General features: G+C 39.0%; 3 protein-coding genes, 1 long non-coding RNA gene and 1 other non-coding gene across 6 annotated transcripts; 4 read left to right on the plus strand and 1 right to left on the minus strand.

Annotated features, from left to right (window-relative positions):
• Nucleotides 1-6,859: 6,859 nt before the first annotated feature.
• On the plus strand, nt 6,860-6,931 carry TRNAP-AGG (transfer RNA proline (anticodon AGG)). Its single transcript has one exon. It is a non-coding gene; the product is annotated as a tRNA-Pro (tRNA).
• A 105-nt stretch (nt 6,932-7,036) lies between these two features.
• LOC148870271 (Tetratricopeptide repeat (TPR)-like superfamily protein) lies at nt 7,037-25,895 on the plus strand. Its single transcript, XM_088971007.1, has 6 exons — nt 7,037-8,628; nt 16,026-16,210; nt 17,254-17,424; nt 18,103-18,303; nt 22,303-22,554; nt 25,232-25,895. Exons 1-6 carry the CDS (start codon nt 7,125-7,127, stop codon nt 25,676-25,678), a joined length of 2,760 nt encoding a protein of 919 aa, XP_088827133.1. The 5' UTR covers nt 7,037-7,124; the 3' UTR covers nt 25,679-25,895.
• Nucleotides 25,896-26,170: 275 nt separating this feature from the next.
• On the plus strand, nt 26,171-44,728 carry PBG1 (20S proteasome beta subunit G1). Its single transcript, XM_088971008.1, has 9 exons — nt 26,171-26,253; nt 26,520-26,919; nt 28,357-28,855; nt 28,924-28,988; nt 29,324-29,400; nt 41,929-42,058; nt 42,264-42,423; nt 42,539-42,724; nt 44,414-44,728. Exons 3-9 carry the CDS (start codon nt 28,850-28,852, stop codon nt 44,525-44,527), a joined length of 738 nt encoding a protein of 245 aa, XP_088827134.1. The 5' UTR covers nt 26,171-26,253; nt 26,520-26,919; nt 28,357-28,849; the 3' UTR covers nt 44,528-44,728.
• Nucleotides 44,729-49,478: 4,750 nt separating this feature from the next.
• On the plus strand, nt 49,479-101,541 carry LOC148870273 (importin subunit alpha-9). Of its 2 annotated transcripts, XR_016107468.1 has the most exons (13): nt 49,479-49,789; nt 49,882-49,988; nt 50,461-50,680; nt 52,724-52,877; nt 53,191-53,293; nt 67,338-67,522; nt 75,909-75,988; nt 80,571-80,721; nt 95,318-95,399; nt 95,491-95,549; nt 95,668-95,973; nt 100,547-100,786; nt 100,981-101,541. XR_016107468.1 is itself a non-coding variant. In XM_088971009.1 (12 exons), exons 2-12 carry the CDS (start codon nt 49,937-49,939, stop codon nt 100,709-100,711), a joined length of 1,557 nt encoding a protein of 518 aa, XP_088827135.1. In that variant the 5' UTR covers nt 49,479-49,789; nt 49,882-49,936; the 3' UTR covers nt 100,712-100,989. The 2 variants fall into 2 exon arrangements, 1 of the variants encoding a protein (XP_088827135.1); XM_088971009.1 differs by having other exon boundaries at nt 100,547-100,989.
• A 4,085-nt stretch (nt 101,542-105,626) lies between these two features.
• LOC148870274 (uncharacterized) lies at nt 105,627-106,438 on the minus strand. The gene is made up of 2 exons (XR_016108240.1): nt 106,277-106,438; nt 105,627-106,206 (listed from the first exon to the last, which is right to left on the minus strand). It is a non-coding gene; the product is annotated as an uncharacterized LOC148870274 (long non-coding RNA).
• Nucleotides 106,439-109,726: the final 3,288 nt, after the last annotated feature.

A 109,726-nucleotide genomic window follows, 5' to 3' on the forward strand; every position in this document is an offset into this window, starting at 1 on the left:
GCATTTAAAAAAAATAATTGCACATGCCATCATGTGGTCAAATAATTGATGGTCAGTTAATGGCAGGGACCAACTTGACACTTTTTGAAAGTTTGGGTGTTGCAATGACATGTTTGAAAGATCAGGTACTAACTAGACACTATTCCCAAAGTTCAGGGCATTAAAGTGGAATTTTTCCTAAAAATTGTTAAGATGCACATAAATCTTAAGATTTTTTTTTCTGAACGGTAATTTTGGCATTTAAAAAAAATAATAGCACATGCTATCACGTGGTCAAATAATTGATGGCCAGTTAATGGCAGGGACCAGCTTGACAGTTATTGAAAGTTTGGGTGTTGCAATGACATGTTTGAAAGTTAAGGTACTAACTTGACACTATCCCCAAAGTTCAGGGTATTAAAGTGGAATTTTCCCAAAAAATTGTTAAGATGCACATAAATCTTAAGAATTTTTTTTTGTTTAATTTTTTTATCAATAACAATAATCCATTTGATTAATAAAAAATATAGTAATAGCACTCTAGAGAGAGATAAAAGGGTTTAACTTTCTCTAGGAGAACAACAAAGAATAAATTATATAACAACCAACACATTTGATTGAAGGGATGAGAGATCCATCATATGGACGTTCGAATCTTGTGGAATAGAATGGGTGAATTTCAAAAATTTTATCTTCATCATACTGTAATTGTATTCCTTAATTTAGAAAAATCATATTTTTCAATGATCAATCTTGAACCAAGAACCGAACCAGATATGAACAAATAATTGTATGAGAGGGATATACCTGATACGGATAAACAATATCTCCCAATGAAGGTGTTCACGCCCAATGAAGGAACCAAATACTGCTCCCACTGAAGATGGCGCAGTGTAAGATGGAGCAAAATCAACAACGTTCTTCAAAAGAACCAGATCCTTCGCAAGAATCAGTCGGACAACACGTGAGCACGACTTCCAATCAGCCCTTTCACAAAGGACTGATATCAAGATCCAATATTGATCACTCCCACTAAGAATAGGAAATCGAACTCGCATAAATGGCGGTAGCAGGAAGAAGGCGGCAAGAAAGAATTTTCACTGAGGTACTGAATTCTTTCTATCGTGATTTCAGCTCTAAAGAGAATGTGAATATGAATCTCTCTAAAGTCTGCCGCCCCTCCTCCTTTTATAAGCTTAAAGGGATCAGCTCCTAATTTCATTAGGAGTTGCTGATCCAAATCATATTTGGATCAGAATTCCCTTTAAGTGATAAGGGTAAACCCTTATCTTATCTGCAGATTAGATCAACCATTTCCTAATCTCATTAGGAGGTTTCTAAATCTGCTAATCTAATATCGTAATTCGCCCCTCATTTAACTGCTCAAATCAGCCCATATCGAATTGGGCTTTAGGCCCAATAAGAATATGTGCACTTAGCATTCCAAACTGCTACCCAGTTGGATTTCCTTGTATGACGTGGGACCCAAACATTGATCTACACATCAGCCACATGGGTTCAGCCCAGCCTTTGTTACAAGGCCTGGCCGAATACACTGTTATGGACAGTGCACCCCCTGAAACCCATCACATGGGCTCTATGGGTCCAACACTTACCCTAAGTGGTCATTGGGCCAAGCCACCTTGTAAAACCCAGGGACTGTGGGCAAATGCAAGATTAGCCCATCAGGTATTACCCTCAATGGTCTTACATTTAACCTCTCAGCCCACAATGATCAAACACTGCCCGACAAGAGAGGACATCTCCCTCGGCTGTAAGGAACAATGTTGCACTCTCTACTCACATGGATCCCGGGAATTAAAACATTTTGCAAACGTTTAGAAACCGTAATATACATTAAATTTCAATGATTGAAATCGATTGCCGGTAATCTTGGTTCCCGTCAGAGAGAGTGCATCCCTGATCATTACCTTTGTCCGACAAAGGGGTTGATCCTGTCACTATGATCACCCACTCAAATGAATTATCGGACTGTCCCAATATATCCAGGTTTTGACCCCCGCTAAGGATCTCACTGATTGGCATATCAAAGACAGCCCAATCCGACACCTAGTGTAGTATCATAATTGAGTCTAGGGGTCAGGTGTAACTTTTCGGTTTTGCCCATCAATCTCCAAGGTCCAGGGCAATACTAGAAATCTAGTCCAGTTCCAAAATTCAATTAATCTTACACTGCATGTGCCTTGGGTCTCACCCTGGCGGATGAGACAGGTCACCCCAACATTTGGCAGCAAACCAGTGTCAGCCTTGGCAAGATAAATCTCCCCAGAGTTATCAAATGGCTGTGAACATTCTAAACTAACATGAGTCTCATAAGTGTCCAGTTTAAGAGTATTACACAGAAACACACCACATGAACATTAATCAAATATGTACTTTATTCATTTACAATAAATTCATAATATACATAATTCTGATTGGAGCTAAGGGCATACAATTGTCTAACATTGATCCCTTCCCACCCCCTTGCTTTGCCAAGGCATCTTGTTGTTCTCTTAACCCATTGAGATTGGATTTCCATCTCTCCAGTTAGCCACTTAATTTCCCTCCTCTTATTAGCAAATTTCTAGTCAATTCTTTTTATGTAACCCACTTAACACTAGCTCTGAGTCCCCTTAAACAACTAACTTTTGTACATTCAGCTCATTAATCTTTCTTATCCCCTCTGGTATAGCATATATCTTGGCTTTAAGAGAGTCCCTAACCCTAATGGGACTTGAATACATTGCAAGCACCCTCCCATCATCCTCTCTGGAGACCCTTCGTACTCTTGATGAACCTATATTTCCTTCACTACTACCATCAAAATTTAGCTTTGTAAAGCCAATGGTGGCTACATAGGACAAACAAAAGATCGAGCATGAGCAGAATTTGCCACCTCCATCAAGCAATTCGGCAACATGTCTTTAGTAACATAAACAAACAGGTCCAAGGATTTAAGTCATTGTGTCACCCTAGTTGTTATTACTTCAACAAGGATTTCTTTACTTCATTCATTTTTTGAAAGAAAAAGTTATGACATTCCTTTCCTCTCATAGGGTCCAGCAAATAGCATCCCTCATAGATATCCACATAACCCTTCCCCTTTTGTTTGGCCATCGGAGGAACAAAGAGCTAAACGAGCATTGGATATTTAGCAATGGGGCCCACCAACAACCAAATAAGGAAAGAAAGTAGTCTCAAAGATCAACAACAAAGGGACAATAAATTAATAAGTGGTAGGAGCTTTCACCATTAGCCTTCAAAGAGAGCTAGGGTCCATAGTCTCTTATCCCTCTCAAAGGGGTCCAACACCACCCGATTCAATATCTGAACCAAATTCAAGACATCTTCAACCTCTGCATCCCTTAGGCCTCTTCTAAACCCCAAAATCCAATCAAAGGTACCTTGCCTTTGATTAGCTTGCCTTTATACCTGGAGAGGGGAAATAATGAGGGGAATTGTTTTTTCAAAGGTACTTCACCCACCCAAATGTGCTCCCAAATTTTTACCTGATTTTCAGAGTAGGTGTCACACCTGGCATAATGCAGACAAAGAAGGAAAAAAATGGAAAATATTGATTTCCAATGAGAGGCACCATCATGCTTTGCCAAAGTTGTAGAGTCTCAGTCATCATCTGCCTAACCATGAATACTTAGTGATGTAACCGTTTTCGGTCACGTACCAATGTTTTGTGATGTAAATTTTTTTTGGCTAAGTACCTCGTTATTTGACCCGGTGGTGACGTGCCTTAGTGACGAGCTACATGGTGGCGAACTGTCCGGTAGCAAACTGCCTAGTGGCGAATTGCCTGGCGAGGATCTACCTGGTGGTGAACTCCCTTCTAGGTGGCCTGTGACTTAGAGAATGGTGGAGATCCCTGGTGAAGTGCAACCCGACTACCCTCTGCATGAGGTGGTCTTCTTTCCTTTGTAGGCAGTGAAAGCTGAGATACATGCGAGAACTCCATCTTTTCCTCCTCTTTGTAGGCGGCGGGAGCTGAGGAACTTGCGGGAACTCCATCATTTCCTCCTCTTTGTAGGCGACGGGAGCTGAGGGACCTGCGGGAACTCCATCTTTTCCTCCTCTTCGTAGGCGACGGGAGCTGAGGGGCCTGCGAGAACTGAATTAGAGGACCCGGGGGTATTTTCCCGACAGGGGCTCTCTGACGCTTAAGTTGGCACTCTGATTGTAGAGAGCTTCGAAGAAAATATTGGAGAAATGAGAGAGCTAGAGAGCAGGGATTACCTCCACCCTTTTTTCCATCCCCTCCCCTTTGGGGGATGAGGTCTTTATATACCGGAGTCCTCGTGGGTTAGGTGGGTGAAAATCTTCCAAACGGTAAGATTCGTCATATCCCGTCAAAACTGGGGTACGGTGGTGAACTCCTCGAGGTCGTCAGGCTAGCATTTGTGTCAGGCGGCCAGGTTGGCGCCTGGGCCAAGTTGTCAGGGCAGTGCCTGCGTCAGTCGGCGGGTCGGTGTCTGGGCCAGGTTGTCAGGTTGGCGCTCGTGTCAATCGGCGGGTCAGTGTCTGGGCCAGGTCGTCAGGCAAGAGATCTTCCTGCGATATGCCAAACTACTCCTGTACCGAGCTTCTCTACAAGTGACGAGCTGCCTAGGGCGAGCTGCCTATGGCGAGCTACCTGTGGCGAGCTGCCCATGGCGAGCTGCTTGTGGCGAGCTGCTTATGGCGAGCTGCCTTTGGCGAGCTGCTGCCTATGCCTGTGGCAAGCTACCTATGGCGAGCTGCCTGTGGCGAGCTGCCCATGGCGAGCTGCTTGTGGCGAGCTGCTTATGGCGAGCTGCCTTTGGCGAGCTGCTGCCTATGCCTGTGGCAAGCTACCTATGGCGAGCTGCCTGTGGCGAGCTGCCCATGGCGAGCTGCTTATGGCGAGCTGCCTTTGGCGAGCTGCTGCCTATACCTGTGGCAAGCTACCTATGGCGAGCTGCCTGTGGCGAGCTGCCTATGGCGAGCTACTGCCTATGCCTGTGGCAAGATGCCTATGGCAAGATGCCTATGGCAAGATGCCTATGGCGAGCTGCCTGTGGCAAGCTGCTTGTGGCAAAGTGCCTTTGGCGAGCTGCTTGGAGGCCATACTTAGTTGGCACGAGGTGCCACATGTCACAATTCCACTGGAGGGCCGAATCTACCCTCACCTTTCAATCCCCACAGCCATTTCCCCAACAAAACTTCATTTTTTTTTCAATTGTTATTTAACCCTAACACTCCATCAACCATACTTTGTTATTTAATTGTGACATCAAAGGTTTGCACATTTGACCCAAATGCTTGAACTGCAAACCCTCTTTTTTTTTTGAGTTCTTATTTTGTTTTATAAAATCCGATTGTTTAACTGTGACGTCAAATGTTGGCACATTTGACTTAGAGGCTTTGACTGTGACCTACCACTAGTCATAAGTAGAAAAACATGCTTGGACAATTGCTAACCAAGGATAATTCCACATATGGACTTTGTTTCATGTGTTGACTTCCCAACATGCACCTTCTTTTAGGACCTCTTTGCCTCCTTAAAGGTTTTGCCAACCCCAATATCACTTTTTTCTTAATCCTGTTATATAGGAAAATTTTGCCTTTTAGGTATTTTTCTTTGATGACCCTACCCATAGATTGTTTTATTAAGTGCAAACTCTCCATGCTTGTTTAGCCAAGAGAGCCAAATTGAAATAGTAAGGCTTTCTAAACCCTAGCCTTCCATTTTTTTTTTTTTTTTTGTTTTTGTTTCTACTAATTGTTTCCTAATTTATCCAAGCTAACTTCTTTATATTTTTGGAGGAACCCCACCGGAATTTTATCAATGCTTTTGCCATTTGTGAGCATACTTTATTTGGAATGAGGAAAAAGGACATTGTATAAGCAGAGATGGCAACAATTATAGATCTAAAGGACTTCCTTTCCTCCTTGGGATAGAAGCAATTCATGCCACCTAGTTGTTTTTTGCATAATTTATATCAATTAAATGAGAAAATATGTTATTTTTTGTTCTGTCAATGGCAGTTGGGAGTCTTAAATAAATAGAAGGGTTATATTTCTTTTTCATTCTTAGACTCCTAGCCATCATCTTCTACAATATAAGATGCATATTTTTGTTAAAGAAAATCTAAGATTTCTCATAATTTACTTCTTGGCCTGAAGCCCCCTCATACCGGTGCATTGTTTCCAAAAAAAACTGGCCTTCAATAGGGTCTACCCTAGCAAGGTTCTAAATATCAACATGGGCTGATACACCATGTGTTGGTGCTTTTTTTTCTATGTTTGACTTTTTTTTTCCCAATATTGGTTCAGAGGGACTGGTTTAAGGCCCGATTATCCTCTGAACCATTGGTTGATACAACCCCTGTAGGGGCATATTGGGAAGCCACTATTATAATACGTATTGGCCGATATGGGCTGATACATATCAATACTTTGAATCTTGTACCCTAGTGAATAAATATTTATGATATGCAAAAAAAAAAAAAGTGAAATCATGGACAGTCTCTTGTCAGTCTAATACCTGCGATTTTCTTATGCAATATATACAAGATTATGGAGGTTAGCTGGCAAAGCTTTAGAGCAATACAAGAAGAGATAGGGGATCACCATTAAACACTTATTTATTTCCAAAAAACTCATGTCAAAAGCAATATCCATCCAAACAAAAAATGCTTCATGGTTCATGCTTTTATATCCTAAAAAACACAAAACACAAAAGTAAAAGCTCATCCAAAAACAACCTAAATTCCTCAAGTTTATGAGAAACAAAATAAGAAAAATCAACTTAAATATGCATGGTGAACAAAATATCATCACCGTAAAAAATCACGGTAATAACCTTGTCTTATGATTTAAAGGAACAAAACCCTTTGTAATAACGAGTGGGCATTTGGTCTAGTGGTATGATTCTCGCTTAGGGTGCGAGAGGTCCCGAGTTCAATTCTCGGAATGCCCCTTACTTTCGTAATTATAGTATCTTTTTTAATTATATCTAACAGCACATCCCAACCGTGCATTAGGAACATATCTCCCCAATCTGCGAAATCGCTTTTGTCATCTTCCCCTAATACCCCCTTTACCGCTATAGCATTCTCTGAGGTTTAAAGGGTTAAAAGGTCGTCTTCTTCTGCCGAACCTGCAAATCATCAATGTCGATTTCTCAGGAGCTATACCCTAGTCAGGATGACCTGCTCTATGAAGAAGAAATTCTCAGGAATCCTTTCAGCTTGAAGTTATGGTGGAGGTACTTAATCGCACGGAGCGAAGCTCCATTCAAGAAGCGAGCCGTAATCTACGAGAGAGCTCTAAAAGCTCTATCCGGGAGTTACAAGCTCTGGTACGCTTACCTTCGAGAGCGACTCGAAATCGTTCGAAATCTTCCAATCACGCATTCCCAGTACGAAACCCTCAACAACACATTCGAACGAGCTCTTGTCACAATGCACAAGATGCCTCGGATCTGGGTCATGTACCTTCAAAGCTTGACGGAACAGAAGCTCCTCACTCGAACACGTCGCACCTTCGATAGAGCTCTTTGTGCTCTCCCTGTCACCCAGCACGACCGAATTTGGGAGCCCTACCTTGTATTTGTCAGCCAGAAGGGCGTCCCGATTGACACATCGCTTAGGGTTTATCGCCGCTACTTGAAATTCGATCCAACACACATTGAGGATTTCATTGAATTTCTTATCAATTCTGAAAAATGGCAGGAGGCGGCGGAGAGGTTAGCTGGGGTGTTGAATGATCCTCAGTTTTACTCGATTAAGGGCAAGACAAAGCACCAGTTGTGGCTCGAGCTCTGTGACTTGCTTGTCAATCATGCCACCGAGGTTTCAGGGTTGAAGGTGGATGCGATAATTCGCGGCGGGATTAGGAAGTTCACGGATGAGGTTGGGCGGCTATGGACTTCCCTCGCAGACTATTATATTCGGAGAGGACTCCCTGAGAAGGCAAGGGATATTTTCGAGGAGGGATTGATGACTGTGGTCACTGTGAGAGATTTTAGTGTGATATTTGATGCTTACTCTCGGTTTGAAGAGAGTATGATTGCTTATGTGATGGAAAGCTTGGAAGAGTTAGGCATTAGCGAGGACCCTGCTGTCGACGAGGGAGATGGTGGTGATGCATTTGATAGTGATGTGCGACTTGATGACAAGCTTTCGAAACACAAGTTTGAGGAAAAGGTTTTTCGTGGGTTTTGGCTTAAGGACAAGTATGATGTCGATTTGCGGTTGGCTCGATTGGAGCATCTCATGGATAGAAGGCCCGAGCTTGCTAACAGTGTTCTTCTCCGGCAGAATCCCCACAATGTTGAACAGTGGCATCGAAGGGTGAAGCTTTTTGAGGGTAATCCAACTAAGCAGATACTGACTTACACAGAAGCTGTGAGGACCGTGGACCCCATGAAAGCTGTTGGGAAACCTCATACATTGTGGGTTGCTTTTGCTAAGCTGTATGAGAACCATAAGGATGTTGCTAATGCTAGAGTCATTTTTGACAAGGCTGTACAAGTCAACTACAAAACGGTGGATAATCTAGCCAGTGTTTGGTGTGAATGGGCCGAAATGGAACTGAGACACAAGAACTTTAAAGGGGCATTAGAGTTAATGAAGCGTGCCACAGCAGAACCCACAGTTGAGGTCAAACGGAGAGGTATGGTGGTAAACTGTTGTTCTTTTTCCTTTGTACGGGTCAAATTCAATACTTATTGGTAGGTTGTACTTGTGTTGTTGCACGCGTTCTTAGGTTAAATCTGAGTATTCTGTTAGGTTTCCACAAACGCTGTATAACTTGGACGAGAGATACACTCATTGCTTGTTGCTGAAGTGAAACAACAGCTGCAAGTGGAGGTGTCCATTAGGTTACTGAAACATATTTTAGGTTGCCTTGCTAGAGCAACTGCAAGAGAATGGAGGGTGTACTGGTGGCAAGAAAACTGCTGCATTTTGCAGTTGCTCAATGATTCTCTGCTAAGTGCTCATCCTTACCTACTTCCTCATCTTTGCTATACTAATTTTATTTTATTTTTGGTCATTTCAACATGCAACTATATTAAGTAAGAAAAGGATTAGTATTCTTTTTGATTGGTAACAATAAAAAGATTTTATTAATAAATATACAGGATATACAGATTTACATGACCGGGAGGTTGGGCAGTCTTGGGTAGGAGGTACAGCAGTCTGGTGCTCTGTGTTTAGAAGGAATCTAAATGACTGGGAGGTTGTGCAGTGGATGGAACTGATGCAGCAAATCACTGGCATTATACCTGACAATATGAGTAGGGATAAGAGAATCTGGAAATGAGATAAAACAGGAATTTTCATAGTGAGATCTTTCTATAATAAGCTAGCTCACTGAGGTGGAGATGGAGGACTTCCCTTAAGCTCAGGAAGAAAAGGGACTTATTTGTAAATTGGACTTAGAAAAGGCTTATGATTTTGTTGGTTGGGGTTTCTTGATGGAAGTAATGGAAAATTTTGGGTTTGGTGAAAGATGGTGCAAGTGGATCTTAGGATGTATTAGAATGTCATTACTCAATTTTGGTTAATGGAATTGAGGTTGATCTTTTCCAAGCTATTAGGGGTATTAGGCAAGGGGACCCCCTCTCTCCTTTCTTGTTTACTTTGATTGTAGAAGTTCTTGGGAGATTGATCGCTAGGGTTGATGCTAGGAATCTAGTGAGGGCAGTGTTTTAAAAGCGCAAGGTGTAGGGGCCAATTTGTGCTTGAGGCGCAAGGTACGTGCCTTTTTGAAGCAAGGTGCACAAATACAAAAAACATAAAAAAGTTAGAAAATAAAAAAAACCAAAAAATTCTAAAAAAGCAAAAAGTAAAAATAGTAAACATAATATGAATAAAAAAATAAACTTAAATTTTAAAATTAAAATTTTAAAAAACTATTATCTAAAATTAAAATACATAAACATAACATGTAAAACGTATTCAAATGAAAATTAAAAAAAAGAAAATCAAACATATAAAACATTTTCAAGCATGTAAAACCCAAAACCTCTTTTTTTCCTCAATTGCATTAATTCAAGTAGCTAATGTGATGTAAAACACATTACATTCTTGATTCTACGAGCCACTTTTGTGCCATGCTCCTCGAGGCAAGCCCAAACAAGTCCATGTTAGGGTCTTAAATTCTTAATTTTCACACAAAAGATAATGCTTTTATAATTTTCATTTCCTTTTAAGAAGATATTTTATTAAGATGAATGAATGAACAACATTAGAGAATAAGAGGTTCTTGGCCCAGCCGCTAGGTTCAAAAAAAGCGTAATATTTTCAAAAGGTGCATGCTTGGGCTAAGGCGCAAGGTGCATTGGGCGCATGCCTAGGCGCACTAGGCGTGTGCCTTTTGAAAGTGTTGTGCATAGGACCTGGTCGAGGCGCCTACCCTAAAATTCGCCTCACCTGTGTGCCTATGTGCACCTTTTAAATCACTGAGTGAGGGGTTGGAGAGTTGGTAGAGAGGAGATACTATCACTCACCTCCAATTTTTTGATGATACAATTTTGTTCTGTGTTGGAAATGACTTGAGATGGGTGAGAAGCTTAAAGATGATAGTCTTGATTTTTGAGAAAATGTCAAATTTCAAAGTGAATTGGGATAAAAGCTGCCTCGTGGGATTGAACATGGAAGAGATGGGCACATTACTAAAGGAGCTGAAGTGTTGAAGTGTAAGGCGGATACTTTGCCCTTGAACTATTTGGGTTTATCCTTGGGGGATAATTTGAGAAGTCAAATTTGGAACCTGGTTGTGGAAAGGTTTTCAAAAAGATTGGCGTCGTGGAAGAAGTGTTACCTATCTTTAAGGGGTAGGAAGTAGGATAACATTGATTGGGTCCACCCTTGCAAATTTGCCAGTTTATTTTTTTGTCTGTTTTCAGGGTTCTAGGAGGGATGAGCAAGCAACTAGAAAAAATGATGATAGATTTTTTATGGGAGCCAAGGGAGGAGAGAAAAAGGCCATAGGGTTAGTTGGGAGATGGTTAAAAGAAGTAAGAAATTCGGAGGGCTAGGTTTAGGGAATATTCAGGAGAGGAATGTGGCTCTGCCTGCAAAATGGCTTTGGAGGTTGCCAATTGATAGGGACATGCTGTTGGTGAAAGTGATTATTAGTATTCATGGTCTTGCGACTGATGGTTGGGATGCTGGTGTGTTGGCCAGGGCTACAAGAGCTTCCCCTTGGAAGTCTATTCATGCCATCCTTCCTTTGTTTTTGCCTTTGTTAGGTATAACCGTATAACCCTTGCTTCAGTAATACTGTTAAATTTTGGGAGCACTTATGGTTCGGTAGTGCAACTCTCAAAGAGCAATTTCCCTCAATTTTTGCAATTTCAAACCGGAAGAATGAATATCCTCATTTATTAACCATTCCAATTCAACCTCTGGTTTTGTTTGGGACTTGGGCCTTAGGAGAGGCCCTAGAGATTGTGAGGCCGACAATGCCATTACCTTGATACAAAGGCTTGAGAGTGTATTTGGACCATTCAAGAAGGGATTGCAGAATCTGGACTCTATCCCTATTGGGTAATTTTTCTTGTGCTTCTTTCATCCTATCCCTAATATAGAGTAATGATAGCCAGGGCCAACTTTTCCCAGTTAATGAGGTTTGGAGTAAGCCTATTCCACCTAGGATTGGTGGCTTTTGTTGGAAGTGATTCTTGGTAGGGTCATACTTGTGACTTGCTCCAATGGAAAAGACCTAACTGTTGCTTATCTCCTCATTGGTGTCTTCTTTGTAAGGCTAATGGTGAGTCTTCTCATCATTTATTAATATCTTGTCCTTTTGGTCTTCCAATTTGGGATTGGTTTCTTTCCATATTTGGGTGTAGGTGGAATCCCCCATCAGATGTACAAAACCTATTCTGCCCCACCTTTGTTAGATGGAAGAAAAGAAGAGGCAAGATCTTGTGGAAGTGTACGAGAGCTGCTGTGTGCTGGACAGTTTGGGAAGAATGAAATCAAAGATTATTTGCAGTAAAGGAAAGAAATGGGGAAGCCCTCATTGAAGCAATTACAATTGGAGTGTTCCATTGGGTAAAGACTCTGAAGTTATTTGAAAGAGTTTCTGCTGCTGATCTGATGAGAAAGTGGGGGGAAGTGGCTGACTCTGCTCCACCAAAAACTGTAATTAAACCATCCTGGACCCCTCCATCCAATGGCTTTATCAAATTGAATTTTGATGGTAGTAGTGAGGGTAACCCTGGACCTTTTGGCATTGGGGGGGAGGGTTCAGAGATGAGGGAGGCACTATTAGTACTATATTTTTCTGGCCCTATTGATGTAGGTGACTCACTGAGAGCTGAAACCCTTGCTGTGATGGAAGGAATTCAGAAAGCCAAGGAGTTAAATGTTTCCAAACTGATAAGCTCATGATCGGTTGACTCCAAAAGGAGGAGGAGATGGATTGGTGGGAGTATATAAATGAAAAAAGAAAGTTCAGAGGCTTGGCTCAAGGAATGGAAGTTCAATTTAAATGGATTAAGAGAGATGCCAATAGCTTGGCTGATGCTTTGGCTAAGCAAGGGGTGGGAAGAAACGACTTGTTCTGGGCTATGCTGTAATGTTTTCTTGTTTTTTTGGGGAGTGGGGGCTAAGAGAGTTTGGCTCCCCTTTCCTCATTGTTTCCGCTTATTTATTTCTTAATGAAATTCATTCAGTTATTGATAAAAAAAAAAACAAAAAAGAAAGGTGTGGAATACTGTGGTTTTTGATAAAAAAAAGTGTGGAATACTGCAGCCCCTCCAAAAGATGCTTTTTTATTATGGGTGGCAGTGTTGGCTAAGTTTTTGACGGCGGATGTATTGGCTAGGAGAGGCCTGAGTGTGTTGCCTAGAAGGTGTATAATGTGTGGGGAAGCTTCTGAAGATTCAAACCATTTACTGATTCATTGCAGAGTTGCATGAAACCTATGGGCAAGGTTTTTGAGGCTGTTTGAAGCTCAGCTTTGTTTTCCAGAAAATTTATTAGCGGTACTACAGGGTTGGCAGCTGAAAGGTCTCTCTAAAGAAGGCATGGTTATTTGGGGAGTAGGACCAGCTATAGTGGTTTGACAATATGGATGGAAAGAAATAAAAGTCTGTTTGAAAATAAGTTTATTGTGGAGGAAAATTTACTGAAAGGATTTTGGGGTAGGTTGTGTTCATGGGTAGGAACACATAGATTATTCAGTAGCTCTTTTTGTATCTATGCACACCAAATATACAGAATAGAAGACGCACAGTTCTGTTTGGGCACTGCACTGCTCCTTTGTTGTGTTGTGCAGATCTGGATTGCTTTGTGTATTATAATACTTTACCTTTTTCTCAAAAAATAATAACTAAAGATAGAGAAAAACCACTTCAAAATATTAGATACATACAGGTAGAAGATTAATAAATGAAAAGTGTATTCACCACTTGCATTGCAAGAAGGCATTTGTGGGGGTAACATAGTCCAATCAGGTCTGTTGATTTTCAAGTGATACACCTCCCAAATGAAAACCCTTATTTTTGGTGGAACTGACTTATTCCAATGCCCTTTACTGGAAAAACTTGTGAAGCCCTTTATTTTTGATCATTTGCTGCACTTGCTTTATGCAGGTATTTTTTTATTGATTATTCTACTTGCACCTAATCACTCTCACATTATTGCTTGTTGCAGTCTTTTGTTGTCTACACACATGAACAGACCATCTCAGTTAATTTTCCTTCATCCTGTCATGAGCTACTCCTAGTCCCAAGTCCTCCCATATTGTGTTCATATCCAATTCTGTTCTTTCTAGTCTTGCTACTCATCCATCTCTTACACTAATTTGTTGAATATGTTGTTTCTTGATGGTACAATGTGCTGTCCCATATGGGAGTGTTAGTCTTATTCCTGTCTTCTAGAATTATATCTGCTGTACATTTTTTGTTCACACTAATACAATGATACTTTTATCTTTTCTCAAAAAAAAAAACTGTGTCCTAATTTATGAGCAACATCCTACTTAAGATAAGGCCATTACCAAATTTAGGCCCTAGCCATCTGGGGTCTTGGAAAGAAAGGAATGCAAGAATTTTTTCAGGTAAGGAAAGAACTAGATAGGTAGTCAAAGAAACAATGATGGTGGGAATGATACAGTGGGTAAAATCTATGGAGTACCATAAATCCACTACAAACCCTATTTAGTCTCTGCCATTGAATGATTACATAAACTTAAATTTTGATGGAAGCAGTACAGGTAACCTAGGCCCCTCTGGTATTGGAGGAGTGTTTAGAGACAATGAAGGCAGAATTGTTGTCCTATTTTTGTGCCCAATTGGAGTAGGACATTCGTTAAGGGCTGAGGTGTTGGCTGTCATGGGGGACTGCAAAAAGGCAAAGGACATGAGTATAAGAAAGCTGATTATGGAAGCCAATTCAAAGTTGGTAGTGGAGTGGCTGCAGAAGGAAGAAAAAAGGTTTTTGGGTTTTTAACAATGAAAAGAAAAGGTTTAAGTGCTCGACACAAAAAATATGGAGGTGAAATTTAATTGGGTAAAAAGAACTGCAAATGGGTTTGCCTGATGTTTTAGCAAAGCAAGGGGTGGGAAGGAGTCATCTGTTTTCGGCTTAGTTGTAATGGCTGAATTTTACTATGGAGAGTTAAGAAAGTTTACCTCTCTTGTTCTTGTAATGTTTCTATATTAATTTTAATGAAATTCTGTCATTGATAAAAAAGATTTTACCATTATATCAAGTAATGGCCCCTCTTTAATTTGGGCTATACATAGTGATATTTGTCCTTTTTAAAGAAATATTATTATGCTATGAATTTAGTGTATGCCCCCCTTTCAGAACCAACATGTGCCCAAATTACCCTTCGACCTTGCGCTTTGATTTTAGCATTTCAACTTTCTCCACAGTTCAAATGCTGTTTGGTAATTATTGTATCGTGTGAATAGATTGATGTTGACAGCAAGGATTTAAAATACATAAACATAATATGTAAAGCATATTCAAATGAGAATTTAAAAATGAAATCAAATATATAAAACATTTTCAAGCATATAAAACCCATAATCTCTTTTTTTCTCAATTGCATCAAGTAGCTAATGCGACCTATTACATTCCTAATTCTATGAGCAGCCTTTGTGCCACACCCCTCGAGGCAAGCCCAAACAAGTCTATGTTAGGGTCTTAAATTCTTAGCTTTCACACAAAAAATAATGGTTTTATAGTTTTAATTCTTTTAAGAAGATATTTTATTAGGATGAATGAATGGACAACATTACCAAATAGTTTTAATTAATGGACAACATTAAAACTATAAAGTCATTATTTCTTGTGTGAAAACTAAGAATTTAATACCCTAACATGGACTTGTTTGGGCTGGCCTTGAGGGGCGTGGCATGGGGGTTTGGGGACGGAGCCCATGGCCCAGCCGCCAGACTCAAAAAAAGGAAAAAGCGACAAATTTTCAAAAGGCGCATGCCTGGGCTAAGGTGCAAGGTGCACCATGTGCATGCCTAGGTGCACTAGGCGTGCGCCTAGGACCTGGGTGAGGCGCCTACCCTAAAATGCGACTCGCCTGTGTGCCTAGGCACACCTTTTAAATCACTGATTTGTAATAGGTGGTTTCTTCTACTTATAGCGTTTTCATCATCCTTTCATAGTCATCTTATCTGGGGTATTTCTTATTTTTTAGTAAGTGTGATTACTCCGTTGCCACATGTCTCCATGTGTTTTATATTCAATATCGATAGGTTTGTGCTTTGACTATGGACATTAAGTGTACATAGATTATAAATTGTGAAGTTGTGCAAATTAGAATTTGACAAGCACATGCAATATATTTGTTTTGTTCAACTTATTGTTGGATAATGCACTTGCGTTATATTTGTTTTGTTCAACTTATTGTTGGATAATGCACTTGCATATCGGGAAGTTGATTAAGATAAATTTGGAAAAGGAATATATTATGGATTTTATTCCCTTGCTCCTTGCCAGATGATAGCAACCTGGAACTGTCTAGTATTGCAATGCTTGTGGAGCCATTACTAATCTTTGAAACTTGTTTTATGTGATTTATATGTGTAGTTGCTGCTGATGGAAATGAGCCGGTCCAGATGAAGCTGCATAAGTCCTTGAGGCTATGGACATTTTATGTGGATTTGGAGGAGAGCCTGGGGACGTTGGATTCCGCTCGTACAGTTTACGAGCGCATACTTGATTTGAGGATAGCAACTCCACAGATTATAATCAATTATGCATTGCTTCTGGAGGTATGGACCTATCCAGTTTTCTAAGACACTAATGTGTTTTCCTAGCTTTTAATGAAAAAAAGGTGTTTCCCTAGCCTAAAGCGTGCTAATGACATATTTGCCTCTGGTCTAATATATAGCCTCATCTTAATATTTCCCGTAAGATGTAAAAGATAAGAGAAGTAGAAAATAGTAACAGCTTAAGCCATTTATTCAAATTTCAGCATCTAAACATATTTTGTTCCATATGATGAACAACATTTCTAGCAACTGGCAAAATGTCAGTCGCAACTGTAATTTTTTGTATTTGATTGTTGACAGTTGAAACCACAACTGATAGTTCATAGTTCATTACCAGTGGAATTCATCCTTATTTTTATCATTTCATCTGTATATGATTTGAACAAACATAATAGTTTATTAGGAATTTCCTATTCCATATGATTGTTGTCATTCTGTTATGCGCTTAGTTGCACATAACAAGATGGGATGCTTCAAGGGATCCTATAGCCTCCAAATAAGTTCAAGCAACGTTTGTATTAGCAATGATCGTTTCCAATAAAAAATTGTAATAGTGTTAGGTGGAAAATCATGCTGCCAATTCATTAATCAAATGGGCTTAAATATCTTATTACAGTCAAACTTCACACTCACACGACCCTACAAAATAGCAAACTAATTAATTGACTCTAATAAACCCTTTTCCCAGTAAACCGATGCCCCATACACTCCTTACTTATCATAACTGCACTCTAATCCACTAACTTTTTGACCAGCTAAGCCTAGATGGGCCCCTCTGTCAGCCCAATTTAGTGGACTCTTGCATTTGGAGAACTGTAACACATTCTCAGATATTGGCCTGAGTGTAAGAGTGCAAGTGAAATGTTGTGCAATTTGTTTGCAAGTTGCTACTTCTTATGCACCAAACAAAAGCAAATATTCAATTCAGGTTATATGGATACTTGATCAAGGGACATATGCTTTAGATATGCCTTAGGTTGTTTTTTGTTCTTACTTTCTTTCAGTGGTTTAATAACATAATTTTTTCCTTTTGATTTCTGCAGGAACATAAGTACTTTGAAGATGCATTCAAAGTATATGAAAGAGGTGTAAAAATATTTAAGTATCCACATGTAAAGGATATATGGGTAACCTATCTCTCTAAATTTGTCAAAAGATATGGAAAAACAAAGTTGGAACGAGCAAGAGAGTTGTTTGAGAATGCTGTTGAAAAGGTGAGTGTCAGTTTTTATTCCTTCACAGTGATTTAAAAGGCGCGCCTGAGGCGTGCCTATGCGCACAGGCGAGGCATATTTTAGGGTAGGCGCCTTGCCCAGGTCCTAGGTGCAGCACTTTCAAAAGGCGTGCGCATGCCTGGTGCGCCTAGGTTTGCGCTTGATGCTTGAAAATGTTTGATTTTATTTTAAAATTTTCATTTGAATACGCTTTACATGTAAGGTTTATGTATTTTGATTTTAGCTGATAGTTTTTTAAAAAACATTAATTTTAAAATTTAAGTTTACATTTCTATTAATATTATGCTTATTAATTTTTTTTGTCTTTTTTTTTAATTTTCTGACCTTTTTTTAGCATTTTTTTTAATATTTTCACGCCTTGCTTAAAAATGCACACACACACACACACACACCCCTTGCCTTGCGCCTTGCGATTTTAAAACATCGTTCCTTCAGCTAGCAAATCGTTTAAACTGTCTTCTCATTTGATAGCTTGCATCTTAAGTTTTCTATTGCTGAAAGTGTCTTTGCAGTTACTTGTGGAGATTCATGCTAGTGCTCTCCAGTTCTTTTATTGATTACCATGTTACTGTGTTCTTTTTTCTGCCATTAGCAATGTGCTCTTATGTTGATTCTGTTCCTTGTTTTATTGCTTGTTGAATTGTGACTCTCTATTAGGCACCTGGTGAAGATGTGAAACCACTATATCTACAATATGCGAAACTCGAGGAGGATTATGGTCTAGTAAAACGTGCAATGAAAGTTTATGACCAAGCTGTAAAGGCTGTCCCAGACAATGAGAAAATGAGCATGTATGAAATTTACATAGCCCGTGCCACTGAGATTTTTGGTGTTCCAAAGACAAGGGAGATATATGAGGTTGGTTTTCTTCTGGCCTCTTTTAATTGACAGAAGTGTCTTTTCTATGCTATTATTGCATTTGGTTTTCTCATGAAAGTTAACAGATTTAGTTTCCTGCAAGATTTTAAACTTGCTACAGACCTATAGTTAATTGACTTTTCTGGAAACATTTTATTCGTTATGATCATCTCATGAGTTTGTGTAAGGTATGAATTTCATCCTATTCTATATAAGGGTTAGGCTCTTCGTATTTTTGTTCTCATTGTTTACCTGACTAGCCAACCCATATTGTTTGGTCAAGGCTTTATTGAACTGAATCAACTTCCCGAGATTTTCCTGATAGTTTTAAATACTCAGAGAAATAGCGTTGGAAAACACAACACATGAATTTGACCATACAATCGGTGGGAAGGGAGGCTAATGCACTTGCTGACTATCTAGCTAAGCAAGGAGTAACCAGGGATAAGTTGTATTGGGCCCACTTGTAATTTTTATGCTGTTTTTGTTCTAAAGAGGAGGCTGCACCTCACACCTCCCCTTGGGATGCTTGTAACAGACATTTATCTTTTTGCTGCTAATAAATTATTAATGCACCTCACACCTCTAGCCTCTTCCTGCAACCAAAGAAAAGAGGCAGGGTAATGTGGAGAATAACAAGAGCAGCCGCCCTTTGGTCGATTTGAGAAGAGATAATAGGATTTTCCAAGGACAAGAAAAACCCAAAGAAGCACTTGTTGAGGCCATTACCATCAAGATTCTTCATTGGTTGAAAGTGCAGCAACTTTTCAAGGACTTCTCCTTAGCTGACTTAATTAGAAAATGGAACTCTATAGTTGTCTCCTCTCCTTTTTCCCTTGTAATTCAAGAGGTTTTGTTACCACCGTCTCAGTTCAGGGTGAAATTAAACTTTGATAGAAGCTCATCAGGTAATCCAGGCCCATCGGGAGTTGGGGGTGTCTTCAGAAATGAGGAAGGAAGAGTTTTGGCCCTTTACTCGGGCGGGGTGGGAGATTCTTTGAGGGCAGAAGTCATGGCCTTACTTCAAGGTCTGAAATTGGCAAAACAATGGGGTGTGCAACACTTAGAAGTGGAAGGAGACTCTAAGCTGGTAATAGGGTGGATGCAATCTAGAAACTTGGGAGTATGGTCACTTAGACAGCCTCTAAGAGAGGCTAAGGGAACTTGAGGTGCAATTTAATTGGGTAAGAAGGTCAGCAAATGGAATGACTGACACATTAGCTAAGCAAGGAGTTATTAGGGAGACTTTCTTTTGGGCTTGTATGTAAGACTTTTATTCTGATTTTCCGCCCATCCTTTGGGTGGTGATAACTGTACTCTCCTTTTAATATCTTTAATGAAAATTGCCATGTCTTATAAAAAAGACTTTTACCCATAAAAAAATACAACAGATAATAAGAGCTACCTGTAATTTATGTCAATTGTAATGGAAAATATGAGCTATTAAAGTTACTACTTGTGGAATGCTATATATTTATAAATTCTGCTAGAAGCAAACAAAATTGCTACCTTGCTAAATTACTGCATAATGGGCCAGATACGTTTCCTTCCTTCCTTCCTTTTTAGAAATAAAATATCATGATTTTTAAAAGAAATAGTTTTTAGAAGGCGGTTTCCATCTTTCTTTGCTTTGGGCTTTCTTCTTTATCAAACAACCAAGTTAGTGTTGCATTATTAGATTATTTCTTCTGTCCTGACTTACATGTCGTGAGCAAACCAAAGAACAACAATAGCTCTTTTGATGCCATAGTTTGCCCTATGTCTCCAGTCCACCTTGGTCCTCCTGTTATTTGATGCTTGGCAAACGAGAAAAATTGGATGGAATTGGAGAAGACAATGGTTTTGAGCTTGACTCTGATCTTGGTCATGCTAGAAATGCTCTGGGACATGATTGCCCCTTCCAACATCATCCTTGACTGACAGGTTTTCAGTACATGGAGTCCATTCTCTTCATTTTAGATTAATATGGTGTCTTGAGTTAGTAATAACAGGAAACACAATTAAAAGAGTTTGGACCTTAGAGCTTAGAAATCTTGAAATTTGCATAACATAATCTAGATTCTTGAACCTCTTTCAACCTAGGGATTCTGGAGTATCTTACAGCTCAAGAAAGTCTGAAAGTTAACTGCACCTCCCCTTTCTCTAGCTGAAGATCAATGAAGCATTGGACCACTGTTGCAGACTCAGATTAGACTGAAGGTTGGAGATCTTAAGTTTTAAATTTTTAATCAAGGGGTGCCTGACATTTCTTCCAAGTCGTAATTGTATCATTCTTGCCCCATAATTGATAAAACTCTGGTTACCAGTAAAAAACATATAACTTATATTGTTGTAAGCTTATTTTGATATAAACAACTTAACAGATAATCTGAAACCATTCGTTCTTTCTAACTTTTAAATTTGACATTTTTTTTTTAATTTGTGCAAATTGATGGACCATTTGACCCATGACCAAATAGCCAAAACAATTTTGTCTGGTGCAAGTCTGACAATATTGTTGTCAAGTGTCAACCATGGATTCTCGTTAGCAGATTGGTATGGATCTGGTCGTATGGACCCAACTAAAACTTGGATTAATAATTGGACCTGGTAGGCCCTGCAACAAGGTGATCTGGTTGAGGTCTGACTAGTACAATGTCCCAGGTTTTGTGCCTTTTCTTCTATCACATTATTAACTTCACAAGCGGAGAAATTCTTGTTTTCCTCAGTACCTGTTTGTGAAGGCCTTCAGGCCATGTCTTCTGGCTTTGGGAGGTTGAGCCCACTTGGAAAACTTATAAGCTACGCTTTTTAAAAAAAATGTGGAGAGCCAACTTCTGTCATCGTACAGCCATTTAAGCAAGTTCTCTAGACAAACCTATTTCAGTAGCTTCTTCAAGGCAGCTGATTCAGAGCTGCTATGTGTGTGTGTGCTTAGTACAAACAAATGTTGAAGGGTTGTTTAGTACAAATTGGATGAGATGCACCACAAAGAGACAAAAAAATATTATGGCAATTGGCAATGTGTAAGGGGTGCTTTGCTATGGGGGTTTTGGGTGAAAGGAATGCCAGGATTTTTGAGAAGGCTAGAGGAGTGGGGGATTTGCTTGAGCTCACTATGATAGGAGCAGCTCATTGGGCATTGGTATGTGATGAATTTAATGGTGTCACCCTAAATGACCTGTTAAGAGGATGGAAAGTTATTGGTGATTTTCAGGAGAGGAACCCCTATACAGCATGCACAAACAGTTGCTAATATCAAACTCAACTTTGAAGGTTGCAACCTTGGGAATCCAGGAGACTCCAGGTATTGGTGGTGTAGTCAGGGATCATAATGGAAACATTATACTCAGCTATTCTGGTCCTATTGGTGTTGCAAATTCTCTAAGGGCTGAACTGAAAATGTTGATTCAAGGGCTGGAATTGATGAGTAGGAAAGATTTGAGAAATATGTAGGTTTAAGGTGGCTGTCAAACTATAATCTCTTGGGTTCCTTGTTGAATAGGTCATTCAGCTGGGTGCCTAGGACTGCTAATGGACTAGCTGATTCTCTACAACTCTAACTAGGGCAGGGGTAGCCAAAAATCAGCTTGTTTGGGGTTGTCCAACACCAGGTTGTAATTTCTTTAGAGCAGTGGAGCAGCTTTTTTAATGAAATTTTACTGTTGCTTATCATTTTCTTTTTGAAACACAATAGCTTTCTATTGAAAAATGATAGTGTGACAAATCATCCAGTTTATTTATTGTTGTTAGCAGATGGCAAAGGTGCTGCTGCAACTTTTTATCGCTTCCAAGCATGAATATCTATCTATATTCTATTTATTTGCTTATCATTATATTTGGATGCATGCATTGAGAAGCATTTTTAGCAATTAAGGAATGCTTGAGTTTCGGCCCTTTTGCATCTTTTCTGTTATTATCTTGGTTTTGTTTGCTATGCATGTACAAGTCTGCTGTACTTTATGTGGTATGAAGATGGATGCCTGTCTTACTTGTGTACCCCGTCACTGCATTTTGCAGCAAGCCATAGAATCTGGTCTCCCACACAAAGATGTTAAGACCATGTGCATGAAGTATGCTGAGCTAGAGAAGAGCTTGGGAGAAATTGATCGTGCTCGTGCAATATATGTATACACTTCTCAGCTTGCAGATCCACGATCTGATGGTGATTTCTGGAACAAATGGCATGAGTTTGAGGTGCAACATGGAAATGAAGACACCTTCCGAGAAATGCTCCGTATCAAGCGTACTGTTTCTGCCACTTATAGTCAGGTTAGTCTATTTCTTTTATTATTTTTAAATAGTAAGATACTTTATTGATAATGAAAAGTATATTTCTCCACTCCTGCACAACAAGATACTCTTCTTTGGGGCTTGTAAAAAAGAGTAAAAGGAGTTACATGGGACACCTCCAAACAAGTCTGTGCACTGCCAACCATGAGATCAATCTGCCCCATAGATCCTTAGCTACTGAGTCCTCCAATCTGACATCATCAAGCATTTATTTCTAACCATATGTTCAAACAACTGCTAAGGGAAGCAACCCCCCTACCCACACACATACTTTTCTCCTTCCTGCTCAAACCTTTGACCTGTCAACACTATAAGAGGTCTTTTATTCTATAATTGCTGGAAAATGGCCTTGAACTTAAAAAATTGGCATTATTGCCCAGGGTGTGAATAAATAAATCATCCACTTGATTCCATAATCCATACAATCACCACACGCATGCAAGTTATATTGTCCACCGACCTATTCCTTTTTAGCAGATTATCCACCATTTACCCGAAGTGTCCAAGTTAAGAAGATGTTTATTATTATTATTATTATTATTTGGGGTGGGGGCTGTATACCAAACTCTTGAGCTTGGGAACCAACTGGATGACCTAGCTTGTAATGGAAAGATTTGATAGCGAACAAGCCAGACTTGTCCCTCAACCACTTTCGTTGAATTAATTTTCTGCATTAGCTCCAATAGTGGACTACCTCCCAATCTTTTTTTTTTTTTTAAATAACAAGGAATTTCATTAAGATAAAGAAGAAATATACATACAAACAGAGGGAGATAAGCCATCTTAACTCTGCAATCAGCAAAACAAAAATACAAGATTAAATCTGAGCCCAAAACAAAGAATCCGTAATCACCCCTTGCTTTGCTAGCCCATCCACAAATGAGTTGGCAGATCTCTTCACCCAACTGAATTTTATCTCAATATCTTTTGCCAGCCATTTAAATTTTTACCTCTCATTGCTGTAATTCCACATAGTAGTCTTGTCTTCCTTTAGCCATCTTACCATACCACCACCTCCAGTCCCCTTCAATTATCAGCCTCCTAATCTTTCAGATTCCTCCCAACTATGTAGTTCCAGGCACGTGATCATTGTGAGGAACAAAGATATGAGCAACGAGGCCCTCTTTGTTTTGAGCTAACTTATTTATGATTGGGTAGATTTTCTTCATTGGTTGCTCTATCTATCCAAAATCTCACCTTTTAACCATTTCCCACCTCATAGTTGATGCCTCAAATGTACTCTTGGTAAGATTTTTGTATGCCTCTCCTCAAGGCACAGCCATATTTGGAGCAGATTACCCACCTCTAGAGACTATTCAGCTGCTCATTAAATCTCTAATGCCATTTACCCTTAGGCCAGGTTGAACATTTTCAACTTTCTCACATCTAAAACCCCATTTTCTCTAGGTGTGCGTACCTTGCTCCAGTTTACAAACTGTTATTTAAACTCCTCCTTGCACCCCTTCTACAAGAAATCCTGCATTCCTTTTTGAGGTTCCACCAGCCACACTATAAGGCATTGGGAATAAAGACAAGTTATGTTGGAAGGGTATCTAATACACTCCTAATAAGGGCGAGCCCATTCCCTTTCGACAAGTATTTTGTCTGCCAAGCCACTAATCTTTTATCAAACCTCTCTACCACTGGTCTCATATTGACTTAGATGTGTAACTCTCCCCCATGGTAGCTCTAAATATTCACTAGGGAACTTGCCAATATTGCATCCTAATGCATCCACCAGCTTTTCTGGGTAAAGTCCATCCTCCACAACCACGAGTTCACTTATGCATGTTAACTTGAAGTCGATAGACCACTTCAGCCCATCTCAAAATGAAGTTAAGGTGCACAATTTTGAGATGCATTATATAAAAATAGGGTGTCACCTGCAAACTGGAGAAGGGAAACTTTTTGTGCTTTCACCCACTTGGTTACTTCTGTAAACCACCATCTACACTTTACAGCCCTTGGAAGCATCCTGCCTAACAGCTTAAGGCCTCTGTGACAAAATAAATAAATAAATAAATTAACAAAAAAGGAGGACAGGGTATCTCCATGTACTAGAGATATCTCCCCTGAGAATTTCCATTTATGAGGGCTGAGAAGCAAGCAGTGGGAAATATAAACCTTTACCTAACTCCATTTGGACCCAAAGTCGAACCATTTCAACATATAGTCAAGGAAGCTACAATTCATGGATTGCTTCGGTGCTTCCTAACAGCCAGGTTTTTTGGATAGAAAAATCTTTAATTTCAGGTGTTTGGGGGGGGGGCATGTGCAATGAAATTATTTTCCTTCAGATTTTCTAGATTTTGTATGCATTCATGGGAAAATGTTACGTTGGGTGTGGAATCCATCATTTGATAGTGATGTCTATCTAGATGTGCTAGGTGAATGATGAAGACAATTGGGTGTCACGACCACATACATTTAGACCTCTGGTTTATCTAAGCTTTGTTTCACGGACAAAATAGTGGATCAGACAATTGAGGTCCTTCTGTCTTGTTGGTTGATGTGGAGATTTATGTAGGTTCTGGTGATTGGGTTGTTTTGATTCCCTGAAAGCATGCTGTCTTGTTCTCTCTTTTCCAAGTTTTTTCTCTATTGTAATTAGAGGATAAGCTAATCTCTTACCTCGTTTTTCTTTCTTTTTCTGCAGACACATTTTATCCTTCCTGAGTACTTGATGCAAAAGGATCAAAAGCTTAGCCTTGAGGAAACTGTTGACACATTGAAGCGAGCTGGTGTTCCTGAAGATGAAATGGCTGCTTTAGAAAAGCAGTTAGCCCCTGCAGAAGCTAATGCACCTGGTAAAGATAGTACTAGAAAACTGGGCTTTGTGAGTGCAGGAGTAGAATCACAACCTGGGGTCATCCATACACCTGATGGAGGCAGGAAGGTAACTGCAAATAGCGAGGACATTGAGTTGCCAGACGAGAGTGATTCTGAGGATGATGAAAAAGTTGAAATTGCCCAGAAAGACGTTCCGGCTGCAGTTTTTGGTGATTTGGCCAAAAAAGTGGAGCCTGATAATGATGCCAAAGATGAAGAAAGTGAAGGTCATCTTGGCGCCCTTGAAAGAATAAAGAGGCAAAGACGGGCTTAGTTTCCATGTTGTATGATGAAAGTAAGATTAATCACCAAGTTTTGACTCTGTATCCTAAGCTAACCAGCTTTATCAGTTTGAGCTGCCTGTTTGTAGTTCTATCACATTGTTGTTCAAGGTGTAAATATTCGGAAGCTTCGTCTGTACATATGAAGCTTTTTCACCTTCTTTGCAGAATTAATGAAAATGGTATAGTAATATAGGTTTGCATTGTGTAGGATTATGGATGCTCCAAGTGGTATTGTTTCGTCATTTTTCCATTTCTGTAAACTTGTTATCTTTGACTTTCAGGGGCTGTTTTTGTTAGATAGGTAATACAGAATGTTTCCTTTGAGAACTGAAGTGGATGTGGAGCAGCAGCAGTTGTACATCTTCTAGGTCTCCTCCAGCCAGAGTGTTGTAAAGTTTAGTTCTCATGGGGTTTTATTAGTCATAATATTGCCACCTATGGAGTGAATGAGTGATTGCCAGGGATCATTTGGGCTCGTCTCTTGCTGCTTGTTTTGGGTCGTGTCATGCGGTATCTCCTATCCAAGCGGAAGCCCTTGCTATCTGCAGGCCGGCCTTGCTCTTAGGTGCGGCTTCCCTCGTGTGATGATTGAATCAGATTGCAAAGTTATTGGGTATTTGGGTAGGGATCTGTTACTTACATAACACTACCAACCGTAACCCAACAAGCCACTGCAGCCTCACATTGGAACCATCTTACTTGTCATTCATGTGGGTGATGTTTCCGGTGTACGGCTCCAATGACCTGTTGGAACGTTGTTGGTACTGTGTTGGTAGCTGCATTAGAGCCAAGACTTTTAGTATTTCCCTTGAACGTCTCTGTTTGTGGCAGGAGATTTTCCCTAGATCTCATCAGATTGAACCAACTTGGGATGGTTAAGTAGGAGCATCCCTGGCGGAGCTGGCCAAAAGCAAACTATGATGCTAGCTGCTGTGAGAATAATTCTAGTTGGGTGGGAAATGAGGATTGCATGTGTCGCGCGAAATCTCAAGTCTATAGGAGCAAGAAGAGTTCATGTTCGTGTTCGGTGCCAATCTATTTTTGATGTTGAAACACCTTCTTTCAGTTTGGGCTGCTTGGAGGTCTTGGCTCTGGTCTCTGGAGACTTGCATTTGAAGACGAATTATGGAGTTTGACTAGGTGCAACTTGAAAGCCATCCCAGCGATCTCCGACAACATTTCCCTCCATTCTTTCTACGTGGGTTTGATATTGATATTGTAGCCTGTCAAGGTGAGAAACCCAGTTTAAATTCCAACATTGTGTTAGGCAAGCAAACGGTCTTGCTTATTACCTTGCAAATGCTGAGAGATGCTCAGATACCTTGGGAATGAGTTTATGACGAAGGTTAAGGCTCAATTTGGCATTCCTTATTTTAAGGAATTATCTCCTTTTTGCTGTTAAAAATTCAGTGTAAATAGGGGCATTTTAACCGTAAAAAGGAGATACATTGTTAAAATAAGGAATGCCAAATGTAGCATAAATTTGGAAGTGCTTAAAAAATAAGTGCTTATTCAAATAAACACTTGTTTTGGGCCGGACTATATCAATAAGTGTTTTTTTGCGTTTGGGAAATAACCTCAAATAAGTGCTTATTTTCAGGAGATACACTTTTTTGCGTTTGGTCTTATTTTCAAGAAGCCCAAATTTGGGCTTGTTTTTTCAAAATAGTCAAAGTTTTTCCTGTTTTTAAGTGCTTATTTCCTTTTTGGCCTGTCTTGGCCCGCCACACCATTTTGATAATACCTATACTATCCCTATTTTAAGTAAGTGGTTTTTCACCAAACACTCATGAGTGTTTATTAGAATAAGCACTTATTTTTTTTCAAATAAGCACTCCCAAACTCTGCTTAACTCACTTTTCTTTTCTGTCTAGTTTAACCCATTCTAGTAAACCTTCTATGAAGACTTGTATCCCTTAATTATGAGTGTGCAAAGTTGTCTTTCCTTACCCCCCCCCCCCCCCCAAAAAAAAAAAAAGATTATATATCATAATATGTTAAAAGGTAAAACCTATGATGCTGGAAATACATAATACTGGAAGGACTTTGATCCAACACCCCTTCCTCCCGAATTTGATGAAAAATTACTTGGTTGGTTATCACTTTTATGGTATTGGTTGATTAGTTACAAGTTTTTCCGGTATCATAGTCGAACCTTATGTTAAATATTTATTTTTTGGTGAAAAAATGTTACTTATTTACATTTATATTATTTATAATATGAAATATGATAATATGATAAGTCATTTATACTAGGGGCCTGTTTTATGAGGGCTGAGGTGAAGATCCAGTTAAACTGGCTCGGTTGGTTTGAAAGTTTGAAGCACTTCAGATACGCTATATAAAAAGGTTGAGTCCAGATCTGCTCCTCACATTGACCTTATAGCATGTCTTGACCGCACACCAGGAACATCTCCACTACTTGTACTTATTATTCATGGGAATATATTTCCAATACAAAGTGGGATGTGGTTGTGAGGAGCAAATCACATTTCAAGCAAGATAGCTATAAAAAATGACAAATAGATTGTCAAATTGGGTTAATCCAGAATGTTTGCCAAGAGTAGGGATATCCTACCAACAAAACACGTCCCAACACCCTACCAACATGATCTGACACCACACATCTCACCATGAAACTAAGACCCGCTATGTATGAGATGTGCAGTATCATACCATGTTTGTCTTGCCACATTGAAACGTGTTTTATTGGGAAGAGATCCAGACTGTTTACCAAACAAAGTCAAGGATCTACCCCTCACAGACCGCTACTCACACCAACTTCACAACGTGTCCAAGCCGTACATCGGGAACATTTCCCGTATTTTGTGGTATATTTTACGGGGAGATGTTCCGGTTCAGAGTTCTGCCTCCCCAACGTGCACTAAGTTTTAAGGCCGGACCGAGCCGATCTATAATCCCCTCTCCAGAAGAAAAAGGGCAAAAACATGGGCCAGGTCCGGCTTAATTGGTCAGACCACCCATCATCGACTTCCTTTAAAAGGCTTCCGTCTAAGCTCGAGGATGTGCGTGCTCCTTTTGGGGTTTCTTGTGCAAAGGGAAAACTCATATTTAGTTGCAAAGAGTCATCTTAGATCGATTTTTCTCCACTCCGCGAAGCTGCGATCACGTCGTCCCCCGTTTTCGACTCAATCTGAAAAATGAACGTAAGTTTCTAAATAGAATTTGTTACTTTTCCAATTCCTTCCTCCCTCATTCTCTTCTTCCATTGCAGTCGATAGATGCAACTATCGCGGAAAAAGGTTTAATGAGCTCTGAAATGGGATCTGAAAGGACACTGTAAGTTTTCAATATTATTTAATTTTCATCTTCTGTCTCTTTCCGATGCAGAGGTTAGGAAACTTACCCCAGAGTCGTCCAGAAACTAAGTGCATTATTTCTTTTATCATGGAATTTGATTGTCGTACTGACTTTGGCCACTAAATCATAATTTATTTCGTTTAATTTTGTGGGCTTCACCAAGGGTAATTGATTTGATTTTTTTTTTAATTCAGTAAATTTATGTCTGACGTTTACCCAAAAAAAAGAGTAAATTTGTGTATGATAAAAAAAGGAAATATTGAGAAGTACGAGGGTGACCTGTAAACTTATAATTGAGTTGAGCTTTTGTGCAGGTACCCGTATGTCACTGGAACCTCGGTAATAGGCATCAAGTACAAAGACGGAGTTCTCATGGCTGCCGATATGGGAGGTCAATTACTTAAGCCATATCTATAGTTGTCCGCCATTTATTTGTTGTTTAACTCCCTTGCCCTTAGTTAGTTAGTACGAACAGATGGGATTTTTAGTTTTCTAAAATGACTTCCGTGGTTGTTTTGATGAGCGAATTGTAGTACTAGAACATATGAAAACATTTTTAACCTGCAAGATAAAATGCTTCATCTGTATTTGTTTTTGTGGTATCAAGGGAAACACTTAGGTGACGGATGGTATGAGACTCTACTTGTTTCTAGTTAATTGTTGTTATAGTAGTGTTTTTGTTATGCCATCCGTTTGGCCATCTCTTGTGTAGATGGTATAAGATTATGGCTAAGTTGATGCCATATTTTTTATTCAAGCATAATGATGCATGTATGGCTATATCAACTTTACACAGTATATTGGTGAGCAGTGGGCCAGTGACACACATGGTGCTTACTTGTGTAAATTGAAAATTGATTGGAGCAATTGCTCCTTATTCTTGCTTACTGACCTATGAAATGTTGCAAACGTGATTTTGTCAGCCATGTTCAATTAGTAGCTATTTAACACTCTTGTCATGATTAGAAGATATTTATGAAGAGTAATAATTTAGTCATTACTACATGGTTTCTGTTAGTTCGTAAGCTTGTGTCTGCCCCTCTACTTCTTCATCTATACAATCAGTGATTAAGGATTATGCTTATGCCCCTGTATCTTCTTAGGGGGCAATGAAATTCAAATTACTGGTGGAGTTGATGTTGTGTGAGAAAAATGGAATTACAATAGTTATTTCATTTACTTGATAACATCTAATTCTCCCTTCATAAGTATTTTGCTACATCATCTGTAGTGCCCTTTTACCTGCTGGTTTGGCTTGGTATATTGATTTTAGGACAGGCCTTAGAGATCATGGGAGTGAAGTAGCCACGCTCATAGAAAGTCCATTGCCCAATGTTGATCTCAGCTATCTGGGGTCTTGGGAGGGGTTGGCTGGGTACAGTCCTAACATTTGGCATTTTTTCACACAAAGTGGCTTTTTTCTCAGAACCGAACCTGTGTTCTCACTCTTGCTTGCCAGCTCGAGATCTTCTTATCCAATTTGTGGGTACTAGGTAGGTGGTCTCAGATTTGGTTTGTAGATCTTTTAGCCACTTTGTTTTGGGCTTCCATTTTCAGGATGCTGTATGACATTTTGTTGGGGAGTATCTCCCAATATTATCAATCATTGGGAGATGCATGCATGTGGAGATGACATGCTTGATGCTTCTCCCTCTATTCATATGCAAGAAGAGTATTGGAAATGCTATTTATCATTTTCATTTCTTGCTAATCTTTCTATGGACATGTGGAATCAATTGCCTTTATTGAATCATTTTATGGTTCTCTCTTTGGGAGTTGTTTTATACCAGTTTTCTATTCCCTTTGACAAAAGATGAAAGATCTTGAGGAGTTGCATATAGGCCACCTTATGGAGCATGTGAGGGAAACTCTTTGGGGGTTATTGGTTGAGTGCTTTCATATTCAAATGACCAATGGACTCCTTACATTTTATCAGGGAGGCTATATGTTTTACATTTACAATTACCAGTCTGCTTTGTTGTATAATAAGAGAAACAAACATACTTGTAGATATATCTACTTAGGGAGGTTTGCATACCTAGGGATGCCTTATTTTATCTTTTACCATCAGGGTGGTTCATAGTTGCTCAGGGAGGGAGGTTTGCATGTGGTGTAATTGTATCCTATATGACAGCCCCCACAACATTGGGTTGATATGCAAAAATTAAGTGAAAGAATTGTTCTTCATATCATGTTATGTTGTGCAAAATCCAGAAATGCAGATTCAAATGACACCCAAAAATGAAAGAAAAGCATAAATAAAGAAAAGTAAGCAGTGAGGACACACAAATTTACGTGGTTTGGCTTATAGCCTACTGCCTACGTCCCCGGGCAAAGGAGAGAAATCCATTATGAAATCAGCAATGGAGAAGAATACAGAGCTGTGCAATCAGAACCTCACTCACAAAAAACCCTAAACCCCAAATACACCAAAAGTCTCTTGACTTCTCTGACAAGACAAAGACAAAAAAGTATACGATAGAGAAAACCCCCAAAGTACATAAATTTTTGTATTTTGTTTGGAACCATAAGCTGAATATGGATTGGGTCCGTATTCAAAGTGGATTCATGAAGTGGGTCACGACAAAGAGTTCAACGCACAACCATAACAAATCTACACCTTGGCTTGAATTCTCTCATGCATCACAAAATTGTAATCTCTCTCCACCTTCTCCAACAATGCCCTAATGGGCAAACTAAAATGTTGGAAACACCAATCAAGTCCAAGCAACCCTTAAGCTTGGCCATAGGAAGAGGCTTTGCTCACATTTCTAGTTGGGTTATCTAAAGTACTAATCTTCTTCACAATGATATCTCCTGAGGCTTTGCTCACATTTCTAGTTGGGTTATCTAAAGTACTAATCTTCTTCACAATGATATCTCCTTATTTTACAACATCATGAACAAAATGGTACCTTACATCAATAGAATATTACTTTGAGGTGGTCTAACCTCTCTCCTTGTTCTACCTCTTGCAATAGAATATTACTCCTCTTCTTCCTCTTGTACACATTCTTCTATCTTAGTAGAAATGGGCACCTAGATTGATGTAAACTGAGGTGAGAAAGAAGAACTATGTTATAAGAGAATTGAACCACCGACTTCTAACTCCACCTTCTTTCTTGAACTTCGTTTTATCTGCATCACAAGAAATGGAAGACTCCTTCCTCGGGTGAAGCATAGTAGAGTAATCAAAAGTAACATCTTTGCTAATTATGGATTTTGGTGATTTAGGATTAGAGCACCACAACTTGTATCCCTTCACACTTGAAACATAACCAAGAAATATACATTTCTTGGCCCTAGGCTCAAGCTTGTCTTCATTAACATGCATATGCTGGACAACCATATATTTCTAAACTTGAATAATCAGGAGGGTTACCAAACCATACCTCTTCTAGAGTCCTACAATCAAGGCAATAGATGGAGTGTACCAAGTGGCAAGCCATATTAACTGCTTCTGCCCAAAATTCCTTGGAAAACTTGCATTTGACAACATGCATCTTGCTCTCTCTAGTAGAGTTCTATCCATATGTTCTGCAATTCCATTATGTTGTGGTTTCTTGACAAGAGTACAATGCCTTACAATGCCTTCATTTTTGTAGAATTCATTAAATTCATTTTCACAAAACTCTAAACCATTATATATTTTTAGCCGCTTGACCTGCTTTCCTATTTGCTTCTCAAGCAAGGTTTTTCACTGTATAAAAGTCACAAATACATCATTCTTATGCTTTAGAAAATAAACCCATACCTTCTTGGAGTAGTCATCAATGATGGTAAGGAGATATCGAGCACCGCCCTTCTGTGGAACTTACGAAGGTCCCCTTAGGTCTGAGTGGACATAATCCAAAGTACCCCTCGTCTTGTGAACGGTTGTACTGAAGTTGGTTCTTTTTTGCTTCATGAAAACACATGTTTTTTTTTTTTTTTTGATAATTTCTTGAAAACACATGTTCACCCCCTCCATTTGCCTATCCTGCTCTAATTCTATAGGTGATATCCTCCTCAAGCTCTCCTTTTTATTAATTATTGAACCAATGTAATGGTAAAAGGTCACATTTTTTTAATAAATGAGTGCAATTTTATTAATCAAAGAAAGGCTATACAATAAGCCTAAGAGGAGGCACGAGGTGTTACCTCCCCTTGGAGCTGAGCAATATGCAAATAAACACGCACTATCTTGAATTACAATTATAAGGTAGCCCAAAAGAGGTATCCCCTTGATCCGTCGTGTTTAGCCAAAGAATCAACCCTTGCATTTGTTGATCTGCTAACCCCAAAAGACTGTTTCTGGATTTGTCAGCCAGCCCACTACCACCTTGGAGTCCTCAACTATCATGTTTTCCACTCAAGTTGACTAGCAACCTGTATGCCTATTGCCTTGTACCACTGGCCCATTGGTAGTATCTCAATCTTTATAGAATCACCAATACCCACTGGTCTTGATATTAAAGATAGGATGTTGCTGTCTTTATCTCTAAGAGTCCCTCTTATGACTGAGGGCTTTGGATTGCCTTGACCGCTTCCGTCAAAATTCAAATTTTCCATTCCTTCCAGAGAGGGATTACATTCTGCTTGTAGTTTGTTCTTTGTGGATGCTGTGGATGCCATTGCTGTCCAATTTCTCCTTAAATTGTCAAAAGTGTAATCCACAAACAAGTCTGAAGATTTCAGCCAAGAGGTTGTCCTTGTCATTATACACTCCTTTACTTTAGCAAGACTTCTTTCTTTTTCTTTAAATATTCCAGCATTCCTCTCCTCACATAAAATCCACAAGCTAGTTGCTTTGATACACTTCCACATTAGCTTCCCTCTCTTTGTCAATCTCCCAAAGGCAAATGGATTAAATAGCAAATTTACTTCAAAGGGCAAGTTTCACCTGCACCCAACAAATAAAACCCAGTTCCAAATATTGGCAGCAAAAAAGCAAGATATCAACAAATGGTGATAGTCCTCACTCTTCGCTTTACACATAAAGCACCAATTTGGGGACAAGTACATATGAGGTTTCTTCTTTTGCAACCGTAATATTGATTTTACCATAAAAGGCTTCCCAACATAACACAACTATTTTAGGAGGTATTGGCCTTGACCAGATTTCTTTAACAGGGAAAACCTGAGAGGAGAGTGTAGAATAGAGGGATTTAAAGAAAGATACACAAGTGGAGAAGCCAACCAGGGTTAGAGACCGAATCCTTTTTTCAGGTTTAGGGGGGTCCAAATACACAATCTAGGAGCAACAAGTGCTCTGAAACACAAGTAGATTCATCATCCCTTAAACCTCTTCAAAACCCAAAATCCTAGTTTAAAGCCAAAGGGAGAACCCGTAGGGGGGGTGTGGAGAGGAACCTTGAGATAGATTTCTTTTTAAAGAGGGAGATAGAATAGGGTGAAGGGAAATAGTCTTTTAGGGGTTGGGTGCCCACCCAAATATCGTCCCAAAAAAGAATTGAGTGTTTGGGGCAGGCATTCTTTTTTTTTTTTTTGATAATTCCGGGGCAAGCATCCTTACCTTACAAACTTGAGGAATTTGAGGAGAATGCCAAAAATTTCCTTTTAGGATGTCGTAAGCAAAGCCCTTTTAGATACCCCAACATACCAACCTAATTCAGAACAGCCATGGATACTATACTCTTCACAACTTCATGCTATAACCCCTCCCTCCCTCTCCCTCTCTCTCCCTCCCTCCCTCCCTCCCTCTCTCTCTCTCTCTCTCGGGGCTGCCTCCAAAGCAACTTACCTAAAAGAGCTTCATTCTTACTCACTATGTTCCCTAACCCTAACCCTAACCCCCCCTTCTTTTTTGCTTCGACTCACCACTTCCTACCTAATCAAGTGATCTTTTTTCTCTTGCTTAGGCTACCATAAGAAAACCCTCATCAATTTTTCCAATCACTTAGCCTCCCTTTTAGAAACTCTAAAGACTGACAAGAAGTAGATTGGCAGGTTGGCAGTTGGCTAGTGTTGCCTTAATTAGAGTTACTCTACCCCCCAAGGATATATAGTTTTTCTTCCAGGCTACCAATCTTTTTTCAAAATTTTCCATCACAAGGTTCCAAAACCTACTTTCCTTTGGTTTAGCACATAGGGTTAGGGGAAGTCCTAAGTAGGATAAAGGCCACTGTGGCCAAGTGCAATCTAAACAGGCTGCTATAGACTCCATCTCCCCTCTATTTTTATCCCCACACAACTCTTCTCAAAGTTTATTATTAGATTTTGATCCCTTTCAAAGAGAATTATTAGATCCTTCAGATTTCTCACCTCCGTCATATCACAACCCTCACAAAAGATTATAATATCATATGCAAATTTAAGATGGGTAACTACTAATAAAAAAAATTAAGATGGGTAACTAGAACTTTGTCTCTGCCTATTCTCCACCCTCTTAATGACTTAACTCTATTTGCTTCTAATAAGAGTCTACTAAAAGCATAGGCAACTAGAGTGAATAAGAAAGGTGACAGGGGATTGCCTTGTTATAGGCCCTTACTAGCTAGGAAAAAATCATTAACCACCCTGTTGACTAATATAAAGTATTTGCACCATTCCCCGGACCCACACTCCCTTAGCATGAGTAACAAAAAAAAAAAAAACCCAATACACTAGATCATAGGCCTTTTCAAGATCTAGCTTACAAACAAATCCTTGATTACTTGATCTCCTTATCTCCTTCACACATTCATTTACTATTATAATCCGATCAACTATTTGTCTCTCATAAACAAAGGCACCTTGGACTTGATTGATAAGGCAGGGAAGCACCTTTTTAATCCTCGAGATAAGACCTTAGCCAAATTCTTATACACACTAGTCGCCAAACTAATAGGCCCGGATGCTTGGCCTCTTTCTTCTTTGGAATCAAGGCTAGAAAAGTAGCATTGACTCCGCAACTTATCATTGGCTTATCCTCATATTCTTTGAAAACCTCAAGCAGGTCTTCTTTGACTATATTTTGGCAATCTTGAAAGAAGGTCATAGTAAGCCATCCGGCTTTGGTGCTTTACTCTCTTCTGGAAGTCTCTACCAAGTCACACCTTCTAGTTCCATTCTAGTTCCTAGGGGCCTCCTCAGAATGGATTTGAAGTAGTCAACAAAACAATTAGTTATCTCCTCTTGGGAATCAAAGATTAGCCCATCCACTTCCAATTTGAAAACCAAGTTTTTCCTTCTCTTTTGGCTAGTTTATGAAAAATTTAGTGTTCCCATCTCCTTCCTTGATCCATTTACCTCTAGGTTTCTGCCTCCAAGAGATTTTGTCTTGCAAGAGGACCTCATCTAAATCCCTTTTCAATTTCCATCTCCGATCTCTTTCTTGAGAGTTAATGATTCTTTGGGATTCCTTCACATCCAATTCTTTTATTTGGGTCATCAGAGAATATTTCAGTTCTTCTATTCTCCCAAATTGGTTCTTGTTCCATTCCTTCAAGTGTGATCTCAATCTTTTCAATTTTTTTTGTGAAATCTTACCCCTTTCCATTTCACCCCCCTGAATTTTACCCTCCACCATTCCTCAACCTTCTTCACAAAATCCGGGTGTGTCAGCCACATGTTTTCAAACCTAAAGGGTTGGGGTCCTTGCCTAAAAGGCTCTTGTCCTAAGCCAATGGGACAATTATCAGAAGTGACTCTAGGTAGAACTCTAGTTATCAAATCAGCTCAATTGTTTTCCTTACTTTTGCTAAATTGGAACCTATCTAGCTTAGAGCAGACTGGTATTTCTTGAAAGGTGGACCAGGTATAGAGAGCTTGCAACATGGGAAGTTCCTTCAACTCACAACTATTCATGAATTCATTGAACTTCCGTATGCTGATTGTAATGATGTATTGGGGATTATTTGATTCATTCGTGAAATGAATTATATTAAACCCCACCCCCCACCCCCAAAAAACACCACGGACCATCCCATAGCCCTTGAATCCCATATAGTTCTTCCCAAAATTCATTCCTTTCTCTATAATTGCTTGGTCCATACACATTAGTTAGTGCCCGAGTTAATCCATCCTCCTCCTTTCTAAACTTTAATTACACTAAGAAATTACCTATCAACTCTTCCATTACCTCCACAACATCCTCTCTCCTGAAAGTGGCAATGCTGCCCGAGAAGGTGCAGAAACCCAACCTATTCCTCTAGATTTCCAAATACTTCTTGCCCATCTTCTATCAATTTCAGCTAATTTGGTCTCTTGTAACATCGCAATATCTGGCCTCCCTTCCAAGAAGATCTTTAATTAGCCTTCTTTTCCTAGCACTCCCCAACCCCCTCACATTCCAACTAATGATTTTCATAGAGACAAAAGTTCTAGCATCCCCCTTCGAGGGCCCCTATTGGGAGGCTTTACATTAAATTATCTCTTGGTCTCCAATCCCAAGTGTACCGTGGTTTGCGCTCTTATTGTTTTTAAATTTGGATGCATATATTCTGTATTAGTCCTTAGTTTTTAAATCTCTTGTTTATAATGCAGTTGTTTAGAAACCTAATTTTGCATTTAATCCTTAGTTTCATCAATTAATACTTGTCAATGGCAAAAAGCAGTTACCATGGGCCGGGTTAGGTAGTAGATACTAGTCTGATATGCAGGACCTTAATTTCCTGCAAATACTATTCCTTCTCTTCAATCAACAAATCTATTACTACTACCAATTAAAAAAGGATGACCTTGGATGTATAGGCATTTCCTAAGAGGTGATAAAGCTGGCCAGGGAAATAGGAACATTATTCAGTTGGATTAAGAGATCATCTAATTGACTAGACGAAACCTATGCTAGGCATAAGGCATGAGGCTCAAAGATAGGAATTGTATTGGGGTTGGGTTTCTCATAGAGATTGAATGTACGTTGAAAGGTAATGGCTGAATGGGAGGTAGATAGCTGGGGCTAGTTTACGAAAGAAGGGTTTATTGTTTCAGACATTGACTTTGTAAACAAATATTCTTTTTATAAAATCAATAAAGTTTCTATTATAGATAAAAAAGGAAAGTTATCAATAACAAGAGTAGGAACGGGGTACAACTAGAACAAAGAGAAAAGGAACAAAGGGGGTGTTAATGCGATTAGGATTGATGATGAAGAGATGCCTTTAGGTGATAATTCCTATTCTCTTGGTTTGATAATTCATAATGAGTGAATGAATGGAGATGATGTTTCCCAAATAATTATGGTGAGGTAAATGTGTTGAGTGGAGAGGTGCATCTTGAGTGTTGTGTTATTGGAAAATAGGGATTGTATTGGAAGTAAAGTTTTGTAAGATGGCTATACAAACACTTGATGTTTGTATGGAGCCAAGTGTTAGGCAATCAAGGAGAAACATATCCATAGAATGAGCCTGGTACAAATGAGGATTTTAAGATGGATAAGTGGCAACACTAAAGAGGATATATTTCCTTTATTGTATTTGTTGTACTGGCTTTTGATTTGGATGACTGGATACAACAAATTGAAAACCAATACCCTAGTCACATATTACAAATGTGACAAAGAGAGGATTACCCTTAAGTGTCATGTCTGTTTTGATGTCTACTCATGCCTTATATGAATACAACACCCATTTTGAAGAGTCCATGTAACATTGATTGAGGTTGGAGTTAGAAGATGGGGGGTGGAAGCTTGGTATAACCCAACTTGTGTAGGTGGAGGAGTTAGAAGAAACCTTCCTTCAAAAAAGCGATTGCAGCTGATATCTGGCTGAGCTTTGGGGATACTTCCTTAAAAAGTTCGGGAGCTAGATCATTCCTGGAAATGACGACTAAAGATGTACAGGCGAGAAAGCTCTTCTTGCAAAGGTGCCTAGTGGGATGTTTGGACTGGAAAATCCTAGTAGAAGAGTTGGAAATGTGGGCGGCAGGAAGTTGGAGAGCGGTGGGAAGGTTGAGAGTTAAGAAATTGATCAATGATTGCTACCTATTCATCTTCCCTTCCAAGGACGGGGTAGAGTGGGTCCTCTCGAACGGACCCTGGTGTATCGGTCGGAACAGATTGGCCTTGGATTGGTGGACGGAAATCGCGGCGAATCTTCTACCAGAAAAATTGAACAGTTCGAACAACCCGTTGGAGATCTAGTTAAGAGTCTTCGGGCTCCCACTCCCTCTATGGTGTCCGAGTGTGGTTGAAGGGATTGGCAATTTGTGTGGGGGTTTTTTGGGGACAGATGATTCTGTGGAAGAGCTGAAGACGTGCGAATGGTGAGAATGAAAGTTAAGGCAGGAGGGATGATTCCAGAGAGGCTAGAAATAGTCGCAGGTGACCTTTCTTGCCTGGTGTGGCTTTGGCAGGAGAAAAGACTGAAGGTGAGCCTGAAAGTAAAGAGGGAAAGGGAGGAAAGGGAAAGGTCTTTAGGGGGTGAATCAATGATGGGAGAGGCAGTGGTTTTAATCCAAGACAAGATGGACAACTCTAGGGGAAGATCAACGCCAGTATGGATCCTCTACAACCATCTTGGTTGCTGTGCAGGGGGGAAATGAAGAACACTCTGGAGAACCGTCCGATCTTGGAGTGTGACAGGACGGGTTCCCCGAAGTTGTCCCCTCTTTCAAATTTTCAAAATGGGGAAAGAAGATCCATCTAAAAAATGGTTCAAGGAAACTTTATTAGAATGCCTTAAGGACCTTTAGCTGCTGCCAACTAGAGTTATAAGTGGGGGGGGATAAGAGAAAGTTTAAATAGTGTAGGGGTCGGACTAAAAGAAGTTGGAGATTATGGGGAAAGGACAACTTTAGAAAAGAAAGGGTCGAACACCACTAACTCGGGCCCTGGGAACTCAGTCCATCTGGTTCGGAACCGATTGCAGAGTGACCATAATCCGGTCTGTTCTAGATAGTGAGAAGACCGACCCGGTTTGACGGAAGGCCCAAACTGGCTCTTGGCTCCTTCCAAACCAGTCATTGAGGACAGGGGAACCCCTAGTCAGGCCTCGATAGTAAGAGTTAGTCAGAACAGGTCACAATCGAAACCTGTTTAGACCTCGCCAAGTGCGCATCTGTCGAAATTTTCCTCCCAGTGTCGACAAGCTCCGGTAAGGCGAAATCGTTAGCTGCTGTTCCTACCCCTCGTGAGATGGGAGAAAATGAGATCTTACCCCTCGTGAGATGGGAGAACTCGTTAGCTGTTGTTCCTTTCAACCACTTATCTTGGTCTCCCTCTAGGAGCTAAATGTATCTCACCTCTGATCTGGGAGAAACTGGCTGGCTGGAAGACCAAATATCTTACTTTGGGGGGAAGAATTACTCTTCTCAAGAGTGATTTATCAAATCTGCCTTTCTATTTTCTGTCTCTTTTCCCAATGCCAAGAAAAGTAGCCCAAAGAGTGGAAAAATTGCGGAGGGATTTTTTATGGAAAGGATGGGAAGAAGAGAAGAAAATTCACCTGGTTAGCTGGGATAAGTTTGCACTCCCAAAGACAAAGGTAGGCTAGGGATCCGGAAAATAAGTCTCTGTTGGGAAAATGGATTTGGAAATTTTGTAGAGAAAGAGGGAGCTGGTGGAGGAGTTTAATTGCAGCTAAGTATAACTCAGACAATGGGGACTGGGTTACTATCAATTCTTTGATCTCTTGGGTGTTCGATTTGGAAGAAAGTAATGGAAGTCTTCCCATTATTGAGTGATGGCCTTTCAGTGAAAAACCAAGAAGCCTTGGTTTCTGAGGTGTTCCCTCAGCTATTCCAAATGGCAGAAAACCAAGAAGTCTTGGTTGCTGACTCTTACGGGATTAGGAACAACATCTGTTTTTGGGGCCCATCATTCAGAAGGAATTTCCAGGACTGGGAACTAGATCAAGTTTCAGGGCTGTTGGAGATGTTATCTACTCCATCTCTGGATTTATCAAAAGATTCTTGGATATGGTCTTGGGGTAAACATGGGCTGTTTTCTGTCTCCTCGTTTGCAAGGATCCTTTCAACTGATCAAGGTGCTGCTTTCCCTGCTGATAAAGTCTGGAAACAGACTCTCCCTTCAAAGCTTAATGCTTTGATCTGAGCTGTGGCTCTGGATAAGTGCCTTACAAAGAAGAACCTGGAGAGGAGAGGTATGCAGTTGCAGGATTATTCTTGTGTGTTATGCAACCAAGGGTAGGAGGACAGCAGCCACCTATTTCTGCATTGTCCTATCTCCAGCAAAATCTGGAATCACTTCTTCTCAAGACAGCTATCTTGGGCCATGCTTGCATCTGCTCTGGATCTATTATGGTGCTGGGATCAGAGAGGCTTATCTAAGTCAGGAAAAAGTGTCTGGCTCTCAATTCCTGCGGCTGTGATTAGCACCATTTGGGCGGAAAGAATCAAAAGAATTTTCCAGGACAAGCACAACAATGTGGATCAACTGTTATGTATTGTTGGAAAACTAATTTCTTGGAATTCTGTAGCTTTAGGGGTTCAACCAAGGGTTTTGGGAGCTCAGCTGGTTGCTGGCAGCCTCTTTCTGTAAATTTTCTGGCTTCTTGGCCCCAGGTTTTATGGTTTTGGGGCCCTTGTATTCTGTAATCTGGTCCTGATGAAATAAAATTTACTTTACCTTCAAAAAAAAAAAAACAGTACAGTAAACTCAATGAAGTTATCCATGCAGCTAACAGAGGTGACTGCAATCTTGGCCTTACAATCTCACTTTTTCTATGTTTTCCTGCTAACAAGTCATCTAATCTGTGGTTGTATAACTGGGGTTTTAACTTACAAGTAACCTTGATAGTTAGGAGTATTCTAAAACTTCATATGGTATAAGATATACAGGCATACACACACATGTATACCTTAGCAGTTTTAAGTTCATTCCTACTGTGCCCTTTGGAAACTATTTGGAGTTGATAACCTGTTAAATATTCAAGGTGTTACTGATCCCACATACTGGCATCTCATATTTGTCTTTATACATTTCACAAGAGTATTGTCTATATTCATTTTTCATGATATTGATTTATGAACGGATTGACAGGTTCCTATGGATCTACTCTCCGTTACAAGAGTGTGGAGCGTTTGAAACCCATTGGAAAACATTCCCTTATTGGTGCAAGTGGAGAAATAAGTGATTTCCAAGAGATCTTACGTTATCTTGATGAGCTTATGTAAGCATGTAACAATTAGTCATGATGTTTTAGTGCCTTTTCTGTCTCCATATATGCTCCCACATGGCCTGGGTCCTGGGTCCTGGGGTGCATATTGAAGTTTTCTGTTCTCCATTTGTTGCTATTCCTGCCAGCTGTTGGGTGTAGTAGTTCCAAAATTTTATTATACTAAGTGATGGTGGTTTTGGGAATTTTACCTTTGCAGCTTGTATGATAATATGTGGGATGATGGGAACTCTTTGGGCCCTAAGGAGGTGCACAATTATTTGACTCGGGTTATGTACAATAGGCGCAACAAATTTAATCCTTTATGGAACTCTCTTGTTCTTGGTGGAGTAAAAAATGGACAGAAGTATCTTGGCATGGTAATGCCAATTCTACATTGATTTTCTTGCATATGTACTTTCATTCTACTTTTAGCTACGTCTTCTCCTTTGGTCAATAACATGTATAGTCCATGCATTACATGAATATGTGCAGGTGAGTATGATTGGTGTACATTTTGAGGACAGTCATTTAGCAACTGGATTTGGGAATCACCTTGCAAGGCCAATCCTCCGTAAAGAATGGCATGAAAACTTGAGTTTTGAAGATGGTGTTAAATTGCTAGAGAAATGCATGCGTGTTCTCTTGTATCGTGATAGATCTGCTGTTAACAAGCTTCAGGTATGGTGTTTATTTCCATTTGTAACCAGTGCTTTTTACCCTTTGTTCTCCTGAATGTTATATATTTCTTTAGGCAACACTTTTAATTGTCTGATAGTTCTTAACCTCTCAAAGTACTTTCTAGACTATCCTCACTGATTTTATTGGTCCTATATACTGTTTTTTTTTTTATGTTTTCTGTTTTTCATTTCAGTAATGACCACTGCTTCTTAGAAACATTATTAAGTTTATTTTCCATCATATCTAGGTTAAAGAGTCATTATATATGGGTTTGACTTTCAAGTCAAACTTGAATGTATCATCTTTAAGTTTCCAGCGTGCATGTGGTAAACAGGATTCATGAGTTGTGCAAGTGGTATCATCTTAAGTTTCTAGCTTACCCCACATATGGGTATATATAGCATGCAAGTAAATGTGTGTGTGTTTAATAAAAACAGAAATTTTATCCTGATTTAAGATTTAGTTAACGACTACAATTTTCAGAACATTTTAGATTGTAACTATGCTAAAGTCTGGTCTCTTTAGTTGATAGACAAGCTGGATCTCAATGTCTGCTACATGCTTTTTTATTTTTTCAAATTATTGATGATGCAATTACTTGGATCACTTTTGTAACTCCTTTGCTCTAAATGTATTCAGTCATTGTTTTCTAAATCCTAGTGCTTCATTTGTGGCTGATGATTGTGCAATAAGAAATTCTAATAAAATTCCTTAAATTACCAAAAAAAGATGGTGCAATGAAGTTAGGTTGTGCATCAAATGCAAGAGATGCAAGGAAGATGTGGTTCATCTGTTCATCCAATGTCATGTGGTGGATTTTATTTGGTCTCTTTTCTTTTTATCATATAAGATCTAAGCTCAATCCATATCAACCATACAAAGTTTTCTCCTCTTGCCTTGAAACTGCTAGCTGGGAAAAAAACAAAACAAAAAATGGTTTGGGCTATGATTCTATTTGCGGTCTGTTGTGGCATATGGAGGTGAGAAAAAGAGGAATTTTCAAGGAACCAATTTAATAGTAGAAGAATTCTTTCTAGCATTTGTTCATTTGATGGAATGGTTGTTTGCACACCCTGGCTCTGAGGATGTAGACTGCTCTTTTGGCACTGGTTTCTCATTGACTTTAGATTTTGCCACTGGTGAATCTTAGTTGGTCAATATTTAGGTTTTCAGTTGTAAACTTCTTGTTAGCATGTTTCCCTTCATATGTATATGTGGATGAGAATTGGGAAACTCGTTCAGGGATTCTTTCCTAATTGCGTAGTATGGTATTACTACTAAGGTTTATCAACGGCAAAGTGGCAAGGATTGGGAGTTGGGTGTTGGAGATGTGAACGTGAGGAGATAGGGGCACATTTGCTCGATTTGATGCATTGACAGGATGACCTATAATTGCTTATATCTGTTATTTGTCTTTAAATTTTTTAGAATGAATTTCATTTTTTATTTACCTTTTAAAAAAATGAACTTCATTTTTTTATATTTAATAAAATGGTTGGTTACTGATAAAAAAGGAAGTTTGTTTTTTCATTTTTAATAGTTCTCTGACAAGTGGGCATCTTGCTATATGTTTATTCTAATGTGTTTCCATTTTCTCCACACCCCCTCCAAAAAAGTAATGTTAAATACTCGGGTTAATATTTTGTTATGTTTTTTATATCTAATACATTGAAAGCTTGGGAATTGCAGATAGCAAAGATCACTGAAGAAGGGGTAACTATTTCTCAGCCTTATTCACTGAAGACTTTCTGGGGTTTCTCTGCTTTCCAGAATCCAACAAAGGGTGCTGAAGGATCATGGTAACTCTGGCTAGATACCTAATGCTTTGAAAACGTGATGTACCTTAGTTTCCGTTTAGCCTAGAGATCATGGATTACTTCACGTTGATTCTCAGCTTCTGAAGAAATGCTTTTAATATGTGTTTGGGACTCCTGGGGTTACTTTTATGAATATTGAACTCTCTATTGAGGCATAACAAAAAGAAGTAAAGACTAAATTCCATCATTCTTGTTTTGTTTTGTTTTTTTGGTAACTATCAATTCTTGTTATTTCTGTTCTATACTTGCACTTGGCTATTGGTTTGTTGGCCCTAAATGTCGAAATTTCAATCTTCAATGATAACATTGAATTTTCACTACAAGACAAAATAGTAAAGGTCAGTTTCTATATGCTGCAATGAAATGTGGGTCTCATAGAAATAAAGTTCTCCCTTAGGCAAGTTTTTGGCAATGTATTTGGGAAAATTTTACCGACCTGGGAGGTGGGTAAGTTATTTATCCATGGAGGGGGAAATTGTCCAAATTGTAGGACTAAAATGTCCTAACCAGAATAAAAAAAAAATATTGGTAAAAGAAACCAGAATAAAAAAATTAGGGATCCTTCAGGAAATTCACTCGCTATATGGCAAAAGAAACATGGGTAAATATACTTGGATGGGTAAATATACTTGCCCAGGTAAATGCATTACCCAAGTAAATGACTTACCACCGAACTGGAACAACTTTTTCTGTTGGGGGTCAACAGCACCTATGCTGTTGACAGTTTTTGGGCTGGGCATGTTCATGGCAGTTCACCTATTCATGCCCATGTTTTTGTTTTTGGTCAAAATATATTAAGGGGCAATTACTAATTTACCCACTCATGGTAACGCGGCATTCTCAAGAACTCTCTCAACAGCCTACCCCCAACGGCCAAAGTTTTTCCCTGCCAAACTAATGGACCTGAATGCTATTTTCTGGTGTGTGTTGATCACCTCACCTGCTTTTGATCTCTCTCAAGCGGTTACTTGTTCAGAGTACCATTGGACATATATGAGCCGATCTGCTCTAAGGGGCCATGTATCCATGTGTTAGAAGAGGGTATATTTTGAACTCCAATCATTGGATGCTATGGGTTGATTCCAGTTTTTGTTTTTATTTTTATTTTTAATTCTAGTTGGATTACCAACTACATGGGGCAATGTATGTGAACTTTGAACTTTAATTATTTTCATCTAATGAATAAAAAAACTTTAATGTGCAGGACTAATGTCCTATAAATCTATATAGGGGCACCGTTGCCAACTGTTTTCATGCAAATACTTCCACAGGAATATGCCAAACTGTGGTTGTCAAGTTGCAGTATTAGAAATAAAGTCCAGCATCTTGATGGTTAAATTTGAGGTCGGCTTTGCTGTCTATGATTGTGATCTTGTTTCCTACATGTGAAGTTCAAAAACATTAGGTTGCCGAGATAAAGAGTTTGTTTCGTATATTAATTGGTAGTCTATGACACCCTCTTGTTTATTTCGGGCCACCGAAAAGACTGCAACGAAGACGCTCACCAGAAACGAAACATCCGAACCTTGACTTGCATTGCGAAACTGGATATTGGACCATTGGTACTGAAAAGGAGATCCTCAGCTTCTGATGGCAACATGTCCAGCAAAATTGTGATGTTGATTATTGAATGGCCCTGGTTTACTCCAAAGTTTAAAATTTAGATAATCCTAATGGGGACTTCACGATACATCTTTACATGGGGTGTTTCGGTGTTTAACTTGATTTAGGAGATAAACGGGCCTTAAACCTATTTTTTTTAATCAGGTTAAAAAAAAAAAAAAAAAGGAGAGCAAGCCCTGATACAGTCCAATACACCTCTGCCGGCTTATCAGGCTGTATTGATACTTTGAATCTTAGTTTACTCTACACTTTACAAGCAGGAACTCCTAGGGCCTAGTCGCTGAAGAAACCATAGCAAGTGTTCTTTTATGTTATTACCCGCCGTAGGCCAAGCTTTTGCCGTCTTCCATTAAGAAGCATAAGTAGCAAATCATACTACTAGATTGTTAACTAAGTACCAGAGACTTCAACCTTTCATTAAGAAGCATAAGTAGCAAATCATACTACTAGACTGTTGATAAAGAACCAGAGACTTCAACGGTTCAACCTTGAGCTGTTCACCCTGTGTAGGCCTTGCTGTCTTATGGGCCATGCCCTCTTCATCCGCGGGATCAGATTGGAACCTCACATGTACTTCTCAACGTGCATTTGGAATATTTTCCGTATTTGTTATGAGAGATGCTTTCAATACACAGCTGGGATGGGCCGTGGGGTGCTTATGGGAATTCTTCACGGGTGTGAGTGTGATTCGATCCCAACCCAGGTTCAGGCGGGACCCCTACAACCAGAATTCCATGTTCTAGGAGCTCTCCATATCACGTAAGCTCTATACCGTATGAAAATTTCCTTTCTTTTATTGATAGAATAGAAAAGGAGTGGCTTTTCGAAGTTGGGGAAGGTTGTCTAAATCGCGGTGAGTTATTTAAGTTGGAAGAGCAAGTCAAATTTGTTAGCATGTGATGAGGCAAATATACTTAGTTCAGAGAAAGTTATTCTGTTACTCTTACTTTATTTTGAATTTGTGGGACCGAAATGGGAATGAAATGTGTCAACCTCACAATGATAGTTTTAACGTTGATCCCTTTGGCAACCGATTCGATCGATTCGACCTGATCGGGTGTTCATAGGTCGGGTTGGGTTGGTTTATTGGGATTTTCCCAACCGATTCGACCTGATCGGGTTACTTGAGGTGAAAACCGAAACCGATCCACTGATAGGCCAAACCGACCTGGTCGGTTTGAGTCGGTTTGGGTCAGTTTCGGTTTTGCTCCTGTACAAAAGGACACCTAATTGAATTCTAATTGTAATTGCCTAATGGGTTGCCTATTTGGTGTAAAAGATTATAGAAAGTTAGAAACTATAATAGATTGCCCATTCTAATTGTAGTTGCCTAATGGGCCTTCTAGTTCTAGTAGAAGACTAGTTATAGTTAAGTAAGAAACTACTCAAATTTGGAACTATTAGTTCAGTTTGGGTCAAGTTGGTTTCAGTTTTCACACAAGAAAATCGAAACCAACCCGATATATCGATTTATATATTTGCCCAACCTGAAACCGATCGATACTAATGAAAACCTGTCCGACTCAGATTGAGTCGGTCTGGATTTATTGATTTGGTCGGGTTAGGCATTTTTATGAACAACCCTATTGGAAAGCTTCATACCTTTCATCCATGACCAAAAAAAAAAAAAGCTTTCCTTGACCTGGTTTCTAAATCTCGAGGGTGGATTCAGTTCTCACAAAATTGTGCTCCAAACTGATTTTTCGATTCTGGATTTTTCACTGAATATGGCTGAAAGGCTGTCTATATAGGGCCCATCTTGGAAAGCCAGAAGCTGCTGCGCTTAGGCCCTGCTGACAAATCTCCATTAGCAACTTAATAGCAATAGACTGCATTTATTTATTTCGGTTTAAATAGTGAACCGCTGTAAAGTGAAAAAGGTATGTCAATGCATGGAAAAAATTACATAGATTTTATTGATGTAAAACTCCACTATGAATAGAATTTACATCGAATTTTTATGTAAAATTTACATTGAAAATAAATAGGAATAAAATCAAACCAGGTGTAAAATTTACCCCAGTAATTCTCATTTACACCAAAAGCAAACACTGGACCATCGATTTATTTCTTTCTATCCAGCACTCCAGATTTCCAGATTTTCAGCTGTTAAGTCATGAAGCAAAACCAGTGGAGTTTTCTACAAGAAAGGAAGGCGTGACAAGTTGATTTAGATGCATTCTTATCCTTTTATAGAGGGCACGGTGGTATTTTCTTATTTCTTTTCATCAAGGAACTTCAATTGTAATGTCCCTGTGAACTGTGATAGCCCTGCCAATCATTTTAGGCCTGTTTGGGAGTCGGGCTGTGGACTGATAAAATTCGGGTCGGATTCAGCAAGCAATATTGGAATCCTTATCAGATTTGAATCATATCCCATTCAGACTTAATCTAATCACAAGAAGATAATAAAAACGCTAATTATTTTTTTAACTTACATCTATAATATATAATTTATGAATTTATATATTTGAATCAATTATAATATAATTGGATTTGATGCCGAATCAGATTTTGGAAATTTGGAATTTATTTACAGCCCTTAAGGTCACATAAAACACTCATAACGTATTTGATGATGGATAATTAGGTCCTCCAATGATATAACATGTGGTATTATAGAAGAGGAGAGTGTAAACAGACTCCAGGAACACTTTGAATACTTCACAACCACCTTTGATGACCTCGACACCACTTTGGTAGATAGGATTGCGAACAGCCAGGCAAGACCTTAGGCCAGTATAAGAGGTGGCCTATTTCCACCGATTTGACTTGATCTTAGTTAGCGACTTGCCTGATGTGCCGGGCAACCTCCCCCTTAAGCAGGCTATCGCCTCCGACTTTTCTGGGATCACAACGTCATGTCGGAAAAGCTGGTATCACCCCGCCTACTTCGGACTCATGGCAACTTATCTTCAATCTCACAAGGTACATGGAATTTAGCTCCTAAACACTCTTAATTCCTGCATTATTGCAATCATATTATCATCTTGTTAACTTAAGCATCAGAGTGTCCACTTTCAGTAAAGCAACCCGAACATTTAAATCAATTCCTTCTTACAACTCAATAAGATGACCTACTTAATTCAGCGTCTGTACTATCAACCAATAGGGAGCACCAAATCGCACACCGTCCCTATTTAATATTCAAAACCGCTTAAACCCGAATTAGAAGCATAGCAAAACTCATTTACCTGTATTCAGCTACAGCCAGGGGGCGGGTTACCGGATTAACCCCGGATCCATTTACATTGCATAACATAGAACGAAGTCAATATCCGGACCGGAGTAACCCCGGATTTTTTTTTCATTAAAAAAATGAAAAGCCGCTTATCTTTCTTAAAAATATTGAGAATTAGACTGGTTTTGGAACGAAAAAATAAAAAAAAATTCCCTAAACCGCCAGGCGCCAGCTGATATTTTGAGAAAATTATCCTTTACGTCTTTTTCCCTAAATTTTGTGCCTTATTTATTTATATTTATTTGTTTGTATTTTCAGTTCTATTTCTATACTCCTATGCACATCAGTCTCCTTTATTACCTTACTTGTTAGACATCAAAGCAGCGGGTTTTCGTCCGTAGGCGAGAGACATCGGTTGTCGCTTGTAAGAGGATCTTAAACAGTGTAAGAATATCCGTAGAAGTTTCTTTTTCGTTTTTGGGTCAAGAGCAAGGTTTCTCTGATTCTTAAGCACTGCATTGTGTTTGTTCCCTAAGATCGAAAACCGCGGAAGCACATAAAGAGAGTCCGAGATATCTTTGGTGATCGAAAATGGCGGATGAAAGTTTTCCTTCGCATAGAAGAGACCCTATCAAGTCTTCAGGCATGTAAACTTGACTTCTTTCGATCAATTTGCTGTTTCTTTTGAATATATGCCTCGTTATCTCCCCGGAATGGTTTTAACTTTTCGAGTTTAGTCGCTCGCTGTGATTGTTTCTTTTTGACGCTAATCGTAGTTATAATGACATTTATACTCAAGCCAATTCACTGTGATTTGAATGGATTAGAATCTTAAGATCGCGAAAGTAATGAAAAGAAAATCCGAAATTCGAAGTTTGAAGTTTTTTTCCCCCGGTTTTATGATAATTCTTTGTAAATTTGTGGAGTCGAAGTTCAAGTTTTAGTTATTAATGGAAAGAAGAAGCTATATGAATGATACTGAGTTCATCAAGGAACCATGTATCGAACTGCTATGTTCAATAGAAAACATTTTGCCTAAGCATACAAGTCGAAATTATTATTATGTTTCGGTTAAAAAGCGAAATCTAGTCTAACTACTTACCCCTTCATTCCAGTTGGAAATGTAGCGGCGCATCGAAGACGACAGTATGCGGTTACAGTTGGCAAAGAAAGAAGAGGAGCATTAGTACGCGCCAAGCGTCTTTGCAGAGATGGCGTATTTGATGATAATGACATTTCTTTGGTTAAAGATATGGTGACTAGCGAAGAGGATGCAGCTTTGGACGCTTCAACTTCTCGTGCTGTAGAAGATTTAAAATCTGCTATTTTATACCAGTATTTCCTTACCCACCTTCATTCACCTACCAAACAACATTTTCTCCATTCTTCCCCATTTTGTTAATTAATGTCATTTTGTAATGAATATTTGGCTTCAACAATTAGTTGGGATTAGACTTTAGTTGGGCTGAGTTCCTTTTTGTAATGCCTGTCATAGCTATTTAGTGGCAGTTGTATTTTAACAACTCACAACAACTTAACTTTTGTGACAATGGAGGATAATTTGGAATCTGGATATTATTGGGAGAAAAACAATATGAATTTTATCTCTGCAGGGTTGTAAATAATCCTATTGGAAGGGAAACCAAACTTGAAGAATGGGTATTTTGGGATTGGTTTCTCCAACTACATATTTGGATGACTTAGGTCTGTGAAACTGATGTTGCTTTCTTTTTACCAGCATCTAGATCAAAGAAGATTTATTAAGACGTGAAACAAAAAGTAAGGTACACCCCTACTTCCAATCTGGATAGTGGGGAAGAAATGGCTCTGTACAGTGTACACTGACCAACAAACATAATCTAAGGCATATTACAATCACTGTTTTAAAAGGCACTGGAGGCATATGCCTCTATTAAGAAAATGCTCAGAAATGCAGAATAGAGGCATATGCCTCCAGTTTAGAGGCATATGAGATGCACACCTCTACTGTGCTTTATACAGGAGGCTTATGTCTCATATGTTTTTACCTTTCAATCTATTTTTTTATAATATAAAAATAATACATATAAAAGTGGGGCATGTTATTGTGTTCCCCATCAAATATTAACATAATTCAGAGGACAAAAACCCTTCAAATTTGTTTGTTGTAAATTTGTAATGTTACAATAAAATGTTTGAAATTGAAGCGGGGAAACCATAACTTTTATTTCTTTTAATGCATCACATTAATTTGAATATGAGATAATACATGTTTATGTTAATGGTGTACAATTTATGTAAATTGTTAATTCCAGAATTTTGATTATCAACTTTGTAAGTGATGTATTGATGGCCGATGATACTTACATAATTGTGGATGATGATGGTTTCATGCAATGAAAATTCAATTCCATATTTAAAGGTGATGGTTTTATTATTAGAAATTGCAAATATGAATTTTTCATTTTTTCTGGGATGTTTACTTTATATTATTTATTTTACCTTATTTTCAATTATTTATTAATTAAAAAACTATGCTTAAGAGGCTTACACCTTGTGCTTTCTGCTTATGCTTCATGCCTTAGGATAGTGGAATGCCTTGCAATCACACCTCCATGTTTTGACACTTGGCCTCTTGCAAGACTATTGATTAAAGCATTGGCTGATCTTGGGATCCAACCAAATGAGATATCCAGTTTGGATGCAAAAGATCTAATCTTTCTAATGACGTAGGCAAAAGGCAAAACCAGGCTGGAAATCTTGAAAGTATAGAAATCAGCTTAACCCTTGTGAAGTTTCCTTCTATCAGTTCCTACTCTATAGGCACCCTCTCACACTGGAAGGAATGGGGTTACATTTCAAACAAACATCCTGATTCATTCTTTTTGTTCCCTTTGATGAAAGCTATCATTGTACAGAGGACCACACACTTTTTGATATCAATACATTATACTTTACCTTTCTCAAAAAAAAAAAAAAGATCTATCAGTTTAATTGTTTTTCCTCATCCATTCAGTGTGCCAATTCATTTTTTTGATAGGAAATGGTAACTTTCATTAGATAAAACCATAAGAAACAACTGTCACCTTCCAAAGTAAAAGGTGACCCCTGAATGACAAAAATCTTACAACACTGATAGATCTTTGCCATAAGCATGTTTCAGTTTGTCTATTGTCATGGTATGTATCTAGAGCATATGAGTGTTACGATATTTAGTTAATCTTGACAAGGTATTTCTCTTTTACTTATTTTTTCTTTTTAACAAAATTTTCTATTTACTATCAAAAAATTTGATGAAGGTTATAATGATTCATTGTGTATATGCTTTCCATGTATCCCCCCGCCATCATAGCTTTAGTAATGATTTCAGATCACATCATTGTCATTGTGAATTATTAGGGGAAAAGGTGCAAAGCAGAAGAAAGTGGAGGCCCTTCGGGAGTTAAGACGCTTGTTATCAAATTCTGAATTGCCTCCTGTTGAAGCAGCACTTAAAGCTGGAGCAGTACCTGCTCTTGTTCAGTGCCTTCCATTTGGATCACCAGATGAACAGGTCCAGTGACTAGTATTGTAGATTGCCTATTATTTAGTGTCTTAGCTTTTGAACATGTCATGCTTGCATAACAACAGAATGTCAACTCCGTCCTTTTTTTCCTCTTTATGAGATGAACTTTTCAAATAATTTTGAAAATACCCTACTTTATGTCTCTATTTAGGTCTTTTGTTTTAGGATATCAACTCTGCCTTTTTTTTCCTTACTGTTTTCTTGTCTCTATTTAGGTCTTTTATTTTTCTATACTGTTTTAAGTTATTGATGCCTGGGTGTATCCTGATATATGCTTTTGTTAATATTTCTCATATTACAGTTGCTTGAGGCAGCCTGGTGCCTTACAAACATAGCAGCAGGAGAACCAGAACAAACAAAGGCCTTGTTGCCTGCTTTACCACTGCTAATTGCTCATCTTGGAGGTCTGTGCTGTTTGTGCATTTCCTTGTTTTATATGACATAGTTAATTTGATATCTTTGTGGTTTTACCAAATTACTCAAAAATAATTTCGACTACAGTCTTTTGAGCACAAATATTTCATAGCAATTGGAATATGTGTAATGTAAATAATGATGCAGTTCAACCATCTTCTACTACCCATTTACTTTCAGACTATGAACTGGTAAAGCTTTCATTTGTTATGGCTGCACTTATGGGAACCCATAACTATCTGGTTTTGGAGGTGCATACAGTGATCATTCAGGAATATTATTATGGTGTATTCTGGTCTTGTTGGATATGGCCTCATTGACAATTATTTGTTTGAGATTCTTGTTCTTATCAATGATTTTAAAATCTTGTATTCCTTGGTTATTGAAGAGCGGAGGTTGCGAGAGACTTGTAGATAGTGTTGGGGATTTTCATAATTCCTGTCTGTTGCATACTGTTCCATCATCTCAGAGAGGCAAGATATTTGGTTTCCACTGAAAAGCTTGCTCACGTGGATTCCTACTATTTTGGAGTTTGGATTGGCTAGGACTAGAGTGGGCGGAAGAGAAATGTATTGGATTCCTACTGTTCTGGTTTAGCTCCTTTGTCTTTTCTTGTTGGTTTCAGGGGTCTTGCTTCAATTGGGTTATTGCTTTATTGATGCAGAAAACGCTGAGCGTATCATAATTTTCAAGTGGGTACCCTATAGCTTCTGATACCACTTAGTGATTTATATTGGAATTGTCGGATAAAGTAATGAACAAATGGCAAGGCTAAGAAGATCATTAATAAAAACAAGTTCATTTGTAGGAACTCATGGGTATCCCTAATTAACAAACAAGTTCATTTGAATAAGATGATTTGGTTAGAAAGGAGGAAATCCCTTCTTTTCATGGTGAACACTAGAACCATGTCACCATTGTCACCTTGAAAATTCTAAGTTTTCTGAAACATGGGAGAACCTGGAAAACAAAGAGGGGCATCAGGAAGATACGAAAGATGGAGGAGTGGATGAAGGTCTTGCATGCAAGCTTTGTGGGGAGGGTGGTAGGGAAGGAGATGGATGCAAGGGAGTTTAAGGCCTTCGCGAAACTAGAATGGGGAAGAGAGAAGGTGTTAAAGGTGAGGAAATTGAATGTGGACCTATGGTTGTTCGTGTTTCATTCGAAGGAATTCACAGAGGAGGTTTTAAAAGGGGAACAAGTAAAAGAAGTGACTGCAGCCTGGGGAAAATTCCTAAAGTTTGACGACTGCAACAGAACGTGGGAGAAATTAGATATTGCAAGAATTCTGGTTGAGGTAGAGAACCCAGTAGCCATCCTTAGTAGATTGATTTCCAAAGCTGATTGGGAAGGTCTATTGAGAGGGTGGAGAATGGGAAGAAATGTTGTAGTGGTCACTCATTTATAGTTTGCGGATGATACAATGATATTTTCTGATGAGTTCAATCTTCAATAGGTAAGAAGGCTAAGGCTGTTGCTAAACCTCTTCAAAAAGATTTCTAGCTTGAAGATTAACCTCCAAAATAGTTGTTTAGAAGGGGTGAACTTAGTTGAGGGGGAGGTAGAAGCAATCGCGGAGACCTTAGGTTGTCAAACTAGTGAGTGGCCTTTGAAGTATCTAGGTCTGCCTTTGGGGGAAAGTCTGTGAGGAGTATGAATTTTTGGACTCCGGTTGTAGAAAAGTTTGAGAAAAGATTAGCAACTTGGAAATGGAATTACATCTCTTTAGGTGGTAGATTAACCTTGATCAAGTCTACCTTGGCGAATTTTTCGATGTATTACCTCTCTGTCATTAAGATTCCCAAAAAGTGACTAACTTCCTGGAAAAGGTAATGAGGAACTTTCTTTGGGAACCTGGAGAGGAAAAGAAGGATTGTCTGGCGAAGTGGGAAATAGTGAGCAGGCGTAAGGAAGAAGGTGGGTTAGGGATGGGGAATGCGATATGTAAGAATCAAGCATTGCTAAGGAAATGGTTGTCGAGATTCCCCTTGGAGAGTGGAAACTATGGCACAAGGTAATAGCTAGCCTACATGGATTGTTGCAAAATGGCTGGGATGCTGGAATCTTAAACAAAGCTACTTTTTCCTCTCCTTGGAAAGCTATTCATGCAGTTCTTCCTTGCTCCCTCGAGCAAGTCGGGCATGATTCAAGGTCTAAAATTTGGTTTTGGGAGGACCTCTGGGTGGGTGATTCTACTCTTAAAGATGCTTTCTCCTCTCCTTATTGATTGTCTTTGTTTAAAAATGAGCCTATTTCTTCTTTCTACTCCGGTTCTGAGGGAGTGGCTTGAAATTTGGGTTTCAGAAGAAGTTTAAGAGAGGCTGAATGTGAGTGAGGTTTGGTGCTTAAGCTCCCTTAGGGTCTTCCTTTCTAGTGAGTGAGGTTTGGTGCAAACCAGTTCCCTTAAAAACGGAGACTTTTTGTTGGGAGGTCTTTCATGGAAAAATCAACACTTTGGACATGCTTCGAAAGAGAAGGAAAAATTTATCCCCTAACTAGTGTACACTTTGTAAGGCAAATGGTGAGACTACTTATCACATTCTAATTCCTTGTCCGTTTGTAACCTCTCTTTGGGAGTGGTTCTTTGACCTCTTTGAGTGCAGGTGGACTCTACCTACAAGCTCACCTAGTCTATTTGCATGTGGAGATGTACATCATGTACTTGGGCTGATGTTGTTTGGACTGTTCGGAAAGAAAGAAATGCAAGACTCTTCAAGGATGAGGAGAGAAATGTGGATGCAATCTTAGATTGTATCCTAAGGGTGATTCATTGGGTTAAGTCCTTGGACTTGTTCTCACCATTCTCCTTTGATAATATAAAAAAGGAATTGCCGAATTGGAAAGAAGTGGCCTTTTCATCTACAAGAAAGACTAGAATAGTTCAGAATTGGGAGCTACCATCGGAAAGCTTTACAAAACTCAATTTTGATGGGAGCTGTTTAGGTAACCCAGGGCCTTCAAGAATAGGAGTGTTCAGGGATAAAGATGGAACTATTTTAGCTTTATTCCCAGGTCCCACCACTCAAGGAGATTCAACTAAAGCTTAAGTGTCTGCTGTGTTGTATGGGGTCCAATTAGCAGAAAAACTTAATTTAAGAAAGCTGTTAATAGAAGGAGATTCCCAAGTAGTAGTAGGTTAAAAAAGTGAAAAGAAGGCAGCCTGGACCGAGATTTGGTAAAGAAGATCAAGCGACATCTAAGAGGTGTAACAGTAACTGTTCAGTGGATTCCATGGGCTGCTAATGGGATGGAAGATTCTCTAGCAAGGCAAGGGGTTGTAAGGGAGCAATTATATTTTGGGCTCATTTGTTTTAAGGAGCAAGTGTTTTCACTTGCTCTTGTGGGCAAGGGGTGGTTAGGGAGTGATTGTCTTGGGCCCAGTTCTTTTATCTGATTTTTAGGGTGATAAAACTCAGACTAGATGTTTGTATAAGTTCAAATCGGAAGAAAGAGAAGGAGAAGAGAGGGAGAAGAAGGAGAAGAGAGAGAGAAGAAGGAGAAGAAGAAGGAGAAAAGGTCACAGCCGAACTAGGGAGAAAAATTCAAGTCCCTTCTTTTATTTATACTCTTCTAAGGTATACAAGAATTACCATTGTGCCCTCACTTAAGTGAGAGCCACATCAGCTGAACAATGCATATATAACTAAACTTAAAAGGACTATACTACCCTTGTACAACTGGCTCTAACACTCCCCCTCAATCTAGTAAGTATATGTCATATAGTCCCAGTTTGTTACATATGTAGTCCACTCTTCCCCGATTCAACCCTTTGGTAAACAAATCTGCCCATTGATTTCCTGTGTTCACATATGCTATACTTATCACTCCACTAAGCACCTTCTCACGTACAAAGTGGCAATCCACTTCTATGTGCTTCATCCTTTCATGAAACACTAGATTATAGGAGATATGAACTGCAACTTGATTATCACAGTATAACTTCATAGGAGTGTCAATCGAGTATCCCATTTCCTCTAGTAGATGCTTCATCCACACTAGTTCGCATGTTGTGTGTGCCATGGCCTTATATTTAGCCTCTGCACTGCTTGCTACCACTGTCTGCTTCTTACTTTTCCATGTCACTAAGTTCCCACCAAGAAAAGTGCAATACCCTGTAGTGGACCTTCTGTCAGATATGGACCCGACCAATCAACATCCATGTATCCCTCTATCTCAAGACTTCCTCCACTCTTATGCAACAAACCATGACCTAGAGCACCCTTCAAATACCTCACAATCCTTAGGACTGCCTCCTAGTGTGGGATTCGAGGGTTCTGCATAAAGTGACTCACTACACTGACCGCAAATGAGATATCAAGTTGAGTGATGGTTAGGTAATTAAGCTTACCCACCAACCTTTTGTACCTTCCCGGATCCTCAAACTCCTCACTGGTATCACTACCCAATTTAGCATTCAGTTCCATAGGTGTTTCAGCTGGTCTGGCACCCAACAACCCTGTTTCTTCTAGTAGATCAAGAACATATTTCCTCTGGCACAGATTAATACCATTCTTGGACATCGCAACCTCTATCCCTAGGAAGCATCTTAATTTGCCAAGATCCTTTGTTTGGAAGTGATCATGCAAGTAAGTCTTCAACTTGTCAATTCTTGGTCTGTCACTGCCTGTGATAACAATGTCATCTACATATACCACCAAGAGGATATTCCCAGCATTTGATTCATAGCTGAATACGGAATGGTCAACCTGACACTGTTTCATTCCAAACTTCTTCACCACTTCACTAAATCTCCCAAACCATGCATGGGGAGATTGTTTAAGTCCATAAATAGCCTTCTTAAGTCTACATACCTTCTCACCCTTCCCCCGAGCAACAATCCCTGGTGGTTGCTCCATGTACACCTCCTCAAGAAGATCACCATGTAAAAAAGCATTCTTGATGTCAAGTTGAAACAAGGGCCAATCAAACATAGCAGCAAGAGAAATCAGAACATGAACTAACCCAATTTTGGCAATCAGAGAGAAGGTGTCCGTGTAATCAATACCATACTGCTGTGAATAACCTTTGGCAACTAACCGTGTACGCCCACTTACAGAGCCGACAACATGCTTACTAGGTGGAAGAGTGGTGAGGTCCTATGTATGAGTATGAGTCAGGGTTGAGAGCTCTTCTTCCATTGCTTGGCACCACCCTGGAGAAGTGAGGGCTTCTTGGACATCCTTGGGAACAGAGACATAGGATAACATAGAAACACTAGGCCTGTGAGTAGAAACACTAGGTATTTCCACTCTCTAGCAGATGGCAGGAGAAGGAAGAACTTTATCTCCAAATTGGTAGTAGATGGAGTTGAGTTAGTACAGCAAGAGGAGATTGCCAGGGCTTGTGTGGAGCATTTCAAATCTATTCTAAGAAGGCCTGTGAGTAGAAGGGTGTGGGTAGAAGGTTTGGATTGGCCAGATGTAGGGGTGGAGAACAGGAGAAGGATGGAAAGAAGCTTTAATATAGAAGAGACCAAGGAGGCTGTGTTTTCTATGGATAGAACAAAAGCTTCAGGGCCGGATGGGTTTACAATGGCTTTTTATCAAGATTTTTGGGATATTTTGAAAGATGATCTCTTGCGGGTGTTTGAGGAGTTTTTCAGGAGAGGAATTGTCAATCCGGGTGTGAACTCTACATTTATAGCCTTAATTCCCAAAAAGAAAGATGCATCCCACCCCAAGGATTTTAGGCCAATAAGCTTGGTGAATAGCTTGTACAAGATCATTGCAAAAGTGTTGTATTTGAGGCTGAAGAAGGTAATGCCGGATATCATTGAACATTATCAAGGAACTTTTGTGAGTGGAAGACATATTACAAACCAGATTTTAACTGCTAATGAGAGTGGAGAATTTTAAGAGGGATAAGAAGAAGGGAGTGGTCTGTAAGTTGGACTTGGAAAAGGCTTATGACTTGGTGGACTGGGAGTTCTTGATGAAAGTTTTAACCAAATTCGGGTTTGGGGCTAGATGGTGTAAGTGGATCATGGGCTGTGTCCGGAATTGTCATTATTCAGTGCTAGTGAACGGGACGGTGGTAGATTTCTTTCTAGCCAGTAGCGGTATAAGACAAGGAGACCCCCTTTCTCCTTTCTTGTTCATTTTAATTGCAGAGGTTTTGGGGAAGTTGATTCACAGAGCAGATTCTAGGGGGCTCATTAGAGGCTGGAGGGTTGGGAGGATGGAAACCCCCCTCACACATTTACAGTTTGCTGATGACACGATTTTGTTTTGTGAAGGTGGTAATGTGAGGTTTATTAGGAATTTAAAGTCGGTGATACAACTGTTTGAGCAACTGTCCAATTTGAAGGTTAACCCTGGGAAAAGCTGTGTAGTGGGGGTGAATTTGGAGGAGGGAGAGATCAGGGAGAGTGCTGAAGTGCTGGGGTGTGAAGTCACGGGGTGGCTTTTGAACTATTTAGGATTACCATTAGGTGATAATCCCAAGAGAGAGAGCTTCTGGAACCTGGTGATGGAAAGGTTTGAAAAAAGATTGGTATCCTAGAAAAAGAATTACCTCTCTCTTGGCGGGAGAATTACATTAATTAAAGCCACGCTTGCTAACTTACCCATCTTCTTCATGTCGGTGTTTAAAATCCCAGTGAAGATTGCTAACAGACTAGAGAAGTTAATGAGAGATTTCTTGTGGGAGCCGGGAGAAGAGAAGAGGGATCATAGAGTTAGCTGGGAAATAGTGTGCAGGAGTAAGTCGTGTGGTGGTTTGGGGATTGGGAGTATTAGGAGAAGGAATATGACTCTACTGGGGAAGTGGCTGTGGAGGTTTCATATGGAGAAGGAGAAGCTATGGGCTAGAATAGTTGCAAGTATTCATGGGCTGGAGCACAACGGATGGGACGCTGGAATCAGAGCTAGGGTCACAAGCAACTCCCCTTGGAAAGCCATTCATGACCTGCTTCCAGTTTTCATTCCTAATATCAGGTATGACTTGAATTCCGGTAACTCCATAAAATTTTGGGAACAAACCTGGGTGGGGAGCGCCCCTCTAAAGGATCTGTTTCCGTCTATGTACGCTCTTTCTGATTTGAAAAATGAGCCGATCTCGTCTTTCACCACCCAGTCTTCTTCCACTTCTAGGATTGGGTGGAACTTGGGTCTAAGAAGGGATTTAAGGGATTCAGACTTCGACTGTATTTCGAGCCTTCTTGCACTTCTTGATAACGTTGTCTTAGACCCCACTAGGACAGATTCTAGAATTTGGACACCTAACCCCAATGGCATTTTTTCTTGTGCTTCGTTCTTGAAAGTCTTAAGTCAGTCCACCAGTCCACCAGTCCTACCCTGTCCCCTTTTCCTGTTGGTGAGGTTTGGTGCAGAGCTATACCTCCTAGGGTTGGTAGTTTTTGTTGGGAAGCCTATCTGGAAAAGAATCAACACTGGTGATCTACTCCAAAAGAAGAGACCCAATACTTGCTTGTCACCTCAGTGGTGTGTTCTATGTAAAGCAGATGGGGAGACTAGTTTTCACCTAATGGTGTCGTGCCACTTTGCGAGGTCATTGTGGGATTAGGCTTTCTCCTTATTTGGATGCAACTGGAATCCCCCATCAGACATGCAAGGCCTTTTCGCCCCCTCCTTCTTCAGGTGGCGATTAAAAAGGGGAAGGACAATGTGGAGAGGACTAAGGGCTGCAGTATGTTGGACACTGTGGGAAGAAAGGAACTCCAGGATATTCTCAGAAACTCAGAAAGGGACAGCAGATTTGAGGGCTATCATACAATTTGGGGCGGTATAGTGGCTGAAATCTCTGGAAGTATTCACAGATTACACTGTGGATGACATGTTGAGGAAGTGGGGTTAAATTGCAAGTTGCACGCAGACCAAGTCAGTAATGAGTGTGGCTTGGACCCCCCCCCCCCCCACCTAGTGGATTCTTGAAATTAAACTTTGATGGATGCAGTAGGGGAAACTCGGGACAATCGGGGATCGGGGTTGTTTTTAGAGATGAAAATGGGGTCATCTCTGCTATGTTCTTAGGCCCAATTGGAGTGGGTGACTCCCTTAGAGCTGAGATATGTGCAGTTATGGAAGGAGCCCGGAAATCTAAGGAATTGAACATCAAGAAACTTATAATTGAAGGGGATTCGGAGGTGGTGATCGGGTGGCTGACCAAAGAACAAAATGATCTTTGGAAGTATAACAATGAGAAGAGGAAATTCAAATGGTTGGTGCGGGAGATGGAAATTAAGACATGTTGGATTAAGAGATCGGCTAATTCCCTAGCTGACGGTTTAGCAAAACAAGGGGCAGAAAGGGATTCCTTGTTTTGGGCTAAGTTGTAATGTTAGTGTCCTTGTATCTTTGTATTTTCTTCTTTCCTTTCTTGAAGTTCTTTGTGACTAGTGTGTTTGTCTTCCACTTGTAAATTTTCTACTGATGAATTAATGAAAGTGTTATTGATAAAAAAAAAAAAAACATAGAAACAAATCATTGATGGGAAGCCGAAAGGTGAGATTTAGAAACATAATTGGAAATGGGGTGGAGAGTTCAACTGCGTTTACCTTTCCGCAAAGAAATAGGAAGATCAAGGTCAAAACATGGGGTTGGGGCTGGGGTGGGATCAACTGCCGGATCTGTCGATGGTGATGAAGCTGGGGGAGGAGCTGGTGCCTGACGATGTGTATACACTTGATGGATAGGTGGTCCTCTCTCAAGTAGCTTCACTGGAGGCAAAGACTGGGTCACAACTGGAACAAGAGGAACTGGATCCTCAACAGGAACTGAAAGAGGGGGTGATGGCAATGGAGGAGAAGAAGTATCTGACTTGGAGAAGAAAGGAACATACTAAAAAAATGTAATTTCAGAACACACAAAAGAATGCCGAGCACGAGGATTATAACACTTATACCCTTTTTGAGTCCTGGAATAGCCAAGAAAGACACAATTAGTGGATCTAGCATCTAACTTGTCCCTTCTAGGCCCAAGATTATGAACGAAACACACACATCCAAAAACTCTGGGAGTAAGGGGAAAAACAAACAACGTAGGAAACATAGCAGAGAAAGGGGACTGACCTTCAAGGATAAATATGGGCATGCGGTTAATAAGAAAGTAGGATGTAAGTACAACATCACTCCAAAAGGGTTTGGGGACATTCATCTGATGTAAGAGGGACCAAGTAGTTTCCAAAAGGTGACGATTCTTTCTTTCAGCCCCCCATTTTGTTGAGGAGTGTAGGTACATGAGGTTTGATGGATAATGCCATTTTGTTCCAAATATTCTTGAAAGGGTGTGGAAAAATACTCACAATCATTTTCAGAACGAAGAATTTTAATATGTACACCAATTTGATTGCGAATTTTAGCATAAAATTTCTGAAAGATAGAAAACAATTCACTATTTTATTTCATAAGGTAAAGCCATGTCATCCTTGAGTGATCATCAACAAAAATTACAAAGCACTTGTAGCCATTATAAGACACTACTCTGTTTGGACACCAAATGTTCGATTGGACTAAAGAAAAAGGACTCGATATATGACTATCAACTCTAGGACTAAAGGAGACACAATGATGTTTCGCAAACTGACACGACTCATAATTTAAATTAGAAAGACAACTCAACGACGAAATAAGTAACTGAAGAGCTCTAAGAGATGGATGACCAAGTCTGCAGTGACACTGATGGGGGGAGAGAGATGAATGAAGAGATGTTTCCGAACCACCTCCATCAAGATAATACAGTCCACCAACTTTGTGCCCTCCACCAATCTTCATCCCCATCTTGAGATCCTGAAACACACAAGAGGAAGGATAAAACGTTATTGGGCAATTAAGAGACTTAGTCAATTACTAACAGACATTAGGTTAAAGGGAAACTTGGGAACATATAAAATTGATGAGAGGGATAATGAGTCTGTGTCAACATTACCAACACCACATATGGTTGATGTAGAGCCATTGGCAAAAGTAACAAATTGAGAAGTGGAGGACGGAGAAATGGATGAAAACACACATGGAGTTCTAGTCATATGATCGGAAGCTCCAGAATCTATAATCCAACGGGAAGGTGTGGATGCCAGACAAGCTGTACCTGTGTGTGCAAGGGTAGCCACGTTCTATTGAGATGTACCTTGAATGAACTGCTCATACTCATCCCTTGAAACACTCACCATCTTCTTTTGGAAGTATCTGTAGATGTAGTGGGGATCTGATCAGTAACTTGAGATTCTTGTCTTGAGCTACCTTCATTTACAGATGCATGATTTTCCCAAGTCGAAGGTGGGCCATGTAGATCATAGCAAAAGTTGATAGCATGCCCCTCCATACCACAATGAGTATACCTTCTCTGAGTATTACCACATCCCCTACCACGGGCTCCCCCTGAGTCTCGTCCTCCAACATGACCACCACCACGATTATACATGCAACCACCACTACCACAACCATGCTAACCTCCTCTATCACCACGACCTCCCCCTCTCGTAACTGCAAATGCCAACCTATCTGACATAGTGGAAGTCTCCGTGGGTCCAACTGAAATCCTCTGAAGATTAGCAAACACATCCTCAAGACAGGGAAGAGAAGATCCACCTAGTATCTGTGCCCTTACGGGTTCATACTCAGACTTCAGCCTTACTAAAAATCTGGTCACATCCAACTGCTCTCTCTGTTGTTGTTGAATTTGACATCAGGTGTAAGAGGATAATAAACATTCAACTTATTTCGTAAATTTCTCATACTAGCATAATAGTCCTCAAGACTCGGATTCCCTTGTTACAGATTGAAGTACTCTTGGTACAGTTGGTAAACCCTAGTAGTGTTATCTTGTCCAAAATATAGTTTCCTTGCATGATCCCAGACTTCCTTGGCTGTATCTAAAAACATGAAGTTCACACTAATTTTGGACTCCATACTGTTCCATAGCCAAGTCATAATTTGAACATCCTCTTGGTCCCATTCATCAAATCCCGGATAACCAATTGGGGGTTTATCTTCCCTCACATGTTTCACTTTCTTTTTGGCTTTTAGGAAGACTTCAACAGACTTAGCCCAAGGGACATAATTCTCACCATTCAATTTTATAGAGGTCATCTGCACATTCAAATAATCAGAAGGCACCATCACACTTGATTTGTATTCACTGCTGTCTCCCATGACTGCACAAGAAAACAATGGGAAGCTGTACCACTAAATTGTTACTCTACTGCCCTAATAATTCACCACACTCCACACGAATGACTGAACACAACTAGGGTTCCTAGTACCAGGTTTCAGCAACAACACTCAACTATTCACCACTGTTTCAGCAACAATATTCACAACTGTTCACCACTTTTAGCAACGACACTACTGTTGCCATCTACTGTCAACACTTGAAACCCTCACAACACACCTCACGAATAGGATATTCAGTTCTGCAACATATAAAAAAAAACTTGATACATACCACAACTTAGTTCGAACATCATGTACCTGTCGAGTAGAGGGTACCAAGTCTGCACTGTCACCATCACAAAACCATCCCTTTTCGAATTGTGAGTAGAGGGTTTTCTACCAACCACACAAAACCACGACTGCACTCATTGGAGGCATGGAAACCCCCAAAAGGAGAAAACGACCAGTCTTTTTTTTCTGGAAAACTCTCTAGGTATCAATGAGAATTCTGCAAAACCCTAGAAAGGAATGCACAGAACAGAGAGAAAAGGAGACAACTGATCTAAACTGATTATCATGGCTCTGATACCATGATAAAACTCAGACTAGATGTTCGTATAAGTTCAGATCAGAAGAAAGAGAAGGAGAAGAGAGAAAGAAGGAGAAAAGGTCACAGTCGAACTAGAGGGAAAAATTCAAATCCCCCTAGTCGGCCCTTCTTTTATTTATACTCTTCTAAGGTATACAAGAATTACCATTGTACCCTCACTTAAGTGAGAGCCACATCAGCTGAACAATACATATATAACTAAACATAAAAGGACTATACTACCCTTGTACAGCCATAGGGGTACTCATAACCCGGTTGTAATTCACTGTATGTTCTTGTTTATTTTAATGAAATACTTCCTGTTATCTATAAAAAAGGAAATGGATTTCTAAGCATAGATAAAAGTGGCATTATACCCAATGCTACCCATCCTAACCATTGTTTTGAAGGCCATACTTGCCATCGATAACCTGATGCTGCAGGTAGTTTTATTCCTTAGGAAATTTCCTGAGAACTTTGCTTGGAGGTAAGTGTTTCTATCCTCATCATTTCTTACCTATCTCACCATCCTCATTCTCATTGCAAATGGTTTTCTAGTTGAAAGGGTGGTATTTCATAGTGTTTTCAAGTTTCTATTAAAAAAACCCTTATAATCTCTACAACTGGGGCTTTTTGTTGGCCTCTAGGAAAGCTTTTTGATCTTTTTGGGTGTAGGTGGACAGAACCAATGTAGGTTTGCAACCTCTTTGACCCTACAACTTTCAAGTGGCCAAAGAAAAGAGGTAGAATCTTGTGGAAGTGTGCAGGAGCTGTTATGGTGTGGACTGTTTAGGAGGAAAGGAATGCCAGAATTTTCAATGATAAGGAGAGAGATGAAACTGGGTTGTGGGAAAGTATATCAAATAGGGCCATAAGTTGGGCAAAGTCATTGGACCTGTTTTTGCCTTTCTCCTTTGATGACCTATGTAGGAATTGGTAGCAAATTGCCAAAAGCTCTGCTGTTAGAATTACGCCTTTGGTGGAGTGGAAACCTCCTGAAGGTGTTACTAAATTAAACTTTGATGGCAGCAGCCTAGGTAACGTAAGGCTGTCTGGAATTGGGGAGTTTTCAGAAATGCTATGGGCCAGATTAAATAGGGCCATAAGTTGGGCAAAGTCATTGGACCTGTTTTTGCCTTTCTCCTTTGATGACCTATGTAGGAATTGGTAGCAAATTGCCAAAAGCTCTGCTGTTAGAATTAAGCCTTTGGTGGAGTGGAAACCTCCTGAAGGTGTTATTAAATTAAATTTTGATGGCAGCAGCCTAGGTAACGTAAGGCTGTCTGAAATTGGGGGAGTTTTCAGAAATGCTAAGGGCAGATCATAGCTTTATATTCTGATCCTATTGGTGTGGGAGATTCAGTTAATGCAGAAGTCCAAGTCGTTCTAAAAGGAGCAGAAATTGAGAAGGAGCTGGCAATGGAACACTTAATCATTGAAGGTGACTCTAAACTGGTTATTGGGTGGTTAAAGGAGCTGGAATCAACTTTTTTGGGAAAGAAGATATCCAGATGGTTAACGGCCTGGTGGTACTATAGAGCGGCTTTGAGAAGGTTCAGATGCTTAACATCAAATATATCCAGTCGCAGTTCAATGGGAAAGAAGATCGGCAAATGAGTTGGCAGATTTTTTATCCAAACAAGGGGTGCATAGGAATCAACTTTTTTGGGATCATTCGTAAGCTTTATGTTATAGTTTAGGGGCTGCACCTCACGCTTCTTTGTGTGGATTTTGTAATATGTATTCTTTGTGTTTTTTATTAATAAAATTACTGATATCTATAAAAAAATCGCTATGACTGGGTCTTTGTACATTGATATACAATGTATACTAGTAGGTTAGAGAAACTTTGGAAGTTGATATGATCTCATAGATCCTTTCCCCTAATAACATGGTACAGTTCCTTTTCCATGCCACTAAGGGGCTGTTTGATAACAGCTGAAGTTGCTGAACTGAAAACATTGCTTTATCTTTTAGTGAATTATAGTATTAAATAATAAAATAATCAAGAGTATGGTAATCTACCGAACTTCAGCTTCAGCCATTAAGGAGCCCACAACCTCCTTAAAAACTTATTCACTAAAAGACAAGGCAATAAACTTTTCAGTTCAGCTACTTCATCTGTTATCAAATGGCTCCTGACTTTTTGAGAATCTTTCACCACTGTTTTCTAGAATTCCATTGACATAGGACTTCGGAGGAAATCCTGTACCATTAAATATATTTAATTCCCTTTTCATACCTTATCTGCAAGAATGATTTTGCTTTAGATTAACTAGATTATGTAGTAATATCTGTTTCTTTTTCTCTGATTATAAACTGCACTATTTTGTAGAGAAGAGCTCCATGCCTGTTGCTGAACAATGTGCATGGGCACTGGGAAATGTTGCTGGTGAAGGAGAGGAGCTAAGAAATATTTTGTTGGCGCAAGGAGCTTTACCACCCCTCGCAAGAATGATGCTGCCAAATAAGGGTTCAACTGTTAGAACAGCCGCTTGGGCCTTGTCAAACCTAATCAAGGTTATTTTCTTACTAACTGTTGGAACAATTGTTAGCCTTGTTTTTTATAACCTATGATATCTATGTATCTCTATATGGGTGCGATGTAATATTGGCCACCTCAGCTTTTTAGTGTAAGTTCCATGCATAATCTTGTCTGTTATGTCCTTGTTGTATCTGATATCATAGTTCATAACAGCCAAGAATCAGAACATGCACAAAACTGTACTCCTGTTAATAGTTTTATTTTAGAGGTATGGCTATTTGATGCAATCTACTTTTTAAAGATGTCATCTGTACAGGTTTTCATTGTGAATCTTTGAAGAAAAGACTTCCAGGTTTTAATCCAAATAAGGACTTCCCAAAGGCTATCAGAACTCTAGGTGATTTGCTGATTGGGCTGAAAAAGAAGAACGGAATAAGATAGGCCAAGCTGTAAATTTTAGGCCCTGTTCATAACCTTGTATCTTGGAAATAAACTGGGCAAACGGCTCTTTATATCTTGGTTCAAACCTGTTTCAATGTTAATTGCGAGTTCTATCACAAATACTTGAAGCAATAGCATGAATAATTTAAAAATCAAACATATTCTATTTTATTTAAAGTAACTAGAGACATGAATAAACAAATAAAGCTTTAAAATGAGTTTGTGGTTAACTAGGATTACTAGTCATTAATTGACTAGTCAGTTTAGTTGATGCTTAGCCGTTCTTGCCTTCTAGGTACTGCAGCATGAGTAATGGCCAACTAGTTAGTGTTGCAGTCTATCTGGCCCTAAATTAATTTATTAGTTGACCAGTCAATGACTAGTTGACACCGATAAAACTGTCTTTAAGAAGGTATTAAGCATTATGGCTCTCATGATCTATCAAATCCTCATAGAAAACCTAATCCCAGGAAAGACCATTAGGGGAATGCTAGGCACAGGGGTTTTATTTATTTAATTTTTTATAGTAAAGGTAAAATTCATTAAAAGAAAAAAAAGATTTGCATACAAGAGTAAGGTGATAAGAAATCACCTGAGAGAAGAAAGAACAAAAGCTAATACCCCTTGACAATAGACACACAATACATTCATCCCCAATCACAGATTAGAAAACCAGAACCTGCCATCAACAAACAAAAGACAACTGACTCCTCCCAACCCCTCTAGAACAGTTCCTCCTATAGCCACACCTTATGACACTGTCAAACTCTTATATGTTGGTTGGTGAATCAAGATGTAATTTCTTGGAGGGTTAGATCAATGGTAAGGCAGTCACAATCTCTAGGTGCTACCTTGAATACCTCATTCAACTGGATACCTAGAAGTGCTAATATGATGCTAGATGCCTTGGAAAAAGCAGGGGTATTAAGGGAACATCAAAAGTGGGGTTTTCCAGGGCTGGGTTGCAATCTGTAATCTGTAACAGTTTTTTATTTTGTATCCTTAATTTGTATTAGATCTCCATTCGTTTGGGAGCTACATTATATCTTTTGGCCTGCTGCTTCTTTTGGTAAGCAGTGTGGTAGTTTTCTATTATTGAAATTTACCTGTTACTTGTAAAAAAAAATCCTTTTCTTACTTTCTCTGGTTCCTTAAACAGTGACAGGAAGTAAATGGGTAGGTTTGAGAAGGTGGGTTTTATTAGAGTTAATCTCCAGCCAATTGAAATGAAGTTCTTCCATTCTGCCAATATCTTGGTAAATCTTTCAATAACTCCTTCTCAAAAGCCTACCAGCTATGCCCCTTTTCCTAAACAAGATATTGTCTTTAACCTCAAATGCTGACTCTATCACTCTATATCTTCCCTCTGTGATACCACATCCTTTGCTATTTGACCTTCAACCTTTACCCTATAGTAAGCATCATCACTATGAAAATTATCTTCAAGACTTTTGCCATCACCTTCAAAATCCTCAAAGTACAATGCTTCACCAGCAAAGTACAATTCATTGAATGAAGGAATAAGAGAAGGATAAGCTGCCAGTTTGGATGGACTGTTTAGCCCCTCTGTTTTGAGTAGCACAAAAAAAGAGGTAGGATTTTGTGGAGTTGTTCAAGGGCAGCAGTTTGTTGGACAGTGTGGGAAGAAGGAAACGCATGAATCTTCAAGGAGAAGGAGAGAAGCTTGGAGGTGCCAACTGATTGTATTACTCTTAAAGTTGCTCATTGGGTAAGAACCTCGAAACTTTTTTCAGACTTTGGAGTGGAGGATATTTTTTGGAATTGGGGGGCAGTTGTGAGCTCTTCCTCTAGGAAACGAAAACCTCTAGAGGTCTGGTCTCCCCCAGTGGTTAGTTGGAAGAAGCTGAACTTTGATGGTAGTAGTATGGGTAACCCAAGTCCCTCAGGTATTGGAGGGGTTATGTTAAGACCGCTGAAACAGAGCAATAGAAGACAGTTAGTCAGCTCTACAAGAGAAGGCCACGTTAGCACAACAGCTCAGCTAACTAATCGTCCACTTGCAGCAGTTTTAACATAAAGGAGTTAAAGAATGTAAGGAGCTTTGTAAAACAGTAGAAATAAAGTCATGAATCTTTTGGCATTATTTCTCTCTTGCTCTCTCTCTCTCTCTCTTTCTCCCTCTTCCTTACCATCGGATTCAGGAGGTTGGCTCCCTCGAAGAGCCCTGAGTTAGGTAGGTTCCTAATAAGTTGGTATCAGAGCCAGTGTGACCAACACAAGGACAACGTCAGTAGATGCCCGGGTAGATTAGATGGAAGTAGTGATCCATTGAATGTCCTCAGACCTCAAGGAAATGAAGGAAGGTTTCACCGCTCTCCTCAATTGGTTGGAGCAGATGTCAACGAACAACAACAGAGGAAGCTAAGAGGAGCATAGCAATGAAAGCAACTGTAGAACAGGGCCAACGACAACGAGAGCAACAAAAATTGACTTTCCCATCTTCTCAGAGCCGAGCGATATTTTGATTACCATGAGACACTTGGGCAAGACAAGGTGGCTCTAGCTTCGGCGCATCTTGAGGGGGAAGCTATCCTATGGTATCAATGGTACTGACGGGGGCACCCTCGCCAATCTTGGGCAGACTTCACCGATGCCATGACCATTTGTTTTGGATTGTTTGGGGTTCAAAGATCACGATGAGAATCTTGCAAAACTGCGACAGGTGGGATTGGTTAAAGATTACCAGATGGAGTTTGAAAAACTAGCCGTGCGAGTCCAAGGGTGGACGAAAAAGGCGCTAGTTGGAAGCTTCGTCGACGATTTGAAAGAAGAACTACGGCTGGAAATAAAGGCGATGCAGCCTACTTCGATCATAAATGCAGCAACACTAGCAAGATTGTATGAAGACAAGTTCGCTCGAGCAAGGAGGGTACATCAGCCATGGGGTTCGATAACCAGGACGACAACACCGGACAAGGAGGAAGGAATACTGGGTTCAGGCCTATCGGTTCCCATCAAACGGCTGACTTGGGCCGGAATGCAAGCCCGCAGAGACAAAGGACTCTGCTACAACTATGAAGAGAAATTCGGGCCGGGCCATCAGTGCAAGAAACAACAAGCATTTCTCCTTCAAACGAAGACCGAAGAGGAAGATAACTTCACCGGTTGTGGGGAATTTGACCCTGGATGGGAATTACAACCCAATGGGACACCTGAAATATCTCTACAAGCCCTTATGGGACTTGCGTCCCCGCAAACAATGAGTGTAGTTGGGTTAATCCAAAGGCGTCATGTGCCAATCCTTATAGATAGTGGCAGTTCCCTTAACTTCATAACTCAAGTCTTGGTGGATAAAATGGGGCTCCCAGTTCAACCAACAATGGCTTTTACGGTATATGTGGCCAGTGGTAATAGCCTATCTTGCAATAGTATATGCATGGGCTTACCACTAAAGGTTCAGGGTCACTAGTTTTCAGTGGACCTATAACCCCTTTATCTCAGTGGAGCGGACGTGGTGCTAGGCATTCAGTGGTTGAGACAGTTAGGCCCCGTGATTTGTGATTGGGCTTGTCTCACCATGGACTTCACATTGGGGAACTCTACAGCCCATCTACAAGGGAAAACATGCAAGGGTCCAAGGCCCATCAGTCTTGCAACATTAACAAAGCAAATGGGAGATCCGGATCAGCCCATATTCATGCACATGGACTCAAATTGGACCAGCCCATCCTTAGCTAACAACAACTCAAATGGGCCTGGAGACTACCAAAGCCGCCTACAACAACTCCTCTAGCAATATGGCAGCGTGTTCAAAGAACCCCAAGAGCATGACCATCGCATTCCTCTCATGCCAGGAGCCGCCCCAACCAATGCAAGACCTTACCGATACCATTATTTTCAAAATTTTGAAATCGAGAAGCAAGTTCAAGATATGCTTGAGAAAGGAATAATACAACCCAGCCACAACCCATTCTCCTCACCGTTATTATTAGTCAAAAAGAAGGATGGGATGTGGCGATTTTGTATTGATTATAGGGCCCTTTACAATATTACCATTAAGGACCAATTTCCAATACCGGTCATCGATGAATTGCTTGATGAGCTTAGTTGGGCTACCATATTCTCAAAATTAGATTTACGAGTTGGGTATCATCAAATAAGGGTACTTAGGGAGGATGTTCACAAAGGGATTTCAGGACACATGATGGCCACTACGAGTTCTTGGTCATGCCATTTGGGTTGACCAACACTCCAACAACATTTCAAGCCTTAATGAACGACATATTCCGGCCATATTTACGTAAGTTCATTCTTGTTTTCTTTGATGACATATTGGTCTATAACCCCAACTGGAAGGAACATTTGAATCATCTACAGGTCACCCTCGCAACACTTAAGGCCCATCAGTTGTTTGCTAAAGAGTCCAAGTGCTCCTTTGGACAAAACCAAGTATATTACTTGGGACATGTTGTAGAAAACAAAACTATTGCAGCAGACCCAGATAAAGTCTCCAGTATATTGGGCTGGCCGCAACCCAAAAATGTGAGAATTGAGGGCCTTCTTGGGCCTGACAGGGTATTATCCCCGCTTCATAAAAAACTATGGCCTAACAGCTGCCCCTTTGACCCAATTACTGAAACGAGATGGCTTTCACTGGTCAGCCCAGGCCCAACAAGCTTTTTAGCAGTTGAGACATACTGTTTCGACACCTCCAACATTAGCACTGCCTGATTTCACAAAAGACTTCATCATTGAACGTGATGCCTCCGGTCAAGGTGTTGGGGCTGTCCTCATGCAAGAAAGCCGACCACTAGCCTTTTTCAGCAAGGCCTTGACATCACAAAGGTGGACCAAATCAATTTATGAACGAGAATTAATAGCAGTGGTCTTAGCAGTACAGGGTTGGTGATCCTACTTGCTCAGTAGATGGTTCATAATTTGGACCGACCATCAAAGTTTGAAGTTCTTGTTAGAACAAGCAGTCCTATTACCGGAACAACAATGGTGGATATCCAAACTATTGGAGTATGACTACAAAATTGAGTACAAAGCAGGGGCTGCTAACCGGGTGGCTGACGCCCTCTCACGGCACCCACAATCATTTCAGCTACTAGTATCTTCCCCAACATCTCCACTCATGGATCAGCTTCGAAAAGAAGCCCACTCCCATCTGGAGTTACAGCAATTGAAGGCCCAAGTATTGGCAAATCCATCACAGCATCCCGGGTATACTGTCACGGATGACCTACTCTTCTTCAAAGGACTGCTGGAAATCCCAGCAGATTCTGCACATCTCAGGACGCTCCCTGAATTATTCCATGCCTCGCCCACAGGTGGTCACTCTGGTATCCTATGAACACAAAAACACATCGCCACACAATTCCATTGGAAAGGCACGTACCTCCATCCAGAACTTCATAGCCGAGTGTGCAGTATGCCAACAAAATAAGTCAGCTACTACAACACCAGGAGGCCTCTTGCAACCACTCCCAATCCCAACCCAAGTCTGGGATGATATATCAATGGATTTAACCACTTTCCATAGCGCTGCCGGGATGACGCTCTTCTGGGAAGAGTCATCCCAGAAGCACTAGTTGTTTGGTCTAAACTCCCAGAAGAGGATGAAACCTAGGAATCTTACTTGGATCTGCAATCAAATTTTCCCACATTAGACCTTGAGGGCAAGGTCTCTCTAAAGGAGGGAGTGATGATTAAGACTGCTGAAACAGAGCAACAGAAGACAGTTAGTCAGCTCTACAAGAGAAGGCCACATCAGCACAACAGCTCAGCTTTCTAACCGCCCACTTGCAGCAGTTTTAACAGAAAGGAATTAAAGAATGTAAGGAGCTCTGTAAAACAGTATAAATAGTCAGACACGGGAAATAAAGGCATGAATCTTTCAGCATTATTTCTCTCTCTCTTCTCTCTCTCTCTCTCTCTTTCTCCCTCTTCCCTACCATCGAATTCAGGAGGTTGGCTCCCTCGAAGATTCCTGAGTTAGGCAGGTTCCTAACAGGTTATTAGGGCTGAAGGAGGCAACAGTGCAACATTAGTGTCTTATTTTCAGGCCCAATTGAACAAAGGTGATTCCGTTAAAGCAGAACTCTGGCAGCAGTTTATGGGGTAGAGAAGGCTAAAGAACTAGGAATTGCTAGATTGATTACCAAAGGGGATTTGAAGGTTGTTGTGGGATGGCTGAAAAAAGGATAGGGGGCGACTTGACAGTTAAGGAATGATTACCATAGATTTTTGTGGCTGTCAAAAGGACCGAACATCCAAGTTTGTTGGGTTAGAAGGTCTACAAACAACTTTGGTAGGCAACTTAGCCAAGCAAGGCGTTCAAAGACAGTTTATGTATTGGGCTCAATTGTAATATGGATCGGGGGGCTTGCCTAGTATTGGACATGATTATTGTTCACAACTCTTCCTTTAATTTAATAAATATATCCTTTGTGATTACTGATCAAATAAAAAAAGACAAGGATAAGCTGCTTTGGTGAGGATCCTCATGACCGATGATTGATTCCACGAATGACAAACCACTATTATGATCAATGCTTGCAAACCATCCATGTGCGTCATCTCTAGCATGGAATGTCTGAACTTAAAATGCCTAATGGAATTTGTGTTACATAAATCTGCAGGAAACTTGTTGGAGTAACCTTAAAGGATCCCATCTACTTGTTCTCAATTCTGGCCAGCACACTTGGGAGTTCTCTTATTCCAAAATATTACCAGCTTCTGCTCTACTTGACAACATGGATAAAAGGTCCCTGAACTGGCTTTATAGTGTTCCATTCCTCTGCCGCCCAATTCCCTACCACTTTTTAATCTGTTTAGATCTCACAAATTGTCCTACCAAGCAAGCTTCTAAAAGCTTCAATCTCTGTTGCAACTTGCCAACATCCAAGATGATAACTTGGCACAGTGCTGCTTTCAGCGAAAGGAGCACTGTGAAATTTGTACCTAACTTCCCACCCTTTTTGTTTGAACCGTTTTTCTATTAATTCCTTTTCATTACCTAGTGCCACAAGCTCTTCTGCTGTTTTTTCTTTTCTTTTTTTCAAACATGACAAAAGTGAAAGTTGTTGCCTTGCAGAAGTATGATTTCTTCATGCCTCAGGAGTTTATATTTGGGAGATTAGGTAAAATGGTCATGGGTTGAAAATTCTACTGCTCCTATGGGTTGCTTGATAATGGGTGAAGTGGCTGAACTGAATGACTTATTTCTTTGGTTTTTATTGCCACAAACTCTTCTGCTATTTTCCCTTTTTTTCCAACCATGACAAAAGTGATAGTTGTTGCCTTGCAGAAGTATGATTTCTTCATGCCTCAGGTGTTTATATTTGGGAGATTAGGTAAAATGGTCGTGGGTTGAAAGTTCTACTTCTCCTAGGGGTTGCTTGATAATGGATGAAGTGGCTGAACTGAATGACTTATTGCTTTGGGTTTTAGTGAATGTCAGTAAGTAGATTGTGAGCTTCTTAGTGACTCAAGCTGATATCAAATGCCATTAGTAGTGAATACCCAATTTTGTTATGATCTACCTTTCTATGATTCATAAGTGTGTACACATTGTTTTCGCCCTAAATTCTCCTTCTGCATGTAATGTGCATATGAAAAAATCCAGTTAAAAGTGCATGCCAGGTGTAATTCTCCATATTTGTCCTTCTGTTTTCTTATTCATGCTTGCTGTTTTCTGGGGCTTCTTCTCAAGCATAAAAATTGTGGAGATCATGTTTCTTGTGTGCTAGTATAGAAGGAATTAGGATCATTCAAAATGCTCCGTTCCTCCATATTTGATAGTAAGAAGTGACAATAATTATACCAATAAAAAAAGAAGTGGCGATAATTATAAACTCTTTCCCAGAATCTTTTAATCTTTTTAGCATTCTACTTCATTGTATTACTCTTTTGCACAGATAATCTATTCCTTTCTCCTTGCATGTTTTTAGATTGGCATTTCTATTAGGACATAAAATCTAGTTTTTCTGAGTACTTCAACATCATCCTTTTTAGGGACCTGATCCTAGAGCTGCGACAGAACTCATAAGAATTGACGGGGTAATTGAAGCAATTGTTCGACACTTGAGGAGAGCGTAAGTACAAGCCAGTTTTGGTACTTCCATATGAATGTATATGAATTTTGGTTACTTGAGTTAGAAAAAGTAAAAACCCATACATATTTTGTGGACAAGTTTAACATAGAAGGAATCTATGATTTGTAGGACACTTCTTATAGATTTTTGGCATGTTGGGTTCTTAACACAAAACCTATGTCAAGAACCCATACAGTTAGACAAACCTGGATGTGCCTACTTTATGTACTTCTAGAATGTACACAATGGCACACTTTACATTTTATTTGGTCTTTCCTCTCTTCTTTTATGTACACAATGTCTAGAATGTACACAATGCAACCTAGTTAGCTATTCAGAAACCTTAACCTTCTTTTCCCTTCACATATTTCTTTATCTTAATCAATAAATTTTCTTCTTTATTTATTATTATAAAAAAGTATGTAGTAATCAGGTAAAAAACAAGCTAGTCATGGTGGCCATGCCCCGATAGAATAACTACTTCATGTTCTAGTTAGTTTTTCCTTCATATGGTAAAACACAAAGTGCACAAGTTTATACATACCAATACCTAATTTCCTAATTCCATATGTGAATATTTGTACTTGTTATCCATTTCCATGTTTCTAGATTCTTGGGGCTTGCTGTGTCTGGGATCCCTTGTTTGTGTCCAAGATCATAAGAATGAATTAATACACTACAATTGAAGATTATTTTGAAGTTGCATCTTGGAGTCCCAAAAGACTGAAGGGAGAGATATGGTATTTGAAATTATGTTTCAAAGAGGAAATAAGGTGGATGGTTGAATTCAAAGCCAGGAAGAGTATCCCTTTCTTTGTTTTGTTTGGTATTGGACCGAGATTACTTAAAAATTGGACAACACCATTTCAGCTGTACCTGGTGAATTGTGAATGGTGATCAGTACAAACACCTAGACGATGGGGGGGGGGGAGAGATTTAAAAAAAAAATGTTTGGGAATCTTTGGTGGAAGAGGAGACACAACCTCAGTTTGCAACATTTCCCTGGATTGAATTCAGTAGCTGTATGACCTGAAGCTTGTTCGGGACTCTGAGAATTGGACCAGTCAAAGTGAATCATCTGGATCAGTATAATCACTGAAAATAGAAGATAAAATCCAGTTCTTTGATACCTGCTCAAGGGTGAGTATATTCTCTCTCTGTTTTGCTGCATTTTGCTGAATTAATGTGGGAATATTAGAATTCAAGCAGGTCTGAAACAGTAAAAAAATGTTATTCTGGCACTCAAATTCAATCGTCCAATCTAAAACTTAAGTTTTGTGTGAATTCCATATCTGAAACCTTGTGCATACCTTGTCTTTGCTCTGCATGGGTAATATAGTCTTGGACGAACTAACAGTATTACCTGCTTCCCAGCTGAGTTGACAACCTGTGAGGTTTTTCAAACATTTTTCTTTAAAAAAGTAAAGTAATTCGTTAAAAAAAAGGATATTGTGACTACAGATAGCTCCTATAAAACCAGGTGCTATAAAAAAAAGAACATCATTCCTAAGAGTTTTAGAACATTGGTTTGATGACAAGAAGATCCGTGCCACTTCTCGGCCCATTCCTCCTATAGTTAGTGCTTTCTATTGGGAAATATTCCATGGTTCCATCAACACTTGCGGCTTGCTTCAGAGAAAAAAAACCAAAGTGGTGCTTGTCCCCAAACTGGTGCTCCTTATGTAAGCTGAACAGTGAGACTACTCTTCACCTCTTTATCTCCTGCCCTTTTGCTAACTCTATTTGGGAGTGGTTTTCCTCTCTGTTTGGTTGCAGGTGGAATCCTCCTGCTAATCTGGAAGATCTTTTTAGCTCCAATATTTTCCGGTGCTCTAAAAGGAGAGGAAAAGTGATGGGTAAGTGCACTAGAGCAGCAGTGGTCTGGACAATCTGGGAGGAAAGAAATCTGAGGATATTTGATGACAAGGAAAAGGTAGAGATGCTGTGATTGAAGCGATAAGGGTGGCACATTGGGTGAAAACTTTGAAAATATTTGCAGATTTTTGGACAGAAGATTTCTTTAGATCACGGGGAACAATTGCAAATATGGCTTCTAGAAGACTTATTGTAACTGAATTTTGGTCCCCTCCAGATGTTGGGTGGAAGAAACTAAACTTTGATGGGAGCTGTTTGGGAAACCCTGGCACATCGGGCATTGGTGGGGTAATAAGGGAGGAGAATGGAAATATCATTGCCATGTTCTCAGGCCCTACCCAGCATGGTGGTGTGGTGAATTCAGAATTGAAGGCAACAGTGTTTGGTGTTGAGAAAGATAAAGAGTTGGGGATTAACAGGTTGGTTATTGAAGGGGACTCAAAAGTCGTTGTAAACTGGCTGAAAGAGGAGGGAGCAATCTGGAGATTAAGAAATGAGTTCAGGTGCTTTAAGCAGACTTCTAAAGATATGGAAATTCACTATTTATCAAAAAAAAAAAAGATGGGGAAATTCACATAAGATGGATTAGGAGGTCAGCCAATGGCATAGCTGATGGTCTAGCTAAGCAAGTAGTCCAAAGGCAATCTATGTTCTGTGCTATGTTGTAGCTAGTGGGATACCTTTGGGTCCTTTTGGGGCTTGTTTGTAACTAATGAATTTCTTTGTTGGGTTAAGCTTGGGTATGTATTGTAATTAGTGGGGTTTAGGTGGACTTTATGTCTACCCTCAACTTCTTGTTGTACACTTTCTGATAATCTAATGAATCTTTTTGTGTTTCTGATAAAAAAAAAAAAAAAAAGATCCGACCCACTTGAAAAGGTTTAGCTAAAATAGACATGTGGATATGAAAACAAGAGTCTTGTACTTGCATAGTTCAGAGTTCTTGAGAATGCCATCCTTGGAATCAGCTGGAATATGATCCAGCAAGGTACATTGATATTCTAACATGTCCTTAGGTACATCATTATTTGTAAAATGACCATAACGAACAGTGTCCTTGTCTGCACCAAACTTGGTTCTTAATGGTGAGAATGCTACTAAAATTTCTATGGTTATAGGATGAAGTTTTAGTGAAATTCCATTTGCTAAGAGTCCTTTATAATTTCATAAACTAGCTATTTCTTATTGACGATGACAGAACCTAGCTGTTGTATGGACTGCCATCTTAATCTAACATTTGCTAAAAATCCTTTTTATTCTAGGGAACATTTAATACTAAAAGTTCATTTCAGAATTTCTTTATTGTCAGAAATAATGGCAGCCCTCACAGGTCTTTGTTGTGCTAAAATGTTAGGAATTTCCTCCCTAGATATTGAAGGTGATTCATCCAATACTGTAAGATGGCTTAAGGAAAAAGACAGTGGGCCTTGGAGTTTGGCTCATCTCTTGGCATAGAGATATTTTGGACTCAATGCAGGTTAAGTTGAACTGGATTTCCAGGGAATTTAACACTGTAGGAGATGGGTTAGTTAAACCTGGTGCTCATAGAGAATGTTTATTTAGTGATAGGGCTCTACCTTTGTAATCCTTTCTCTATTTTGCTTTGGTGTACATTTTCTCTTGTACCTCCTTTTTTTAATATAATCTTAGTCACTTTTTGCTTAAAAAAAAAAAGACTTCTTGTCAAAGATGATAAATCATAGCTCCTACATGGATTATCATTTTGAAGTTGTCATATTGTTTTAGAAATTCTAATTGTTTCTTCTTCCCTTCTCCCCCCTCTCCCCTCTGTATAGTCCTTGTGGACATACCAGGCTTCGATGTCTCTCCCAGTTAAGTTCATGTTTGGCTTAAATTATGCATAATTGTCCAGTATATTAAGTCTTGGCCATTTCAGTGGCCTGGAAAGTTGAAACGTCTCCTTCATGATTTTTGCCCTTGCTTATGGTATTCTTTTAGTTCTTGGGACGTCAGGTGCTTTTTTTTTCACTTTCCTGTAAGTACTATTTTGACTTCTTCCTTTTGTACTGGTATTTTCTCAAGTTCTTCTTCATTGCAATTGCAACTGCAAATTTTATTTTGTTATATTTCACTTTATTCTTCTTTTTTTAAATGGTATAGAATTTGTAATATGAGCATGTATATCTGCACCCATGTATGCTAAGGCTTGCCAAACAAGAATATTGTATTAGTTTGCAGTTACAACCAGAATATCATAATAAAGTGAAAAAAGCGTAGGGGACTTGCCCAAATTCTCTTTTGCACTGTCATCCATGATCTTAGAGTACATGTGGCTATTCTTATCACCATCACTATTGGACTATTCTTGTTTTCAAATATATATGAATTCCTTTCTCACCATATCAGCCAAAAGACAGCAAAAAAGAATCACATAGACCAGAAAGCTTTGTCTGTCTTGCTCGAACACTTGAGCTGCCAGCAGTGAAAGAAGGCTTATATACTCTATAGTGTCCAGAAAGAACCATCCTGTTCTAAAGATTCCCATGATATCTGACCAAATCTGAGAGGTAAGTCAACAATGTATGACCCTTATTGACTGTTCTATGGGAGAACCTAGAGGCTCTATATTTGCATAGAATGTGGTGTATATGTTAATTTTTTTTTCAAGTGCACATTGATGCTAGCCTATTATACTTGTTTTGAGATTCAAGGTATTAAATATGATCTGGTTATTGGTTCAATTCAGGGATGAGCAGTTGGCCACTGAAATAGCATGGGTAGTTGTGTATCTTTCGGCTCTTTCAAATGTTGCAACTGGTATGCTGGTAAAGAGTGATCTTATTCAACTTCTTGTTGGAAGACTGGCAACATCAGGCAGCTTACAGTTGCTTATTCCGGTAATAGAAAAATACAAGAAAACATTCTTGTGATAAAAATATGATCACTTGTTGGTGAAAGGTCAATATTATGTATTATACTATTATGTGCTTGCTATGCTGGTTAAGATATTCATTTTGAAATCTATTGTTTCATTTGTGCATTGAATAATGATCTATTAGTGTAGGACCGACCATGGCCTTCTGAAATATAAATAATGGTGCAAAGAGTTTGCAAAAGGAACTAAGAGGGCATGAAGCTGTAAAATGTGGATTAGAAAATCTGGTTACTGGCCAGAGGTGGATGTCTTGAGCAGAATGATAGTTAAGACTGATGCACAGGGTCTAATTAGGGGGTGGAGGGTAGGTAGAAATCAAATTGTGGTCTCCCATCTTCAATTTGCAGATGATATAATCTTGTTTCGATGAGAAGATTGAGGGTAATGATTCAGAGATGGTGAGAAATTTGAAGGTGTTGATTGAAAATTTTGAGGTTGCCTTGATTGATGGTCAATTGGAGTAAAAGTGGACTTGCAGGAATTAATATGGAAGAAGGGGAAATCCTTAGGTTTGCTGAACTGCTGGGCTATGAGGTTAAGAGTTGGCTTATGGTCTACCTAGGTTTTCTCCACCGGGAGGAAACCCTAGGTCTGATGGTTTCTATAAGTTGGTGGTGGAGAGTTTGCCAAAAAATGCTAGCCTTTTGAAGGAGTTATTTCTATTTAGGAGGAAGAATCACTTTGATCAAAGAACAGTGGCAAAAAAAAAAAAAAAAGATAGGGAACATTGTCCTTAGAAACACTGCACTACTTGGTAAATGATTGTGGAGATTCCCCTTTGAAGGAGATAGATTGTGGCACAAGGTAATTGAATGAAAGCATTCATGGGGTGGAAGGTTACAACTGAGATGCTAACTCTGCCCCCCATTCTTCCTCAGTTTCTCCTTTAAAAAGCAATTCATGAGGTATAACCTTTTTTTCTCAACTCCAACCATTTTGATATGGGGAAGGGTGATAAAATCTGGTTCTGGGAAGACCTCTAGTTAGGGGAAACACAACTCTAAGCTCAATTTCCTAAGCTTTATGCACTCTCAAATTTTAAAGGTGAAACTGTCTAGAATGGGAACACCTCCTCATGGGATTAATTGGGACCTAGGCTTCAGAAGATGCCTAAGGGAAAATGATTGTGCTTCCCTTATTCACTTGGTACTTTGGAAGCATTTTTTTGGACCTAAACCTTGAGGATTCTAGAATTTGGTCAGCTCTCCTGATGGCCTCTTCACTTGCTCTTCGTTCTTCAAAAACCTCTCCCTGCTTAATTCTTTAGGGGTGGACCTCCCGGTGAAAACGATTTGGAGTAATCCCATTCCACCTAGAATTCAAGCTTTCTGCTAGGAAATTTTCCTTGGAAAAATCAATATTTGTGATATGTTGCAGAGAAGAAGGCCTTATTCTTGCCTTTCTCCTCATATGTGCTTTTTATGTATGGATAGTGGTGAGACCCTCTCCCATTTATTAATCTCTTGTTCTCTTTTTGGTCACAGGTAGGATCCCCCTCAAGATGTGGTGGGTATCTTCAATCCTAACATTTTAAGGAAACCAAAGAAAAGGAGGATACTTTGGAGGGCTTCAAGGGCAGCAGTTGTTTGGGAAGAGAGGAAGGCAAGAATCTTCAATGGAAAGAGCTGAACTTTGGAGGAGGTAGTAGACACTAGACAACATGAAAATAAAGGTTGCACATTGGGTAAAAACCTTGGACAGCTTTCAGATCTTCTCTGTCAATGACATTTTAAGAGCCTTGATCGAGGTAGCGCAGTCCTCTAAGGAAAAAGAAAGAATAAGGATGGATTGGAAACCTCCAGTAGGTAACAAAGTAATACTGAACTTTGATAGAAGTTCCTTTGGAGATCCGGGTATGGCAGGAATCGGAGGTGTAATCAGAAACTCTGAAAGTAGAATAGTGGTGTTATTTTCAGGGCCAATCGGAATGGGAACTCCTTGAAGGCTGAACTGATGGCCATGCTAAGGTATTTGGTTAGCAAAATAATTGGGTTATGGACAGGTAGAGGTGGAAGGGGATTCAAAGCTAATTATCTCATGGGCAAATTGTAACAGGCATTCCCCATGGACTCTTAGACATTCTTTTAGGGAAGTGGAAAGTATTGCAAAGGAATTAAACGTTGAATTCAAGTGGGTCAGAAGGAGTGCAAATGGGATGGCTGATTCCCTTGCTAAACAAGGGATTATGAGTCAGCAATTGTTTTGGGCTTCTATGTATATTTGAGCTGAAGTTATTAGATGATGAACCTGTGAAACGATGGAGAAGATGAGAACTAGAAATTAAGAAAACAGAAGAGATCAAAGGAATGGGTATTGAGGTCTGAACAAATATACAAGGAAAACTCATTTTACAAACTCAACAACAGAATGGTTTTAGGACCGGCTAAAACCACCTAGGCTTGGGCTTCCAAGTTGGTTATGCCTTCTCCATCTAAGGCAAAACAATCAGGTCTTGGGCCTAGGATCTCATCAACAACAGAATTAACAAGCTTCAAAAGGAAGGAGATGATAGTGAAAGATTTGATGATCTTTCCTTTACAGAAGTATATCTCATCAATAGGATTCCTTCACGGGTTCTTGACATGAAACATCCATTTACTCTCTTATATCCTGATAAAGAGTTATTTACCGTTCCCCTTAAAACCTTTGGTTGTACATGCTTTGTTCAGATTCTTGGCCCTCATCGTTCCAAATTTGATCATAAGGCCTCAAAATGTATTTTCCTTGGTTATGCACAAACTCAAAAGGGATATTGCTGCTATGAACCTACTTCTGGGAAAAGATTTGTTTCAATGGATGTCACTTCCTTTGAAGATGTACCCTATTATCCAAGGGTTTCTCCTCGGGGGGAAAGTAGTGAGGGTTCCTTTACTTGTCCCATTAAGTGAAGAGGGGTGTAATGGGGAGGGTTGTCAGAGGTGCAGGGATGTGAGAGCCTATCACAGACGATAGAGGCAGGTTGATTTTGGTCATCAGCAGTCTAGGCCAGCCCCAGTTCCTTCTGCAGATCTAGATCCAGGTACCGCAGTCTCTTCACTAGATACTACAGACGAGAGATCTTCCACCATGGGGCCTTCACTTTCATTGAATGACCTTGGCCTTCCCATAGCAGTCCGTAAAGGCAAACGCCATTGCACCACATCCACAGCTCATCGCATTTCCCAGTTCTTGTCCTATGAACATTTGTTTCCCTCCTACAAGTCTTTTCTTGCATCCATTGCTGAAATTCCCATTCCCAAAACAGTATAGGAAGCCTTGCCAATTCCTAAGTGGAAAGATGCAATAAAAGTCGAAATGCATGCCCTCATCAGAAACAATACCTTGGAGATAGTTGATCAGTCTAAAGCGAAGACACCAGTTGGAATAGATGGGTGTTCACTGTGAAACATAATGTTGATGGTTCCGTTGAAAGGTGTAAGGCCCGATTAGTTGCAAAGCAATTTACTTAGACATATGGTATTGATTACTTGGAAACTTTTGCACTTGTAGCAAAGATGACCACTATCAGAGTCTTATTATCTCTTGCAGCTAGTTACTCTTGGTCGTTGTATCAGATGGATGTTAAAAATGCCTTCCTCAACGGAGATTTGCAAGAAGAAGTTTACATGCAGTTGCCTCCTGGATTTTATGGTACAGAGATAGGAAAGAAGGTTTGTTGGTTGAACAAAGCCTTGTATGGACTAAAACAGTCCCCTAGAGCTTGGTTTGATAGATACAAACGAGCCCTTGAAAAGTTTGGGTATGTTCAGGCCCAATCAGACCCCACCTTGTTTATTAAGAGAGTGGATTCTTACTTAACCTTGCTTGTTGTATATGTGGATGATATTGTAGCAACAGAAAAATGATAATAGTGAGATTGAGTCCCTTAAGCAACTCCTTCATCAAGAGTTGATATAAAAGATCTGGAAGAACTACGATACTTCTTGGGCATTGAGGTAGCCAGATCCAAGCATGGGATTTTTGTTTCTCAAAGAAAGTATGTTCTTGACCTATTGGAAGAAACAAGAAAGTTGGGTGTTAAGCCTACTGACACACCTATTGAACAAAATCACAAGATCGGTGCAGAGGGTGGAGAGCCCCTTGATGATAAAGCTTTGTTCCAATGGTCAGTTGGAAAACTTCTCTATCTTTGTTTCACTCGATTCGACATCAGTTATGCAGTGAGTGTGGTTAGTCAGTATATGCACTCTTCTAGGACTACTCACCTCTTTGCAGTTGAGAGGATACTAGCATATTTGAAGAGGTGCCCAGGCAGAGGCATTTTATTCAAGAATAATGATCACATGAAGATAGAAGTTTACACAGATGCTGATTGGGCTGTGTGTTGATGATCGAAGATCTACCTCTGGATATTGTGCTTTTGCAGGAGGTAATCTTGTCTCTTGGAGGAGTAAGAAACAAAATGTTGTTTCTTGTTCCAGTGTTGAAGCTGAATATAGGTCCATGGCGAATGGTGTAGCTGAGATTCTATGGTTGAGATCATTATTTGAGGAGTTAGGTATTGTTTATGAGAAACCCTTGATGTTGTACTGTGATAATCAGGCTACCATCAGTATAGCCCATAATCCGGTACAACACGATAGAACTAAGCATATTGAATTGGATCAATATTTTATCAGAGAAAGGGTTACATCTCAAGAAGTATGCCTTCCATACATCACCTCCGACATGCAGATTCTCACCAAGGCAGTTTCAAGGAAGAAGTTAGAGGCAAATCTATGCAAGTTGGAAATGACAAGCATCTATTCCAGAGTTGAGGGGGAGTGTAGAGAACACTAATGTGGACCCCACTAAGGTGGTCCCCTCTGTTTGTATGTCAGCAATAAGTTATGATTAGGATTAGTCTTTTATGATTTCAGCTTTATCTTATCTTCCCATGTAAGCAATTCAGTCCTTTTGTAAGTATGATACTATGTATATAAATTTAAGAGTGGGGCGGCTGTTTCAAAACAACCCTCTCTATTTTCTCAAAATCTCTCTCTCTTCTCCCTCTTCTTTTCTTATTCCTCTTCTTCTCTTTTTAGTGTCTGTTCAATCTTGAACGACTACACAACCAAAGTTTTTAAGGGGAACGGTAAATAACTCTTTATCTAGATATAAGAGGCTAAATGGAGGTTTCATGTCAAGAACTCGTGAAGGAATCCTATTGATGAAATATACTACTGTAAGAATAACATCCCCCCAAAAACGTATAGGCACATTGGAGGTAAACATAATGCTTCTGGCCACCTCTAATATGTGTCTATTCTTACTTTTAGCAATCCCTGTGGTGTATGAGGACAAGTACTCCGACGGATAATCCCATGTTCAAGAAAATAGGAGGCTAATGGGTTTGCAAAATATTCTTTCACAGTATCAGATCTAAAAATTTTGATTGACCCCAAATTGGGTTAAAATCATCTTATGAAAGATTTGAGTTAATGCTAGAACCTCATCTTGAGAATGCATGAGATAAATCCATGAAAAAACGAGTATAATCATCAACAAACAATAAGAAATATCTGTACCCCCATGGTAAGGTCCCCAAACATCAGTACACACAATTTCAAAGGCAATATTACTTCTACTATTACTTAATGAATAGATTGTCCCGCAATGTTTTGCAAGTTCACAACTCTCACATTTCAAACTAGACATCTGGATGATTCAAATAAACTGGGAAACAAACTCTTCAAAGCCCGAAAAGATAAATGGCCCATCCTATTATGCCAAAGCATAGCCTGATTAACAGACTGAGAAACACAAGACTTCTTAGTCTCACTATCTTCCCAATGAGAACTCCCTCCAAGCAGATAGACTCTATTTGCCTCACGGCGAGTCCCAATCACCTTCTTTGTCTCCAGATCCTGAAAAACACATCGATCTGGGAAAAATGTTACTAAACAATTCTAGTTTTTTGTAATGCTACTAATTGAAAGCAAGTTAGTACTAAGCTTAGGAACATGCAAAACCGAAGATAAGAAATGGCATTAGACAACTTGATGTCTCCCTTGCCAGAAATAGGAATGAGGGAGTCATCAGCGATAGACACTTTGTCTCTAACGGAAGATAAGTCATAGGTAGTAAACAATGATGGCAAGTCAGTCATATGGTCAGATGCTCCTGAATATGCCCATAAGTAGTTACGGCTGATGTGTGGCTTCATAGAGTTGCACAGCCATATCATCACCAAATAATTCTCCTCAATCCACTTAGCATAAGTGGGATCTTCCTTAGTTAATTCCTTCATATCCCCAAGCAAATAGTTTAGTTTTCCTCTTCTCCCAATGGCCATCATGGCTGATTGAGCCCATTCTAAGTGGTTCGACCCATCAAACTTAACAGTTGTAATCTAGAAAGTGTTCTCAGTCATATTACTTGAAACAGTTCCAAAAACACCCTCCCCTTGGCTCTTGAACTCCATTCTTGGTTAGGGGTTAAGCAAAAAACACCTTCTATTTACTGTAATAATCAGCCTACTAGGTTTGAAAACTAACGACAGTAGGTCTAGAAGCAGAAATCAGATTCAGTAAAAAAAACTTTCCAATTCACTGTATCATTGTATCAATCAGCCTATTGAATCTGAGAACTAATAGCAGTTGGCCTAGGTTTCAGCAGAACTGGGTACATAACTCCTAAACAGAGATCAAAGAACAAAAATCTGATACCAAACAAACTTAAAAAAGGCAAGTCTAATCTTTTATCTGGATACAGTAATAGTCTTGGCTTTCAAGGTTCTCTTAAAACCCTAGAAGAGAAAAGAAAAAAAATTCTATATAGTCGTACCTCACAAATTAAGCTATCCTTGCTGCTGACCTCAAGAAGGAATAAGACCTTACCCAGAAATTTCTAAAAAAAACTGATCTTGATTAAAAAAGCATCCTGAAATTCTGATCGCCAACTTCAGTTTTGCTCAAAATTGAGCTTGATTCTAATCAACCCCAGAAACTTCTGAAAGCTGAACTGATCTTTGAGAAAATCTTCTTGATCGCCAACTTCAGTCTTGATGAGAGAACCAGAAAATCTGATTGGCACCTCCAATCTTGATCAAAGACCTAACCTTGATCACTTAATTCTTCTCTGATATCTTCCTGATTACAAGGAGCACTTTCCAATCCTTGGATAGTTGCTGAAGACTTCTTGTAATCTCCAAGAATCAGTTGAATGAAAAAAAATAAATAAATCTTTCTGCCCTAAATAATTCTCATGTGGTCGGCTGAATTAATTCCACATGAGAAACCCTAGATCAAATGCTCTGATACCAAGTAGTCGTTCAAGATTTAACAGACACTTAAAAGAGAAGAAGAAAAGAATAAGAAAAGAAGAGAGAGAAGAGAGAGAGAGAGAGAGAGAGAGAGAAAGAGAGAGAGAGATTTTGAGAAAAGAGAGAGTTGGTTGTGTAGAGAACACTGATGTGGACACCACTACTGTGGTCCCCCTTGTGTTCGTATGGCAGCATAGCATATATTTTTTGTTAGTTATGTTAGTGTTGGTTGGTAGTTATTTCAGTTTGTTGTTATAACTTGTTATTTCAGCTTTATTATTAGTTTATTTGCCATGTAAGCAATAAGGGAAATTCAGCCCTTTTTACAATTAGTCAGCATATATAGATATTAAGAGTGGGTCGGCAGATCATTAAGATTGACCCTTTCTCTCTTTTCTAAAACCCTTCGTGTGCTTATGCTTTTCTCCCTCTCTTCTTCTTTTCTTCCTTTGAAATCTTTTCCTTGACTTTCGAATTCAAGATTGATTGTAGTCTTGATCGACTACTTGGTATCAGAGCAAGGATTAGGATTTCTCATGTGAGTCTGATCCAACCAACCACATGAGAGTTGCCTAGGGCTGGAAGACTAAGAAGGAGGATCGGCTGATTCTTGGAGGCTACTGGTAGTGTGTGGCTACTACTAAGAAGATTGTAGTAGGCTAGGAGAGTTCCAGTAGTCAAGAAGAATTAGAAAAGGCTTCGGATCCCCAAGATTGGGGTTTTGCATCAGACAGAACGTGGCGGCCAGAGATTTTCTTTCATAAAGTTTTTGCTTGAGAATAACCTTGAAAGAACCATCTTGGTTAATTCTGAGAGGTACGGCTAGAAAACATTTTTTTCTCTTTAGGGTTTTGAGAGAAAACCCTTAAATTCAGAACTGTCGTTGGCTTCAGATCAGATCTGAACTGGGTTCATACAGAATTCTGTTTTTCCCTTGTTTGTGGAAGACCTAGGCCGGATGTTATCAGTTGTTTAGGTGTTGTTTTCTATTACAGTAGCTTCAAAAGTTTTTATTGCTAATTCTTAACCAAGAATCAGGGGGAAGGTGCTTTTGGGACTAGCAATTCTGGTAACATGCTTGAGAATGCATTTCAGATTACAACTGTGAAGTTTGATGGATCCAAGTACTTAGAATGGGACCAATCAGCCATGATGGCTATTGGGGGTAGAGGAAAACTTAGCTACTTGTTGGGAGATGTGAAAGAACCATCTAAGGAGGACCAAATGTATACCAAATGGGTTCAGGAGAACTATTTGGTTATGACATGGATGTGCAACTCTATGCAGCCACATATAAGCCGAAACTATTTGTGGGCAAAAACAACCAAGAAATATGGGATGTCATGAAAGAGACCTACTCCCAACCCCTTAATGTTGCTAGGGCCTATGAATTGAAGTGTGAGGTTAATAACCCGAAACAAGGAGAGAAACTAGTCTTTGTTTACTTCTCTACTTTGAAATCTTTGTGGCATGAAATTGATCACCTATAAACATTTGAGTGGGAAAGTCAGAAGGATGCGCAGACTCATAGAAAGCAAGTTGAAACTAATAGGTTTTTTGAATTCCTAGCTGGTTTGAATCCTGACTATGATATTGTGAGACAACAACTACTAACAAGGGACAGTGTGACCTTATCTCAAGCCTACTCATTGGTGCATAGTGAAGAGACTAGGAGAAAGGTTATGATGCAGCATCAACCCTTCCCACCAGCCTTGCAGGCAGTTAAACCTAAGCTTGGGGGTGATACAGAAAAGGATATAAAGAAGGAAGATAAGCGGGATCCAGTGTGTGAACATTGCAAGAAACCTAAGTATACTAAAGACACATGTTGGAAGTTGCACCCTCATCTAGTCCCAACAAAACTGAGGAACAAAAGGGGTAATGCCCATATGGCTGTTAATACCGATCTTGCATCCTCATCGGGCACAAAAGGCATGCCTCTAGACACCTTAGCTGTTGTTTGGGCTGCCCTAACACGGTTGGAAAAAGAAGTTGGGAATTCAGCTCAATCATCTTGGTCATCATCAACTCCTTCCACATCAGCCTTTGCTCATTCAGGTGCTCGGGCCTCAGCTTACCATGCTTCAGCTCCAGGTAACACTGAACATTGTTGGGTAATAGACTCAGGCCAGCCCCAGTTCCTTCTGCGGATCCAAATCCAGGTACCACAGTCCCTTTATCAGATCCGGGTTCTCCTGAGATACCTTCCACTGTTGCTACTTTGCCTTCTTTGGATGACCTTGACCTCCCTATTGCAGTCCGTAAAGGCAAACGGCGTTGCACCGCATCCACAGCTCATTGCATTTCCCAGTTTCTGTCCTATGATCGCCTGTCTCCCTCTTACAGGTCCTTTCTCACATCCATTGCTAATATTCCTATTCCTAGAACAGTGCAGGAAGCCTTGTCAGTTCCTGAGTGGAAAGATGCAATGAACGTTGAAATGGATGCCCTTCTGAGGAATAATACTTGGGAGCTAGTTGACCAGCCTAAAGGAAAGAAACCGGTTGGATGTAGATGGGTATTTACTGTGAAACATAATGATGATGGTTCCATTGAAAGGTATAAGACATAGTTAGTTGCAAAGGGATTTACTCAGACTTATGGTATAGACTCTTTGAAGACTTTTGCTCTAGTGGCAAAGATGACCACTATTCAAGTTCTGCTATCCCTTGTAGCCAGTTATTCTTGGCCCTTGTTCTAGATGGATGTTAAAAATGCCTTCCTCAATGGAGACTTACAGGAAGAAGTCTACATGCAGTTACCTCCTGGATTTTATGATGCATAGACAGGTAAGAAAGTTTGTCGGCTGAATAAAGCCTTGTATGGACTAAAGCAGTTCCCTAGAGCTTGGTTTGATAGATTCAGACAGGCCCTTGAAAAATTTGGCTATGTATAGGCCCAGTCAGACCATACATTGTTCATTAAAAGAGTGGACTCTTCCTTGACCTTGTTTGCTGTATATGTGGATGATATTGTGGTGACAAGGAATGATAACAGTGAGACTAAGTCTCTTAAACAACTCCTTCATCAAGAGTTTGAGATGAAAGATCTGGGATAGCTACGATACTTCTTGGGTATTGAGGTTGCTAAATCTAAACACGGGATCTTTAATTCTCAAAGGAAGTATGTTCTAAATCTATTAGCAGAAACTGGAAAGTTGGGTGTTAAGCCTGCAGATACACCTATTGAATAGAATCACAAGATCGGTGCAGAGGGTGGAGAGCCTCTTGAAGACAAAGCTATGTTCCAACAGTTGGATGGAAAACTCCTCTATCTTTGTCTCACGTGACCGGACGTCAATTATGCAGTCAGTGTTGTCAGTCAATATATGCACTCTCCTAGAACTACTCACCTCCTTGCAGTTGAGTGAATATTAGCATACTTGAAGAGATGTCCAGGTAGAGGTATATTATTCAAGAATAATGATCACACGAGGATAGAGGTCTATACATATGTTGATTGGGTTGGGAGTGCTGATGACAGAAGGTCTACCTCTAGATATTGTGCCTTTGTAGGAGGTAACCTTGTCTCCTAGAGGAGTAAGAAACAAAGTGTTGTTTCTCGTTCTAGTGCTGAAGTTGAATATAGATCTATGGCTAATGGTGTGGCTGAAATCCTATGGCTGAAGTCATTATTTGAAGAGTTGGGTATTGATTATGAGAAGCCCTTAATGTTGTATTGTGATAATCAGGCTGCTATTAATATAGCTCTTAATCTGGTACAGCATGACAGAACTAAGCATATTGATGTCAATCGACATTTTGTCAGAGAAGGGTTTCATCTCAAGAAGTGTCTCCCGTATATCACCTCCAGCATGCAGCTCGCTGATCTTCTCACCAAGGCTGTTCCAAGGAAGAAATTAGAGGCAGACCTATGCAAGTTGGGAATGACAAATATCTACTCCCAACTTGAGGGGGAGTGTAGAGAACACTGATGTGGACACCAGTGCTGTGGTCCCCACTGTGTTCGTATGGCAGCATAGCATATATTTTTTGTTGGTTATGTCAGTATTAGTTGGTAGTTATTTCAGTTTGTTGTTACAACTTGTTATTTCAGCTTTATTATTAGTTTATTTGCCATGTAAGCAATAAGGGCAATTCAGCCCTTTTTACAATTAGTCAACATGTATAGATATTAAGAGTGGGTCGGCAGATCATTAAGATTGACCCTCTCTCTCTTTTCTAAAACCCTTCGTGCTCTTCTGCTTTTCTCCCTCTCTTCCTCTTTTCTTCCTCTTTTCTTCTTCTGAAATCTTTTCCTTGACTTTCGAATTCAAGACTGATTGTAGTCTTGATCAACTACTGGTTGTTCTGAAACAGCCACCCCACTCCTAAATTTATATACATAGTATCATACTTATGAAAGGACTGAATTGCTTACATGGCAAGATAAGATAAAGCTGAAATCATAAAAGACTAATCCTAATCATAACTTATTGCTGACATACGAACAGTGGGGACCACCTTAGTGTTCTCTACAATGGCATGATAACCATTTTACAATCTTTTAATGAGGGTGTAAATAGGTATTGCTGTAGCCAGTATGTTTCATCTTGTTGAACAAAAAGGGCATTCCAAAATGATACAGCAAAGTTTAAGTGGCAAGGTATTAACATTATATTGTGTCAATGAAATTTCCAATAGAGTAGGTAAGCAAGCAAGTTCCATGAACATTCAGATTCTTGATATTAGTCATCCTTGCCATTTTGTAGATATTAGGATGTCATTGGGTCTAACTGCTAGCTTCTTGATATCATCTTGTATAGCTCTCACATTTAATAACCAGAAATAAATTCAGCCATTGTATATTACATTAGTTTGAAAGATGTTGCCCCTTCAATCCTCTTTTTATTATCTTTTTGAGTGGACAGCAACAAGCAAAGAACCAAGGAAGCTGTCATTAAATCTATCCTTTTGAGGGTGGTAAGTTGGCTGAAAACATTAAGGATCTTTGAGCCTTTCTCTAAGGATGACATTTTGAGGGGATGGGAATACATGACAGGATCCTCAGCTTTGAGGCTAAGCCTATTAAGGGAATGGTGTCCACCACCTTTGAACCTTGTCAAAATCAATTTTGATGGCTGTAACATTGGCAATCTGGGATCCTATGTATTGGTGGTGTTGTTATAGACAACTCAGATCCTTTATTTTCAGGTCCAATGTAGGAGACTCCACTAGAGGAGAGTTGCAAGCTGTACTACAAGGTCTAAAGATTTGTAAGAGGTTAAACCTGGTATAGATAGTGGTTGAAGGAGATACCAAAATTGTAGTAAGGTGGATTAAAAAGGATATTCAGTGCACATGGCAGCGTCAACATACCGTGATCCAAGATAAACAGCTAGCTAGAGAAATGAGAGTGATCTGGATATGGAGAGAGAGAGAGAGAGAGAGAGAGAGAGAGAGATTGTCCTATTTAGGCCCCATTTAGAAAATGCAACTATAGTTTGTCCATAACAAAGAGAGGTTGAAGAGGATGTAGCTCATAGAATTAGAGTGGTGTGGATGAAATCAAGAAGTGCATTTTATCATGTGATGGAGAATACCAATCTGGTTAAAGGGAAAATTTATTAAAAAAACAGCAATGTTTTATGGAGCAGAACATTGGGTAGTCAAGAAGTAGCATATCCAAAAAATAGTTGTAGCAAAGATGTGGATGTTAAGATGATCGAATGGGAAAAATAGGAAGTATAGATAAGTGTAACCCATCAAAGAAGATCTAGGAGAAGAAAAGAGAAGCAAAGAATGCCAGAGAACTGAAAGAAATCTGTCTTGGGTATGTGGCCGCACCCACACTACCCAATTATGTTAAGAACTTAAAAGAAAATAAAGTGAAGTGACAGAAATACCCTTGCACCCAAAGTTTAAAATTTCGTCATGTATCGCCCATATGTATCGTATTGATGAATCACCGTGTAAAAAAATATAGGTGTTTCTGAGTAAGGGGATCAAAATATAAGTGAGGTTGGTGGGAATTGTCAAGGCATAGGGAGGCCATGGCCCCCTCTGCCACTGTCAGAGTGTATTGATACTTTAAACCTTATAATACACATAAAATGCACCTCACGACAATGAGAAGTGAGTGTGTTGGTGGGAATTTAAGAGTAGCACTGATTGGGTGATAAAAATGAGGGAAAGTAGTGGTTTTGCAATGTGCATAGAGGAAACAATTGGCTTCAAATTGAAGGCTCCAAAAAAATTAGGGATAAGGCAAAAGGACCATGGCTTCAGGAGTGGGGGGCATCTTCAGAAATGAAGCAGGCCATATTACTGCATTATTTTCGGGTACAATTGGTTGGGATTCACTAAGGGCCAAGATAATGGTTCTGAAGGAGTGTGCAAACAGCAAGAGACATGAAAGTAAACAAAATGATAATGTAAGGTGATTCATAGTTAGTAATAGAGTGGCTGCAAAAGAGGGAGAATGCCATATGGACTTGCAGGAATGAAATACAAAAGTTTTAGTGGTTTACTAGAGACATGGAAGTAAGTTTTCTCTGGGTGCACAGGGAAGCCAATAGCATGGCTGATTCTTTAGCAAAGCAATGGGTGGGGAGAAATGAAATGTTTTGGGCACGACTGTAAAAGAAGAGAGGAAGAGAGATGGCAATTTTATCTCAGAATCTGATTGTATATATGAACTCTTCTCTGTTCTATTTTAATTTATAAATTTGAAAATTATTGCTAAAAAAAAAGTCCATGGCTTGAAGTTGTGCAAATCAATTTGAGAATTCACAATTTTACCATTGATATATCCCTAGAGAGTTAGAGAAAAGACTGTTAGTTGAATTTGTATTCTTAATGTCTTAGCCATGCCCTGTTTCCTATCAAAGTCAGTTCTAGACATTACTTTGACTCCTATAAATTCAGAAAATGTAACTTGTCAACAGAATTTATTGTAAGCGGTGGCACACCTTTGAAGTAGAAGAGTAATACAAATAATTCTGGCTGCATCTCATGATAAGGACCTATGAATTATATAGTAAATGGAAAATAAGATACAAGAGTCCTACAAAACGCATACTACTGTAAGTCACATTAGTGACTAGTGAGACTGTTTACAAAATAAAGTACATAGCATGTTGTTATTATTAGTTGTAAAGGTATTTGTTTTTTGTTTTCTGAAGAAAGTAAACTATTGTATTGCAATTGTAGAAGGTAAAGTATTGTAAAGGTGTTTGCTTTAAAATGTCTATTGTTTCTGGATTTCCATTCATATGGGTATGCAACTCAATTGACTTTTGATGTTTGGTATGAAATATTGGGGGAGCAGAGCATTTCGTGTTCTCACTTTGACAAACAATTTTCTGTTCATGGAGGTGCTGCGAAGTTTAGGTAATCTTGTAGCTGGAGATAGTCAGACTACTCATGTTGTTCTTATTGCTGGACAAGATATCACAGGTTTGTAAACCATTTCTTTCACTTTCAAGAATTTGAGAGCATTATTTCTTTCACATATTTTATTCAAACTGACAGATTATGGAATGTGCAGATAATGCCATCTCGGCATTAATAAAATGTTTGAAAAGTGAACACCGGGTCTTGAAAAAGGTAAGCTTAATCATTATTTATTAATTCTTATATAATGAATCCAAAATCATGTTTTTTGATAAATATGTGAAAATCATGATTATTTGTTAAAACATTGTGACTTTTTCATTTGATGTAGGAGGCAGCTTGGGTTTTATCTAATATTGCAGCTGGTTCCCTCGCACACAAGCAGTTGATACATTCCAGTGAAGCAGTTCCTTTACTATTGCGTCTTCTTTTAACTGCACCATTTGACATACGAAAGGAAGCAGCATATGCATTGGGCAACCTTTGTGTTGCTCCGATGGAAGGTGCTGGACAACCAAATGTGATTTTGGAGCACTTGGTCTCCCTTGTTGGTAGGGGATGCCTTCCCGGGTTCATAAACTTGGTTAGATCTGCTGATATAGATGCTGCTAGACTTGGACTTCAATTCTTGGAGCTGGTAAACAATCCAATTTTTCATCTAATGGGTTACCATGTGATGTTTTACCTTAAGATTTCTTCACTGGTATTTGGTCTCACTATAGTGGTTGATCAGTTATTTCATTGGCTTCTCATGTCCTTGAATAATTGGCGTGTCCATGACTGTGGCAAAGAATTGAACTATGGGCATTACTCTATTAATTTCCTCAATGTTAAATGCTTATTAGTGTCAGTACATAGTCCTAAGGGGAAATAGCATCCGATAATAGAGACGGGATCTGCTCCTCACACTTGGGTGCCTCACATGCACATCCACCGTGCATTGGAAACATCTCCCGTGAATAATAACTTAAAAGTACGGGAGATGTTCCCAATGCATGGTAGGATGTGCATGTGAAGCACCCTCTGTGAGGAGCAGATCCGGTCTCCCGATAATACCTATATGTTGATCCTTCCACTTATGAGTATATCCTACAACCCAATTTAGCCAAGTACAATGTACCTTCCACTAGGTTTGCACTTCATATGTGGGGAATCACTGTCAACTTCCAATTTTATGTATGAATTGTGATAGAAGACTATTCTTTCTTTCTATATCCTAAACCAACTCAAATTAGACACTAGGGTGCATTTGACTGTAGAAGCAGAAATGGATTGGAAATCTATTTGCACCTCAATTCTATGGAAATGAAGGAGATATCCTCTGGTGTGATTTTGAATTCACTAAAGCACATAATTCAAAGGCTAAAAATCCTGGTCCTGTCAAATTCTATGAGTCAGAAAGTCGAACCAAATGCCAGGATTTGAAGATTCTAATCCGCTGTTAAATCCAAATCCACCCTAATTCAAATGCAATCTATGGACAAAAGGATTCTTACTGAAATGACATTAATTAATGATCACAAAAAATTAGTATAGAAAAATACACGATTGGCATTGTTAGGGTATGATATGAGCCAATCAGATCCAAGATCCCTGTTAATACCTATATTTAGTGGGTTTGGTTCATTACAGAGGATCCATTTATAAAATGAATCTGTTTCAAATACAACAATAGATCAGATCACAATTAGGAGTTTAGGACCAAGATGGAGTTTACCATATATGCATTTTCCTTCAGATTCCAATACATAATAGAAATATGTAAATGGATTGCATATTTACACACCTTATGAGTTTCAGACATTTGGTTAGGGTCCAAATCCAGGTCTGATGCTGTTTATATCATTTGGATTTGGACCTTGATTTTGGCTTGATCTGATTTAGATTATATTCTTTTCATGTTCTAGATATCAAACTCCTTGTCACCTAGTCGCCTAGGCGGGTGCTTAGGCAATGGATTTTTTTAAGTAGAAAAACATATATCCTAGGGTAGTTCCCTAGGTTCCATGACCATATTTCCTTAATAATTATTCATGATTTTCATAAGAAAAATATAAGCTTCATGTTAAAGTATAGAAAATCAACATTTTCATGAGAAGAAAAAGAAGAAAGAAAAGGAAATTCAAAATATATAGGGTCTGAACCCCTGTTTTTGTTTTAGGAAAAGAAAAGGTGAAAGAAGAAGAATATTTGTTGATTAAACAAGATTTTAAGTTCTTCCTTAAAATGCAAAGATGCAGTCACAACTATGCTAATAAAGATATCAAAATATGCAATAAAGCACATCATATGAAGTATGTAACAGTAAAAGGACCACTCTCAGCCCAGGTTTTTTACTTTACCATTGCACCAAGTAATGGCCCCTAAATATGTAGCAGTACATCCACAAATAAAAGCACTCTTTGGGCGCCAAAATACTGAATCTCTTCGTGTCAAAATAAAAGTGTTGTTATATTCTGGTGAGGGGGTCTTGGTGCATCCTGTGTTTGTAAATTTCTCTATAATCTCTTGGTTCACATCTTTGGTTGTCTGGATTTTGTATTATCCAAAAGTTAATCTCTTGCTGGGCTAGTCAAGTTTCAAGTTTTTTTGTCTTAAATTTCTGTTTTGTTGGTGAAACTTCCTCACCATCTACTGTAATTTTTTTAATAATTTTTTCTTCTTTAATATCAATAGAAATACTGAAACTATAAAACACATGGTTGATTGGCCAGCAAGGGTCCTAAACTCCAGCTTGATCAAATAGTCAATGACCACCCATAACTAGGCACATCAAAAACATTTCCAGATTTTGCACCTGCATGAAAGCATGTTTTCTCCAAGGACGTGGCTTTTCCTTCTTTTAAGGTTGTGGTATTACTGATTATTGTTTCTTTACCTCTATGAATCACCAGTGTGTCCACGATCGCAGTCATTATGTATGACTTGCTATCATCTTATTATTACCATCACCATCAGAAGCTTATCTTTTAATTGTTGGCAATCAATCAAATTAATCCTGTTCTGTAATTCTATTATAGTTTAGGACTTATGCTTATATATTTTGTATCCTCTACTGTATGTATCATAGTCAAGTTCTTCCCTTGAAGATTTTTAGTTAGTAAGCTAATGCAATTCCTGTCTGGTATTTTTGGACAATATGTAAAATAGACAAAGTACTAAACCTTTGCTAGAAGGCTTTAGATGCTTCTCTGCTTTTGTTCTGTTAGTGTTGCATGTTTCTCAATTCTCAACTAATTTTGGGTCTTTTTTGGTTGGTAACTATCAAAACTTTATTAGATAAGAATAAAGAAAAGAAAAACCATTTACAAAATGCCAAGCATCTCACAAGTTTTGGGCTGGTTCTTTCCCCTAACCCCAGCCTTGGTATTTACATACCTTCTACATTCAAATTACCTCAAATTTGCCGTTCCCTATTCATCCCTCGCTTGGCAAGTGAATCATCCAATCTGTTTGCTGATATTTAAACCCATGAAAAAGTGATGTCCCCTTCACTTAGCAAACCTCTAATCTTCCTCATTCTGTGTCAGTATTGCCATTGCTATTAATAATTTTGATCTAGTCATGCCACTATCACCTTTGAGTCCCCTTCTACTTTCAAGTTGTTGTAGTTTAATAGCCTGCCTAATCTCAAGCCTTGTGGTGTTGCTAAAAGTTCAGTTCTTGTCATTTCCCTTATCATTTCCCAACTCTAATTTTATTATGTGGACGCTCTATCTTCCATGATCCTGGTGTGTATCATACACAGTTCTGTATCATTGGGCAAAACTCTTGTGAAAGGTATAACTTCTCAAAAATATGAAAAAAAAAATGCTATTCATAGAAAATGTACAGTTTGTGAATAATATAAATTTTAAAAAATATGGTGTTTTATTTTAAATACTTCATTCAATTGCAAATAATGATATACATATGCATACGGTTAATAGAGTATACATGCATTTGCCTAGCAGAATTTTCATTCCATACTTATAAGAGAAAACGTCATGAATTCATCTTCATTTTTTAGTAGATCTCTTTACCATACTGCATATTTTTTATAGAACTTTGGGCCTTTAGATCTGTCCTCCCATGTATTGGTGATTTTTGTATGTTTCCAGTGTTATCAAAGCGTCGACGGTTGAGCAGTTGGCCGACTAATCAATTGAGGGCCAACACCAATTGCATCACTAATTAGTAGTTGATACTCAATGATAGAGCTGCCTAAGACGAATATGCATTAATTAAGTCAACTAGTCAATTAGACTGATCAACCTAGTCAACCACAATCATTTTAAAGCCTTATCTATTTGCTCGTACCTCTAATTATTTGAAATAATATTGAAAATGTCTACATTTTGTTGTATTCATGCTGCTGCTTTAAATATATTTGTGTTGGAACATGATTAGATGATGGCATACAATATAGAGAAAGGGATAAAATAAAGGCAGTGGAGGAGTTTCTTTTAAGCTTTCTTCCAATGAGTGGCGTGTTAGTCTGGGGTTGCCACAAACAAAGGGCACATGAAATAATCTAAGTTACTCTCTTTGTTTTAAGACTTTTTCTTTGTTTGAAAAATTAAATGTTCAAAGCATCCTTTTCTTGCATTATTGTAGTTTATTTTAATTCGTTTGTGAGACTGCATCAATATCTTAAATAGTTAAATTTAGAACATTTCTTAATTTTTTTGTCATGTAGTCAGTGCATTGAATAGTCATCAATTCACCACATTGATAAAACTGGTTTCCCCCTGTATTTTCTAATTTTGCATTGATGCCCCTGGTTATACAATTTGACTTCTTCCATGCCCCTTACCATTAAAAACATCTTAAAACTGTTGGTTTAAATCATGAAATGACAAAACTACCCTTGATTCTTCTGAATTTGTGACGACAAAATCTATTTATTCTAAAATATTCTTCCTATATAGAAATGAATAAATTGAATGTTCTAAACCAAAAACCAAATACAATGGGTGCTTGTAATGCTCCTTGTTGAACTTCAATGTTATGCTCCTTGTTTTTAATGGATTCGGTTAAAAGCAAAGTGCATATAAAACATTACAGAAAGCAATAACAGATTTATTGTTCTAACTTTATGGGCTATTGGAACATATTGTGGCACTAGCATCTTTGGTTTAACATAGGTAGAAGATTGAATATTTATGTGTCATTTTAAATATCTTAATTCTTAATTTAATTGGACTTGTGTGAAACTCATTTGATAACAGGTCATGAGGGGAATGCCCAACGGTGAGGGGCCAAAGCTTGTTGAGAGGGAAGACGGAATTGATGCCATGGAAAGATTTCAGTTTCACGAAAACGAAGACCTGAGAAACATGGCAAATGGATTAGTCGATCGGTACTTTGGGGAGAACTATGGCCTTGATGATTGAAAACAGGATTCTTCAGGACACCTGATCCATGGCTCTTCAGTTGACCGTCTTTCTAGGCTCCCAGCTTCAATACATGTATGTATTTAAGATCCTCCCCTGCAAATTAGGTCCAACTTGTGTTTAGCCTATTGTATGATTTTGTTCATTTATGAGTACGGTGATATTTCACTAGAATTTAATGTATCCGAATTCCATAGTTGTGTTTTCTTTCCCTACAAGTCATTAGAGTTGCATATGCATTCACACACTTAATGTTATTTATGCTATAGATTTTACAAGCGTGCATGTCCGCCACTCTGAATGCGCAGAAAGCTCCCAAAACCAGTCAAGTTTTTTCCCCCCTGAATTAGTTTGTTCCGTGGAAGATAAATTGGTGTTAACAGCATATTGGAAACTGACCACCTTGAGCTTGTGGATCCGATCCTTGCTTGCCTACCAAAGTAGAGGCATTTTATAACTCAAGAAGGAAGGGACAGAGGAATCAAGCACTGCTTTTAACTTTGTTTGCAATGTTCCTCGAGTCTTCTGATAGATCAACAGCACGTCTGGTTCTCTCCTCAGTCCTCGGGAGGATGGAGGAAGATGTCAGGGGCCAGCCTAAACGGCCTCATGGATTCTGTTCTGGTGAAGTGGTGAATGGACGTAGAACACCGGCATCATCTCTCCTGCATAGAAAAAACCTTAGATGCTTCTTTTTTGCAATCTCCACATTCACAACACCCCCCCCCCCCCATGAGAGGGAATGAGGTGTTGGAGATGTCTCCACCTCACCAAGAGGGCAACCGAGCAGTTGTAAGAGCAAGAATTTTCACATAATCAAATTGTTCCCATTTATGTGAGTATGCTATTGGAATGGTGCTAACGGGCCCACCCGACCGAGTTCAGACTCCTCACACCAACCTCACCATGCCTCATATCCGCACATTGAGAACATCCCACGTACTTTTTTTGTACTGTCATTTACAATAGATGTTTCCGATACACGGTGAGATAGGGCTCGTGAGGTGCGGTCTGAGAGCAAATCCCTATTCCACCCGGCTCCAGGATTTGTGATTCATGTGAAAAAAAAAAGGGCAAAACACCAGGCGAGCTGTCTTTGACAAGTATCTCTCGTGTATTATGCAATTTCTTTATACTGGATTTGGCGTGGAAGGGAAGCAATGAGTTCTACAGAGGATTCGCCTCTGAACGTTTGGATCTGACATGAATCAGAAAGAGAAGAATATTTAGGTTAAATATTGGTCGTCAAAGTCATCAGACAAATGGCAACGGCCAAATATTTAGGTTACGTTAGAGATAAGTACCCTATACTTTGGGGGTAATGATAGATAGGTACCCTGAATTTTTACTTGTAACACTTGACTACTTAAAATCTAAAAAATAAACAGTTGGGTTCATCCGTATTCTGTCAGTTAAACATTGCATAATGTTACCTATCTGTCACTACCCCTAAGTAAGGTTCAAAATATCGATATGCCAGTATAGGTGTATTGGGCGAATTGATACTCCTTTTGGTGGTTATTTTTTATTTTTTATTTTTGCCAATTGGTTCAGGGGAGTTGGTTTAGGTTTTCGCCACACCCTGAACTGGTCAGACCACCGATATATCTACTATAGGGGCGTATCAGTGGGGTGCTGGAACGATACGTATCGGCCGATATGGTCTGATACGTGCTGATACTTTGAACCTTGCCCCCAAGTACAGGGTACCTATATGTAATTTACACAAATAATTATTGAAAGAGAGACAATATGGGGCTCCCCACTTGAGCATGCCCCCCAAGTGTCCAATAGCCCATATCTCCCGTGCATTGGAAACATCTCCTGTGTTTGTCATGGGAATCCAAAAGGACCAAATGATGGAATCAGAAAATAGTGGCGAGAATGCAATAAACTCTGAGCATCAGTGGAGAATGAAAGAGAGAATCTTTCCAATTAACTCTTTCCAGTGACTGGAAGTTTGAGTGAGCCATGTTAAAAAGCTACTGAATCACTAGGAAAGTAATTTATTAGCTTAATTAAAGTATAATTTGGCTTTTCAGTTTTTTCACCAAATAGCTTATAGGCTTTCTCATATGGGAGCCATCTTGCAAAGCCAGAAGCCATTATGTGAAAGCCCTCACAAACGGGTTTCAGCTTTGATCGAATTGTATTGATTGAGCCGTGTTGAAGAAACTATTGAAATTAGCTTCATTGGAAAGTCAATTTATTAGCTAAATTAATGTGGATTCTGGTTTTCCAGATTTTTTAACCAAATATAGTTTCTATCCTTTCCATGTAGGTACCCGGTCCACCTTTCAAAGCCAAAGGCAAATAGCCATCCCAAACGGGCACTTAATAGGGTTGGAGATACACTGAAAAGAATTCATCACATTTAGCATATGCCTATAACATTTCTGGACCTTTACAGTTTGATTGTGGATTGTGCATTTTAGAGATGTCTCACAAACCTGCCTCCAAGGTTGCTGCCCAGTCCCTAGATCTGAATTTTACAGAATACTACCACTGTCACCCCTAAAGCACTCCAACACCGTAGCCGCTTCTCGATACAGTTTTGCCACCGTCACCACTTCCTCTCTTTTCCTCAACACCCAATTGACCAATCATGAGTCTCTCCCTTCCTTCTCAGATTCTTTCTCTCACTTCAACAAGGCCTACCCTGATTTCTCCTAGACCCATCTGGCTGACCGCATCAGAGCCTCGGAATACTCAAGGTTCTAAATACAACTTTGCCACCGTCACCAGACTCACTTCCTCTCTTTTCCTCAACACCCAATTGACCAATCATTAGTCTCTCCCTTCCTTCTCAGATTCTTTCTCTCACTTCAACAAGGCTTATCCTGATTTCTCTTAGACCCATCTGGCTGATAGCATCAGAGCCTAGGAATACTCAAGGTTCTAAATATCAACACGGGGTGGTATGCCAGTGTCAGTGCTTTTTTTATGTTTCATTTTTTCAAAATTGGTTCAAAGGGGCCGGTTTAAGGCCCAACTACCCTTTGAACCAGTGGCTGACCCGATACAACCCTGTAGGGGAGTATCAGGAAGCCACCGACATGATACATATCAGCCGAAATGGGTTGATACGTGTCAATACTTTGAACCTTGGGAATGCTACCACTGTCACCACTTCACTGAAATATTCATTGAAATTCAACAGAAAAATGAATAAAATTCATCAAAAATTCACTGAAATTTCATAGAAATATTCACTGAATTTTCACATAAATATTCACTGAAATTCTACAGAAAAATGAACTAAAGTTCCACAAAAATCCACTGAAATTCCACATAAAAATTCACAATAATGTTCACTGAAATTCTATAGAAAAATGTACTAAAGTTCCAGAAAAATACACTGAAATTCCACATAAAATTCACTGAACTTTCACTGAAATTTACGTCTGAATAGGTTCAAAGACAAGGTGTCAAACAACAATTGATTGTTTGTGACACTTGGTAAAGTGGGTGAAAAATAGTTCCTAAATGGGTTGGGTTTGGTTCAAGAGAGGTTGGGCTGGTCTTAAACTGATTATTGATCAGTTCTATCAAAAAGACCTAGGACTGAACAAATTATTAATTAGGATAATTAATAATTATACTTGACATCTATAATTACCTATTATATAACAACTTGGGACTTCATTTTGATAATATAACTGTAAGAAAACGATATTAAACAGAAAGTTGTTTATATGTTGATAAACAAATGTTTTGAACAAAAAGAATATATATACTGTCTATTAAAATTTACCGTTTTAGATATAAAATATAACAAAAATTACTAAAAATAAACAAAACATGAGATCCTTATATATCATTAATTATATAATCAGATCAGAACAGCAAAAACCAGTCCTGACTCAATTATAATTAGGACACAAAACTCAGAACCAAAACTAATATAATTAGTTGGGGTTCTATCAGGCAGACCCAACTTAATTGACATCTCTAGCGAAAAGGGGTGCTCGGGTCAAGTTTTTGAATGTGATTATTTTGAGGCCTTATTCTTCACTGGAATGTATGTAGAAATCATAGAAGCCAATTTCCAAAACAGGGGATTATAATTTTTCAAAATTCCTGGCATATGAACACCTGCTATGTTTCATTTATTGGATTAAAGTATTAACTAGTTACAAATAGAAAACTCAAAAATGGGCTTTTATTGGATTAAAGTAATCAGAAAAGGTACACATGATTTTGTATATGCATCAAACTTGCTATGTACCCCCACCACCACCACCACACACACACACAAAAACACACACTATTTGATCCATAGCAACAAAATACTATCGTACTGAGCAATCAAAGATGTTAAGAAGAAAACAGAACCTAATGCAACTTACACATCCTTGGGTTAAAATTGGGCTTATCTCCTTATTCTCTGTGTAAACATCAGGATATCAAACCCTTATTGACCTTGCTCGGCTACAATTTGCAAATTGATTATGGATCAATGAAGAAATGATGTTATAACATCTATCATTTTCGTGGAGGAAAAAAGATGATAAAGCATCAAATAGCACAATGTACTTGACGATAGGTGTCCAGGAATTAAGCAACTTAATGAAGTTGTACCACCAAGGTTAAATAGAGATAATCCTAGTAATGCCAAAGCTGGTGCTATGCCTAGTGTAGTTGAGAATCCTATATTTCCATCATATTAACCAGTTAGTTTTGTACTACCTTGTCTTTCTGAGAGCGTTGTCCATTAATGCAGTACCCTTTTGAAACTCACTTTCCACATCTCAAACCTTCACCATTTATTTTCCATCAAATGAAACCTTTAAATCATTTATATGGTCAAACCATACTTCACATTCAAAAACAATAACCACATACAGCACATTATCTCATATATCTATGGAATATGAAAAAAAAACACATTTTACAGGGTAGTAAGCTAATTCAATTTAAATAAGGGGAAACACGTATTAATAAATAAGCATTTAAATCTTCTCCAAGTGGAGAAGAATGAGTTCCTACATGTGCTTAACAAATTCAAAAAATAAAAATAAATAAGAAGAAAGAGAACAGAAGAGCTTCGAGATTCTTTCTCTACTCAAATACAAGAATTGGCAAGGTAGAAAACAGACAGAGAACTCGATCCCTCAGTATTAACCACCATGAACTAACACGAAAAACGAACATCTAAAGACGAAAAAAAGAAAACAAAAACTAAACTAAAAACATACCCAGATGGGAAACCTGCCTCGAAATCCATCTGAGACAACTCAATTCCGTTCCTTTCCTTCCTGTGCTCACTTCTTAGATAGAAAACTTTTATTTGAATCAAGTATAGAATTAGGCCTGTGAATCGGCCTTCCTACCCGCACCTTCCCATTCTCTCACCTCGAGTAGCCGTCCAACCTCTTCATCTGCCTGAGTTGCCTTTTGCTGTGCCCCCTTGGCCTTAAGCGCTTGCAACTTTGATCTGTTTTGGGTTGTCTCCAAATCTGAAACGAACAGCCGTTCAGATCTGCAACTTCGACCTATGAGAAAAAGAGAGCAGACGGTGAGAAAAGAATAGAAAGAGTGAGAGAGAGGGAGGGAAAGACCAACAGAATCTCAACGACAATGAGGGCGCAAGCGAAAGATTATCGGAAGTGTTCAACGCGCGATGAGAGTGAGAGGATCAGAGTAGACGAAGAGTCGTTCGCTGCGTAAAAAAAATCCGATGGAGTTTTACACCGTGGTTACGAGTTTTACATCGAAATTTTTGATGTATAAAATACAACGATAATCGAATAAAAAAATAAAAAATCACTTTTACGATGTATTTTTACATTTCATCCAAACGGTCACAAAATTGCACCGGAATGTAAAAATACATCGAACCGAGTTTTACACTGCATCCAAACGCAGCCTAAACAAGAGTCTCGGTCCTGTGGATTGATTACCATTTTTTATAAATATATTGGGTAGGAGTAATCGAGGCGTAGGGTTGTAGCCCAAGCCCGTCTCCATTTATATATTCTTTCTCGTTAAATCTTATTTTAAGGTATTTTTTTGTTATGGATAAATTTTATTAATTAGATTGTTTTATCAATAATTGCATATTTTATTAAATATTAAAAGCACAGTACAAATGAGCATACAAGGGAAGATAGGTGAGCCCTCTTAACTCAAACATTCAGTTAGGAAAAGGTATATATATAAATATGTAGAATGTAAATCTATACTATTATTAAAAATGTGAACGATAGTCTAGAACTTTTGTTTGACTCCAGTTTTTAAATTTGGTCTTAGGTCTCTCTCTCGTTATAAAGAATAAATATAATTTCAACAATTACTTTTATCCTCATTCAAATCTCTTTCATTATAAGTCTTATATTTAAGGTATTAACTCACGTTAACATTCATTCAATTCTATTCTTGACTAAAATGCCTTGTTTTTGAATTTAGTCTATCTCTACTCATAAGGACACAAATTGTAATTTAAACTACTACATTTATTCTTAGGAAAATTCCACTTTAGTACCTAAACTTTGGGGGCAGTGTCAAGTTAGTACCCAAATTTTCAAATGTGTCACTACAGTACCTAAACTTTGAAAAAGTGTCAAGTTGGTCCCTGTCGTTAACCAATCGTTAGTTACCTATTAAAAATGTCAAAACTACCCTTTAAAATAAGACATTGTTCATTGTCTTCTACCTTGAGATTGAGCCCATTGAGGTGTTTGAGATTTTGGACTAATGAAGTCATTGTCTTCTACCATTAAATCTGAAGCACATTCTTTTGTAGTTATTTCTTTGCTTTTAGTCATTGTTCCTCTCTATCATATTTCATGTTTTTTTTCTCTTTTTCTTTGAAGATAACCGCTTTAGTCTCAAAGTAGAAGATAATAAATATTTTCTTCTTTTGAAGAGTAGTTTTGACATTTTCAATATATAAGTGATGGGCAGTTAATGACAAGGACCAATTTGACAATTCTTGAAAGTTTAGGTACTACGGTGACACATTTGAAAGTTCGGGTACTAACTTGACACTACCCCCAAAGTTCAGGGTACTAAAGTGGAATTTTCCCTTTATTTTCATATAGTTCCCTCTCATTAAGTCTCATGTATAAGGTATTAATTTCCATTTTTCTTTGAATCTTATATTAATTAATTGTTTCTATTAACAATAAAAATAAAATACAAATTTAAAACTAACCAAGAAATGGAGTTGTTTTCCTATTTGGTAGTGAATTGACAAATAAACCTTTTTTGGTCAAAATATGTAAATCCTTGGTGCCATAATTAAATAATAATGAAAATTAAAAAGATGAAAGCACATAAAAGCTTACAAAAATTAAAAAAATGTAGAAGACATTTGGACACATCTCTAATATCATATATTCATTGTAGTAAACAAAAATAAAAGGGGAAAATTCTCGATTAGTACCCTGTACTCTAGGTCTAATATCAATTTCGTCCTCAAACTTTAAAATGCGACAATTCAGTACTTGAACTTTTAAAATGTGACAATCTAGTACCTATTGTTAACTAGTTGTTAATCAGTCGTTAAGTGACATCTTAAAAAGACACAAATGCCCTTCCAGTGTCATTTAATTTTCTTTATCAACTATCCAAACATTGACAAAAAAATAAATAATAGTCCAAAATCCTTGCCTCTTATATTCAATAAAGTTGGGATCACTAGAATGCCCACTTAAACATAACCCTAACTTTCTTGAATGGAATAAGCAAGGATTTGGGACTATTAATTTTGTTGTCAATGTTTAGATGATTGATAAAGAAAATTAACTGACACTCGAAGGGCATTTCTATCCTTTTCAAATGTCACATAATGGCAGATTAACTATTGATTAATAACAGGTACTGGATTGTCACATTTTGAAAGTTTGGGGACCAAAGTGGCACTAAGCACAAAGTACAGGGTACTAATAAGGAATTTTCCCAAATAAAAGGGATAAATAAGAATAATTTTGATAGGCATGTAAATATAAAAAATGTAGAAAATATTAATGGCTTCAATAGTTTTCTCTACTTATTTTCTTGTTTGAAAATATTCTTAAAATATAATAGTTAGATGTACATATAATGCTTTTACAACATAAAACAAATTCACTTGATTGGCTATAAATTTGTTACGTATCATATGTTTTTGGTATTATAGTTAAACACAAGTAACCATTTCATTGGTTATAAGGACATGTTATTCAATATGTGTAAAGGGTAAAGATGTAAGTTAATATTGTATAATCAAATTTAACTTTTATGATTTGTACCAAAACTAAGACCAGTATGTGCTTTATATATACATTTCAAGGATACCATTTGGTAATGAAAATATTCAAAAGTGAAAAAAAAAGGGTTAAAGACTTAAACTTCTACTCACATTTCTCACAAACCTTGAAACATTCCCTCTGTTTTGAAATTGAACTAAGACTTTCCTTATTGGGTGAGATCATTGGATAAAAACCTCCCCTCCTCTAACAAATCTGTTATGATCCACTTGCACGTGATATCATGTGCAAGTAAAAATTTATTAAAAGTCCAATTTTGTCCTTATCCAAAACTGAAATCCCAATGTGTTCTGTTTTAAATTAGTTTATTAATGAATCTTTGTTTTCCTCGTGAGTCAAGATATGTAGTAAAAAACATCAATACTAGCTTCAACTACAGGAGATTCTATAAATATGGTTTTGGAAGAAAGATTGGTCATGATGCCTTTGTGAAACAGAATAAAACAACCACAAGCATTGTCAATCCACTTCATAACTAATGAGTTATCAAGAAGTAGCGGATTTACTTACTCTTTGGTTTTAAAAAATCTATTGGGCTTTCATGGAATGGTTTGAGAGTTTCCTCCATTAAATAAATGATTAGGCATTCAAACCTAGGAAGTTGAAAATCAATACTGCTCTTGTATTGTTTGTAATTAATTAAAACTTACAAGTTTGTTTCTTGTCATGAGAGGTGCCTTCAAAATGACAATCTTTTGGAAACTAAGCAGGATTTTGCAGAGAATGGTAGATAGATTGCAATGGAGAATTTTGCAAGGCATCT

The sequence above is a fragment of the Nelumbo lutea genome, chromosome 2 (assembly GCF_056320005.1).
Source record: "Nelumbo lutea isolate HS-2025 chromosome 2, American lotus-T2T, whole genome shotgun sequence".
NCBI lineage: Eukaryota > Viridiplantae > Streptophyta > Magnoliopsida > Proteales > Nelumbonaceae > Nelumbo > Nelumbo lutea.

Bases quoted from the DNA above. Each gene is read 5' to 3' on its own strand.
- LOC148870271 (XM_088971007.1), top strand. From the start codon at position 7,125: ATGTCGATTTCTCAGGAGCTATACCCTAGTCAGGATGACCTGCTCTAT. The intron at 8,629-16,025 runs GTATGGTGGTAA...TTATATGTGTAG, and splicing joins AGTTGAGGTCAAACGGAGAG to TTGCTGCTGATGGAAATGAG. The intron at 22,555-25,231 runs GTTAGTCTATTT...CTTTTTCTGCAG, and splicing joins TTTCTGCCACTTATAGTCAG to ACACATTTTATCCTTCCTGA.
- PBG1 (XM_088971008.1), top strand. The intron at 29,401-41,928 runs GTCAATTACTTA...ACGGATTGACAG, and splicing joins CATGGCTGCCGATATGGGAG to GTTCCTATGGATCTACTCTC. The intron at 42,725-44,413 runs GTATGGTGTTTA...TGGGAATTGCAG, and splicing joins CTGCTGTTAACAAGCTTCAG to ATAGCAAAGATCACTGAAGA.
- LOC148870273 (XM_088971009.1), top strand. From the start codon at position 49,937: ATGGCGGATGAAAGTTTTCCTTCGCATAGAAGAGACCCTATCAAGTCT. The intron at 52,878-53,190 runs GTCCAGTGACTA...CTCATATTACAG, and splicing joins TTGGATCACCAGATGAACAG to TTGCTTGAGGCAGCCTGGTG. The intron at 95,550-95,667 runs GTAAGCTTAATC...CATTTGATGTAG, and splicing joins AACACCGGGTCTTGAAAAAG to GAGGCAGCTTGGGTTTTATC.